At 48.2% G+C, this 123,354-nt stretch overlaps 1 protein-coding gene across 2 annotated transcripts; it reads right to left on the minus strand.

Moving 5' to 3' along the window:
* Nucleotides 1-18,561: 18,561 nt before the first annotated feature.
* KCNB1 (potassium voltage-gated channel subfamily B member 1) lies at nucleotides 18,562-114,180 on the minus strand. Of its 2 annotated transcripts, XM_036902022.2 has the most exons (4): nucleotides 114,023-114,110; nucleotides 113,385-113,497; nucleotides 112,116-112,847; nucleotides 18,562-26,792 (listed from the first exon to the last, which is right to left on the minus strand). In XM_036902022.2, exons 3-4 carry the CDS (start codon nucleotides 112,680-112,682, stop codon nucleotides 24,783-24,785), a joined length of 2,577 nt encoding a protein of 858 aa, XP_036757917.2. In that variant the 5' UTR covers nucleotides 112,683-112,847; nucleotides 113,385-113,497; nucleotides 114,023-114,110; the 3' UTR covers nucleotides 18,562-24,782. The 2 variants fall into 2 exon arrangements, with proteins under 2 accessions (XP_036757917.2, XP_036757916.2); XM_036902021.2 differs by lacking the exon at nucleotides 113,385-113,497 and having other exon boundaries at nucleotides 114,023-114,180.
* Between the last annotated feature and the right edge of the window lie 9,174 nt (nucleotides 114,181-123,354).

Consider the following 123,354-nt stretch of genomic DNA (forward strand, 5'->3'; position numbering starts at 1 on the left):
GCTGCTGTCTTCCGAAGCAGACTGCCCGAGTTCTGCAGTACATACCTTTTAGAGTCCCTTGTAGCTATCATTTTTCTGCCCCCAAATAGTGATGTCTGTTTTAATCATCTCAAAGGACACCTAAGGTAGGCAATCCTTTTCCCATTTACAGAAGGGGAACTGAGGCTCAGGAGAGTCAAGTAACGTGGACAAAGGCTCATGATTAGGAATGCTGGGGCTGGGCTTTGAACTGGATTCCACAGCCTGTGCTCCTGACCGAACAGGAAGGCAGAGGTTCCTGTGGTGGGGGGTGGCTTGGCTACGGGTCCCCAGGGGGCAGAGCAGTCTCTGGGGACCGTGAGGTGGGACAGTCACTTAGCTGTTCACTTTGCAGTGTGTCGCTGGAGCTTGTGTAGAGTCAGGGCATCTGCCGGAGAGGGAGAGCTGTCTCCATCCAGCCAACACTTGCAAAGAAACCACCAGAAGTATGGTGAGGATGGAGGTGGAGCGTGTGCGGTGTGGTTCTCCTGGAACCTGGCCCACCCCAAAGGGCCTCAAGCCAAGGCCTTTTGGGGAGTGAGTGTAGAACTCAACTCAACCAACTTAAGCAAAAAAATGAAATTGATAGATGCATATCATTAAAATGTCCAGAATGTTTCTGTCTTTAGGCATGGCTGGATCCAGGAGATTAAAAGGTGGAGGCTGTCGTGTCATTTTCTTTTTGGCCCTGCTCTCCTCCGTGTTGGCGTCCTTCTCAGGCAGATACCTTGTGGTGCATACAGGGCTGCCAGGAGCTCTGGGCTTTCTTCCTCCCAGTTCAGCCTCACCAAAAGGAAGAGAGCTTTTCATTCCCAAAGGCCTTTGCCTTTGCTGACATCCTGGGGTTCCTGCTTATTGTCCTGGCTCATCTCACATGCTCATCCCTGAACCTGGACTGCTGACCGGCTGGGACGAGGCCAGGTGCACATTCCTGGAGGTAGGGTCACTCCTACTTGAACCACACAGACCAAGAGTGGGGAAGGGATAGTTTCCCAAGGAAAATGCAGGATGCTGGGGTTAGAGCAGCAGGAATGTGAGCTGGGTAGGTCCCAGACAATAGACATGCTCCTCCTGGGAGGCGGAGGGGCTACCATCTAGCCATCTGGCTTTGCCACCAGCTTGCTGGATGACCTTGAGCAAGTCTCTTCCCCTCTCTGAGCCTCTGTACAGGCTCATCCAGCTCTGAACTTCTGAGGCCAACAGACGTCACTTAGCCAAGAGCACAGCATCCTAGTTTAACAGAGCCAGTCTGCGGCTTAGGAATGCATGACCTGCAGAAACCCTGAGACTGAACTTGGGGCTGGACACTCAGCCTCCTGTTCCTGCCGTCCTGGCAGGTACAGCTTGTGATGGTGGGAGGGAAGAACTCTGAGGAGGTTTCTTTGCACATCCCCAGCGTTCTCCATCTATAATTGGCTCCAAATGGAATGATCTCATCCCTGAACACCGAGGAAGGAGGGTGGTGGTGGTGGGGAGCAGCTCGCTGGCGGCATCTGACATAGTTTGTGACTAACCCATTTTCCTTTGGGAGAGAGAGATGGTCCACTCTCTTGAAGATGATGCAAAAGTTTGAAAAAAAAGGTCTTGGTAGGCTCTAGGTTTCGGGCTTGGGAGAGGCCCAAGGTATTTCTCCACTCCATCCAAACCAGGTATCTTCTGACTGTGGCTCACAAGTCAACTTGACTACCTGTCACATCAACCTCTGGCTGGGGTGGAGGTGAGTGTGGTCAATCCATCAAGCGATTTATCCTGTATGGATTCCTGATGGACGTTTGTGGAAGGCTGAAGCTCGTTTAAATGCCCATACATTAATTCTGAAAGATGAGCTCCTAATCAGCTTTTAAAAAGCTTGTCACAGCACCATCTGTTTGGAGTTGTTGCTATGGCATTACATAAGAGGAAAGACATTTTTAAAGAATGCGGCTGCGTTTAGTAATTGGATCGCCGGAGAGGAGCCAAGCCCGGGCGGATGGCACCATGGTTCCGAAATGCCACAGGCCCTTCTCCGTGGTTTGATGGCCTCCCCAAATTCCACACAACTTTGGCAGACACCTGTGTGCAGCCTTGCTTGGGGCAGAGGCCCAAGGTGGCTTCTGTTCCTCTTGTGTTTGTCTCCCTTTCTGATTCTTCCCTTCCTCCCCTTTGTTCTCTGTCATCCCACCACATCAGATAGCTTCTGTCAAGTATGAGCGATAACCAAACGACTTCACTTCCCCAAGCCCCGATTTCCTCATCTAGACAACAGAAATGAATATATAGCGCTGCCGTGAGGTGTAAATGCATTAATGCGCACAGCACCTGGCACGCAGTGAGTGCGTGGTAGGCGTTCGCTATCGTTTAAAGCTATGTCTGACATGCAATAGCTGCTGAATTCATGTCTGTTTTCCTTCCTTTTCCCTCTCTTCCTTTTGATTCCACAAGTGTTTAGAAAGTGCCTCCCCTAGGGGCAGGGCTGGCTTCACAGATGTGCCACTGAGGCAGTTGCACAGGACCTGTGCTCCCAAGGGCCTGTGCTTGGTTTAATGCTCTGCTGTTCGCATCTTGGAAATCTTAATAATTTCTGAACAAAGGGATCCTGTATTTTCATTTTGCATTGGGCCCACAATTATGTGACTGCTCTCACCTAGATGTCTAGAATGATGCTCTGTTTTATTGGACTGCCTGATATTTAAAACAAACAATTGAGGCCACGTTTTAAAATAAGGAGACTTCACGTAAGTCTGGAGTATTTGGGAAGTTAGAAATCTTGCCAGAGTGGGTCCACATTCCCACTTGCTGCCAACAATAGGCTGGAGCTGGGTTGTGATGCCCTGTATAGGGCACGTGCTTCAGTCCACCACTCGACAGGCTTTGAACTGAGTCCCTTTGCTTATGACGTTTGGGGTCACAGGCTTAGCTGCCATATTTTCAGCTTTGCCAGTCAATACCCATTTGACCTCGGGCAAGTAGCTCTTTGCCTTAGTTTTCCGTCTGTAAAATGGAGATGGTGATGATAATAGTGACTTCTCTCTTAGAGATATGAAGATTAGACCAGTTAGTATACGTAAAGCATATACAACTTGTTGTATTGTTATTGCTCTTCTTTTGCTCTCACCTGGCGCAGAGGCTCAGAACCCAAGTCTGGCTCTGCAGGAGGTGGGAGCTGGACCTGTGGCCGCTGGGCAAGCTCACTCCCTCCTGCCATCTTGAGCGACATCCCCTGTCAACATTCACTTTCTCTCTCTCCACTTGCAGCATCAGGGCTCACACTTGGGCCTGCCCTCCTAGAGTTATGAGCATCGTCTTGAGGGAAGGGCCTTCTGTTCCTTATATAGGCCAAGGCATCTCTGCTTCAGGGCCCTTGCACGTGCTGTACTTCCTTCCTGGAATACTCTTTCCCTGTATCTTTGCATGGTGATCTTCTGATTCTGGTCTAGCTCAAAAGTCACCTTCTCAAGAGGTCTTTCCTGACCACCCTAAGTAAAGTAGTTCCTGGCCTGCTCCCTCCAGTCATACACATTCACCTATATTGTTTTCTTTCCAGAACTTGTTTGTGGTCTGTCTCACAGAGGACCTCATGTGTTTTGGTCATTGTTATATCTAGACCATTGCTTGGCACATGGAAGATGCTCAATAATTATGTGTTAAATGAATGAATGAACTCATTAACTCTTCATCTCTACCGAGTAAAGCAGGGACAGGAGGTGAAGTGACTGCTCAAGGTCACATAGCCAAGAAGGGGCAGGGAGGGAAGGGAGGGCCTGCTTCCAAGCTTCCTGTGGCCCCATAGGGGGAACAGAATGTGCATGTGGACGTTTAGAACTACCCAGACACCCGGAAGGGGTAAAGCATGGAGTAAGGCCCAGGGAATAGCCTCTGAGCATGGTAAGAGGCAGCCAGGGAGCCAGAAGATGAGACTATTTACAGGAGTGAGGGGCATTGTCAAGACAAATGCATGCAGTAAGGATGATGGGTGGAGGGGATCCCAAATACACAGTATGGGAGAAGGAGTTCTCATTTCTGAAAATTTCCTGAAGGCTGGAGGGACCTAGTGATACTAAATAAGTTTGTGTATGTGTGCATGTGAGTGTGTCACCTCTGTGTATGTATGTGTGTGCATGTGTGTGTGTGTGTGTGTGTGTGTGTGTGTGTGTGTGTGTGTGTGTAGGGGGGAAGTCTGGACTTTAAGGACCCAGGGTACCTGGGTTTGAACCTGCCTTTACCACTTCTGCACTGTGACATCCTGTGCAAGTGAATTACCCTCTTAGGGCCTTAGCTGCCTCCAGTGTAAACTGGGAGTAGACAGGCAGTGGGGCTGTTGAGATGATTACACGAGGTAGCACTCTGACAGCACTGAGAATGTACCCTGCATTGTTACTTAGCTCTGGAAACCAACTTACATCTGACTGTGGGTTGCCTTCCTGATGGGGTAGTGGAAAATTTGGTCTCAATTGTTCTCAGGGATCCCCAGTTCCCTGACGTTTATCATTCATTTAACAAATATTTATTGAATAGTCACTATGTGCCCGGCAGTGTTCTAGAGGCTGGGAACACAGCAGTCAACAAAGCAGACAAAAATCCTGGCCTGCATAGAGCTGACATTCTATCAGGGTAGATAGGCCTTAAATATGATAAAAAGGAAAACACATATTATGTCAGATGGTTTTAAGTGTAAAGGAGAGAAATAAAGCAAGGTTAGGGGATATGAACTGTGGAGGGGGTTGTAACTTTAGACAGAGGTAGAATGTGGGCATGTCAGAGTCTCACTGAAAAAGTGACCTTTGAGCACAAGTTTAAGGGAGCAAGAGAGGTTGCTATGTGGTTATCTGGGGCAAGAGTATCCCAGGCAGCGGGAATAGCAAGTGCAAAGTCCCTGAGGCAGGCAAACGAGCATTATGAGACTGTATTGTGTAGTTATATCTTTTGGCATGTCTGCACGTGTGGTTTTATGTGGTACTCATTTAGTGATAGGTGGGTAGTTAAGCATTTACATGTGCGTGGAGGTGTGTGTTAATACACAGGATTGCTGTGTTCAGCCACAGGGGCTGTGCCTGCATAAATCAGGGGATGACATTCATGCAGATTACAAAGGAATGGGACCCCTGGAGGTGTGTGACTCAATGGCCCTGTACACAGTTATATGTAAAAATATAAAATACGTCTGTGAATATGTGCATATGTGCATGTGTCTGAACATTTGGATATAAGTGATATATAGTGTCCATATATGGATATGTCTTATTTAAAATGTTAGTATTTATTTATCATTAATTTTTATATTCATATTAATTTTTAAAAATATTATTGATCTGATTTCCAGTTCTAAGAGCTTGATTATGGGGTTTTTTGGTGTCTCCTTACATTTTATGCCATGGCGAGTACCTCACTCTCCTCACTCTAGTCCTGGCCCTGCTCTGCCCCAGGGATGGAAAGTGAATGTGGGGGAGGCCTGGCTGAGGCAGGGGAAACCTTTCCTTCTAATCTCTCCCAGCATCTGTTTTTATCAGCACATGACCAGAAACCCAAACCCATTCTCGGCATCTCTTGTCCCTTTAAGACAGGAACTTGTATAAATTATTTTGTTTTACCCTTACAACCATCCTCTGGGGTAGGTATTTGTTTTTTTGATTGAACATATATTTATTTAGGGCCTACTATGTGTCAGGAGCACCATTTGGTATTCCTACTGGGCTATTCCTTTTTTTTCTCATAACAGCACCCCTCTTTTCCCTTGGGGAGCCTAGCCTCTCCCTCCACAGTCTAAGTGATTCAGTGTGGGCTTTCTGTATCCCTTCTCCTAGCTCCAGGGATGGGCATGGGACTGGCTGACCCAGTCATCACAGTCCATCCCTCTGGCTATAGAGATTTGTTATAGGATAAGCATATGACCCCTGTTAGTCTAATCAGTGAATCCTGGGACTTTTGCTGCCCTGTTGGGAAAAAGCTCTTTTGCAACTAAGATTTCTAGTTGTAGGAATGATAGAACCTGGAGCTCCTACTGAGGGTCCACAACATGCAGAGAGAAAACAACATTTATGACATCATTAGAGTGCTTAGATCCTGCCATACCTGAAGCTATTCTAGGACTTCCCAGTTCTAAGAGCTTACAATAAAAAAAAACACAAAAAAACCAGTTTAAGAGGGCATCTGAAATCCTGTGCCTGGCATCTTTATACATTATCTCCTTTAATATAGAGATGAACTCTGTGGAGAAGAGGTGATGACTGTAAGGGAACTGATCCTCAGGAGGTAAGTGGCTTGTCCAAGGTCACACAGCAGGTTGGTGGTTTGAGCATAGATTCAAACCCAGGTCTCTCTGATTCCTGATCCTTTCCTCCATTGTGCATTGTCTGAGTTCTGGACAGGAGGATCTGCAGGGGTAATGGACAAAAGAACTGAGTCTCAAATTAGCCCCTATTTTGCTGCATGACCTTGATCAAGTCATTTTTCAAGATGAGCCTCAGTTTCCCGATCTGTAGAATGGGGAAAATAGTAATGTCTATCCCATCAGGTGGTTGTGAGGGTTAAATGAGAGAGCCAGTATAAGTAAAATGCCTGGAACAGGGCTGGACATGAAGCAGTGAACAGTGAACATGATCTATGATTATCATGGCTCTTCTTTTGAGACAATGGGACTTCATTCCCCGCCTGCAGCCAATGTGCTCCCTGCATCCCTGCTGGTCACAGGCTCCCAGCAGCCCTTGGGAGGCGCCTTCATCCATCTCCTGCCAGTATGCGCAGACCTGGCTCACTTACCCGGGAAGCAGGCACTTAAGAAGGCACTTACCCAATTTCTCTTTTAATTTTCATTACATAAATTTCACATTTTCTGGAATAGAGATCTTGAATGTCTAGATTCATTTGGAAATCGAGTCAGCAAAAGGCCTCATTTATATTCACGGAGCCATGAGTCTGGCTTGCAGGGAGGCTGAGACAAGGATGGATGGCGGTGACTCCTGAGTTGAGCCACTGTGGGCTGAGCTTGAATGCTGCCTTGGATGAGCAGATGTCTCTAGATTTAGGCAGGGACTGTCATGATTATGTGGGAGGCTTCTGGATGCAAGGACCATGTTTGTCCCTGGCTTAAGCCCCGTGTGGCAGCCCACAGCTCTCAGAGTGACCCTACCTGACACAGTCCTGTGCAATGGGCCCTGTTGAATTCTCCCTCCTCCTAACCACCACCTTTCTCACTCACCTCTCTCTGGCTGAGCTGGCCTTCCAAGAATGTTCCTGCCTCAGGGCCTTTGCACTTGCAGTGCCCTCTTCCTGAAAGGTTGTTCATCCAGCTCTTCCTGTGGCTAGCTCCTTCTTGTCGATCAGATCTTGTTTTACAATCACTGCCTCTGGGATGCTTTGCCTGACTGCCCACTTAGAGTAATACTCCCCAGTCATGCAGTAACACCAGCTGTACCATTTTCTCCACAATGCTGAACAGTAGCCTATGTCCTCTTGTTTATTTATTTGCCCATTTATTTGTCTGTCTCCTCTTTGGGAATAGAAACCCTATTGGAACACAGACTATGTCTTTCTCATTCACCTTCGTCTCTGTAGGAGCTGGCACAGAGAAGGCACTCAATAAATATTTGTGGAAAGATGGCTGGCTTCATTCAGCAACCCTGAGTACCTACCTCGTGTCAGGCTCTGTGCTGGGTGCTTGGGACACAGGTTGCTGAGACGAGGTTGCTGCCTGCATGGAGCTTACAGTCTGGTGCAGAAAGGCCTGTGCCACAGGAAGTAACACACATTACTGACTGTAACAAGGAGTTTGCAAGAGACAACACATTTACCTCACTCCAGCCCTTGGACGTAGCTGTTGCTAGCACCAGTTCATGAAGCACAGAGAGGTGGAATAACCTGCCCAAGGTTACACAGTCACAAAGCAGAGGAGCCAGGATGTGAGCCTGGGCCGTCTGGCTCCCATGTTTGCCAGGTTAACCGGTTCACTGAAGTCACTGGAAGTTAAAGCCTGGTGCCATAAGGGCTGTGATGGGACAGGTTCAGAAGGCTGTGGGAGGCCAGAGGGAACACCCAGTCCTGCCTTTGATGGGGGAAGGGATCTGCAAAGCCCCCTGGAAGACGTGGTGCCTTAGTTGTGTCTAGGATTTATTTATTTTTAACTTATGATGGCTTAAGAATTTTTAATATCTCCAAAATGTCAACAGTTAAATGTTAAGTAACACGTATTATTCCAGCGAGAGGCCCTGCTATTCATTACCGTTGGGCAGTTACACGCTTGCAGTTTTGATGTTCTTTCTAATGCTGTAAGGCACGACGCCCTGAACTTGGTGGAGCAATAGAGGGCTGAGGGCTCAGACTCTGGACATGGGTTCAAACCCCAGCTCCTTCCTTTCACTCCAAGGATTCTACATGCCTGGGACAAGGCACGTGTCCACAGTTGCTAAGGTGGTTGGACAATGGATAACTGGAAGGCCCCGCCCCCCTGCCCCCTCCATGCCTTGGTGCCAGGCCTGCCCCAGGCTCCCCAGCCCCAAGAGGGGCTGAGCTGGCATTCTCTCCTGCTCAGCAGGTCCTTGGAAATTAGGGGGATATGAGAAAACAAAGAAATGGGATATTTCAACAAGAAACTAGTAACTGATTGCATCTGGAAAGGAGAACTGGGGGGCTGGTGGACAGGGTGAGAGGGAGATTTTCCTTGTATACCCTCTCATACATTTATAACTGGTATCACATGAAATGATTCCTTAGTAAGTAAATAAACATGAAAAAAATTTACAAAGAGGGTAATGTATTATTTCTGCCTGTGGATTAAGCCTTATATGATGTATTCATTTTCTTTCTTTATCTCAGTGACCCAGGAGGTAGTTACTATTGCCCCTGCCTGATTCATAAGGAAACTGAGGCTCTGGGAGGGGCAGGCCTTGCCCAAGGTCCCGCGGTGAGGTAGTGGCAGAAGGGGGACTCCAGCCCAGGCCTCCCGACCTTCTGCCCAGGCAGTCTCCACCCCACCAGGCACCGCTTCCTTCACCGGTGGAAGCCACATCCAGGTGTGGACTGGGGGCAGTGCGATCACAGAGTGGTGACACATCATACTTGTGCCATGTGATCCAGGCTCCAATCCTAGGACTGCCTCTGGCCTGTTGTGTGATGCTAGGTAAATCTCTAAGCCTGTGGACCTCAGTTCTGTGGTAGCCAGCCTCCAAGGTGGCTCTCCCCTCCTGGTATTCACGGCCTTGGATTGTCTCCTGCCCTAATGAACAGAGCTGATCTGTGTGACCAATAGGACATTAAAAAAGTGACAGTGTGTGTGACTTCCAAGGCTGGATGATAGAAAGACATTGTGATAATGGAATATTATTCAGCCTTAAAAAGGAAGGGAATTCTGACATTGGCTACAGCATGGATGAACTGTTAGGATATAATGGTGAGTGAAATAGATAGTCACAAAAGACAGATATGCTTCCACTCATATGAGGCACCTGGAGTAGGCAAATTCATAGAAACCAAAAGCAGAATAGTAGGTGCCAGGGGATGAGGGGGTGGAGTAGGGAGTTATAGTTGGATGACTATAAAGTTTCAGTTTTGCAAGATGAAGAAGTTCTGGAGATGGATAGTGGTGATGGGTACACAATAATATGAATGCACTCAATACCACTGAACTATATACTTAAAAATGGCTTGAGATGGTAAAGTTTATGTTACTATGTATTTTGTCACAATAAAAAAAATTGGGGGAAAAACATCTCTTTCTTTTGGCTCACTGGCTCTGGGGGAAGCCCTCAGCCATATTATGAGGACACTTAAGAAACTGTCCAGGGAGATTCTTGTGGTGAAGACCTAAGCCTTCCTAATAGCTCCAATTCACTTGCCAGCCATGTGAGGGTGCCACCTTAGGAGGGGATCCCCCAGCCCAGTCAAGCCTTCAGAGGGCTGACACCTTGATGGTAACCTCATCAGAGAGTCTGTCCCAGAACCATGCAGCTAAGCCACTCCCAAATTCCGAAGACACAGAAACTGTGTTAGGTCATAAATATTTTGTTGTTTAAAGCTGCTAAGGATTGGGGTCATTTGTTATGCAGCAATAGATAACTAATAGAGTTCCTCACTTGTAAAATAAGGGTGATGATAATAGTACAGAGTTGTTGTTAATAATTTCATGATGATACTCAGGATGATAATTTCATAGGTTGTATTTCATTGGGTCGTTGCTAAGAATTAATTATAAATGCATGTGAAGTGCTTGGAACAGTGACTGGCATACAGTCAGTGCTCAATAAATGTTAACTAGTAAGATTTTATGTTCTCCATGATTTCTGCCTATTGGGAGGAGCTCAGCCTGCACAATTAAGGACCAGATGTAGGCCCCAGGCTGCAGGGGCAATAATAATGACGGTAACAATGGGAGCTACCATTATTGAGCACTCACTGTATGCCAGCTTGGGCTAATCACTTCACATCTTTTCATTGAAGTGCTCCAGCAATCTCTCAAAATAGATGCTATTACCTTCCCATTTCACAGACTATAAAACCAAGGTCCAGAGAAGGAAGATAACTTGCTCTAGGTCACACAGCAAGGAAGTAGTGCAGCCAGAATTTGAACTTAGATGTGTCAGATTTTTTCTCCTCTAAGCTACTAGATTGAGCTGCAGCTTGAACTGCGCCCCCTAAGCCCATCTTTCCCGGGTAGAAATGTCCTATTTGTTAGCACAGGGTTAACTGCCAACACCTCTGACAGCTGAATTGTTTGGTGCCTCATCTCCCATCTGCAGAGGGTCAAACTCTTCCTTTTGGGAGACTGGAGAGTAGATTCCTTAGAAGTTTTGTTTTTCTGATTCTAATATCCTCTCCCAGACTCTCTTCTTCAATAGCCAGGATTTGGAATAAGAAGAACCCACACACATCCAGAAAAGCACAAAAATATGTGCCTGGCCTTTGTTACCCATAGTGTCTCATCTGAGGCCATTTAATTAGCCCCCAACCTTTGCAGCCCGGCACTTATAGACATGCCACAAACAGCGCTCCTAATATTTGCTGTGGGTCCATGTGGCCATCAGGAGGGGCATGTCTCTAGACAGACGATGAGTTCAGGACACGGGCATTGCCACACCTGCTCCTCTCCCTGAGGACGGGGACCCAGCTGTGCACTCACTGACAACATGGCCTTTTCTGAGCTTGGGTCTTGTCTATCTACTTATGTGTTGGCAGGAGGGCAGATGGGGGCCCCAAGGGGAGGGACAAAGATGTTTGTACCTGCAATGTGACAGTGGCTGTGCTGGGCCAACTTTCCCCTATGTTACTGCTTCTCAATATCTGCTTCTCAGATACTCCATGAATCACAGGAAGTATATTTTGCATCATGACCTGTAACACACACACACACTCACAATTAAAATGAAAGTTTCTTGCATCTGTACTCACCTTATTATGAACAATGCTTACTGATCTATTTTACTCTATTCCATTCCAGGCTACATTATCCCCTCATTAAAAAAGTGCTAATTATGACCCATAAAATAGATTTCAATGTTCCCTAATAAGGGATTGTGTAATCTGGGCCTGTGAACTTGGATGGGCCAAAATTCTGCATCTTTATTTTCACTTACCTCTAGCGGAAATACAACACTTCCTTTAGCCATGAATATAGGCAACAAATCATAGACATATTAGCAGTAGTGAGACTAATAAAATTGTCACTAATAAAAATCACAGAGTGTTTTGTATACCATTATAGTTGTTGCAAAGGTCTTGAAATAGCATTTGTGTTCTTTACTACCTTAAAATTGTGGTAATTACTAGGTCCTCTGCTAGATCTTGTCATTGAATTTGTTAATAGAGAAGCACATGTATATCATCTATGTAAAAATAGTTTGATAATTGCTTTTCAATAGGTGGGTTTCTTTTGTAAATCTATGTATTTTATTTTATGAGCTTAAAATTATTATTCCAAAAGGGGTCCGTGGGGTTCATCAGACTGCCCAGGGGGCCATGGCCCATGACGTTTAAGAATCCCTGCACCAGTGGGGCTCAGCGCAGAGTTTATGAAACACTGCCTGATGCTATGAGCCCCTGGAGAGCAGAACCCCAGCGTCTCTAACCAGGGTGGGGCTCCTGAGCCAGCACTTAAGTCATATCAATGGCCAATGTTTGGGTAGCACTTACCACATGCCCGCCTCTATATTAGGCAATTTCTATGGCTCATTTGTTTTCACCTTTACACCAGCCTAGTGAGATGGGTACTATTTTTTGACCCATGTTTCTGTTTCTTTACTCAACCGCATTTTTCTTCTTAGCTCCAGACATGTTGTACATTTTTCATCTGTTGATCGGTGGCCTAGCCCTCTAGAAATGCATCACTTGAAGGCGGGGTTTTGCTCTGCTGACCCCTACATCCCCCAAGGACAGGGCTGGAACTAGCGTGAGGTAAGCGCAGGATTTAAGGCAGTGTCCAAAACTCAGTAAGCAAGATAAACAATATGTAAAAAATAAAAACCAATGTAAAAAATAATCTGTGATGAACAAAACATGAAAGTTTCAGATACAGACAGACTCTGACCCTGGACTTGTACAGTCACGCCTCACTCTCATCTCATTCCTGGCCCTGACCGGCTTAATACAGAGCTGTGGCTTAAGTGAACTAGCCTCATTCTGCAGATGGGGACTCTGAGGTACAGGGGCTAGAGACCTCCCCAGTGTCGTATAACTAGTAGGGGAGGAGTCAGGATTTTGAACATGGCTCCAGACCCATTCTTCTTAAACCCCGCATTGCTATGCCTGCTGATTTGCTATGCTTGATGCTTTTGGCAGAATTAGCAACCTGGTGAAATGGGGCAGATCCGGGTTAACCTCTCAGCTTTGCCACTTCCTAGCTAGTGACCTTGGACCAGTCACCTTGTTGCCCTTGGCGTCAGTGTATTATTTTCCTGATTTTATTGAGTTGTCTTTCTGTGCTTTCTTAGAGCTCACTTAGCTCCCTTAAAACAATTATTCCGAATTTTCTTTATCAGGCAAATGATAAAGCTCCATTTCTTTGGGGTCAGTTACGTGTAACTGTCGTGTTCCTTTGGTAAGTTCCTTTGGTAATATCAGGTTTCCTTGATTTTTTTTGCTTTCCTTGAGGTCTTGCGTGGCTGTCTTCACATTTAAAGTATTCCCCTCCTCCAGTCTTTCTGACTGGCACTGGGAAAGAAACACCTTTAACCTGTCAGCCCTTCGAGGGATTCGGAATCTTTTTCAGATCTTTGCTATGGAAACATCTGCTCCACGCTTTGTGTTCTCTTTTGGGAAAGAATTCTTAAGATTATATGTCTTCTCTCAATCCTGCAAAGCCAGACTGGGTGCTGACAGCCTCCCATTTGCTTTCCCCAGGGCAGAGCTGAACTATCAAGCTTGTGTGCTTTCTTCCAGTCCTGCACAGTTCTTGTGTGTGTTCACATGTTCAGTTCTTGCGTGTGTTCACATGTGAACATTGAGAACATGTGAACACACACAAGAACTGTGCAGGACTGGAAGAAAGCACACAAGCTTGAGTATAAAGGCTTATACTCATGGCCCATGGGGTGTGTGTGTGCGTGACACATGGAGCATTGCATCTTGATTTTTGATCCACTCTGACAATCTCTTTTAATTGGTCTTTTTAGACCATTGACATTCAAAGTGATTGTTGGCATGGACTCTTATCTACTATATTTGCTGTTTTCTCTTTGTTGTCCGTGTTCTTTGTTCTTATTTTTATCTTCCACTTTTTTTTTGCCTTTTGTGGTTTTGATATTTTATATAATTCAATTTTTTCTCCTTTCTTAGCATATTATACTTCTTTATTTTTTTAAAACCTTTTTTAGTGGTTGCCCTAGAGTTTGCGATGTACATTTAGAACTAATATAAGTTCACTTTCAAGTTATGCTACACCACTTCACCTAATAATAAAAAAAAATCCTAATTTTCCCCTCTTATTCCTTGTCTCAATTCTGTTACTCATTTCATTTATATGTAAGCATACATGCACATATATAGGATGTATACATAAGCATACATAATCAAATACATTTTTGGCATTATTATTTTGGACACATTGTTGTTACATCATTTAAGAATAAGAAAAATAGAAGTTTTGATTTTACCTGCAGTTTTTCCTCCAACGGTCTTCCTTTCTTTATGTAGACCCAAGTTTCTGACCTATATCATTTTTGTTCTCTCTAAAGAACTTAATGTTTCTTGCAGGTCAGGTCTACTGGCAACAAATTCCTTCAATTTTTGTTTGCCTGAGAAAGTTGCCATTTCTCTTTCACTTTTGAAGAACAATTTTTCAGGGTACAGAATTCAAGGTTGGCATTTTTTTCTCTCAATATTTTACGTATTTCGATCCATTTCCTTCTTGCTTGCCTGGGTTACTGAGGAGAAGTTGGATGTGATTCTTGTTCCTCTGTAGGTGAGGTGGCTCTGGCTCCTTTCAAGATTTTTGCCTTATCTTTGATTTTCTGTAGTTTGAAAAATAACAGGCCTAGGTGTTTTTTTGGTTTTTGTTTTTGTTTTTTCAAGAACTTTTCCTTGGAGTTCTCTGAGCTTCCTGGATCTATGGTTCGATGTCTGAAATTAATTTGTGGAAATTCTCAGTCATTATTGTGTCAAATATTTCTTTTGTTCCTTTCTCTCTCTCTTCTGGTTTTCTCATCACACATATGTTGCACCTTTTGTAGTTGTCTCACAGTCCTTGGTTATTCTGTGCTGTTTTCTCCAGTCTTTGTTCTCTTTGCTTTTAAGTTTTTGAATCGATGTTCTAACTGGAGGGAAGAATTTATGTTCTGCTGCGGGGGGGGGATAAACAATAAGCAAAGTAAATAAAACATAGGGTGTCAGAGGGTGGTGAGTGTTATGGAGAACAATAAAGCAGAGAAGGGGACGGATTGGAGGGTTATGTGCGTGAGGGGGTGGTTGCTATTATAAATAGGGCTGTCAGACAGAGGGGTTGCTGAGAAGGTGACACCTGAAGGAGGTGAGGGAGTGAGCCATGTGGTTAGCCTGGAAGACGTGTTCAGGTAGAGGGGAGAGCCCGAGAAAAGGCCCTGGGGTAGAAGTGTGCTTGATGTGTTGGAAAATTGACCGGTGGCCAGTGTGTCTGAATGGGAGTGCAGGAGGGAAAGAGTAGTAAGACAGGAGGTCAGAGAGGGTCACCGGTTCTCGGAGGGGGGCTGGAAAGGGATGAGGCCAGTGTGGGCATGTCTGAGTGTCTGAGGAACAGTGAGAAGGCCAGGGACAGTGGAGCAGGGCGCCCTCAGGGGAGAGCAGAGGAAGGTGAAATAAAAAAGGCAGGCAGGGGACGTATGGCATTGCAGACTACAATAAGGACTTTGGTTTTTTTTCAAAATGTGATGAGAAATCTTTGGAAGGTTTTGACAACAAAGTGACATGATTGGACTGACAATGTGAGAGGATCCCACTGGCCACCGTGAGGAGAAGAACCCGAAAGGGATCAAGGACAGAAATAGGGAGCCTGCTCTGGAGCTGCTACAGTCATTAGGCGACAGACAATGATGGTGTCGCCCGGAGCGGTGCAGTGAGGGCGTCAAGTGCAGATTCCAGATCTATTTTGAAGGCAGAGCCCACGGGAACCACCGACAAGCCATTCGTTTCAGCACTGTTTGTTATAGCCAAAGTTGGAAGCAACCTTAATGCTCAGTTGTAGAAGACTGGCAATTACTGTGTACAAGAGAACACAGAATGAGGAAACTCTTTGCGAATTAACACAAAATAACTTTCAAGATATATGAAAGGAAAGAAGCAAAGTACAGAGCCGTGCTTCCGGTCTGCTACTCGTTGTGCAGGGTAGAAGTCAAACACAGCAAACACACACAGCCCTTGGATTCTGGTCTGTTTTTTTCAGTCTTTTATTCTCTTTGCTTTTCAGTTTTCGAATTAACATTCTACTGGAGGAGGTAAACAATAAACAAAGTAAATAAAAATATAGTGTGTCAGAAGGTGGGTAGGTGTTATGGAGAACAATACACAGAGACAGGAATGGACGGGAGGGTTGTGTGTGGAGCTTCTGTAGGTGCCCTGAGACATTTTGATGAGAGAAAGGCAGGAAGACAAAGAATATCCGGGTGAGGGTGACACAAGAGCCAAACAACAGAAGCAGAGATTTGGCCCATGAACATAGCATGGGGGGTGGTTACCACTGCTTGCAAACTGGGGAAACAAGCCAATTACATTTCATACCTTCTCTCGTTCAGATGTAAGAGCCAGCGCTTCCCCATCCGGGTCCACAGATTCAGCCTTCCTTACAGATCTTCACATCCCTGTCCCTGGTGCCCTCCAGAAAATGAAACAAAAGTCTATCCAGCTTGTTTTCTCCATACCTTTTTATTGAACTCTGCATACTTCAGTAAGAGACCATTTGCTTAGAAATTCTTAAACATGTGGACATATTTTACAGGACAGGAGAGCAGCTGGAGGTCACAATTTCATTGCATCACATGCATAAAAAGACACTGGGTTTCTTGTTTTGTTTCCTTGTGTGTGTGTTTGTGTGTGTGTGTGTGTATGCAATGCTCATTTTCATTTTTTTAGACGGACTGGAGACATCAGCTGACCAGAGATGAACAGGACCCAGGAATGCAGCCCCAAGAAAAGAGCAGCTAAGGACATTGGTCATTTATGGCTAATGTGATTGGCTTGGCCCCCATCATGTGTGGGGCGATTGGAATGGCTTTGCTGGCAGAAAAGCCTCAACCTCACATCACAGTTCCTGGAAGAGATAGAGAGTCTTCTAATGGGATCATCAGGGGGCATGCTACTGCGGGGGACACTGGGGCTCAGGGGAAAGGAAGACCCATCGGCTCTGAAAGCTGGAGGACAAGTTGTGGTCTTTCCAGCTGAACTCACATGGCTCAGGAATACGATGCAGTTTCCAGATGTCAGCTCCTACGATGCTACTCTAGCAAGTCCCAGACCAGAGGAAACCCCTGCTTTGGCCCCTTGGCTTTAGACCATGTCTGTGAGCTCAACTCAACATAAGGCTGATGATGCAGCTTAGGAGAGTAGGAAGGAGGCTCAGGCTCCGCCACAGGGCCCTGGAAGTGTCACCCTGAGAAGGCTCTAGATCTTAGGGCAGACAAGTGTCAAATTTGGACATAATCTTGGCCTGTCATTAAGTCAAAGGCCAGATAGTATTGGTAGAGCTTACAGGCTTCAGTGGGAGGGCCCCCACCTTTCTCCTTCCTTCCCAGTTAGCAATCCCTCAAGCCAGGTAAGAGCTAATGGCTCCTCCAGTCACTCCTCCATTCATTCACTCTGAGCTCATTCACACATTCACTCATTCAAAGAAACAACAGTTGGGTGACCACTATGTACCAAGGGCATACTTGGGGGATAACCCTGAGTTCCTGGTGCAGAAAATGATGTTCCCAGCCCTTGACCTTGGACTGAAGCCAGGAGGGCAAAGGGGCCACACTGAGCTTAGATGTCAAGCTCATCTAAGAGAGCCCCAGACTCTAGTGAAGACCAGGCTTGGGACTTCACTGTGAGCCAAGCCAGGGGGATGTCTGAATCTCCTGGGCATCTTCTCTTGTGCTTCCCTCGTTTTCCAAACTCAGATTAGCTCAGGGAGGCAAGAAATGTGGAATGAACCACGTGTGGCCTTTGAGAGCATCCTAATGAGACAGAATTGGGAGTTTTCTTCATTTTCCAGAATTGTTATGTCATTGCAGCCACTAACTTGAGCTATTACTGGTAGAGCCTCAAAGTTTCCAAAGCCTCTGGATACTGGGTATTTGTTTCATTTTGGTTTTGGAAGAAGGCAGCTGCTCAGTGTATCCACCCAAACCTATCATCCTGCTTTATCACCTCATGATAAAACCTGAAACTGCGTTGACTTGAGGTCATCTTGAGGATAAAGCCCCACCTTCTCCAAACCCAATATATACAGTTGGGGGACTTTAAAACATCTTTTGTCAGATGCTTTCCTTGGAGAATGCAGTATCCAGATCCATTTGGGAAAGGGTTACAGATGTGGGGACTGGGCATTCTGCCTGGAGGCAGTCAAAGCCTTGTTTTGCTGTAAAACTGGACCATAGCTGCTTCTCTCTTTGGCCCTTCTGGACTTACTTCATTGAGTGAGGACTTTTAAAGGTCTTGAATGGGATTTCTTGATTTGCCAGAAAAAAAAGCCCTTTTGGAATGCTGTCATTAGCTACTGCACGGGCAGTTCACTCATCAGGCAGTTGGCTAGTGCGTAAAAGATGATGGCATCTCTGGTACAGAAAGCCTCAGGCCCATGAGGGCACAGAATCTGGGCAGAAGGGCTGAAGCACGGTGAGATGGCCACTCAGAGATCGGACTGCTCCCTGGCTGCTTTGGGGGAGGGTAGCATGGACCTCATTCTACCCGGAGTGGTTCCTGTTGGGGCACTGGGGATGGGTTGGATGGGTGACAGACAAGGTCACCAAAATTGTCAAAGATGGGGAGCAGAGAGGCTAGCCCACTTCCACTCCCTTCCCTGCACACCTTCAGAAATGCTAAATCCTAGAATTTGATTCCTGCTAACTGTGCTCCCTGCCTTTGCCTTGTGGCTTGAGCCTGTGACACACACACACACACACACACACACGGAGGGGGCAGATTTCCCTGATCGAGTTACTCTGAAATGCTAGGGTCTCTCTACAACATCCATTTTGTACATCATCTTCCTTCTCTTGAACACCTGTGGGGTGCTCATTACCCAGCCTGGCATCGAGTTCCATGGTTAGGCAGCTCCACTTATTAGAAGCACTTCCTTAATTTGAGTTGAAATTTCCTTGTTCTCTCCTGCCAGAGGAAGTTCAGAGACTTGCACGCAGCCACCCTGCAGGCAGACGGCTTCCTCCTCAGGTGAACTGCCTTATTCCATCCCATCCTGGGCAGCCTTTAGATCTCAAGATCTTTGCAGGGAGGGGAAGATGAGGGACCCCTGAATTCCAAATTAATTTCTTCACGTTGGCATTTGGGGATGCTCAGGAGAAATTACAGGTCAAGACAATATTGAGGCAGTGGATGGAAACTAACTATACAAACTGTTTCTAGATGAAAACAGCCAGGGGCAAGAGTGTCCACTCTTCTGGGCATCTAGCCTAGCGAACCACTGGGAAACAATTTTTGTTTTGTTCTTGTGCAAAATTTTAGAAAAATCTTGTCTGTTTTATTTGGTTCTAGTTCAAACCAGATTACCAGGAATTTTGGGGGTGGGAAAACTCTGATGGGGGTCATGGTCCAGAATCACCCATTTGTACTTAGATTGGTTTCCTCTTAGGGTTTATTCAATGGCTGTGGTTCACTGCCATCTGGGAGTCCTTATTTGGCTTAGATGTCTGATCTGGGCAGAGGTGGGAGTCCTGAAGCTGACAATGAGGCAGGTGGGATATGAAAACCCACATAAATATAAACTGGAGATCATGTGGCCTTTCTTTATCTTCCTGCATGAACTGATGGGTGGACAATCACTTCTGCTGAAGATCACGCTTTGTGAGCTGTCTTTTGCTTACCTGAGGCTGGAAACTGCCTGGTAGAATGAATTATGACAGTCCAGAAACTCCTTGGCACCTGAATGGGTGGAAGTTGGAAAAATACCACTGCCCACCCTTGCCATGAATCTCTGGCTCTGTGGGGCCCAGCAGCTGGAAGAGGAAGGGGGGATGAGATGACAGATCCTGGGGACAGGTCTTCACAGGGTTTGGCTGCAAGCTTGCATGGCCACTGCTTTTTGGTGAGGTTGTGGAAATGGACCAAAATGAGGTACTGATAAAGTTGATGAGATGTGAGGCCTAGCATGTTCTCAGGAACCTGAGGATGGTCCATCCTTCAGTTCCAGTGCATGTTACAGGTAGTGGGGCACTAGACATGGCAACAGGCCAACCAAAAGGGGCGTAAGTGTGTTCTGGACCTCATAAATGTCAGTGGGAAGTTTCCTTGCATGAGATTTTTGGTTCCAAGATCGCTGGGGATGAGAAAACAGTCCCATCAGATCTGTGGGCAATGAGCTGAACCAGCCCACATTCTGTCCTGATTTTGAGGGCCATCTGTAGCCCTGCTTCCCCTGGTCTCACTCATGCATCCATTCCTGGATTCTCAAGGACACTGGATAGGAGAAGCACACGGACAGAATGCAGCAAGTAACAGCCTCTGCCTGCACAAAGAAGTCAGATCCCAAAGTCTCTTTCCCCAACCCCAGAAAGTCAGAATCAAAAGAGAAAAGAAAAAAAGCCTAAGGGGCAATGGGAAGAAATGAAAAAGACCAGAAGATATCAGCTATGATAATGACCAACAATAAAACTCCTACCTAAGATGTTATTCTATATTACAAAAGAAGGAATTAGACTTAATGGCCCTCTTTTAAATTTGCTAAAAATACGTATATATATGTGTATGTGTGTCTGTGTACACACACACACACACACACATATATACACACACATGCTTTTTATTTGAAGAGAAAAGTAGGTGACTCTGAGATATGTAGACATCCTATAGATATAGTTATGCATCAGATACATCTAGAGCCAGAAAAATGGCAGCAGAAAATGCAGAGGTAACTCTTTTTTCTGGGTATAGCCAGGGCAGGTTTGGTTCGCCTTGGCTGAGTGAAAGCGTTTGGATGCTGTCATATAAGCAGTGAGAGGTGAGGAAACTTCAGCTCAGGGCTGGAGGCTCTCTATGCCCTGCTGGGCCACTCAGGGGAGAAGTCTTCTTCCTCCTGCTAACTTTGCAGCCCCAGGAAAAGTCATTCCCCAAAGTATCATGTCCTAGAGGCGTTTGGCTAAGCTCTTATTTGATTCAAAGTTTCTTGACAATGTTGAAGCCTGGGGTCATGTTACTTGAGACTAGTTGGCAGAGAAATAAGGAAATGAGAGAGAAAGAGAGAGCTGGCTCTAATGACCCTTGTCCGTGGTGAATTTTAAGTTTCCTCTTGTCCTTGGACTAGACCTTCCAGCCATGACTTGGAGCAAGACAGAAATACACAATAGTTACAAACATCAACAATACATTACAGTTTTGCAGAAGAGAATACTATTTTGTTTTTTTCTCCTTAGAAACGTGGATCTTACTAGGAGAATGGGCTGGGATGAGGCTAGAGTTACTAAGACGTGGTGGCGGACAGACTGGGAATCAGTTTGAAGAGGTTTGTATCACCAGCAGTTTTTAGGGGGCAAGCCGGGTGTGCCGAAAGGAAATGGCCTCCTCAGGATTCTGCTCTGCCCCATCTCCTTCCTCCTTGATTCCCAGTGCTTTTAAACAGAGGGGCTGCATGGGAACAAAGGTTCTCTTGTTTTTCTTTCCCCATTAAGTGTGCTTAAGATAGAATTCCTCGAGAAGGCACTGAGAAATCTACTGCACCCAAGTCCTGTATTTATTTCTTTACCCAAAGATAAAAAGGTGAATAAGCTGACTACTCCAGAGCTTGCCCACCTGTCTCTGCTGGTCGCAGACTCTCCCCCCATATGATGGGGACACACAGCTACCTGGTCTCTAGCCCTCTTTCCCAACAGTGAAAGTTGGAACTCAAGTTCTGAGTTCTTGATGTTTCTGAATTCAGCAAAGGGACCAGGTTCGTCCACCTCCGGTCCCTAGCTGTGTTTCTTTGGGTTGATTGTTTTTTCCCTACTTTAGTTGGTTCAGACCACCAAGCAGTTATTTACCTCTCAACCATTGTTTCCTTTCCTCCATCCAGACCCATCGATCAAGGCTGGCTCCTCAGTGGAGCCCCTCAGGCAGATATCCCAGTGCACGACCCAGGTGCAGGAAGGGGTACACATATTAACAACCTGGGTATGTCCCTTTTTGGCAGGTGGGGGCCCAAACTAACAATGCTCTTACTTTGAATCGGGCACAGGGTAAAATTTTCCCACAATACATACACAAGTAAAAGAAAAACAAACAAAGAAAATGCAATACTTTCTAAGCATAGTATATGCTGAGTTTCAATTATTCTGTTTCTATAAGAACTCTATAGGACTCTGGCTATTCAGCCCGAAAAGGTAGGTTCTTATGATACTTCTGAATTCGTCCTTCAAAAGTGACTCAATAAAATGCTACTTTAAGTTAGTCAGACAAATTACACGAGAGAGGAAGGGCCAGGTCCTGCATGACCACACAAGGCAGAAAGGGCCTTTGGTTACAAGGAGAGTTGCACCAATTGGTTATTAGTTTAGAAAAAAGAAAGAATGAAATCATTTCCAATCTGTACACTTCTCATCTGCTTCAACCAACAAATGAAATGCCTTGATTTGAAGAAGGGGTGGTAAGTTCCTTCTCACTAAATATGGCTATATTTAAACACGTTCACTTTCCTGATATGTAAAATAGACTATATTATTATTATTATTAGTTTTTACAGATAGCATCAGCTCTAAAAATATCTGAATCGGAAATCACAACAATTTACTTTTATCAAAAAGCATTTGTTTTCCCTGAATTTTCACATTTGTGCTGATGGTGGACATAAATGGCGATGAAAACAAAGAAGAGACACTTGAGACGGCCCGGGAAGACTGTCCGCGGCCATCGCTCACGGGCGCCTGGTCCGCACGGCGCACTCGGCCAAGTGCCCTAGGAGCTCTGCTGCTTCCTCTCTCTGGTGGCCACCAGCAGCATGACCTCACGCTCCCCCTGTCCCTTCAGTCCCTCTGCATTCGCTGCGAGAGGACTCTGAAGATACCTCAGAGGTGTCAAGATACTTCAGCACTCATTTTCTTTGTTAACGCAGCAAAGAACAGGACTGTACTGTACCCTCTTCAAAGGGTCCACAGTCCTCGGAGATGCTGAGAAGCACTATGAATGGGGTGCATATTCAGCAAAGAACACGCAATTTCAAGAGCGGTGGAATGACCCCATGTCATCATATCTGTGACAGGTGGCCCAACTTCATGCCGCTGTACAGACGGCAGACAAAACAACTCCGTGGTATTTGCTTAGTGACAGGTGGATGGTGCCACTGTACCAACAGGCAGACCAGTTAACGTATTGTATGAAGGACAGGTGAATCACACCATGTTCCATCAGGAAGACATATTTGCCTATTACCATATTGAGGACTGGCAGATCTACGCTACTGTACGTGGGACATCATCCATCAACATTGTACTTAGAGAACTATGTCAGCCCATCATACCAAAGATAGGCAGATCAATACCATGTCATTACTGAAAGATGGGCCAACAGCATGGCATCATGCTAACCAGTGGCTCAACCCAAGGATACGGAACTGAGGAATGGCCAACACCACACTGTTGAACTAAAATCAAGGAGGCCAAAGGCAGGTCATCAAACTAGGACAGGAAGACCAACAGTAAGAAATACACCAGAACCACTCACAATGCACAAAAATACTTATTGCTTTTGTCTGTACTGGCTGCATTGATGGCTGCAGGAAGGAGAGCTGAGCTTTTAGTACAGACAGTGACACTGAAAACACACCAACAGCTGGTTGGCAAGAAAGAGAACAGAGTAAAACACCCGACACCCAACTGTCTACCGCATTCCTCTGAGATGTGCATGTTTCCTATAAATGTGGACTTTACGACAGGCCCCACTCAAGGGCTGAGAACCCTTCCTTGCAAGGGGTAAGGGGAAGATTCAGAGGGGCTGGGAAGGAGCGCACAGACTTGACATGGCAGACTGCAGTACCAGCACAGTATCAACCACCGTGGCCAGACACAGGCATGTGGCCACAGCCCGACTGTAGTTCCAAAGAGCGGCCCATGGGAAATCGTGCTTGTTTTAAAGTGCAAGATGTTGACACTGTCCCTGGTAGAACCTATTTTTGAAAAAACATAAAGTGCTTTTTAATTTTAGCTTTTTAAAAAACCTTGAATACCATAGGCAACAAAAAAGAATTTCTATTATAGTAGGTGCTTTCCCTGCCACAGCAGGAAGTATTCAGAAGTCTGAACTGGGCATTTCAACTGAGGATTTTTTTTCATTTCGTTTTCGTAGGTAAAAAAAAATCAGATTTTATTCTGTTCTTCGGTAACACAGTCTCTTTGAATAAGCTATTCCTTTTGCATATTTGACACTTGCATATCTTTTGAGACTACATGGTGATGTACAGAAAGCGTTTTCCTTCTATAACCCTAAAGCAATGCTCAGAGTTCATATTATTGGCCAAGTGCCCGCCTTCTGAACCCTTCCCATATTGCCAGGGGGCAATTAGAATTGAGTACAAGTGGTGCAACTCACCCTGATGATACCACAAAATAAAAGCTCAGGTACTACAGAATACTGAAGTCAATGAAGACAGTTGAGTAAGGGTTTTTACCCTGGGATTGTGGCTTATGGCGCAGAGATTTCCCCATGACACAAGCATTTCCTGTAGCCTTCTAACAGTGGGATCCATCCAGGAGGTATGGACAGGGGTTCCTAGAGGTGGCCAGGCAACATCCAAAACCAAATTGGTCAATCCAGCCACTTGTTGCAGCATTTTTCTCCAGCTGAAGCCAGGAGGGATGGAGATGTTGGCCTCAGAGGCTACAATGGAGAGCCACCAGAGAAGAACAGGGAGTAGGTGGCTTGATTATGTCTAGAATGTGGTAGTGGTGGCTGTGAGTTCTGCTCACGTCATCTCCCAAAGAGGGTGGTGGAGTTGTTCCAGGGAGACGTCATATCTTATGGCTTGGCCAACTTCGTTCTGGTGGTCCTGTCATGGCTCTCAGGGTCTTAGGGAGTCTTCTCTGGAGTCCCTTCTTTCTGAGGGCTTTGTAGAGCCATTCTGTTCCAGAGTTGGTGCAAGAAAGCCCTGTGGCAGGTAAGCTGAACGGCACTCCTCTTTGGACCTTGCCACAAGTGACTCCTCTGCATGGGGTGGTTCAGATGCTCTGATCCCGTGTGCTTCCATGGGCTCCTCCCCCCGGCAACATGCGGACGTCAGGGGAGATGTGGTTCTCAAGTCTGCACTTTTCTTGACTACTGGGGCCTCTTCCAGTCAATGCTTCTGTAGAGTAAATACAGTTCTGCCTTAAGAACTTAGGGGAGGTGGGTAAGGGGGAGCTTTCAAAGTGGTTCTTCTCTGATCTTGTCCCAATGCTAAACTTGGGACTGGTGCTTACATGGAGGCTCTTGGGAGGGCTGGAGTCCACACTGTAGAGCACCTGCCCCTCATCATCTGTGTCTGCGTCAATGTACTGGTGGATGCCTGCTTCAAAGTTGAATGCTATTGCTGTATGTTTCTCGGGTGACTGGGGGGGTGTCCTAGCACTTGCCGTGGTGTAGATGGAGGACTCTGGACTCAGCACAGGCCTGTCCAAGAGTGTGGCACACTCCAGTCCAGCAACTGCGGCTGCAGCACCCCCCCGGTTCCTAAGCGGGTCATGGTACATCCCCGGGATGGGGACTAGTGGACTGGGGTCGCCCTCCATGAAATTGACTTTAAGTGCTCGGAGCTTCAAGGGGTTGTTGGTCTTCATGGAGCTCTTGGGGCTCTCAATGAAAAATGTAGAGTGATGGCTGGCATCAGGGGTGGGGTTGGCCTCCACAAACCTACCACCACTGGCACTGAGAGCTCCCCGCCACCCTATCTCTGGGGCCATGCTGACCCCAGGCTTGCTAGGGAGTGATGCCAAAGGGCTGTGGGAGAATCTGGTAGCTTCAGGGAAGTCTGTGGCACAGCTAATGAAGCTATCAATGCTTGACATGCTTCGCATGTCGATGACCCCTTCTGTACGAGTAGGCAGCGGGGCTACAGGGCTGGGGATACTGTCCATTTCAAGTTCTTCCTTTGGTTCGCTCTGTGTTATTGACTCCTTGGTATTGAGGATGGGTTGAGATTGAGTCTTGGCCATCTTATTGTACATGTCTTCCAACTGCTGGACGTTCAGGTGCTGAGGACTAGAAGATGCTCTGGCCTTCTCAGGGGATCCCTGCTCCTTGGTTTCAAAGGACTTACTTGAGCTGGTTTCAGAAAGTGTCCTTTTTGTCCATTTCCATTTGTTGGGAGACAAATGATTATCTTGAACTTTGTCCTTCTTACCCATATTTTCTCCATTTTTCTCAACTGCAATGTCCATCATCTCAATGCTCCTGGCAAAAGCATCCTTCATGTTCATAGAAACAATGCTGCCATTCCTCTTGGCTCTCTCCAGAGCCTCCCTCCGCTTGATTGCTTTCTCCTGCCTCTTCTGCTCCTTGTAGAACTCAGAGAAGTTATTAACGATGATGGGGATGGGAAGAGCAATCACCAGGACTCCTGCGATGCAGCAGAGCCCCCCAACAATTTTCCCCAGGAGAGTCTTGGGGTAGATATCTCCATACCCAACGGTTGTCATGGTGATTGTGGCCCACCAGAAAGAGGCTGGGATGCTTTTGAACTTGGTGTCATCCTCATCCTTCTCCGCAAAGAAGACAAGGCTCGAGAAGATCATGATACCCATGGCGAGGAAGAGGATGAGCAAGCCCAGCTCGTTGTAGCTCCTCCTCAGTGTGAAACCCAAAGACTGGAGGCCAGTAGAGTGGCGTGCAAGCTTAAGGATGCGGAGAATACGCATGATGCGGAAGATCTGGACCACACGGCGGACATTCTGGAACTGCAGCACGCTCTTATTGGATTCGGTGAGGAAGATGGTGACATAGTATGGCAAGATGGCCAACAAGTCAATGGCATTGAGTGGGCCCTTGAAGAACTTCCACTTCTTGGGTGAGGAGAGGAACCGCAGCAGGTACTCCATTGTGAACCATGCAATGCACACAGCCTCCACGTGGGCCAGCTGTGGGTTGTCTGTGGTCTGGCCAAACTCATCAAGGCTCTGCAGCTCAGGCAGCGTGTTGAGTGACAGGGCAATAGTAGAAAGAACGATGAACATGATGGAAATTATGGCAAGGATCTGTGAGGAGAAGAGAGTGGGGTTTAGTTATCAACCACCAAGGGGATGATCATCCTAATACCCTGGGTCTTTAAGAGCGTTTTCACACCTCACCAGTCACTTAATGACTGGATAGTTGAGCTAAAAAGATCATTTATTCAAATTCATTTATGGCACAGATGTGGAACCTAAGGCCCAGAGGATTGCAATGCTTTAAAGCGAATCATTCTAGCCCTGGGGTCGGAAAACTTTCTATACAGAGCCAACTAGTAAATATTTTAGGCTTTGAAGCCTGTGCATTCTCTGTTGCAACTAATCAACTCTGCAGTTGTAGCATGAAAGCCACCTTAGAAAGTACATGAATGAATAGGTATATCTGTGTTTCAATAAAACTTTATTTACAAAAATAGGCAGTGGACTGACTTTGACCTGTGAGCCATAGTTTGTTGTCTTATGATCTAGACCAGTGGCTCATAACTATTACGGGGTGGAGAACTGCTTTCATGCCATGATACTAATGATAATAACAATAGTTATCCTTTATTGAATGCTCCACGTATGGTAGACACTGTGCTTAGCACTTTCCATTCAATACCATGTTTTATTCTTGCAACAATCCCATTAAGTATGGTACTTCCAACAAACAAGTGAGAAGACTTAGGCTACCAGGTGACAGAGCCAGGATTTTAACTCGGGTCTGTCTGACCCCAGTGCCACGAGCTCTTAAGGCTATGTTAGAAATCAAATGAAAGCTATGGACCATTTAATAGGCACATTTCCAGGGAGGCATAGATATCCTGCTCCCACATTACTAATTCCTCATTGGGACTGTACTCTTTGAGTCTAAGGATTGTGGCTTAGCTACCTTTGAGTCCCTGGATCAAGAAGTAGATTTGGCCCAAAGAAAGACCTTGCTGGATGTTTGCTGAAATTAAGGGATCCTAGGCCAGTCTATAGCTTATGCAGAAATGCAAGCAGATGTAATAAACTGCACCAAGTGTCTTTTTTCAAAAATACAAATCCAATCCAATCATTCCCCTTAATTAATTCCTGGGACTTTTCAAGACAAACCCGAAAAGCCCAAACTTTTCTGTCAGGCCCCCACCCCACCCCTGGCACATCTGTCCTCTCCTCAGAGACTTCCTCTTCCCCTTCTGCTGTCCCTGTCCCTGCCCCTGCCGAAGAGCTGGTCTGGTCACCACGCTTGTACCATTTGATCCTAGTTGCCGCTGACTGGCTCAAGACGGACAGAATATATAGGCTGGGCTCAGTCAACACACTGGAAAACTTGAACTCAGGGATCCAGGGGTGAGTGGGTTGTGGGATGGTGAGCCCCTGAATTAAACGGTCAAGTAGAATTTAGGCTGGACCCAGCTTTATGATGACCCAAGCCCTAAGCTGTGTCCCCCAAGTTGTAGGAGGACAGAGAAGCCCTAAAAAAAATCAGAAAAAGCTGAACTCTTTCTCTTCTGAAATAGAAGCTAGAGAATGAAGGAAAGAGGCAGAGAGAAGCATCAGTGAGGATACAGGAGGCTTGAAAGAGGGTGCAGAGGGCAGCAGTTTGGAGCTTGGGCTCTGTATCAGGCTGCTTTGGGTTTAAACCCCAGCTCTGCCACTCCCTTACCTTGAGGCAGTTATTTGACCTCTCAAAGCCCTAGATTCTTCAACTGCAAAATGGGACGGCAGTAATGCTCTCTACCTCCGAGAGCTGCTGTGAAGACTAACTGTGTCAACACACCCAGAGCGCGGAGGGCAGCTTCCAGCAGCGCAGTGAGGGGCCAGTACGTGCCAGCTACTGTCATGGGGAAGCACTTCAGCAGGCACCATGCTCTCAGCCCAGACCTCCCAGCCTCCGAGTGGCCTGGCTCGTGTTTGCTTCCTGCTCTGGCCTGAGACCGCCTGCCCTGTCTTGTAAGTAAATGCTCTTGCTGCCTGGGTGAGTGTGAGGTCTCTGTCCCTTGCAATGATTCTCCAGGACGCATGGTTGTCAAGTCCCTCTACATTTTGACTCCGACCCCTCTCCCCTCACAGGTTCCCAAACATCACACTTCGCCAGGAATATGTCACTGTTGGTCAGCTCTGCATATCTGTGCCTCTTCTTCTCTACCTGGTGAACCCTTATCCATCTTTTAAAACCCAGACCACATGGACCCTCCCTGTAAAGGTCATCCCTGGAGGGGCTAGACACTCTATCTTCTGGGTTCCTCTCATCATTTTGCCATACTTTGGGGGTACTTCTTACACACATCCCATTAAAGGTGAATGAGTCCAGAATCTGTGAGCTTTGTGGGAACAGGGATGGGTTCTGAGATTTATTCCTGCGTTCCCAGTTCCTAGCGTGGGGCAGGGACTCCTGAAGTGCTTGCCGGTCGCTGCTGAAGCTCACAGACCTACAAGTGTAAGGGCCAGGACCAGAACTCAGTCCTCAATGTGGCTGCTATTTAATGATCACCTACTATGTGTGAAGCACTTAGCTAGGCACTGGGGATGGCACCGGCAGCAAGGGAGCTTTCTTGGCCAGCTCAGTCGATGAAGGGAGTACTGCCCTAGGCAATATTTCCCCAACCTCAGTTCCACCAACTCCTTGATTTTTTTTCTATAGTCATGTCTGATGTATCCCCTTTCAAAAAAAGCTTTTGAGCTTTAATTTGATCTACACTCACGGAAGAAGTAAAATCCTGATGAAATTGCTATATAAAATGAAATATCTGATATACATACAAAAGTAGATCTAATTTATATACATTTACAAACCATAATCAAATGAACATCTGTGAACCCACCACCCATGTTAAGAAACAGAGCGTGTCAACAATAACATGGACATTTCCTGTGTGTCCTTCCCTACTCCACGGACCATCAGAATATTTTCTCATTCCTTTTCTCTTCTGTATAGTTTTTAATACAAATGTATGCATCCCTAAACACAGTTTCATTTTGCTTGTTTTTGACGTCATGCGGTACATGTTCTTCTGCTCCTTGGGCTGCTCTCTTTCCTTAATAGTAAAAGAACCATCAAATACTACTTACCTTCTTTGTTTTATTTTAGCCTTGTTCTAAGAAATAGTATTTGCAAAACCGTTGATTTTGTGCGCTAGGGATATATGTGTTGACTAGTCATTAAACTAAAGATGTGTCTATGGGAATAAAGCATCTTGGCTGCATCCGCCGGGAACTCCAGAGTTGAGGTTTGGCGTGTGGAGCTGCGGTCCCCCTCCCGCCTCCACCATTTATCGGGGTGGCCTTAGCCACTGAAACTTTCCTTTCCTCTTTATGTCTAAAATGGGGATATTCCAGTGGTTCTAAACTGGGGATGATTTTGATCCCCAGGAATATCGGGCAAATTCTGCAGAAATTTTTGGTTGTCACAACTTGCGGAAGGGTGCTTCTAGCAGTTAGGGCGGAGGCCATGGACGGAGGCTGCTAAACATCGCACAGTGCTCAGGATGGTCCCATGAGAAGAGAAGAATGATGTGATCCAAAATGTCAATAGTACCAAGGTTGAGAAGCCCTGGGATATACCAAGAGTCTGCCCCTCATGAATGGTAGGGTGTGGGAAAGGAGATTATGCACATACAGCTGTTAGCACAGGGCGAGGCATCTACAGGGTATGACCTTATGGGGCAGCCAGCCAGGGTCCTGGGGTGACCACTGCAGGTTGTTGCTCCAGCCTCTGACTCCCTGCAGGAGGGAACTTGCTGGGAAAGGAGGGGATTCCTGGGGAGTCTGTTCCTTTAAGAGCTGGGAGGTCCCACTTCCCCAAGAGGCCGGCTGGAGAAGCCTGCTCCAGTTTCTAACCCCTAGAGAACTCCAGAGAAGGCCCATATAATTGATGATCTGCTGACAGACACATGAATTATGCACCCAGCATATTATGTACCGTCCTTAGGGCCTGTTATTCTAAGGCGGACGCCCTCTTTGTACCTGAGAATGTGCCCTTCCCTCCACTCCCCTCAGCCCGAGGATGCCTGGGAAAGAAGAAAAGAGGGGCAGAGGCCTCACTGGATCCTGGTGGTGGTAGGGGACACCTGCTGCTCAGGATTGTGTTGGGGGAATTAGGCCCGGGGCCTCCTTCCCCTGCGCACATCAAATAGCATGTGTGCTCAGCTGCAGGAGGGTCTCCTCAGATCCAGCCCTCCTGGCCCTGCCCTCAAGATGCTTTTCTCTTCCAGACCCACTGAAGCCCTTAGAGTCAGGGGCACACTTCCTGGCTGGGGAATTTCTGAACATGAGTCAAACCTTCTGTGCCTCAGTTTCCTCATCTGTAAAATGGGGGAGGTCACTGCAAGGCTGCAATGAGAATTCAATGAATTCATAAGTCCCTTAGATAAGCTTTTACTGCTTTTATTACTCCACAGGCTTATACTTATTTATAAGCTGGTTTTGGATCTGGGTTTGAGTCCTGGTGCTTTGATTCCTTGGCTTTGCGGCCTTGGGCAAGTCACTTCCCTTCTCTGAGCTTCCATTTCTTCTATCTAAAATGGAGATGAAAGTAATTGAGCACTTACCATATAACAGTCACTTAATATATATCATGTTATTAAGTTATTATTCAGGTCATTTAGCATCACCCTCACCCGCAGTGCCTGGACTGGGTGTTTCTGGTAGGCCTGTAGACCCCAGTGCCTGGCTAAGGCAGCAGACATCCTATAATCATCCTCAAGCCCAAATGATTAGTGTTGATCTGGTCTCTGGGATGGGCCCCAGGTATGGCCTCCCAGCCCCAGCTCAAACCCCTGACCAGGCCCCTGCATTGCCAGCCTTGTTTTCTTGGGATGTGAGCCCAGCTGCGTTTGGGCAGGACTCCAGGAACCCGGAGAGCAGAGGCAGGAGCCAGGACCAGGGGCTTGTCCCCAAACCCCCTTCCTGGGAGAAAGTACTGGATCCGGGGGCCTCCCTGTCTAAATGGGGGAGGAGGTTTTGGTCCACTGGGAGAGACATCAGCAGGTGGCAGACCCCAGGGTGGGTGGCAGGGGTGCCGGAGCCATCCTCTTCCTAACTGTGGGCACTGGTGGTTCATCACAGGGGAGCCCCCCTTTGGCTCCAACGATAAACAGATTGTTTCCTCCGCGCACTCCCCTGCTCTTCCAGGAATGCAGACAAGGCACAGAGTGTCCATGCAGAACGCCGCCTAGGCTCCTGTCTGGAAAGATGAGGAGACTCAAGCAGAGAAAGGGAGGAACTTGTTCACAGTCACACAGCCCACTGAGGGTCAGGTCTTTGCAGCGACAGAGAAGTGCTGGCAAGCCGAGAGCTGTACTAGTGTCTAGGTCTTGGAAACTGCTTTTCCTATACATGCACATTCACAGCAGCATTATTCATAACAGCCAAAAGGTGGAAGCAATTCAAATGTCCATCAGCTGATGATTGGATGAACTGTGGTATATCCATGCAGTAGAATATTATTCATCTATCAAAGGGAATAAAGTACTGACATAGGTTCCAACATGGATGAACCTTGAAGACATTATGCCAAGTGAAAGAAGCCAGACACAAAAGGCCACATACTGCATGATTCCATTTATATGAAATATCCAGATAAGGCAAATCAATAGAGACAGAAAGCAGAAAGGCACAGCCCTACTTAAATCCTGCAATGGCTCCCCATGTTCTCAGATAAAGTTCCAATTCCTTTGCATCTAGTTGGCATGTTTATTGAGCACTTATTAAGTGCTATCCTAGTTGCTGGGGATGCATCATGGATTAGAAAGACAGTTTCCCTGGCTTCAAGTCGCTGGTTGGGAGGGGCAGACCAAAAAAACCATAAACCAATAAAGGAGCAAGACAATGTCAGATAGTATTATGTGCTACATGCTACTGAGAAAAACAAACCAGGAGAGAAGCACTGGGGGTGTCCACATGAGACTGAGTGGTCAGGGCAGGCCTCTCTCAGGAGGCACCCTTCTTGCTGAGACTTGAGGATGAGGAGTGTGTCATTTGAAGATCTGAGCATTCCAGGCAGAAGGCACAGCACGTGCAAAGGTTATTCCCACCAAGGTGGGAATAAGACTGACATATTAAGCAAAAGAAAGAAGCTCAGTGTGGGTGAGGCTGAGTGAGTGGCGGGGAGAGGGAGGAGATAATGTTGAAAGGCAGGACGGCCTGATGAGGCATGATAAAGATATCTGTATTTTATATTAGGACCACCTTTCTTCTCTCTCTCCAGACAACTGCCTGCATTTCCCACTGCATATTCCATACTGAATCCTGGCAAAACTACCTACAGTTCCCCAGCCACACCACCAGGATTTCTTACACCTCCAGATCTTCACCCATGCCGTTTTCTTCCTGAAGTGCCCTTCCTCCCTCATTTTTCCTGGCTGATTCCTCCTGTTGGTTCAGACCTTAGCTCAGAGGCCACTTGCTCTGACTGCCAGGTCTGGGTGGACCCCCACAGCCCCTGCGCCTCTCCCACCACAGTAGTGATCTTGCTGGGATGCAACTGTCTCCTTTGTGTCCCGTACTAGACTAGACTGTCAGCTCCATGAGGGCCTGGGCTGGATCTGTCTTGCTGCATCTCCAGTTCCTGGTGCAGAGTAGGTGCTCCTTAAATAGTCGATAAATGAATGAACAAGCAAATGAATGAAACGGAGGTTCAGAGAATTAAGTGACTTTTCCAGGGCCACACAACTTGTAAGTGGCAGATCTGGCACTCGGTCTCTGTCTGGCTCTCTCCAGGACATTTTCAAGGACGTAGGAGCAGGTGGTTTCTGGACTGTCAAACCTTTCGCTCCTTTTATGGTGCTTCCGCTTCCCCCAGCTTTACGGGGGGATTACAGCTGGGAGTTTTAATTAGAATGGTCAATGGCGCAGATCTGATTAAGGGGATTGGGAGCAAGCTGATGATTTTGCTCCCCTCCCCTACAGGATGGGGCCACTGGTGGGGGGTTGGTGAGAAATTGGAGTCAGCAGCCTGCTAGGGGCATTCCTGGTTATAAAGGAATCCAGGGACTCTGTACTTGGACCACAAAGGATAAAGCAGAGGCCCTGGGAGTGAGCCAGACAACAGCAGACTTCCCCGTGAGAGGGCAACGCAGTTATAAAGGTGGAGGCAGGTGCCCTGGCACTGCTCGGGTGTCCAGGCATTATAAACCAGAGGCCTTGGGGCTGAGAAATGTATTCTTAATTTGCCCAAATTTCAGAATTGGAAGACTTCACATCAAAATCCAGATTTCGGATTCCCTTGGAAACTCAGATAATAGGCAACCTGTATGCCCGGTGGAACCAAACCACTGACTGGAGCCAGGTCAGATCTCCCCTTTAGTCAGGGCATGGGCTCCCCAGTTTGCCGTGGGCCCCTTCACTCCTATAGTCATCTGTCGGGTCTCTGTAAGCACTGGGTCTGCAAACCTGGAGCCACTGATGCAACAGTGAACACAGCAACCGCTTACTGACCTGCTACCATATCTGAACTTCCCAGACAAGATCTACATCTAATTGCATAAGCCAGGAACCTAGAGGTCACACTTTCCCCTCTATCCAATCTGCTGCCACGTCTCATCAATTCTGGTTCACAAACATCTTTGGATGTTGTATTTTCTCCACCTGCAAGCCACTACCTTGCTCTGAGCCACTATCACATCCCATCGAACCACTGCAAACAGACTCTTTCTGGTTTCCTCAAAGCCACTCTGGCCCACTGTGGTAAAGACCACTAGATGTCCCCAATATACATTCTTCCCTTTTTCCATTGTAATTGAGTTTTAGCTGGACACAGGACCACCCAGAACAAAGACTACATTTCCCAGCTTCCCTTGTAGTTTGAAGCAGTCATGTGACTAAGTCTGACCAATGGAATGTGGGCGGAAATGACGCTTGCTCTTGCTGTCTGGGAGGCAGACGTGATGGGCAAAGCTAGAACAACTATCTTGGATCTGAGATGGAAGCTAATTCCAGCCGTACACTGGCCTCTTATTGAAAAAGTTTGCCAACTCCTAGTCTACCTCATAGCATCTATCTTGTTTAAGCCCTTGTATTTTGAGGTCTCACTGTTACAGTAGCTTAGTCTATACCCTGAGTACCTCTCTGGCCTCATCTTGTTCCATGCTCCCCTTTGCTCTTTTCATCTCAGACACAGTAGTTTTCCTTTGCTCCCTCATAGTCTCACGATCCTTCTTGCCACAGGGCCTTTGCCTGTGCTGTTTCTCCTGCCTGGAATGCATTTCTTCCCCTCTGCCTGGTTAATTCTTCCTCATCCTTATCTCAGCTCCGGGATCACCTCCTCAGGGAAGCCATCCCTGATCCCTGTTGACCAGGTCAAATTCCTCATCACAGACTCTCACAGTACCATATTCTTCTCTTCATAATGTTGTCCAAATTGCAATTTTACAATAATGTTCACCTCTGTAGAGTGAAAGAAACTTGAGGGTAGGGTTGAGTCTGATTTTTCTCAGCTTTGAATCCTCAGAGCACACAGTAGGTGCCCAATACACATTAAGGATCTCATTTCATCCTGAAAACAACCTCCAGGTTGTGCTGTGCCCCCTCCTTCCATTTCATAATTGGGAAACTGAGGCTTAGAAAGACAATATCCAAAGTGACAATTAGGGAGCAGCAGGGGCAGGGTTTAAATCCATGTCTACTAGATTCTGAAGCCCTTTTTGTTTTTTAAACCTTTTCTATTTTAGCACCCTGGGGTCTGGGTTATGGGTTATGATTTTTAATATATGCCCTCGTTTGAACCATCTTCCCAGGGTGACCTGACTGCGCCCAACATGCTCTGGGTTGGGCACCATCTTCCTAACAGGTCAACTAAGTTCCCATGAACCTTGCCAAAACAGGAATTCTGGGAGCTGGTGACGTTACAACCTCCTTCCCATCTAAGGACAATGCTTCTAGTGGGGATGGGGGAGGCTTGACTCTGGTGTCTGCAGAAAAAGGAAGTGATGGGGAGAAACGTGGGGCAATGTCCTTCCTGCCTGAGTGATCGCCAATTCCCTATATTGGCCGAGGGCATGAGAAGCTGAGTTCCTGTCAGTCTTAACGATGATGAATGGCATGGGTCCATCCCTGATGCAGAGAGCAGTGTATTGAATGAAAACCAAGAAGCATAGGGAACGGTAGCCAAGGGCAGTGCCCACAAGTTCTGCTGAGCTGCAAACCTGTCCCTTGCCCCCTGAGTCTGACAGGATGGGGATGGGGAAGGCAGGCTCTGAGAGGTTGGCCAAGGTGGCTGGGGTAGCTAAAGGAGGCTAAATATGTTGTCTGGATGCTGGGATTGGTACCACTCTGGTTAATATCAGAATGAGGGCTCCATGAGTGGGCATTCTTGACAACACCAAGATTTGCTGGCTAATGTCCAATATACATTTAAAATGGGGCATTTGGGTGGCTTGACAATAGGTCTTTCCCATGCAACATTTTAGTCTTACTAGAGATTCATACGGAGGTGAAATGGTTATGTGGGTAGGCAAGACACCTACTTTCTAATTCTGGCCAGGTATCCTTAGCAAGTGTCTTCACATCTCTGGTCTTCCTCATGCAACATCTACTGAGAGTCTACTGGGCCTCCAGCACAGCTCTCTTCCAAGTGGTGACTCAGGGATCCAGTGGCTCTATCATCTCAATATGTGGCCTTCACTCTTGCCAAGTGAGGGGAGGGGAAAGGTCAGTATGGAGAACTCACATATCCTGCATCCTGAAGTGACATCCGTTATTCTGTCTCCTGACAATGAAGTCTGGGATCTACACCCTGCCTTTTCCATGGAGATGCAACAGTGCTTTGAAACCTATAAAATGCTTCCAACAGGTTAAGACTATGACCTCCAATGTGAGTGTATGCACAGTATGATGCACTGAGGTGCAGAAAGAAATGACTGGCATTTGCCGAGTAAGTTCTAGAGATCCTCTGTACAACATTGTACCAAGAGTCAGCAATACTATACTGTACACTAAATGTTTTGTTAAGAGGGTAGATCTCATGTTAAGTGTTCCTACCACAATAAAATAAAAATGAACAAAAATCTGGGACATATAATTTTTTTTAATTAAAAAATAAGGTTTTACTGACTTTGGGTCCATGAATCAACATTAGCATCCTGGTCATGCTCTATGTCAGACAGCCGTGGTAGGGGGTGGGAGAAGGGCTCTAAGGAAGATGGGAGTAGCTTAATTCAACAGGTTGGCAAAAGAACCCCGACATCTTTGATTGCAGCAATGGGGTGTATGTGCGCCTGATGTGGTAGAGACTCCTAGCACTCTCTCCTTCCCAGTTCTCTTCTTCTTCCTGGGCACACAGGAAGCCTCTGTTTCCTCTATACAGAACTGCATGACTAATAGGTGTGGCCAATGGGTTATGCACAGAGATGATGTATATCACACTTGGGCTGAGGAATTTAGGAGTGTGAGTTCTCCACACTCTTTCTTTCCCCCAGCAAGAACAGAGGGCTTGTGTGGAGATGATGGAGCTACTGGATCCCTGAGTCATCACTTGGAAGAGAGCTGTACTGGATTATTATAGGATTCTTAGTGGAAATCACATGATTGAGAAATAAATGTTGTTGTGTAAAGTCATGAGATTGTGTAGTTGTTTGTTACTGCAGTGTTATCTAGTGCATTCTGACTAATTCATCTGGTTGAGTCGGAGTGCAGATTCTATTACCTGGTTTTAACCAAACTAGTCTTTGCAGACAAAGGCAAATAGTTTACAAAGATCCTTGCAATGGAACAACAGCCTGGAGGTAGTATTAGTAACAAAAGCCTAGGTGAACATCAGGACAATAGCCAAACTGATACTTCTCCTGGTTTGAGCCCCTTGACAGTGACAACACAAGGTTAAAATCAATGATGATCTCATCAGATATGACAAGAAGTTGACCCAAAAAAGGGTCAAAACTATCAGGAAGATTCTATGAACTTCTATCCACTTTCTTTTACAGTGAACCCTGTCTTTATCATTCATTCATCAAACACAGGAAGGAGACAGGATTAATGAATTAAAAGAAAGAATGAATGAACTAGGTCCAGTAGGAGGGAGGCACTGGAATGTATTAGTTAAGAACCTAACCCAGCATTTTAATCCCAGCATCCCAATTTTCCAGATGTGAGGCCTTGGACATGTCACTTAACCAGTCTGAGTCTTGACTTCCTCATCTGTGCAATGGGAATCACCATGGTTCCTACTTCACTGAGGATTCAGTGAGATAATGCACACGGTGCCTGGCACACAGTAAGGGCCCAGTGAATGTTAGCTGCTCATTTGTTTTAAAAGTGGGAGGAAGACTTCAGCTCTAACCCTGGGAGCTGTTACAATGAGCTATTATTATTGTTCATCAGAGGCAGACCAAATAGGAGGGTTGAGTCAGTGAGGCCAGGGTTCAAATCTTGCCCCTGAATAATGTTCCTTGTGCATCCCTTACGCAGCTGAATAAGTTTACACAAGGAACTTCACCTCTCTGAGCCTCAGTTTCCATGTTGTAAAAAGGGAATAATAATAATACCTACATGGTTAGGTTTTTATAAAGATTAACCTCATTCATTCATTCATCTCTTCAGTGATGTGCCAGCTGCTATTTTAGGCTACAGGGATATGTCAGTGAACAAACCAGGCAAAAACCCCAGCTTGTGTGGAGCTGACTGTCACACAGATGCAAGGGATACACAGAGAACAGTAACAAGTCAACAGAATAATTTTGGGTGATAATTGCTATGAAAACATGAAGCAGATAGGTGGAAAAGGAAAGGACAATGATGGATTTACTTTAGCTTAGGTGGTCAGGGAGGGCCTCTCTGTGGAGGTGACATTTGAGCTGAGACCTGAATGATAGGAGGAACTGAGAATATGACCTAAGTGGGAAAAGCATTCCAGGCAGAGGGGATAGCAAGTACAAAGGCCCTGAGGTGGGAATGCATTGGGCCAGTGAGGCTGAAGTAGGGTGACTTTTGGGGAAAGTAAGAGATGAGGTGAGAGGTAATGGGGGCAGATGTGTTAGAGGGTCTCCAAGCCACACACACAAAGTACAGAGCACACCACGATTATTATTATTTGCAGCAATCTGCCTGACTCCTTTCTTCATGCCCCACTAAGGACCTGCTTTGCAAAACAAGGACAATCATTGTTAGGTTCCAGAAGAGTCCCTCAGATCTTCAGCCAAGAATCCCCCTTACCTCTGGTGTTTCCTCTTAGTGATTTTCCATCCACTGACCCCTGTCTTGCTCCACGGCTATAAATTCCCACTTGCCTGTTGCCCATGCTGTAGTCCAGGTGGCCTCTCTCCCAGACTGTGAAATCTCACTGTGGGGGTCCCTGTACCTGTCACCATGGCCCTGAATAAAGTCTGCCTTACATCTTTAACAAGTGTTGTTGAATATTTTTTCTTCAACACCTTCCTTCTCTGGACCCTCAGTAGCCTCTCACCCCCGTGTTATAAAGGGAGGCTGACAGAGTCGACAGAGCCTGCTGCCCTCTCATCTGTGCTTCCTGGTGCCTGGAGAGCCCTTTCCCTGCCCCTGTTCCAAACTCAGTTTACTTTCACACTTTTCAGGACTCAGCAGGAATGTCACCTTCTCAGAGAAGCCTTTTCAACATTCCAGACTGAGTTATGCACCTGACTGATGTGCTGCTCAGCCCTTTTATTGCCCCTGTCCTAGGAGTGTATTTAAGGTAGAAACTAAGTCTTGTCACTCACTTTCTCAAAGCCATCCAATGGCTTCCTGCTGCACTCAAAATAAGGTCCAGATTCTGGGGGGCTTTGCAAGGCCCTGCCTCACGTGGCTGTGCTGACCTACCGCCTCTCCTCTGCTCTCCCCACACGATCACTCCCTTCTGGCCACACCGGCCCCCGTCGGCTCCTCAGCCTGCCTCAATCATTCCCTCTGCAGGACCTTCGCACTTGCTGTTTTCTCTGCCTGGAATGCCCTCCTCCGGCTTTCTCCAAGGCTGGCTCCTTTTCATCCCTCACATTCCCTCCTTAGCCTGTCCCTGACAACCTGATTCCAAAGACACTCCTCCCCAGTCACTCATTCTGGCCACACTGCATGACCTCCTTGGGTGATTTGCCAGAATCTGCAGTCAGCTTCTTTATACATTTGTTCACTCACTTATTTTCTGCTTCTCCACTCAGACCCAGGTGAGTGCTATGAGGGCAGGGGACTGTGTCTGTCTAACAAGGCTGGGTCCCCACTGCCTGGCACAGACCTTGGTCTGGAGGTGGCACTTAACGAATACCAGTCCATTAAATGAATGAATGAATGGATAAATGAATGGATGGCTGGTTGGATGGAAGAGTTTAGAAGCCATGCCCCCATGTGGAGCACCCAAAATGCAATATGTTTATTGAGTACTCACCCTATGTAAGGCACTATGGAGAAACAGAAGCTTGAATTAACAGCGGAATGTCTAATAATCATGACATATTAATAACAGCTAATATTTATTGATTACTCACCACTCCAGGCACTGTGCCAACTGCTTTACACAGCCAGGCTCATCTACTTCTTGTATCAACCCTGTGAGGTAGTAATTTCTGTTTTGCAGTTGGGAAAACCACGGCACAGACAGGCAAGGCTCCATAGAGAAGGAGTCATTTGGGCTGGGCCTTGAGGGCTAAGACGGATTCCAGCAGGCAGGGATGCGAGGAGGAGGTATTTAGGCAGCGGTAACTGCATGTGCAAAGGTTTGGAAGTGGGGATGACAGTCAGCCTGGTTGGGCTGGGTTGGGTGCACTCAGACAGAGGAGGCTGGCAAGAGTGGAAGGCACCACTTACGGAGCACCTGCTCCATGTTACGTCCCAAGGCACTTACTCACAACTGTCTCAGGAGGCAGGTCCTCTCATCACCTCCATTTCTCAGAGGACCAATCTGACTCTTGGAACAGCTAAATAACTTGCCCAGAGTCACACATCAGAATTAGGATTGAACTTAGGCCTGTCTAACTCTGGGGTGGGCGTCAGAGCAGGCTTCAAGAGTCAGGAGGAAGAAGACAAAGGCAAACTGTTAACTGAGCATGTACTAAGAGCCAGGCACAGGGTATTATCTCACTAATTCTCATGAGTACCCAGGAGGTAGGTATTGCTGTGGTGGATATGTTTTTGGATTGTTAAGCATTTTTTTCTCTTTTGAGAATCAACCCACCTATACTTTCATGTATACTCTCATGAAGTTGACCCTATTTCCCAGTCCTATGGGGTAAAATGACACCCATGCTTACTAGTTAAGAAAATATATCACCCTGGCCACAGTGATTAATTTAGTAGTGTGGGTATGACTCAAACTGGCCAATCAAGTTTTATCCTGGGACTTTTTCTGGAAGTGAGAAATAGGTGTTCTCTTTCATCAGTGGCTGCTGAGTTTTCATGGCTGTCAACCTGCAGGGGCCAGAGAGTCATCTTTGGTTCACTGGAAAAAAAATCTGCCCAAGAATACAGCCACTGCAGAGGAACTCCATGCTAAGAGACAAAGGCAGGTTTCTCATGACACTATTTGAGCACCTGGATACTACCGTTCCTGAAACCAATTTCCCTGGATTTCCTATAACATGAACTGGTCAATGTTCTTTTTTATGAGACCAATTTGGGTTGGATTTTTGACCTCTGCAAATAAAAACTGACCTGCTAATAAAGTTCTCATCTTTGTTTCAAAGGTAAGATAATTAAAATTCACAGAGGTGAAGTGACTTGCCCAGGATCACACAGCAGGAAGTGTCTGCATCACACTGGGATATCACATGAGATAAGCATAACAAGAGGGTGCTTGGCACCTAATTGGTCTTTGACAAATGCCAGTTCCCTTCCCCCACAGACCAAGGAATGGTAGAGCAAACTAGAAGAGATACACCACATGGAACTTCCCTGAGCTCCAAGTTGCTGGTCATTTTCTGGATTCCATCTGGGATCCTCCAAACTGCACCAGGGTCTGGAAGGAACGGGATCCAAGGCTCAGGAGTTGGCAAATAAAGGGAACCAGCTGCCAGGATGTCAACCAGCAAATAAAGGGAACCAGCTGCCAGGCTGCAATGTAGGGTTTCCAAGGAAGGACCTGAAATCCAGCACTTCTTAGAGACTTACACTTAGTAGGCGCTTGGACATGTAATGGTTTTAGTACTGTTAAAGATTCCACAGTCATTTGAACTTTTCAAAAACTCCTTCACGTTGGAACTGGACAGAAAGTAAGGATTTCGCCTGTCAACTCTATTGGACTTGCAGTTGGGTTGCAATTCTGGCTCTTGCTGGCTGGGTGACCTCTGTTACATGACTTAACCTCTCTGAGCCTTGGTTTCCCTTTATGTGAAATGGGCAGTTTAGGAAGAAGAAATAAGACAAAGCCAATAGAAGTTGTTAGCACAGAGTTTGGAACCTCTGTTTACCTTTTAGTTTCTTATACAGCAATTGAGTCCTGCCTAGAGGCTGAGCCCTGGCATGGGCAAGTATGTCATCTTGTGTTTCAGTTTTCTCATCTGTAAAATGGGGATCAGAACAGTCCCCACCACATAGGCAGCAATGAAATCATGGGTGGAAAATGGCTACCCCTGGACCTGCCATTTGGTCCCAGTGAAGGGTGAGTGGCCGTGACAAGTGTGGACCAAGGCTACCCTGCCAGCTGGAGGGCTCCACCTACTGTAGGCAGGTTGTTTTGGTCCACACAGTGAATTATTTGCTAACATTTATTTTCCCTATGAATCCAGATTTCTAGCTTCTCAAAAATAATCCCAAACTCTGACTACTTTGGACCCATGTTCCTTTGTGGCTACCCTGGGCTGGAGCTGAGCGCCAGCTAATCCAGGCCTGTGTTTTTAAAATCGTACACGTGGCCCATCACATTGTTTATGAGGCCTGCTTGGCCTCTGCAAGCATCTTGGTTTTTGAGCCTAGGAATAAATCATTAGAAGTGTGGCCAGCGATGAGGGAAAGGATTTAACAGTGCCAGGGGAACAGTCATGGGTTCTTCCGGGAATGCTCGGCCTGCAGCTGGACCCACAGGCTACTCTGAATCAGGGATGTGGAAACTGAATCCTTGCCTGCTCTAATGCCCTGCTAGTGTGGCCTGCTTTTCCTGGTCTGCAGGGAAGCCACGCTGTTGCTTCCTTAGAGCACCTGGCTGCATTTTCTCTTGTCTCTGTGCTTCCAGAACTTTCTGAAGCCCCTTCCCATTCTCTATTACCCACTCTTCTGATAAAGTGATAGGATGAAAAACAATACAGTGGGGAGGGGTGACTACTTCAGCTCGAGTGGCCTAGGAGGGCCTCTCTGAAGTGACGTTTGAGTGGAGATCTGAGGAATGCATAGGAGCCAGGCGCAGGAAGATCTGAGCACAGGCTATTCCAGGAAGAGGTAACAGCAAGTGCAAAGGCCCTGAGGCAGAGAAGAGATTGACATGTAAGAGGAAGAGAAAGGAGATCTGTGTATCCAGAGCTTGGAGGAAGACAGGGGTGTTAGAAATGAGGTTGAAGGGCCAAGTGAGGAAGACTTCAAAGACCTGATAAGAAGTTTTTATTGGGAACCACAGGAGCCACAGAGGGTTTCTTAGCAGGCTAGTGACATCGCCAAATGTAGGTTTTAAGATCTTGTAGTTGAATTTGGTAACAGCCTGTAGGGGGATTAGAACAGAAGTAGGAAACTAAGCGAGGAGTCCTGGCAGGTGTCCAGGTGAGAGATGGAAGCTGTTGAAAAGAGAGAAGGCAGATTCAAGGCATATTTTGGAGGTAAAATGTACCAAATTGCTGACGGCTTGGATGTGTGAGGTGAGGCAAGGAAGAGCCAAGGAGGAATCTCTTGTCTTGAGCAACGAGGATAGTGGTGGCATTTCCTGAGACAAAAGGTCTGGGAGGAGCATCCTGGAGAGGCTGGGGGAGCAGCTGGGGCCCGGTTAGGACGGGCTCTGAACAGCGGCCGAGGGGCTGGGTGAGACCCTGCAGGCGACGGGGAGTTGTGGAAGCTTTTGAACCACAGCAGAATATTATTTCAGTGATTCAACGGCATTTATGCGGGAAGGTGGCCCACATTTTTCTCTCTTGCAGACAGCCAAGCTCCCCGCAACCTGCCATGGATGATGTGGCACAAACCACCTGCCAAGGACTGGGGTGTGGACCAAGGAGGTCTCACCTGCTGATCCACGGGTTCCTCCTCCTCCTTTAGGAGCTGAAGTGCAATTGGAAAATCCCTATTTACTTGCTGATTGCCTGTCTTCCCCTCTAAAAGCTCCATGGAAGTAGGGGCCCTCTTTGTAATTTCTGTATGTCCAGTGCCTAGACCTGTGTCCAGCACACAGTAGGTGCTCAATAACTATTCATTGAGGAACTGAATTTTTTAAAAGCCCCAGTCTGCCACCTTGAAGGACTGACAGAGACACTGTAAAGTGCTGGGCTCCAAGCCTGGTACAGAGCAGGCATTCAATAAATGGTAAAGAAAATGCACAGAAAATCCAGCCACACTGTCTGCAGCCCTGGCCCAGTCTCTGGTGGGTCTTGAAGCTTCCCCAGGGCAGGATGGGCCTGAGGGGTAGAAGGGAGAGACAGCCTGTAACCCAGCTCCTGGGCCGGTCTCAGGCCCTGACAGAACAGGAATAATATCTACACTAATCCTGGCTAAGCAGCCGGATGTGTAAGGACACGTAATCCAAGACCTTAGCATCCTGTCCTGCCGACTTTAGCCTGACCTTGGCTGGCGTGACCTGTCGGGGGGGATGCCCTGACCCCTCAAGACCCCCCCAAGTGGAGACCCTCCACACAGCCATGTATCAAGAACAAAGGGAGGCTTTCTCTGAGGGCACAGGGTAATCGGCGCCCCCACTCTCCACCTCTGCCAATCTGGGGAGTCATCTCTGCATCCCTCTCCCATTCCAGCATCTCTGAGTCCCCCCTGTCGAGGGCAATGCTGTAAAAAACATTGTGTCAAGTAAGAAAAGAGGGGTTCATTCATTCATTCAGCAAACATTTATGGAGTCCCAACTATGTGCCAGGCTCTGTTCTGGATCCTCAGGACACAGCAGTGACCAAGACAGACCTTATCTTCAGGGAACTGACATTTGGATGGGGGAAGCAGATATTAAATTAGGAAACATAAACTAAAGAGGCAACTTTAGGTACTGCAAAGACAAGCAAATGGGCTAACAGCATAGAGAGTGGCTGGGTGTCAGGGGCATCGATTGATAGTGATGTTGGTCAGGGAGAGCTTCTCTGAGGAGATGACATCTGAGCTGAGACCCGAAGGAAAAGGATCCAGCTGTATGAAGATCTGGGAGAGGAGTGTCCAGGCTAAGGGATGAAATTTTAATCCTCACAAATCATATGATTTGGCACTATTACCTCCATTTATTGAGCACTTACTATGTGCTAGGTCTTGTTCTAAGTACTTCACATGTAGTATGTAGTTTAATACTCAAACAGTCCACTATTGTCATCGCATTTTATATATAAGGAAATTGAGCCACAGCGAAGTTAAGTTCTTTATTCAAGGACACACAGCTAGCAAGTAGCAGAGCTGGGATTTGAATCCAGGTCCGCCCTATCCTCCAATTTATATAGGTTGTTCCATATCCTCAGAGTACAAGGAGGAGAAGGATCAATTGTTGAGTACCTATCAAGCACCAGGTCCTTTGACCTCTGTCATTTTTACCTGGCCCTGCCTCTGAAGGCCACCCACTGGTCCCCTGCCAGGCACATCTCTTTCCTCGTCTTGTGTCACCATGCTGTCAACCTCCAGTTCCTGTGGGAGTGGCCATGTGTCTCAGACTAGTCCAATCAGGATGTTCCAACCCCCCCAACCACAATGATTGGCTGAGGGCGGCTCACATGGCATAAGATGGGCCAATGAGAGGGAGTCCTAGAACTCTGGCTGTAACTATTCAGGCGGGGGAGTTCTCTTTTGAGGGGGACTGTCTAGCTGGGCAATTGGAGGCCTGGAAAACCAGAGAGCTTGCCTCGAGTGGAGTCCGCCAGGGGAAGGAAGAGACAAAAGATGGAGAGAGACTGAGCTGCAGTGATAAGTCCTGACCATATCTTTTGAGGGTCTGTGTAACTAGCCTCAAAACCAGAGGTACTTCGGGACTTCCCAGTTGCATGAGCTAAAAAAAACCCTCCCTTTCTTTTCTAGCTTAAGCCAATTTAAATCGGATTTCTGTCACCTGCAACTGAAATGAGAACATTTTTCTCCTCCTGGAATGCTCTCTCTCCTGCTACCAAACAGTATTATTCTGACTACCACCAGGAATACAACCATCGTTGCCATAACCAATGCAATTACTACTTCCATGAATACTTCTATTACCACTGCCAGTAATACATAACACCATCACTGCCACTGGACACAGCTGCTGGGGCCACTATTGCTCCTGTGATTGATGCTGGTACTACTACTATTACCTCTATTGATGTCACATTCTCCATTTGTAAACCTCTCCCCAGTTCACAACGCACTTTCACAATCCAAGCTAGCTACTGGTAGTTCCACAGTAGGGGCTGGGCAGCTGAGGTGTGCACAGCTGACAGAACCTGCCGAGTGGAGCCATAGGCAATGCTACTCAGACTCCCATTCATTCATTCATTCACTCACTCACCTTCTCACTCATTTTGTGAAGAAATGTCACTGCCTGCCTTCGGTGTGAGGATGGGCTGCACCAGACGTGGAGGCGGCGGTGAACGCAGACCGGGTTCCTGCCCTCTAGTGAGACTCCAGTCTCAGGCTGCCAGTCGGTGACTCCAGGCCCTTCCAAGGAGCCTCCCCTCAGAGGCCCCACAGGAAGCCTGGCCAGGATCGTTCTTTCCTACTCAGGGTTCTGAGACTGCAGTGCAGGAGGCTAGTTCATAGGCCAAATTGAAAGACTGCCATGGATTTCATCTTACCTGAGCTGCCTTGGGCAATGGACTCAACGTCTGAACCTTTTCCCCCAGACAGAGAATTCTTTGTGTATGCGTGTGGGGGGCAGGGTAGGGGATTTTTACCGACTTTTCTTCTCTGTCTCTGCACAGTGCCAGGCAGGGGGCTGGGCACACAGTGAACATTCAGTATATGCTTATTAATGGATGGCTTTTCTCAGAGGCAGCCCTAGGTCTCTGCCCTTCCATCCTTCCATCTATCCACCCAACTTCCATCATCCATCTAACATCCATCCATTTTCTTCCCTCCACTACCCTCCATTCTTGTATCCACACACCCATCAATCCACCCAGGACCTACCAGGCCACCTACCCCCCACCCCTTCTATTTTCCTTCTCTTTCCTCCCTCCCTCACTTCTTCCCTTCATTCTCTCCCCCTTCCACTCATTCTCCATTTTTAATCCATTCATCTTCCATCCACGTGTCTAGCAACCAACATCCTTTAATCTTCTCTCACCTGTCCATCCTTTCCTGTATTTGTCTTTGTTTCCATCTTTCTTTTAATCAATTATTTATTCATCCCTCAAGCACGTCAGGTTCTGTGTCAGCTGCCATGGGTAAAATGACCACTACTTGATCCTCTCCTAAGAGAGATCACATTTGACTCAAGCCCGTGGCTGCTCAGACCTTCAAAGGTCCCCAGCTCTCCCCCAGGCACACACAGCTCTTGGGTTACTTTTTTCTAGCCTGTGTTTGGAATCTTCCCTAGAGTCCAGCCCACAGACCAGGCAGACACTATGAACAGCCACTTTGTCCAGCTGTTCCTAAACCCTGGGCAGGGCCAAATCGCTGCACAGCTCTGTGCAGCTGTGTACAGAAAGAGTACATTACTGCTTAAGCGCCGACTGTGTACTGGTTTAATGGAGATGATCTAAAATTTCAGAGCCTGAAGGACCCTTCCAGGTGGAACCCTTTCCTTTCACCCTTCCCGGGTAGCTGGGAAAGGCCAGAGAGGGGTGTGACTAACCAAGGTCACCAGGCCAGTCTGTGGCAGAACCAGCACTGGATCAGGGGTCCCTGACCTGACTGCCTCCCTGCCGCTGCCTGCTCCCCTTGGGCAATGAAGGACAATTCCAGCCTCCAGGTTTTTGCTCCTGCTACGCTTCCTCCCAGCCTCCTTCCCAGAACATTAACATTTTCCTAGCTCTCAGCAATTTGCAAGGAGCTTGCAAGACTGACAAACAAAACCCCTGATTCTCTCAACCACTTTTTGAGGCGCTCTTAATTCCTAGGACACCTCTTATCTTCCCTGACAAGCCAGTCCCAACCTGGGCTTCCTTTTAAATCCTTTCTTCCGGTTTCCTGAGCAGGGCTCTGTCCCTCCCTCTTATAGTCAGCCAGGGGCTGAAAACTCCTTCGTCTACAAGGGGCCAAGCAGGAACTGCAAACAACTGAAGCCAGCTGGACCTAAAACAGTAGGGTTGAGGGGCGTGCAAGGCCACCTCTCACCAGCTCCGGGAGGGAACAGAGGTGGCTTAGAGGCAACCTAATGTTCCAACTTCTCAAGAGAAACAAAAAATCTAGCTTTTCCCCTTGAAATCTTCCAAATAGTTAATGCTGGCAACTAATTAAAATACGTAAATTCAGTGCAGTTCCAACACAACACATTAACCGGCTGGATCTGCCCCTCCCCACTTTACGACCTCGTCTGGAAGCTGGTTCTCCCCTGCCCCATTACCTCCAGAGAGCCCAGCTTCAGAAGAGCTTAGTGCTTTGAATACAAGCAACACCAGAACAGCAACAGCTACCACAAACTGGATATCCAAACACCCAAATCACCCCTGTGGGATACTGTTACTGTCATTTTACAAAGGAAGAACGCGAGAGGCTCAGAGAGGTTAAGGAACATGCCTAAGGACACACAGCCAAGTGACAACTTGGATTTGAGCCCATGTCTGTATGACTCCAAGGCTGTGTGATCTAGGCCTGGTGGAGGTGGTGGTGGCACTGCCCACTAAGAGGTATTTTGGAAAAGTGAGGTGGGGCAGTCATTTCTGCTGTTGGTGATCAGTAGGTGGGAGCCAGGGATGGGAGATGCCCCGTGAGGCACAAATAGTCCTGCATCACAAAGCCCCATCCTGCCCCCGTGCCAACAGTGCACCCAGTTTTCTCTTTCCCCCACAATGGCAGCCATTCTTGAAAGCCAGCTGTATGCCAGGGACTTTAGATGCAGCAGCCCTATGAGGAAGGTACTACTGGTATCTCCACTTTATAGATGGGCAAATTGCAGCTTGGGGGTAGGAGTCGGGGGGTAGTGGGGTGACTCAACAAAGGTTACATGAAATGACAGCAGGGCTGAGACTAGGGTGAAAAAATTTAAGGGTGCGAAATTTAAGAGAGCCCCCAAAAACTCAGTAATCAAGGTAGGCAGTATTTTAATGCAATATTTTACAAAATCAAACTTAATGCAAAAAAAGCCATAAGAACAAAATAACTAAATCTCATAAAGAGACAGGATCTGCCATATTCAGCCATATTTGATCTAAAAGGAAAGGTAAAATCAGTCACCCTGATTCAGGATTTTTGTGCCAGAGGTGAGCACCTCACTTTTCTTACTCTAGTCCGGGCCCTGAGCAGAGCCAGAGTTCGAGCCCAAGGCCATTACCAATGGTACCCTACTTCTCTATCACTGGCCTCAGGAAGATGGGGGTGGGGAGGCCAGTCTTCCACCCTCCACTTGCCAGGCCTTGATTGCAATTGGTTAAATTACAGGCTCCGGAAAGCTGTGATTTGTAAAGCAGAAGACAGACAGGCCTTTAATTAGAGCCAGGCGGGTGGGTGGCTGGCTAATACTAAGTTCCGTAATAAGTGCTGTATTTCTGAGTTTCATTGGCTTGATCACACACATTCTGGAGGGCTCTTTGGAAACCTGTTCATAGAAATAGGGTAAACAGCTATTTCTACCCTGAGAGAAGGAAAATGACCTTGCAGCAGGGCGGCTGTAACAAGGGTGAGCACTGGGAACCGCAGATCTGGGACAAAGCCCAGCCCTGCCCCTGACCTGCTGGGCTGCCTTGGGCAAGGCACAGCTCTCTCTGAGCTTCTGTTTCCTCAACTGCAACAGGTGGATGAGACCCACCCTGCAGGCGGTAAGGAACAGTAAAAATACACAGTAGGCTCATGTCCCTCATAGGTTTGGTTCCAAGGATAACCACATAATACTCATTACTTAGTATTGAAAATCCTACCTTTAAACTGTGAGGTTCGGAAACCCAGAAATTCAAAAGGAAAGAAGTGATGTACTTAATTTCACTTCTTAGAGGCAGGGACCTACTTGTCTAATGTGGGGGGTGGTTAGGAAAAGGTGAGAGAGCGAAGGAGTAAATAAAGACTTTCTCTGTCTCCCTTCCCTTTCAAGAGAGAAAAACTCAGTTCTCATGAATTAGATGCTTGGATAAGAAATTCTGTTCTTGCTACAAGTCTTTGGCACATAGAAGAACTCATTCTGGTTCTGGTTCTAGAAATAATTGGCAGGGGTTCTAGACCTCATAAGGTGCCTGTTTCTGGCTGTAATCACACATGGGAGCTGGCTAATGTCCATTAGCTGGCTGAGAATTCATAGTGGACTCAGCCAGGGGCTGCTGACTTCCTTGGGAGCCTTCAGCAGGGTGAGTTGCAAGGCTGCCTCAGACTGGTCAGGAGATAATTTGTTCTGGTTTTGCCTCCTTTACTTCCAGGGATAATTACCAAGGATGTGCACAAACTGGAAAAAAAGACAAGCCACTCTCAGTGCGCAAAAACACTGAGGATGGCAGTGTAAATAAACAAACCATTAGGTTGAGACTGGAGGGGACAATAGATAACAGAGCTGGCTGGCAGCTGGAGGTTGGAGCCAGTGATTCTCCGTGGGGGTGTGCTGCCCACAGGGCATGTCCTGGAAATCTGTGAGGATGTCCCAGGGTTGGGGGAGGACAGGCACCTCAGGGACTGAGTGGGCCGAGGCTGGCATGCCAGGTGACCAGTGAGGCATGAGACAGTGCTGCTTAATTCCTGAACCTAGACTCTGATTGCACTTTACATGTAAACACACCAAATATCTTCTGTCAAGACTTTAATATACCGAATTTTCCAGAAATGCAACCACTGGATAAAGCAGGGGAAGAACTCTACTTTCTTCTGTTCAGAACTTTACCAAGACTTACCACATTAGGTAAGTCTTGTAGCTGCTGGCAGTGCTCTTGTGCGTGGTCGCTGGGTTGCCAGCACACCTGTAGCTCTCTGTTTTTGTCACTGTCACACTGACGGTGCTTCTATGTATAGTGTGAGCACCTGACACGTTCACGGTGTTTACTGGTGGCTTTGTCGTGATCAGGCATTTAATGTAAATTGCTTGCTTGTAATGCTCCTTTCTATTGAAGTTAGGGCATTATATTGACTTGGGGGGAAGTTCTGTATATAGGTAAGGTATATTATCTATGAATTTCAATTTAGGGCAGTAGGTGGTGAGAGGAGTTAACAAGATACTTGCTACCTATAAAAGGGCCTTGGGGTTTGGATGTGGAGAACCATTACCCTGGAAGGGTGTGTGTGTTTATACATCTCACCTGCTCAGGTGTGCTGTCTTTGATCCTCCCCTACCCCTCTGGTTTGGCCACTTCTCTCTGCTTTTGCTTTCAGAGCATCTGCACTTTTTCTTCGCAAAACTTGTCAGAACCAAAATGCAGAGCTGGGCCCTGGGTGAGATGTGCACTTGCAGGACCCTGAGCATGAATGGTGCATCTAAACCTTGCGCCCTTACTCCCCTCACTCTCTTCCCGCCTCTGCCAACATGACTGTAGATATTTGTATGATATGATTAGCTGTACTGCCTGTCTCTGGCTCTGTGCTGGAGCTCCAGGGCAGGGACCAGTCTGCTACGCTCATTGCAGAACTGCAGCGTCTAGCAGGGTGCCCCATGCATTTTGGTCACTGATGAAATGAGTGAAGGGCCGTTTATTTCATATGGAGGTAAACAAAAATGAATACATTTAAATTTTACGGCAAAGCTAAATATGATCACTCCTGGGCCAGGCGCTGGGTCTGCAAAAGCAAGACCCAGTCCTCCTTTCTGTTTAGTAGCAGGACAGACACACAAATTATTGCAAATGGGTCAAAGGAAGAGGGGCCTAGGAGAAGTCAAGTCTACCTTAGTGGGGTGGGGGATGAGGAAAGACTTCCTGCTTGCAGGAGGCACCACTTGAATCTTGAGGGGAGAGCAGTTTGCTAGGCAGCTAGCTGCTGACCATCCTGTCGAATCCCTTATGTTATAGCTGGGGACACTGAGTCTAGTTCTAGGTCCAGCTCTGCCATTGTCCTGCTGTGTGACCTGGCCAAGTCTTTCCCCGTCTTTGGGCTTCAGTCTCCCCATCTGTATATTAATGACCTCTAGGATCAGCCTGACCTTCTGGGACAGAGGTCTCAAATTGGAGGCTCTCAGGCTGAATCCCACCTGCTGATGGTTGTTACCTGCCTGATGCCAGGAGGTACTTGCACTGATCACCAATGTTTGAGGCTTGCATGAGAGCTAAAACCTGTAAATTGGATGCCAATATTTTAGATTCTACCTTAAAGCACTGGTTCTCAACCCGGGGCAATTTTCCCCCAGGGGACATTTGGCAATGAACCCCCTAGAGTAAGTTTTGGTTGTCACACTGGGTATGGGGTGGGGTGGGAGCCTGTTACTAGCATCTAACAGGTAGATGTCAGGGATGCTACTAAACGTTGTACAGTGCACAGGACAAGCCCCCACGACAGAGTTATCCTGCCCCAAATGTCAACAGTGCTGATGTCGGGATGTCCTGCCTAAACATCAAGTCATTTTTCTGGGCCACCCTAGTTCCTGGCACAGTTCCAAAGGATCCCATTGTCTTCCTACCTGGTGATTAACCACCAGCCTTTCTACTGTAGCCTGGAATTGTTCTCTGACTTTTGCCAGCATGCTCCCCTGCTTTCTCCCCACTAGGCCTGGGCTCCCTGCTGGGCCCCCTGCTCCCTGGGAGCAGGACTTCCTCTCTTACCCATACTTTGATTTCTCTAGTTGAAACCTCAAAGCACCCTGGACAGGGGTGAGTGCCTGTTCGGACCTCTTTTCCACACAGGCAGACAAAAACACAGAGAGTGCCACTGGCTTGATTGAAATCATCCAGAGAAGCAAATGAGGGGGCTGGGATTTGAACCCAGGCACCTGGACCTCCAGCCCATTCTCTGAAGCTTTGTTCTGAGCACTGACCTCCTTTGGGGTTCAGGTTTTCTGTGACCTCTCTGTTCACCACTCTCTATGCCTTTCGGGTTAGAACTGAGCCCTGAAGTTACGTTGGAAACAGGAACAGCTGTTTTTGAATCCTCTCCCTTGGTGGTGAGCTGAGGCTTTGCCTTAGAGCTCAGAGTTAGATCTCAGAAGGACTTTCTGACAACGGTGTGTTAGGGTGGGATGGAGGACTGGCATGAATGGTGGGGACTGAGGTGGCAGCACAACACGGGGGCTGAGAAAACAGGCTCTAGAATCAGACTGGGTTATAGTGTTCAGGTTTCATCCCAGATCTAGGACAAGTCCCTCCACCTCTTTGAGTCAGTTTCCCCATCTGGGAAATGGGGGCAGGGATACTTCCTCAGTCACTGAGTTGTCCTGAGGATTTGACGAGAATATGCATGTGGAAGGCATGTTCTGGGCTTGTTCAATGAGTGGGGCTGGGGTGGCCCTTAGCTCCAGAGTGTGTGGAGGCAGGGGGTGCTCTGGAGAATCCAGAACGTGAGAGTGACCCCCTCTCTAGAATGCAGAGGAGGTAAAAGTCTCCTCCAACTGCCTTGTCATTTAAGAATTCTTTCCAACACACCTCTCTGCCCACTTTCATGACACAAAATTCTCATTCAAAACTCTTAACCAGCAGCCTCCTGGGCACTAATCAGAAGCTTGGCTCAGCCCTTCTCTGGCTTGGGCATATTTCACATTTTCTGCCCATTTAGTATATACTGAGTATTTTCTGTGAGCCATGCACTGTGCTGGGCTCTGGGGGCAGAGCAGGGAATGAGGCAGGGAGTCACTGTCCTCGGGAAGAGGAGGAGCTAACAGACTTGAAAAGCTGGCAGGGAGGGAGTTAACTGGTGATGGGGAGATTGTGTCGGTGGGAGGGAGGCAGCTAGTCATGAAAGGCTTCTCTGAGGATGCCTGTCAAGCTGAGATCTGAGGATGAGCACAGCAAGATAGAGGGTGCAAGTGCAAAGGCCCTGAGGCTGGGAAGAGGTGTGTTTGAGGGCCAGAAAGGAGGCCAGTGTAGAAGAAGCAAGGAAAAGAGGTGGGAGGCAATGATGGCAAGGCAGGCAGGAGCCAGACTACCCAGGATTTTGAAGGCCAGAGGGAGGAGCTTCCAATTTATTCTAAGAACGCAGAGGCAAAAGAGGCTCTGGGCCTTGAGTACAAGAGCTGCCCTATCTCCTGGGAGCACCAGGGATCATGGGAGACCCTGTCCATCATCCCAACCCTGGAAACCTGGCTGGCTTGGACGCAGCCTGTCCCTGGGTATGACACCCCACTGCACATACTGGCCTCGTTCCTGTCTCCCCACCTTTGATCAGGCAGGTTCCCCTGCCTGGAATGCCCTTTCCTTTTCCCGAGCTGGTCCAACTTCTCAGCCCGTGCTTCCTTAGGAAGCTCTCCTTGACAGCCTATAGTCCATGGGGACCTCTTCCTCCCCAAAACCACCTCTTCGATACTGAAATCCCCTGGCAGATTTTGCTGGCAATGTAGATTCCTGGTCCTCCCCCAAGAAATTGATTTAGGAGGGCTGTGGTAGGCCCCAGAAATCTGCATTTTAAACAAATTCTTCAAGGTGATTCCACTGCTGGGCCAGAGAGACCCAGCTGCTGGTATTTTCCCGGAGCCACCTCAGGCAGTAGTGCGGGTGGCGGAGGAGTGAGGGAGAAGGGGGCAATATATAGAACCAGGAGACCCTGGGTTCGAATCTCAACTCTGCCACTTACCCAGCTGGTGATTTGGGGCAAGCACTGTCACCTATTTGAGCCTCAGTTTCCCCACCTATAATACAGGGAGGGTCACATGCACCTCGAAGTGTGATGGAGATAACAAACATAACACACTAGCCCAGTGGGCGGCCCACACTCGGTGCATTAAAGCAGTCTGGTTCCCACCAAGGTCCTGGATAAGAACAGTTAACACACTATGAGGCTTGTGTGCCAGGCAATGTTCTCTAGATCAGGGGTCAGCAAACTTCCTGTAAAGGGCCAGACAGTAAATATCTTAGACTTTGTGTGCCCTATGATCTGTTGCAACCACTGTGCTCTGCATTGTAGCTCAAAGGCCACCAGTGACAAACAGAAGCAAACAGGCGTGGCTGTGCTCCAATCAGCCTTAAAGGACCCTGAAATTTGAATATCATTTCATTTTCATATGCCATAAAATAGTATTACTCTTCGGATATTTGTCGGTGACTTGAAAATGTAAAAACCATTTTTAGCTTGCAGGCCATTCAGAAGCAGGCAGTGGGCTAGACTTGGCTGGTGGGCCCTGGTTTGCTGACCCCTGCTCTAGACCCTTTGCATATATTCACTCTGGAGACCCTTATGAGATAAGTATGTTATGACAACCTTATTTTCAGATGAGGAAATGGGGGCTCAGAGGAAATGGGGGGCTCAGAGAGACTAAGATCCTCCTGCAAGGTCCATTTGGTGTCTGCTGAGAGGTGGCAAAGCGATTTGAATTCAGGCAGAGCTGGAGCAGAGCCTGAACTACGACTGCTGTGTCCTCCCACCCTGCTGAGGCCACACGAGCCCCAGATGCATACATCACATTTCAAGGAGTGACCTCTCCTTACTGAGAAGGGAGAAGAAACAGTTTTGATATTGTTTTAGCCACTGCTATCTGGGTCTCTATCCCAACGGCCATCTCTGTTGTCCTCAGGGATTCTGAGTGTGACTGGTGGTTTATAATGGCCATTCTGAGACCGGATGTCTGAGCTGAGATCTAACTGTGAGAGGAGCTGACTACGAGAAGAGCCTGAGGCTGAGAGCCCCAGGCAGAGATCAGTAAATGCAAAGGCTCTGAGGTGGGAGGTCCCTCAGGGCCACTGCACTATAGGTTCCGGTGCACCTCCCACCCACAGGCTGTATTGTGGTCATCCATGGGTTCTCACTCCTCTGGCAAGTGTCTTGATTTCCCTGAGCCTTAGCGTTCTCATCTAAGAAATGGAATAAGAACCGTATTTCTCCTCCGAGGCTTCCATGGGGATTGATTGAGTTAATGCATATAAGGTCCTGAGATTGGTGCCTGGTGCACAATGAGTGCTCAGTAAGTGGTGCATCTGTCCCCTATCTTCTCTGAAAAGAGTTGTCTTCCTAATGGCACACTTCCCAAGTCAGAGGGGATCCTCGCTGCAGACTTAATATGCAAAAACAGCTCTCTCAGATGGAAATTCTATACCTCTCACACTTCTTATCTCTTTTTCTACTCCATCGTCCGTCCATCCATCCATTTACTTACCCACCATCTTTCTGTGCATCACCCATTATCCATTCATCTATCCACCTACCCACACACCCACCCACCCAGCCACCTGCCCATCCATCTGGCAAGCATTTATGGAGAGCCTGTGCTAGATCCTGGGGATGCAGAAACTAAATAAGCTCAACCTATGCCTTCGAGGGGCCTAAAGCCCCGTAGGCAGGATGAGTACCTAAGCTGCCCTATAAAACAGGGCAGAGACTATAGCATCTGACTCCCCACTCTGCCACTTCTCTCCTATGACCTCAAGATAGCAATTTTACCTGCCTCAACCTTAACTTTCTCATTAGTAAAATGGAGGTGATAATCTCTACCTCCAAAGATTAGATGAGATCAGAAAAATAAGTTACTTTTACAGAGCTTGGTACATGGTAGGCATTCAAAATATAGTTCCTATTATTCTAATAGAAACCAGGGAAGTTTTCTTGGAGGCTTCTAGGTTTAACATAAAAAATGGGAAGACTTTGTATATGTGGGAAGGGAAGGGGAAAGGGAGTTCTAGGCAGAGGGCCCGGTAAGGGCAAAGGCAGAGAGGCAGGGGAATTCGGGCTTTGTAGCGGGGCCGTGGAAAAGGAATGCTCCGGGTTCCCTCCCTCCATGTTCTCAGGGCAGCAGGGTCCAGAGAACCGGAAAGGACGGGGGGTAGGCTCTGAGGGGTGAGGGCCTGCAGTCCAGGTGACCCAGACACCCACAGGCAGACCGGACTGTGGCACGGGAATTAATCTCTGCTGTAAGGCAGGCTCCCCTCCACCTGCCGTCTGGCCTGGTGGGGCTGGGCTGGGTGGGAGGAGGTTTGTTTTGACACTAGGATGTCCCAGGGGCTTCTCAAACCTAACAAGGTCAAGTGGAGCTCTTGATCCTCTACACCTGCTTCGTACTGGGTTTTTCCTGTCTGGAAAAATGGTTCCTCCATCCTCCCTGAGAGCCCTCCTCCTCTGCTCTGCGTCCATCAGCAAGTCCTGGGGGCTCTGCCTTCAAAACAGGTCCATTCTGACCGCTTCTCCTTGCCCCCCTGCCACCGCCCTGGCCCAGGCCCCTGACGCACCTGCAAAACCTAGCGTGCTGGCCTCCTGGCTGGTGTCCCTGCGTCCTCCGTCCCCACTCAGTCCAGCCCTCGCTTGGAACCATCTTTTTAAAACTTACATGGATCCTGTCGCTGTCCTGCTCAAAGGCCCCCAGTGCCCCACTGCCCTTGGAAGACAAACCTGCCTGGTCTGCCCTGCCACCTCCCCCACCTCCCCCGCCCTCACTCACACTGTTTTAGCCATGCGGCCTCTTTGCTGCTCGCCTGCACCCCAGACTTGCTCCAGCCCCTGAGCCTGCAGCTCTCACCGCTGGGGATGCTCCCCCCCGAGATATCTGCAGGTCTCTTTGCCTCTCATCCTTCAGGTGTCACTTCCACGGAGGGGCCTTCCTGACCACCTTGGTAAAGTGGCACCCCCCTTACTTGTTATCCCAAGACCACCTCTTTCAGGGCTTAGTCATTTCCTACTTGAGTTGTTAATTGTCTCATACACTAGAATGTAGGTTCCATGAGGGGGCAGGGATTGTGTCTGTCTTGATCCCCTATGCGTCTCCAGTTCCCTGGTACATAGTAGGTGCTCAGTAAATGTCTGTTGGTTGAATAAAAGTACAAGGCCTTCTCCAGAGGGGATCTGAGACGCCTCAGAATCATAATCACAGACTCATGGGAGCCTTTTTGAGACATCTGATTGGTCATGGCCAACAGGCCCATTGTCCAGATGTGGAATGTGGGGCCCAGAGAAGGGAAGGAACTGGCCCTCCGGCACACAGCCCTGCTAGTGGCCGAACCAAGCCTGGGACCCAGGCCTCCCACCTCTCAGCTGGGGTCTTGTTTTCATTTCTGGCCTCACAGAATCCTCCTGATGGCCCCTGCAGTCTGCAGACCCTGCCACACCGGCTGCCCCTTCCTCACAGCCCTGCTGTCAGCCACCCCATCTTCCCCTGCCCTATATGGGGGTCTCTTCTAGACTAGATGGCCTCTGGAAAGCTCAGGAGGAGGCAGAAGAACTGCAGCCTTCTCCTCTCTGGGGTTTCCCTCAGGAACTGTAGAGGCAAGACCACTGGGTGGGGGGTTTGTGCTGCCTGTGGGGTACCCCATATGGCCCAGCCTCCACCCCGAGTCCTGTCTCCCTTAGCTTCTAGGTGGGAGGGTGGGTGGTACTCAGGCTGGGTCAGGCCAGTATCCGCTCCTCGGCTTGGTCAGATGGCTTGGGATAGCCTTTTGTTTCTCTGAGCCTCAGTCTCCCCATGTATAAAATGGGGCAAAACCACTGACATTACAGGGAAATAAAAAGGAAATATTTTCTTGCTTTGCAAGACAGTATCAGTAACCACAGTTTGCACCTCTGTATGAACTTTTCTAAGCGCTTTAATTGTAGCCTTCAAGCCTTCTAGAGGAGTAAGAGATACATTTATAAAACAACCCAGAGAGCACCCCCACCCCGGAAATAAACAACATGTGTCCTTATTATGAAAATGCCCTCTGGCACTTTTGTTCTTTTTTCAGTGGTGGTTGTGACCCACTAAATTGATTTTATGATCCTCAGTTTGAAAAGCACTGTGTTAACTCATTTAAACTTCACAAACCCCTGCAAGAGAAGAACTGTTAATACCCCTATTTCATAGCTCAGTCAAGGGCATCGAGAGTAATGGCTTGCCTGAGTAAATGATGGGGCTTAGAGCCAAGCCAGACCTCTAAACCCTAACTGCTGTTCCGCTGTCCCTTTAAGGGCTCGTCCCGGGGCAGAGGGCCCCTTCCTGGGACCGACCAGCAATGGAAACCTTTCCACCATCCCCTGGCAGCTCCCCTTTCTTGGCCCCAGGCAACTCCTCTTTTGGTTTCCCTAAGCAAGATGTCAGGTTAGTAAAACAGATCCCAGAGTTTAATTAAAATAATGAGTTGTGCCAGAGGAAGGGAGCCAGGGCCAGCCAGAGAGGGGAAGATGAATTACAATTTTGTTCTGGGAAGAGGTGGGGAGGGAGAGAGGAGGAGGAGGAAGAGGGGGAGAAAGAAGGAAGAAAGGAAGGGGAAGGGCAGAGAGGGAGGGAGGGATGGAGAGAGAGGGGGAGAGAGAGTCTGTCTGATGGGACAAAGGCAGTCATGTTCAGATTTGACTCCTCTGACCCCTTCTCCCAGAGAGCCCCAAGTATCTTTCTACAAGATCTGACCTTGTCACTCCGCCACTATAGAGCTTTCTATGGCTCCCTAGTACCTTCAGAATGAATCCAGACTCCTTGCCATGGCTCTCAAGGCCCCGCAGGATCTGTCTCTTTCTACCTCCCAGTCGTCCTCTCTTGTCCCTGCACTCTTCACCCCACAGCCCAGATATCCCTCCCGCTGCCCACACTAGGCTGTCCTTGAGGGGCTGTGCATGGGCTCTGTGCAACTCTTGCCCACCATAATGCCAGCTCCTCCTTCAAGGTTTCTGTAAATGTCCCTTGGGGGCACAGGGTTGAACCCAACCAGCAACATCCCCTTCCTGAGCTCGTGGTTCAGAGCAGGAGACAGACAATGCACATGTAATGAGTACAAGGACAGAGAGCTTAAGGCGGGGATCAGCACCAGGCGGAAAAGCCAACGACTGGCCTTTCTGAGCACCCTCTTTGCAACAGACCCTGTTCTGAATGCTTTAAGCATGTTTACCTGTTGCATCTTATTCCACGCAGATGGGTGGGAGGCAGGCTGCCCACAGAGTGCCACTCAGGTTTTCTGGCTTTGAAACCAGAAGCCTTTACCATGGCTCCAAACAGTGAGGAGATGGTCTGGGTTGGCAGGTGGGTGGGGGCAAGGAGATGAGGCAACCTGATATTTAGTGGCCTGAGAAGGTGACCTCTGAACTGAGACAGACAGAGGGGCTGGCCACACAAAGATGGAGGAAAGAGTGTTCAAGGATGGCTGCGGTAGGGGGATATTCTGAGCCCAGCCTCAACTCAGCCTCCCACGAATTCCCATCCTTCCTAAAGTGTGCTTGGTCCAGGCCAGTGTGGGAACTGGGAGAGGCCACAGCCAAACCCACTGAAGGCCTTGGTGGGTCTCAGCCCTGTGGCGCAGCACTGGGCTCTTACTTCTCTGCAGGTGACCTTGGGGAAAGGTCAGGGGACCCAACAGGGGAAGAGCCACCAGTCTTTCCAGCAACCAGAGATTAGAGGATACCTGCCTCTTGGGATATAGTGTCCTTTAAGTTGTCGTGGATGTGGCTTTATTCACTCACCCCCTCTCACACCACCGTGGCCCACTTGCCCCCTAAGGCCTCTGTGACCTCACCTCCTATTAATCTCCCTCATGTGTTCACTTCAGTTACAACGGCCTTCTTGCTGTTCTCCCAATGTACCAAGCTAATTTTTGCAGGGCTTTTGCACTGCAGTCCCCTCTGCCTGGAATGTTCTTCCCCCGTCTTCTGATGCTGTCCTTTACCAAGCCTCAGCTTCCAGGTAGAGGTAGGGGGTGTGCAAAAGAGGGGCCTTTTGGCCCAGGGTCTCAACAAGTTTTCATGATACAGACATAAGGTTACTCACTGCACCATAGTTTATTATATCAGAAAGTTTGGAAACAGCCTCAGTGTCTATCAACTGGGGAGAAATTAAATCCACAGTGGGCCAACCATACAATGGAATACTACGCAGCTGTAAAAAAGAAATGAGGTGGCTTAATATGCACAAATAGGGAACAATCCCTGAGGTATGCTGTTAGCAGACAAGAGAAAGATGAGCAGATGTGTAACCAGCTCCCATTTAAATAAAACAATGAGAAAAGAATATACCTATATGTAGGTTTGGATTTCCTTATACATGGATAAATTATTTCTGGAAGAGATCAGAAGAAATTGGTAACAGTGGATGCTTCTGGGGAGGTGGACTGAGGATGGGGGCAGAAGAAAGGCTTTTCACTGTGTGCCCTTTGGAGCACTTTGACTTTCATACTAAGAAAATACATTACCTACTCAGGAAATTGACATTCCAATATTTTTAGAATCTTGACTTATCTCTAAATGGGTTACATACACAAACAGGGACACAGTGCCAGCAATGAGAAGAGACTGTGTTATCCAGCCATGCTACCCTTGCATCTTATTACTGGTTCACTGCTAGGGAACCATGAATTTAACACAGAGATATATAAGTAAATATAACCAATCCTGTGGCTATCTGTGAGCCTCACAGGTATATTGCATTGTAATTTTGTGTAGGTCGGTCAAAAGGATGACTTTGTTCAATTTAGAATTTTAAATGTACCATAACTTTTGGGATGTTTTCCTTTTTTCTTGTTTATGTTTTTTTAAAATAAAAAAATATTCTAGGAGTCTCAAAAAATAGAAGTCTCCCAGGCTTCTCTGGGCCTGAGGGGACCCTCTCTGTCCCAGTTCTCTTCTGGGAGAGACCAGGAAGGCTCAAAGAATAGAAACAGTAAATCCTCAGTCCTACATTTAGCTGTTCCCAGGGGAATGGGATGAGTTCACCAGGGTGCAGAGGCAGGGCAAGGCCTGCCACCGGGGGCTCCTGGTAATTGTGGGCCAGGGGGAATGCCCAGCCTGTGAGGATGGTCTTGCTACAAACTGGTCGTGGGGGCTGTTTGTGTTTTTCAGATGTCTCCGCTGGAAACAGCCCCTCATCGTGCCAAGCTAGAAGCTTCATCCAGTTCTGTCCCCAGAGCCCAGGTTTTTGGCCATTACATCAAAGTGAGAGATGTTGATTTAGCCATGGCTGTGGCCTGACCTGAACCAAGGTCAAAGTTTCCCAATAGCTCAAATGACCAAATTGCACTGCTAATAATGAATATAAATCTAACCTGTTCGCGAGCATCGCTCTTCACTGTCCTTGAAGGTCATGCCTAGGCTTGAGTCTTACTTGGTTCTCACGCACACCCTAGGAGGCAGCAGGGCTGGTTTCCTACTTCCCATTTCACAGGCAGCAAAGCTGAGATTCAGAGTGGGGAAGCAACTTGTCTCAGGTCACACAGGTGGAGGGTGTCCTACATGTCCAGCACTCTCTCTGACACCCCGTGGGGGAAACTCATATGGGCTTAGCTCAGTGCCTTGGTCCCCAAGGTGTGGATAGGAGAGGCCCCTTCTAGTCAGGTGGGCAGAGTGCTGGGCAGAGGCCAGATAACTCCAGTCAAGACTGTGCTGCTGAATCCAGTGATGGGGAGGTGCGTTGAGCCAGCAGCGACAGGGCATCAGAGTAAGACCTGTCCAATCTGCCTTTAAGAGGTATCTGGAATGTGCCCACCTTTCACCATCCCCACGTTTCCCCTGGGCCAGGCCACCATTGTCTCCTGCCTGGATGACTGCAATCAGCTCCTCACTATCTTCCTGCATCTGTCCTAGTCCCCTTTAATAACACCCAGTCCATTTCTTACATTTATCGAGAAGGGTCCTGTTAAAATCTAAGCCAAATCATTTCATTCTTCTTTGCTCAATGCATTCAGAACAAAAACTAAAGTCTAACAATGGCCCACAAGGCCGTGCATGGCCTGGCTGCTCCTTACCTCTCTGACCTAGCGCTCTCCATTCCAGTCCTCCCTCACTCCACTCCAGCCACACCAGCCTTCTGGCTGCTCCTGGAACACACCGGGCACTCGGCAGGCTCAGGGTTCTCTGCCCAACATCTATGTCTGTCTTCTTTCTGCGCTTCCTTTGGGTCTCTGCTCAAGTGTCACATCCCTAGAACGGCTTTCTCTGACCTATTCTTTCTATTTCAAATGGCATCCCCACCCCCATCAATCCCTGTCCACTTACTCCTGACATATTACATCTCTGGATAGATATTGTATATTTAATTCTGTCTTATTGTTTGTTTATTACTATTCCCTCCCTTCTGAGCGCAGGCTTCATGAGCCACGGAGCCTTTGCCCTTTTTCTTGATTGCTATATCCTCAGCGCCTAGCAAGGGGCTGGTGGACAGTAGATACTAAATAAAGATTTGTTGAAGAACAAATGAATGAATTCCTGGTCTCCCGACAGAGTCCTCAGGGCTCTGACTAGAGCAATGGGCTCGAAATGTCTTGTAGATCATTCTCTTCAAGAAACACAAACCCAGCTTCTCCCTGGGGTTGGTCAGTTTATCGGCTGGGCACATGTCCACATCACTGCAGTGACACTACCCAGCCAGCAGGTGTGTGTGATTGGAGGCAAAGCACAGTCTGTGTCCTCAGCGCAGTCAAACAAACCCAAGGAGATTTTGGAGTTCAACGGAAAATAAGTAGGATGAAATCTTGCTTCAAATGCAGTTTACAAGGAAGCAAAGAGGAACCAGGGATTACTCGTTTGTAAATAGCAAATGAGATCTTATGCGAAGCCTGCTCTCCTTGGAGTTGGCTCTCATTTACAGGAAACCATTATTATGCAGAAATAATCATTTATAATGATAATTACCATTTACTGAGCAGCTATTGTGGGCGAAGCTGGTTGTGGAGTGTATTATGTACATTGTCTACTTAATCCTCACAATATCCGTATTGAATAGTATTCTTGCTACCAGAAAAGGAAACCAAGGCTCCGAGAAGCTAAATGCCTTTCCTGATGTCCCACAGATGCTAAAAGGATAGATTAGCATTCAAACCCTTGCCTTCTCACCCTGAATCCAAGAAAAGATCACCAAGGAATATTCACTGGCAATTTGCTGTTAAGACAGCCATGCAGGCAAGCAAAAGCCTGCAGGCCAGGGCCTGAGAAAATAGATTCTAGGTTCTCCAAACGACAAGGTGGCCAGACATGCGGCACCCTGAGGTCAGGCTGGAGTTACGACTTGTTGCTCCAGAATGCTCTGGCCTTTTTCTCCTAAAAGCTTCAGTGGGAGGTGAGGGAAGCTGTGTTTGGAAAGCCTTCTTTGGATTCCATTAGAGAAGGCGTTTAGGGGCACAGAGCAGCCACATCTGTGCTGTTCTGCCAATGCGCTGTGGGTCTTCCCAGTTCTGAGAAAGCTGGGCAAGACCCAAAACTGGGCAAGAAGGCCTGGATTTCCAAATGCAAGGCCCTTTGCGTGGGGCAGGGTCGTGGGGACAGACACTGGCCTGGGATCATGAAACAGACAGGGTAGGAACCTGCTTCATACATGGCCCACAGGGCAAAATGAAATTTGGCCCAAACCAACTCTGGCCAACATGAAGTGGGAAGGAAGGCCTTGTTTTTGGACAGGCCCTTAGGGTTTAATCGTCCTGTGGAGCATTTTCCTCCAAAACCTCCTGACCTAACATGTGGTGAACTGGCCAGCCTCAGCAGTCTTGAAACGTTGCATTAAGAGGAACTTGGGCTCTGCAGCTGCTTGTTCAGGAGACTGTGGCAGAAACGATGTGGTGCCAGTTTCAGACCGAAACCTTGAGAAACCAGCCCCTTTCACTTCCTGTTTCTCGGTACAGTCACTCTTGGAACCCGGCCACCCTGCTGTTAGGAAGCTCAGGCTATGCCTTGGAGAGGAACTGACAGCCAGGACCAACTCTCTGACTGTGTGAGTGAGCCCCAGTTGATCAGCCCCCACGGACACCATGTGGGGAGCAGAAGTGGACTAGCCCCACCTACCCCTTGCACATGTTGCAGATCCATGAACAAATAAATAAATGGTTGATTCTGTTTCATGCCACTAAGTTTTGGGGGTGGCCTGTCATACGTCAATAGATAAACAGAACATCTTCCCAACTTGGAAGGCATTTCCTGGTCTTGCAGGTTCCCCAAATCCAGATGTAGGACTTCAGTAATAACAGAGAGGTCTGATTATTTGAAGAAGGGCAAATAAATGAGGCCAGAAAACTTTCTCTGCTGACTTTCCCCATCTTGCTCCAGTCCCATCAACTAGAGCAGCTAAGAATAGGCTTGGACTCTTTCCTATGTGAGATAAAATCTTCTGTTAACCAAACATATCTTTAGATCGACCCCCCATGGTCAGGGTTGAAGGTGGCAAAGGTGGGGAATGCTTTCCCCTTAATTCAGGAGTTTAGATATTTTTCATGATTGTGGAATTATCTGGTAGCTATAGTCCTATTTGGAATACCAAAGGAAATAAGGCCATGGTCTTGGAAAGCATCAGAAACCTCTCTTCTGCTCTTCCTTTTTGTTGATTGTGTGGTGCCTCCATGGAGACGGAATTGAGAAGAGATGGGGGAAGTTCAGCCTCTAGAGTCTTTGTGAGTACCTTTTCCGGGGGCTTGGACTGGCTCCATGGAAATTGGTTTGCCTGCTTTTCATGGAAGTGGGTTTGTCAAGTGATTTAAAAAGTCTCTAAAAGTCCATCTGCCAAACTGTTTCTCTATCTTATTTTAAGTTAGCTAGAATTCCCAAAAAAGGCCACGATGACAGGATAAGGCCCAGGGAGCGCCAGTCCAGGGATCTGAGCAATAATAGCTAATGCCTGCTCCAGAAGTGACGGTACCCGAAAAACTTTCATCAGAATTATCTTGGAAAAATCTTTCAGGAATCCAGTGAAGTTACCTAGATACAAATCATTGTCTATCTGAAGAGCAGAATACTGCTCAGCAATAAAAAGGAATGCAGTACCGATTCATGCTACACCGTGGCTGAACCTCTAAAGCATTATGCTAAGTGAAAGCAGTAAGATACAAAGGGCCACGTATTGTATGATCCCATTTCTATGAAATGTCCAGAAGAGGTGAGTCCATAGAAACAGAAACTAGTGGCTGCCTGGGCCTGGGTGTGGGAAAGAGGAGTGAATGCAAAGAGGCAAGAGGTTTCTTTTGGAAAAGTTCTGAAACTGGATTGTGGTGATGGCTGCACGATTCTTTACATTTACTAAAAATCATGGAATTGCTCACTTATGAATGAATTTTATGGTATGGAAGTTATTCCCTAACAAGGCCATTTAAAAAGGGAATCCAGATAAATCAGAGGGAGGAGATGGGGGTGGGATGTGGGGAGTCACAGAAGCATTGTGGAGCACAGGAGACAAATGGGTATGTACTAACTGTAAGGGATGGAAGTTGGGACTTTCTTAGTCACCTAACGGGAAATCACAGAGCACAAGGTCTGACTTCCTACAAGTCAAAATGACATTATATATGGTTAGGATGAAAGCTGAGATAATAATGGTAACTGCTAACACTTATTGGGTGCTTACGTATGCGGGCACCTTACAAAACATTTTACATGTATGAATTCATTTGCTCCCAACAGCCCTATGAAGATGGGTTGGGAGAGAATTCCCCATGGGCATCTCCAGGTCTGCATGTCTTCTGAGCAAGAGACAGTGAGAGCTTTGTTCTGGACTATCTTCTCAAGGATGTCTGTACAGTAAACAGCCTCGGAAGGTAGAAAAAGTATCTCCTTCTGGGCAGAGGGCAGAGTATTTCCCAACCAGTGTAATAAAGATAATGTCTTGCTCCAGAGCAAGGACTAGGTCACTATGCCAGTAGCCCCCTTATAAGATTGGGGGACTCCTAAGCTTGGGAAGCCTCGGCTCTGGCAAGTCCAGGTGGTGCAGCATCCCTCTGAGTCACTTTGCGGTGCTCTCATGGAACTGGGGGCCAAGAAAGCTTCTGGGATTGTGGAGCTCATGCAGCTGCTGGCCGGGAGTGCTCAGGTCCTTTGCCTCTGACCCGGGGGTTTCCTGTCTTCTGCCAGCATCCATGAAATGCGGCAGGCTCACTCATTAACTTGCTGGCAAAGGAAAATCTCAGACCCTCCGTAATTCTAACAGCCAGCACTCACATCACCCCTGTTGTACAGATGAGGACTCTGGGGCACAGAGAATTGAAGTTTCTTGTTCAAGGTCACACAGCTAGCAAGTGACGGAGCTTGGATCAAAACCCAGGCAGACTGGAAAAGGCAGAAGATCCGATCAGGGGGTTGGCAAAGGTAACAGCTGGGAGTGACAGGAGCGGAAGGCTTCAGAGAATGCATGGAAGGTCGTGCCACTCAGCCCCCCAACCCTACTCGCCCCCAGATGCTGCCTATCCCCATATCCGGCTGCTGGGGCTAAGCAGCCAATTTGGGATGGCTGCGATATATTTAACGGTGAGTCACGCTCTCCCCCAGCAATCAGCAGTGGCAGGCTTGGGAGGATGCAGGGAGCATCTCTGGGAATGCATGCCCAAGGGTAGCCATGGCAACCCCACCCAACTCCCTTGCCAGCAGCTGGGATGCCAGTGCCTGAATCAAGGCAGAAAATAGCCTCATAGCCTGAGTGTGGCCAAGGACGGGAGCAGGCCTGCCGCATGCCATCACCAGTGGGTTCACAGGGGTTGTTGTGAGGGTTCTGAGGACTTGGCAATAAGGAAGTCTCATGGGTGCACTGGTGAGCTCAAAGTCCCCTCATGGGGGCCTGGTGTCCCTGGCTTGCTGGGATGAGGCTTGACCTAATGGGCATTTTGGTGAGCACCATCTCTTTCTGCCTTGGTTCCTCTCAGTTTGTCTGTCCCGTCTCTCATGAAGACCCTTTCCATCTGAGGCTTCTAACCAAGTACCGTTACAACAGCTAGACTGCTGGCAACTTGGAGATGTTACCACAGACACATCTTCCAGGATAATTCAGAAGACCTCAGAACCTAGGACTGATCAGCCACACCCACACATCCACCACAAATATGAATATTCCAGGGAAAGCAGTTTGGAATCCATCCATTCATCCATCCATCCGTCCATCCATCCATCCACCCATCCATTCATTCATTCATCAATTTGTCCTCTCAATTGTTCATCCTGAATTCCATGCCAGGTCCTACAGACCCTATATAGGTCCAGACTTGATTTTCTCTCTGTCCTCATCCCCTTCAGCTCTCCCCCTCTCTTCACTCTAGCCTTTTAACCTTGTTGCTGTTCCTTGATCATACCAAGCACTTTCCTGCCCCAGGACCTTTGCACTGTTTTATCTGCCTGAGAAGTTCTTCCCCCAGATAGCTACTGCCTGACTCCCTAACTCCCTTGAGATCTCTGCACAAATCTCATCTCCTCAGAGAGATGCTATCAAGACCACCTAGGAGAAAGCACCCAATTTCAGCTTTTCTTGGATAAGGCCAAATACATGTAACATAAATATGTTATATATAATGTGTATATAATGTATATAACACAGAGACGTAGTTTCTTCTGTTTGTAACAAGGAGAGGGAAATTGAAAATTGGTGGCCTGTAAATTAAATCTGGCCCACAGATATGTTTGCTTGATCTATACAGCATTTCAAAACAATTGAATTAGTTGCTAACATATATAAAATTTGGGAAAGTTCATTTTAAAATCCCAACTTTTAACTTCTCTTGAAAAACCTGAAGATCAAGCTATACATTCCTGCATATGTAACAGTCAGTGGCTGGGGCTGAGTAGTGGTCACCCCCTTAGACAGGCACGAGCATTCTGGTCTGCCGGAGGCTCCGCTGGGCCCTCTTTATTCATTCATGTGGCCATACACAGCCCCCAGGAGCCTTTGTGCTGCAACCCAGGCCTGCAATCTGAGTCTCTAAGGGTCTTAGGTTTTGGACAGAGGGTATGGAGCACAGCAATTTTTTTGCTTCAATTAGTCAGAATTTAGTTTCTGAACTAATCCAGGCATTCTAGGTGAAGGTACTGGGTAAGCAAAGACCTAGAGGCATGAAAACGTAGGGCAAGTTCTAGGACTGCTGATAAATAGTCTGGAGTGGGAAGAGGTCAGCAAAGTCATTTGGGGCCAGAGTCTGGAGGGCCTTGAATGCTTTGCTAAGTCACTTCAACTGATCCTACTGGGCAGCTGCAGAAGATTTTGGAGCAAAGAAAGGGTCATGATCAAGTTAGCAGTGGTGTGGGAAGTGAGAGTGAGAATCACCCTTGATATTAAGCCTGGCTCAGGGTTCTCTTCAGGCCAAACCCCAGGCAGGAGCACACACAGGGGTGAGAGGGCTGATGTCTCCCACCAGCACCCTCAGCACCCAGCTTCCTCCTCTGGCTGTCTTATAATAACAGTGTTTCCAGTACAGACATTCTGGGTCTCCTGCCATGGATCACTCAGCCACCCTTGCAGAGAGAAAACAAAAAGCCATGTTTTTCTGTGTCTATTTTCAGTTGCTGCCTACATCTTTGTTCTTTGTGAGGAATATACACCCCCGGGGGCCCCTTTCTCAGCTGTGGCTGGGCAGCCAGGTCTGGGCCACCAGGCCGGGTTCCGTTATGGGAAGGAACTAGCAGATATAATGGAATCATGCCGACTGGGCCAGGAGCAGCATGGGAGTGTCGGTGTTCTTAAGTCCCAGAGATGCTGAGGTGAGGAGCTGATCCCAGTCTGTACGCCCATCCTAGACAGACCATCTGTGACTGTTCTGAGCAGCTAGGAAAAACCCACTCTCATTGTCCCCATGAAGGTGTTGCCTGGAATTTGGGAGTCTGTACTGTATGGTATATTTGTGCCCATTTAGTGATGAGCTGAGAGAAGAAGTAGGGACCTGGATGGATCCAGCTCACCCATTGTACAGGTGGTAAAACTGAGGCCTGAAAAAGAAGGACAGTTTGCTCAAGATTGTAGAGCAGCTGGCCACAACCTGTGATTGAAAAGACCAGAACATAAAATTCAGTGGGCATATACTTTGTCTGCCTTGGTCACAACTCCATCCCTACCATACAACATAGTACCTGGCAAATAATAGATGCTTAATAAATATATGTTGGATGAATGAACAACATCTCTAGCTGTTTTTAGCTTTTACAAATAATTTTTGTACACAGTCCCTCATTTTGACTCATGATCATCTTTCAAGCTACAAATGGCATTTGTCCTCATTTTGCAAATGAGGCAATAGAAATTCAGAGAGGTTTAGTCACCCACCTGAGATCACACAGCCTGGAAGTGGTAGAGGCAGGATTTGAATCCACAGCATCTCACTATGGGCTGGGCATCCCTCAGAATTTCAGGGTAGGGGAAGAGACTTTGGAAATGCCCAGCTATGAGGCCAAAGCCTTGATTCCCAAGGACATCTCTGACCTGAATTATACTACACAATCTTGGGGGAAGACGGAGACCAAGAGAGCAGTTTCTAAAAATGTTAAACAGAGTTGTCATACAATGCAGCAATTCCACTGCTAGGTGTACACCCAAGAGAATTCAAAACCTATATCCACACAAAAACTTGTACATGGAAGTTTATAGCAGCATTATTCATAATAACCAAAAAGTGGAAACAATTCAAATGTCCATCAACTGATGAGGTATAAACAGAATGTGGTATATCCATACAGTGGAATATCATTCATCCATAAAAAGGAATGAAGTAGTGAGACATGCTACCACATGGATGAACCTACCACATGGATGAACCTTGAAAACATGTGCTAAGCAAAAGAAGCCAGACACAAAAGGCCACACAGTGTGTGATTCCATTTATATGAAATGTCCAGAAGGGGAAAATCTATAGAGACAGAAAGTAGATAAGTGATTGTCAGGAGCTGAGGGAAAGTGGGAATGAAGAGTGATTGTTAATGGCTTCTTTTTGGGGTGATGAAAATGTCCTAAAATTAGATGGTGGTAATGGCTGCATAACTGTGAACATGCTAAAAACTACTGAATTTTACATTTTAAATGGGTGATTTTATGCTATGTGAGTTAGATACCAACCAAACCATTTTTTAAAAAGACCAAGAGAAGCATTTCCATGACAGTGGAACTTCAGAAGGGGAAATAAACAAATGAGAAAATGTCCCCAGCATGGGTAGCCCCCAAGCTATCTGCGTGGATGTCTCTGGAAGGATTTCAAGACAGGATTTCAACTCAGAGCCCCAAGGATTGATCTGAGGGGCTTGTCCTAGAAAGTTGAAAATCTACAGGACACCCCCTCCACGCAGCCTTCCCAGATACCCCGACCGTGGAGGAGAAGAGGAACCCAGTGTGATGACTGCACACCACTGGGTGTCCAGTTGCTCTGCTTGTGATATCTCACTGAAGCCATGAAACAGCCTTGCTGAGGGCATGAGAGCATCATCATGCCCATTATCCAGGCAAAGAAATGAAGGCTCAGAGAGGAGAAATTCCTGGCCCAAGGTCACACAGCCAGTGTATGGCACTCTCAGCTCTATCATAGTACATGGGACTTGTCCAATTTGGGACCTGGGGCCACTTGCTGGGGTACCCCTGTCAAGTTCCTTGCTCTCGTGGGTCTTGGTTTCCCCATCTGTACCATGAAATCCCCACTCACCCCTTCACTGTCTTGGTGGGGGCTTCAGCCAGAGCATTCCTATTTGCCTCTGATATGATGATTCTCTACATTTAATCAGATTTCATTTGAATATAGCTACACATCTTTTCTCAGGGCTCCACACACCCAGGGATCCAAGGTTAGATCTGTGCTGTTTTTCCTGACTCCATCCTTCCAATGCCTGGCATGCTGCGTATATACTGTGGACTCCATAACCACTTCTCAAATAACCCTGATGTTAGGGTTCAAGCAAGAAGACAAAACTGCTGCCTTATGAAGCATTTGCATGATGCAATTTCACAGGCTTTCTTTCCTCAGTGTAAAGGGGTTGGTTTTCAGGGGCCCTCTCTTTACTTCTGAAGCTTTAGGTCAGCTTTGCATTTGCAGGCCTGAGAAGAATTTCCCATCAAAGTATACAGGCAGAGCTGCAAACACATACCTTTCATGTCTCCATCCAACCATCCATCCACCCACAAATTTGTCCATCCATTTTCCCATTTACTTCATTCATTTATTAATTCAACAAATACTTATTAAGTGTCTACTATGTGCCAGACACTGTGTTAGTCACTGGGTACTAAGAAAAGATAAAAATAAGCTTCCTGTCCTCATGGAGTTCACAGTCTTGTGAAGGATGATAGGCCTTAGTAGACCACAAAATATCAACATAAATTGGAAAGAATGCCACCAAAGAAAAGTTCAGAATAACAAGAGGGCCCTAATATCTATGGGGGGGCAGAGGAGGGCTCTCTAAGGAAGTTCATATGTGAGCTAAAGTCTGAAGTATGATTTATTATCTATCTGTGAGGAATGTTCTTTGCTAAAGAGAATGCTTGGTTCATAAGAAAACAAACCCTTCCATTTGCAACAACATGGATGGAGCTAGAGGGTATTATGCTCAGTGAAATAAGCCAGGCAGAGAAAGACAAGTACCAAATGATTTCCCTCATCTGTGGAGTATAAGAACAAAGCAAAAACTGAAGGGACAAAACAGCAGCAGAATTACAGAACCCGAGAATAGACTAGTGGTTACCAAAGGGAAAGGGGTTGGGGAGGGTGGGGGGGAGGGGAGGGGTAAAGGGATTAAGGGGTATTATGATTAGTGCACATAATATAAGGGGGGGCATGGGGAAGGAAGTATAGCACAGAGAAGATAAGTAGTAACTCTATAGCATCTTACTATGCTGATGGACAGTGACTGTAATGGGGTATGTGGTGGTGACTTGATAATAGGAGCGTATGTAGTAACCATAGTGTTGCTCATGAGAAACCAGAGCATAAGATTGTATATCAGTGATACCTTAATTAAAAAAAAGAGAGAATGCTTGGTTAGAAAGTGCTAAAGAGCAAATGAATAAAAGAAGCTCAAACAACTAGGGGATTTATTATCCCATATAACAGAAAATCCTGAGATAGGGTTACCCCATAACTGAAGAACTCGACAATATTGTCAAGGGTCCAAATTGTCTACCATCTGCTTCACCATCTTCAGAGGACTGGCTCCATTCCCAGGATGGCTTATCTCATGGACCCAAGATGGCTGCCATTGCTCTAGCCATCATGTGAAGGTATGACTACATTCAAGAGCAAGAAAAAAGAACTTTTCATCCACCTACCACTTTCTGAGACAGAAAAACACCTTCCCAGAAACTCTCCAGCAGACTTGACAGATGGCATCACACACCCACACCTGAACCATCACTGGCAAAAGGAATGGGGCCACCATGATTATCTCAAACCAGCAGTTCTTACCCAGGGATGATTTTTTTCCTCCAGGGGACATTTGGAGATATTTTTGGTTATGATAATGTGTGTATGTGCTATTGGTATCTAGTACGTAGAGCCAGGGATGCTGCTAAACATCCCCTCACAACAGAATGATCAAGATGTCAATAGTGCCAAGTTGAGAAATCCTGCCATAGACCAATCAGAACCAAATCCTGAGTCATGGGGACACCAGGCGGAAATGGATGGGAGAATTGGTTAGGGAAGGCTTCCTAGAGACTGGAATAGCTCAGCGGAATCTAGAAAAACGGCCATTGGCTACAGCAATACAGGTAATAAGTCAAGCCAGCCATCGGGCCATTCAGATGAGCAGAAATGCAGATGACCCTCTCCATCTCTCCTGCTTCTTTCAGTAGAATGTGAGCCCATGTGGACAGGGACCTGCTGTCATACCACTTCTTTATCCCCATTCCCAGTTCAGTGCCTGCCACAGTTGTTCAACATGCCATTGTTAAAGAGTGAGTGAGTGGGATGGGGGAGACCCACTCTTGACAGTGGAACCCCAACTCTGGAAATTCCTGGGCATTGCACAGAGTGAATGCTGTGGACAACAGTCAGAAATGACATAGGAGGGACAGTCAGTTGGCACTAGCAAGACCCCCAAAAATGGCTCAATCCCATCACTGTAGAGATGGGGAGACGAAGGCACAGAGAAGGGGAGATTGTAGTTAAAGGTCACTCAGCAAGTTGGGGGAGCTGCAGGCCAGTATACATGGCCCCAGGATCAACATCAACTGGTGGATCCGGATTGATCATTTGGAGACATATGATTTGGCTGACCAGTTTGTAGATCTAAATCCATCTATTTTGGGAATTTGGGCATGCCCCACCTCCCATCTCCTTACAAAGCTGTCTTCCTGGATTCATGGACCCCGTGATCCCAAAATGATGCTGGGTGGGACCACCATTTGGTCAGTGATGCACCTGCCTCAGACTGCAACACGGCCGCCACAGTGGCAGCCCAGGTTTTGTTTGGCCCACATAGTTCTTTAAAAAAATGAATTATTTACCTTCTTTGCCAACAATAAAAATAATTGGGACAGTGTGCCTATAGCCCATATTTCTCACTTCTCTGAGATAATCAGGTTCGGCGACACTGCGCCCATTTCTCTGCATGGCAGCCCCGTACCAGAGCTGGGCAGTGGCTAACCCGTCAGGGTGGGAGCTCTCCAGTCCACCCCAGCACTGCCCTGGCGTGCCGCTCACCTACAGGAGAGGCCTTCTGAGATTGCAGCCCAGCCCCTGCAGAGGGGCAAGGGGGCAAGGCCACGTGGGGCCCCAGGCACGACACGCCTCCTTCTCTTGGAAGGAAGCGCCTTGGTGACCATGGCAACACCTGGCCATTTGTAACACATTCTCCACCTGAAACGGAGAGATGACAAGGACGTCTCTCTTCTCAGCTCAGGCAACATCAGCTCCCAGCACCCCCAAAGCCTAAATTGAGAAGGGGGAGGAATGTGACCTGTCTTCTCCATCTGGGCCCCAAATGCAGATGCCCCAAACACCCGCACTGTTCAAGCAAAACCAGAGATGGGGTGTTGGGAGGGATTGGTTTAGATTCCATCTTATATAAAAAGATCAGAAAATGTTTGATTAGAGAAGAGGAAGGCGTGGGCGTCTGAGACTGGGCTTTTTCTGGGCAAATGTACACATTCCCCCATGCCTCGCTCCTCTTCACTTCCTCTGGGCAGAAACACAGACTCTCTTTGCAGTCAACGCAGCCATCTCCCCCTCTGCCATGACTCCAGCCCTTTGCCAATATCCTGGAGTCCTCAATGCATCTGGCATGTTTCTAGGCTGCTTACAGAATCAGAAGGAAGTAAGGGCATGAAATGAGAACATCAGCTAGAAATAAGGAAATGCCCCGTGCAATACTTCCCTTTGAAAATGAGAGGCTGAAACCTAGAACAGCAGCGGGGAAATCGGAAGCCTCCCTGAGAAATGAGGCACCGAGAGGGGTGCCAATTAGCACCCAGGTTCCCTCCTGGGAGTGTCAACCATAAATATTAATGGCTGCAACCATAAATAATCATCGGTATCAGTCATAATGCCTTGCAAATTAAGGTCATTTTACTGGGGGCAAACAGCTGCCTTAATGGCAGCAAAAGGTAACAGTGCTGCTGGCTGCGTGCCAGGTGTGGCCCACCGAAGCAGAAGAGCCCGGGGCCAGTCTGTGAGGTGGCACCTGAGGCAGGCAGGGCGAGGGGGCAGGGGCTGCGGTTCCCCACTGCGGGGTCCCGCGGCAGGTCGGATCTGACAGGGCACGGCTTCAGACAGGGGACATCTGGGAAGGTAAAGCTTCCGGGGAGAGGTGAGGCTGGGTGGGTGGGGAGGGGGGTCTCAGAGGAGGCAGCCCGCGAGGGCCAGCACTTGGGCTAAGGGCCGAGGCTGGAGGCTCGGCTGCTGCACGTTACTCTTCACGCAGCCTTGATGTCTCTGATACGTGTTGCAGCCCCTTCTCTTCTCCCTCTCGCCCTGTCCCCTCTGCCTCCCCCCCTGCCAGGGCCCCCATCAAGCACAGGAGACACAGGGCCTGGGGCTCACAAGACTTCTAGGGTCCCCTCCCCACTGTTTTCATTTCTTTTATAATTAGAAAGATAAAAGTAAACTTACAGACTACAGAACATGCTTTAATATGTGATGTTAATATATATGTCTTTATACCAATGCAGCCATAAACTACTAAGGCATAAATATAAGGTTTAGTATTTTTTATGGAGAAAGGCGAAGTGCCCAGAGCCCACAGAATTCATAGCGTGGCCCTGCTTTCTGCTGCCCCTCTTCCCTCACCCCTCTGTCACTGGCTTCTCCACCTCCTTCCTTTTCTCCATCTCCTTTCCCTCCTCCCACTAACAGGGATCTTAAGCCATCAGCATTGCCTTATAGAGTCTCAGTTTCATCCTGTGCAAAACAAGCTAATAATAATAATTAATAATAATGATGATTAAGTGAAATAGCATCAGGGAAAGCTTTTGACATGGAGTGGTGTTCAGCAGCCTCGCTTCCCTTCCTTTCCAGGAGGTTCTGGGATCCTGGGAGTCAGAGGCATGATTTATTTGAAGATCTTAGGGGACAGAGTCCTGGTAATGCAGCCCCTCCCTACCTCCGCCTGCTAAATGCATCATTAGGCCCTCTCTCTCCCTGTTTCTCTGAAGGGTAAATGTTTTTCTTGACCTTCTGAGAAAACTCACAAGGCGCTGATTAGAGCAGATAGATCAAATAATGCCTCTAAGTTCCAACAGAAAGAAAGCATCCATTATGACCCGCTCAGGCAAGGGATCAGGGTGGGGAGCAGAGGCGCCTCCCTGCCTACGTCAGCCAGGACTGTATACATACTTGGCAAAGCCTAGGGCAAAATAAAAATGTAGGACCCCTTGTTCAGAAATTATTATGAATTTAAAGACAGACAGCAGAGACAAGCCTTAAACAAAGGGTGGGGCCCATCTGAGCCCAGAGCCCAGTGCTGCTGCAGCAGTTAGGAGCCCACGACAGTGCCTGCCGTCAGCTGGCAGCAGCGGGCAGAGGATGGGCGCAGCCTGGGAGCAGGAGGTGATGTTAGCTCTGTGATTCCCCACCCCCACACCACTTCTGCTAGCACAGTGCCTGGCAACACAGGAGGTGCCCAGCAATTCACTCATGGATCACTCCCTCATTCCTCTTCGTGGTGGGCCTGCAATGTCAGATGAGACCTGTCCCAGGACCTTTGCACTTGATTCTTTCACTTCTGAAGCGCCCTCATGCAGCTATTCACAGGGCTCCTTATTTTTCTGGTTTAAATTCAGGGACCACAGTGGGAGTGTGGGGGCATGATGTCTTCTCTGTGACAAAGAGACCTTCTCTGGCTGCCTCACCTAGTAATATATGTAAAGTGCCTCCAACAGCCCCTGACACTCAGTAACTAACACAGAAGTGTCCAGACCTATTATCTAAATTTGCAGCCCCTCTCCTTGTCACTCAGCTGCCCTTTCCCACTCTATTTTCCTCCCCTGCACTTACCCCTTCCTGAAATTACTTCACATTTGCCTACTGTGTGCCATCTGCCTTCCACTGGAGGGTGAGCTCCACAGGGCAGGGACTTTGTCCCAGTCACTTTGGACCCCCAGAGCTAGCACAGGGCTCAGCTGGTGTCAGGGGCCAGGACATCGCCTCTCTGAGCCTTGCTTTCTTCACCCATATAAAGGAGGTGACGGCAGCCCCTGCAAGGCTGAGAAGCAGATGGAAGGAGGGCAGCTCCTGCCAGGGCCCTGTGGTGCTGGTGAGGGAGCTGCAGTGATGTCACGGTTCCTAGAGCTTAGCCTGAAAAGCTGGCTGTGGCTGCCGGTCAGCAGCCCATGCTCGGCCCAGAGTGTCAGGACTTGGCACCCATCAGGGCTTTTCACACCCAGCTGGCCACCGGCCACCTGAGTCAGCATGAAGGGGTGGCCCAGCTGTCTGGCTTGACCCAGGAGGCTGCCCAGCGTTGGTAAGCATCCTGGGGGTCGCCCCAGCTCCTGACATCCATCTGCCCTGGCCTGGAGGGCAGCTGAGGGTGCTAGGCCATGCAGACCCCTGTATGGACCGCCCCCTCAAAGCACATCCTTCGATTCATTCCCTCAAGAAATATTCATGATTAGGCTTCAGGAAAATGCAAATCAAGACCACTGGGAAATACCACCTCACACTCACTAGGATGGCTAGAATAAAAACAACGCTGGTATTGCTGAGGACAGAGGAACTACATACAACCCTTGGATCCTGCTAGTGGGAATGCAAGACAGCACAGCCAGTTTGGACAACGATCTGGCAGTTCCTCAAAAGGTTAAACATAGAGTTACCATAAGATCCAGTGACGCCACTTCTAGCTATATGCCCAAGAGAAATGAAAAAGCAGTCCACATGGAACTTGTATACAAACATGCATAGCAGCATTCTTTACAATAACCAGAAGGGGAAACAACCCAAATATCCACTGATGAAGGATAAACAAAATGTGGCATAGCCATACCATGGAATATTATTCAGTCCTAAGAAGGAATGAAGTACTGACAGAGGCTGCAACGTGGATGAGCCTTGAAAACATTATGCTGAGTGAAAGAAGCCAGACACGAAAGGTCACACATTGGATGATGCCATTTATCTGAAATGTCCAGAAGAGGCAAATCCCTAGAGACAGAGAGTAGATTAGCGATTGCCTGGGCCTAGGATGGAGATGGGGAAATACGGCGTAACTGTTAATGAGAACAGGGTTTCTTCTTGGGGTGATAAAAACGTTCTAAAACTGATTATGGTATGGGTTGCACTATTGTGTCTATATTAAAAAACACCGAATTGTACACTTTAAATGGGTGAATTATACATCCCAATAACAACAGCTATTTTATTCATAGCTTTATCAACAAAGCTATTTTATCCATATATTTAGGAAGTGCCTACAATGAGCCAAATGAGCAAAATAAAGTCCCTGCCCTCTCGGGAAGCTAACAGGGAGGAGACAATGGGAACATATAAAAGTGTGATTTGACTCGTGGTGATAAGAAAAATAGAGCAGAAGGAAAGAGCAATGGATGGGGCTGGAGCTGCTTTAGATGGCAGGGGAGAGGCACTGTGGTCCAGGAAGGCCGTTCTGAGGTGGTGATATTTGAACAGAGAACTGAGTGAAGAGACAGAAAAAGCCCTAGACATCTAGTGGGACAGTGCCAGAAGAAAGAGCAAGTGCAAAGGCCCTGTGGTGGGAGCAATTTAGAGCAGTGGTGCTAGGGCATAAGGAGCCAGAGGGAGGGTGGCAGGGGGGAGGTCAGAGAATTGATAGAGGCTGGATCCTGGAAGGCCAGGTAGGCTGTGGGAGAATATAGCTTGATTCTGTGTGGGGTGGGAGCCCCAGGAGGAAGCATACGTTTTCACGAAGGTTTTCATGGGATCCCTCTGTCTGTGAGGGGAGAATGGGCTAGGCTGGGGGGTAGAGGCGTGGAGGAGTGGCCACGTGCTGGGTGTCATTCTGCCTGAACCTCCCCACGGGGACTTCTGTTGCCATTTAACTTAACCAGCTGTCAACCGGGAGAAAGGGCTTCCTACCTAATGAACAGTCTGAATTCCTCAAGATCAACATCTAAGCCACAGACCCCATCCAGAACTCGGAAAACTCCCCCAGATTTCCAGGCTCAGGCTCCCTGGTGCTTCTGTCCCTTATGGCCAAGTGTCCTGATCCCCTGTGGGCCTTGGCTTAGCCCCCCCACCAATTTCCATAAGAAACCCAACCCTGCCAACATTTTAACTGAAGACTCAGCTTCCTCATCTATAAAATGGGGGTAATCATAGTAGATACCTTGAATGACTGTCATCAGGAGTTAAATGAGTTAATGTATGAAAAAGCACTTAGAACAGTGCCTTGTACATGGTTGGCCCTCATTAAACGTTGGCTGATATTATCACTGTGTGCCTGTATTATGACTAGTAAGGGGTATTGGGTAGGTCACAAGGGCAGGGGTGTCACGTCTTAAAGCTAATTCTCTTCCCTCACCCCACTCCCATTAGTAAATTTCCCTCTTGTCTCAGGGGGCATAATCCCACCCCCTTTCTGGGAGGCACTGGTCCCACCCACCCATGCCCCACAAGGCTCACTGATTTTAAGAGGTTTTGAGAAGCCATTTCCCCAAAAGCACTGGGCCTCTCTGCGAGGAATCTGCCAACTGCTAAAAGAATATGTTTTTCTGTGGGTTTTTTTTTTTTTTCAAGCAAATAGAAGCACAGAAAGAGAAATCTGGCCAAAGTCACAAAACTTCAGTGTGGCAGAGTTGGGAATTTAATCCACATCTGATGGTACATCAGGTGATCAGAGATGGAAAGCTGGTTTTATTGAGTGCCTATTATGTTTCATATACTTTACACGCATTGTCTTTTTAAAAGCTGTATTTTTACATAAATTATGTCCTTTTTTTTTTTTTGAAAAGGTAATGCATGCACACAGTTTGAAAGTCAAAAAGGTACAAAAAGATAATATAGTCAAAAAGGGGATCTCCCTTCTGTCCCCTTCCTTTATCATTCAGCTCCCCTGTCCCAGGGCAACCACTCTTCCCAGTTTCTTATGGATCCTTCCAGCGATGGGCTATAAACGGCAGACTCTGCTTGCCTACTAAGTACCCACCTCCCACCTTACTAACAGGAGTCCAGTGTTCTGCTCAGGCGGCAAAAATACTCATGTTCCCAGACTCTCCTGCAATCAGCTGTGCAATGAGATGTATGTGGAAGTCCCTGGGCAGGGCATTACTTTCCACTCCCCCAAAAAGACAAAGCACCTGGAAGACAGCACTTTGACTTTTTATCCTCCTTTTGCCCGTTATCCCAACTTTCTCTTCCTGCCTGGAATGTGGATTTTATGCCTGGAAGCAGAGAAGCCGTCTTGAGACCATGAGGATCAAAGCCAGATGCTCAGAATGGGGAAGAGGGGAGAAGGAAGATGCCCGAGCCCTTCAACAGCTGTGCCACCACTGGGTTACCCAGCTCTGAACTTCTTGTCGTGTTTGTTCAAGCTATCACCTGTTGAATTTTCTGTTCCTTGCAGCTGCCTGCCTTCCAGCTGATGTACTATGCGTACACAAACATTTATATTTATCTCTATCCTTTCTTCCCCACAAAAATGGTAGCATATACGACTCCTACCCTTCAGGATATTACTTCTTCATTTAATGACGTGTCTTGGAGGTTGTTATAAATCAGTACGTACACAGCCGCACCAAACTTTTTACATTAATGTGTCAAAGCTGCCCCACAGAGCCTTTAACTACTCATGTCTTGAGCCACATTTGGATTGTTCTCAACTTTGCAAAGATTATCCAGGTACATATTTAATTTCCCTCATGTGAGTGTGTATCTACTGGAGTATAATTGCTCCAGTAGAATGAAGGGGCATGTACCTTTGCAATGTTGCTAGATGTTGTCAAACTGCCCTGCAGAGGCTGGGCCAATCTGCACTCCACCAGCAATGTGCTAGAATATCCACACATTGTCTCTAGTCCTTTCAACAACAACATATGATAATTCCCATTTTGCTGAGGCTCAGAGAATTGTACATGGCCTGTGCAAGGACACTGCAGGTAACTGGTAGTACTGGGTCTTGAACCAGGATCTGTCTGATGTCAAAGCTGTGCTTATGAACACTTACATGCCATTGCTTCCAAGGCATGCTGGATTCCAGCGACTCTCAGCAAAACTGGAAGAGTGAATATTCTGTGCTTCAGAAGGGCCACTGGGGAGCTGCAGAGAGACCCACGTATGTCCTAGGCTGGCTTCCGGCTTGGATCTGCCACTGTGAGCAAGTCCTGTCCCCTCTCTGGGCCTCAGTGTCCCCATCTGTAAAATGAACAGCTTGGAATTGCTGTTCTCTAAGATCCTTTAATGCTCAGCTTCTAGGAAATCCCCATGTCAAGGATCTCCTGGGAGCTCTTTTTCAGCCTACAAAATGGAAACAGTCTTCTGAGCAATTTCTTCTCCATTCCTGACCATTCAGAGTTCAGCAGCATCCAGGGGGTTCTGTTTCTATCTGTGGACTATGGTACACTCCCTGGGGGAGGCTGAGGTGCAGACACAGGGAGCCGCCTGGCTGCCTGTTCTCTTTGCAGAAGACATCTTCTTCCAGCTCTCTGACAGCCAGATTCTCAGGGCAATGATTCCAATTATGGTTTCATATACTGAGGGCTACCATAGGTCAGGCACTTGCCAAAGTGCTTTACACGTATAAAATATACAAATCTGGAAGAGACGGGCTCTTGTTATCCCCATTTCACAGATAAGGAAACAGAGACAGAGAGATCAAGCAACTTGCCTTCGGTTACTCAGCCAGGAAGTGGCAGGCTGGGGCTGGGCCCAGCAAGTCTGGTGCTAAGTATATGCCCTTAACACAGGATTTCTCCACCCCGGGGGGCACGGTTGACATTTTGGGCTGAATCATTCATCACTGTCCTGGGCACTGCAGGGTGTTTAGCAGCATCCTTGGCCCCACCCACTAGAGGCAGGGAGCATCCACCCCCTTAGGCGTGACAACCAAAAATGTCCCAGACATTGCCAAGTGTTCCCTAGGGGTCAAAACCACCCCTGGTTGAGAATCGGTGCCTTAACCACAGCCATGGAGAAATGGATTCTGGGTCTGTATGGTCTCTTACCCTCCTGAGCCCAGCTTAGGCTCCTAAGAAGCAACTGCTAAAGTCTGAGAGAAACTTACTACAGGGCCATGCCCTGTGTGGGGAATGGAAGTGCTCCAGGGCAGCCTTCTCTGAGCCTGGTGATGGGAAGAGTCAGAGAGGGGCACTGGTGGGCAGCAGAGGAAGTGCTCCGCTGATGGGGTGGGGTTGGTCAGCTGTGTGGCCTTGGGCTAGTGCCTTACCCTCTCTGAGATGTCATCTTCTCAGCCAAATAATTTTTGGCTGAGATAACTGCTTGCAAAGCTGAGGTGTGAAGCTTAAGTATCATTTGAGTGAGGGAAAATGAAAACCAGAAACTACCTCAATGCACCATCTAGTGAAATAAATGATGGTATGTCCATGGCATGGAAGATTATGTAGCCATTGTTAAAACAAATGAGGTAAATGTGTTTTTACTGATGTGGAAAGATCTCTAAGATCTATTAATAATGGTTAAAAAGCAAGGTACAGAACACTACATATGATATAATCCCATTGGCATTAGGAAAAATATATTAAGTTTTTAATATACCCTTATTTAAAAACTGAGTACTTGCCAGCATGGTTTAAGTGGTGAGAATACAGCAGTGGACAAAACAGACAAGAACCCTTATTTCCAAGGAGCTGGTGGAGCGTGAATGTGAACATACAAACACGTGATGGTTTTATGAGGATGTACAAGATAATGGTTTCTTCTGAGCCTGGAGATGTGGGGGTGAGCTTTCTATCTTTCCATTGTATACCCTTCAGTATTGTTAGAATTAGTCCTTTTTTAAAGTTTTTTTTTGAAAGATTGGATCAAGACATTAGAGGGAAGGCAAAGCACCATGCCTGGCCCTCTGTAACTGGTGGCTTTTATTATAATTGCATTACAATAACTGCTTCTTGAGCACCTACTATGTACAGGTGCTGTGCTCGGTGCTGAAGACACAGTGGTGAGCAATGTACAGGCACACAGGGAACAGACACAGTAGCTGGGGACACGGCCATTAGAGACGTAGCTGTGAGTGTCAAGAGTTACAATGACAGCATCCAGGGGATTATGGAGGCATCAGAAGCCAACAGAGGGGAGGCCCACAGATCTGGGGAGTTGGCCAGGAATCAGTAGCCTGCGCCCCAGCCCTCTCTGCCCTGACATGACTTCTACCCTGTGCTGTTCACAGGGTGTGGCCCCTGTGGGGCTCATAACAGGGTTGAGAACTTAGAACCAACCAGGCACCATGTAAGCACTTTCATGTATTAAGTTGCTTAATCCTCACTACAGCCCTATGAAGTAAATACCAGTTTTATCCCTATTCTATAGATAAGAAAGCTAAGGCACAGAAAGGCTGAACAACATGCCCGAGGTCACACAGCCAGTAAGGGGCAGAAACAGAATTGAAACCCAGGTAGTGGATTCCAGACCCCACCCTCGTAACTACTTCCTTTTATGACTTTTCTCCTTTCCCTTGTGCCCCTTCTCATTAGGGGCAGTCCTCAGCCTCCATACCCTTTCCCAGACATGAGGATGGCTCTCTGGTCCCACCTCCAGCAGGCCATTCAAAGACAGCTACCCTCCCCCCCATCACCTGTCCCAGCGGCTCGCCGGGCTTCTTGCCTTTGCCCGCAGAGACCGGGAGGAAGAGGGATGGGGATGGGCAAGAACCACCAGCGGCACGCTGGTCACTCTGCCTGCCTGTCCTTTAGGGTAGGACCTGACTTGGCTCTTAGAACCTAAGGATCTGCACTCAATCTAATCCCAGCCCCTGAATGAGCCGGGACAAGGGCCACAGACTGAGTCCCAATCCTGATCACAGTGAATACTGGCTCTGGCCGGATTCTCCCCTGACCCTGGTTCTGGTCTAAGCCCTGACCTGGTCACAACAGAGCCCTGATTTTGGTCACAGTCTGAGCCCTGGACCCGAGCTCAACCTGGTCAGGGTCAGGACGCAGGTTACCCACTGACCTTAGTCTCAGATTGAGCCCTAATCCTTGTCAAGAATAAGCCCTGGCCCTCATCACACACTGAGCCCTGACCCTGGTCACACAATGTGCTTTAACCTCAGCTTCAGAGGCACAGCCACCTCCGCATGCTGCTGCCTACTGTCGAGGCGTCTGGAGAAGCTCCCCCTGGGCTTGGACCGGTCACTTCCTCCAGCTCTGCAAGGATCATCCAGCCTGGTGTCTCCCAGGGCCAGTCTGGGGAACTCGGGGGCTGTAAGGAAGGCATCCTTTAGGCAGAGCTAAATTCTTGGGAGTCTCCTTTATGTCCAGAGGCTCCCAAACTCCTATTTATCCCTGCCCATCTCCTTCTCCCATGTTCTTGCCCATATTTATCCTGAAGTAAAATTCATCAGCAGAATTCTGTCTTTAAGGAAGGGAGGTCAGACAGCAGCTGGGCAGAACTCTATTACCCGGAGGAAGCGCCTCCAGCAGGAAAGAACTGTGCCCTCTCCCTCCCCACAAAGCATTACTCACTCTCCCCAGGCTCAGCCTCATTCTGAGGGGTTGTGGGGTTCCTGACAGATGGAGGGGTGCAGACCAAGGGAGCCTGTCTTCCCAGCATGGCTGTGTGCCCCTCAGACGGCCCTATCTGTCCCTGGTCCTGGGAATCAGCCCCAGTGGCTCAACAACAGTGCAAAGATTTGGAAAGGGTTCCTCCAGATGCTTCCCTGGTTGGCAGGGCCCCGGCAGGGCTCGGCACATTGGGAGAATGTCCTTGTGGACTTCTTGAGGAACGTTTCCTCCTCTTAAGGCCCCCAGGGTTCCATGAAAATGGGGGTGGAGGATGGGGTGCGGAAGACACATTCATCATGCCTTCCTCACTCCCACACAGTACAAACATTTGAGATCAAGGAGACTGAGCAGACGTTGAGTTTTCCACCCAGTTCCCCTCGCTCCTCTGGAAGGGGAAGGACTTTAGCTCCTCTGGGCTGCAGAAGGTGGGCATGGAGGGGAGCAGAGAAGCATGGTTGCTGAGGCTGGTGGAGGAGTTCCAAATGTGCATCACTCCCTCCCTACCGCTACCCAGCGCAGCCTGTGAGTCATGCCTACTTGGGGCACCAAGAGTCAAATACCCAGTGAGCCAGTCAGTGGGAGACGGGAGTGGGAAAACAGCCAGTTAGCTTGTCTGCCATCCTGTCATTCAGACATAGAGGCAATGTCAGCCAGTCATTTGTCAGACAATCAGACAGACAAACAGTCAGCTGGACAAGAAGAGGGACAGACAGACCTTTTGTCATCATCTGTTAGTCATATACAACAAGCACCCAGCCAACAGACAGACAGATAATCAGACTATCTGTCAGCCATCTTGTCAGTCAGACATGGAGGCAGCAAGCCAGGCGGTCAGTCAGACAGGGAGATACAGAGACAGGCTCCGTCACTGATGTGATCACAGCCAGCCAAACACCCCGAAAAACAGACGGTCAGCCAGTGAAACACACGTAGAGATGGGCAGATCATCCATCAGTCACTCAGGCATTGGGTCAGACGACCAGGCAAATGGACAGACAGATGATCAGTCACTCAGACACTCAGAAAAACATTTAAACAAGGAAATGGACAAAAAGGCAATTTGTTATGCATCTAATTAGTAGATACAGCAGCCAGTCAGATAGCTAGGCAGACAGCCTGTCAGGCAGTCATCCATTTAGTCAGAGCTCTGACAATGAGGTCAGACATGGAGCCAGTCAGTTTTGCATCCAGTCAGTCAAACTCCTGGCATTCAGTCAAACATGGAGAAAGACAAACAGTCGATTACCCATTCAGCTGGACACAAGAGTCAGCCAGATTGAGTCAGTCAGGCACCTAAGTGGACAGACACAGCCAGACAGCCATTCATCCAGTCAGTCAACCATCCAGTCGGTCAGACACCCAGGCATGAGGACAGACAGACGGTGACCTAGGCATACAGTTTGTTAGTTGGACAGATCGATCAGGAAGGCAGGCAGCCACTTAGCCAGTTGTTCAGACACTCTGCCTGTCAGTCAGTGGTGTGGCGAACAAATCAGATAGTCAGACACTGTCATTCAAAACCAACCTGCCCCTTGCCCAGTGACTCAGTTGGTCATCATGATGACATCCAGGCTGGGCAGAGTCAAAAGTGGACGCTGTGAGGGATGTTGAGAAATGGGGCAGGTGGTCCCAAACTCACAGAATAACTAGGGGTCAGAACATGCCTCTCAACACCCTGACACAGCCTTCCTGAAGTTTTCCAGAAGAGGAGGGAGGAGGACCAAGTTTAGTGGACAAGAACAAAGCATTCTGGGTGGGCTTGCTGCCCATCCCCTAGCCAGAATTTGCAGCAATTTTCCTATTTGTGTCTCCCCTTTTCCTAATCCCAATCCTCTTTTAGCTATGGGGATGGGGCCCACACATGCTCCCCCATCTCTTTATCCACACCCTGCTCCACCCCACTCGTTTCTCCCCTGAAACACATGGAACACAGCGCCAGGGCCTGGGAACACAGCAAAGGCTGACTTCTGTTACAGGCCGCAGGGATAGAGAAGGGGCTCTGTGTGTGAAGTCATTTGTTGGGCCTCTCCACTTTCTCCCAGCTCTGCCAAGTACTCCCTTCCTCCACTGGAGCTGGGGGTTGGGAAGCCCTCCCAGGCCACTTCCCATTTTGGGAATTGGGCTGAGAACTATGCAAGGAGACAGAAATAATTCCTTTTTCGAGCCTGGCCAGAGCTATAGCAGCCCAAACATTGGCACAAAACCAATGCTGGGGAAGGGCCTAGAAGGGGGTAGCTGGGGGTGGGGCTGAGCTCTGGAGCCCAGGGAGACAAAGGCCTGGGTGTCTGTAGAAAACTTCCTTACCCAGCTCTGGGGCTAGGTATCAAGAACCTGAAAGACTCAGAGGCTCCTGAAGGGAGCTGCCAGGCCAGAGAAGGTTGGGGGGGGGGGTGAGGGCTGGGGAGCAGGATACAGAAATTAAGAGCAAGAAAGAAGTCACAGAGGCCACACCAGCAGGGACAACTTGAAAACCAGACCATCTCTGGCAGCCAAGAAGGGATCTCTGATAGCTCGTAAGAATATAACCCTCTCCCTGCAGGCAGACAGGACATCTGCAAAATGGGAGCAGACGTCATTTACCACTCCAGTGAGAGGCGGTGGCCAGGGAAGCGCTTAGCAAATAGCAGATGCACACTAAATGCAATGTCCTTCTGATGGAAATTCAAACCCAGCCAGCTTCAAGCCCCTGCTGCACGGCCTCCTAGTGTGTGACCTGGGCAAGCCACTTCAGCTCTCTCAGCCTCAGCTTTGCATCTGTAAAATGGGAGCAATGACAGAACCCACTTTCCAGGGCGGCTACAGGGATTAAATGACACGATGGTGTAGAAAATCTAGCACATAGAAGGTGTGCAAGGCATTCTAGTGCTCCCTTCTTTTCCTAGTCAAAGCATCATTATTATTTCAATGGGGTCTTACAGCAACCCAGCCAGAGGCAGATCTCAGTTCACATTTTCTAGGTGACACTCACCTGGAACCAGCCCCTTCTCTCTGAGCTTCAGTTCCCCCTTGTGTACATGATAGTGAAGGACAAGGAGATGTCCTCAAGAGCCCTTTTATCATTGTCATCTCTGATGATCTTAAACATCTGACTGCATCATTCCCAGCATGCATTTTCCCTTCCCAACCCCTCCCTGATCTGCTGGGGATCCATGTAGGCTTAAGGAAGCTGATGCCACGCCTGCTCCAGGGATGAGCCAATCAACACAAGCATTCCCAGGAGGCGCATAATGCGCCCTCTAGTGCAGAGATTGCCTAGAGTGGGGCAAGTGACTTAAGTTAGTTTAATCAGATTGACTTCTGAAACTGCTGGAATGCTAGAAGTTATCTTTTCCTCTGGATGACATGGTGTGTAAATGTAAAGCCTGCAAGTGCCTTTGGGGCGCCCATGAGGGGAGCCAACCCAAAATGAAAACTGACAGAGATGAATCACAGACATTGCAAAGACGATGTGATCCTTCACCCACCCTTGGACCAAACCTCACTAGCACTTCTCAGTTACAATGTCTAATAAATGCCCTTTCTTGTTTATGCCAGTTTGATTTAACGTTCTGTTTCTTGTACCAAAATGCATCTATATTTCCTTTATCAAAGACTTTTTGCCAGTTTTAATCTTCATTGTTACCTTTCTAAATTGATACCACTATTCTTCCCATTTTAGAGATAAGGAAACTGAGGCTCAGAGAAGTGAAGTGACTTGCCCCAAATCACAGGGCCAGAAAGTGTCAGCACTGGGATATGAATCTGGAAATGTTTTAATGCTCTTTTCATCATGCTATATGATCTCCCTTTTCTCATCAATTTCGAGCAAGTGAGATGGAGAAAAACAGTAACAATAACCACCAAACTCCAGTAATAATTGTCCCAAGGAAGACAAATGTCATGATAGCAAAGCTTGGGAGATGCTTAGAGATCATTCAGCTTCACTTCCCTCAACCCTCCATTTTATGGATGGGGAGACTGAGTCCTACAGAGCGGAGGGGACACAGGCAGCAGGGGGCAGATTGGGAGCTGGGCCTGGGAGGGCAGGGGAGTCACCTGCTGCTCCAGGCCCGTCTGGGGACTGACCTCTGGCAACAAATCCTCTCACCCTGTTGGAGGCCCATCCCTCTTCCATGCTGGAGCCATGCGGTGCGGGTGAGGCTGACCCCAGCTCTAGCTCCAGGCCTGGTCCATCAGAACGGTACGTTCCCCTGGTCATGACAAGGACTACTGGCTCAGTTTGGGTACTGACCAAATTAAGCAAATCAGAGTGAATCCTGGGACTCTTGCAGAGTGGCGCTCCCCAGTCCTAAACCAAGCTCTGTTTTTAGCACAGACAACAGGTTCCTGTGGCAGACCATGGTGGCCAGTTAGAGTTGATTTCATGGTTTTAGTTTTAAACGTGTCTTCCCTTTAAGGTGACCAACTCAGCCTAGTTTGCTGGGACCTTCTGATTTTAAAACACAGAAGTTCCATATCCAGCCCCCCCACCCACCCCCAGTCCCAGGCAAATGGGGCAGGGATGGTTGGTCATCCTACTTCAATTTATGGTTATCAGATACTGATTTTCCATTAATGGCAGATTCCTTTTAAAATAAACTTACTGTAATTAGAAAGTGAGCTGTTTAAAGGAGAAATACTAAGAAAATAATAGTACCTTTAGTGAAAGGAAATGGCAAAAAATCATAAAAGCTGCATATGGGAGTGTGAGATGGTGTTAGGAGACACACAATGCCTGCAAGTTTGGAAACCTAAGTGCAGTTCCTGAGCTAGAGACTTAACTGGATGTGTGACCTTGGATAAGCTGCTCACCCTCTCTGAGCCTCCACATCCTCCCCAGCTCACAAGATGGAAGAGAGGACAGAGGCAGGGATGGTATGGGCAGACAAGCTCTGTTCACACCCTTCAAGTATGGGTTCTTCTCAGGGCAATCCCTGCAGCCAACAGCAGCTCATAAATCCTCCAGGAGGCTGTCATCCCCCAGCTGCGCTTGGCTGATGGGACCATGTCTGAAAATTAGCCACCATTCAGCTGAGACGCCTTTTAGAGATGCTAAATGCCTGGTGCCCATGAGTCTCCACCACTCCCTGGTAAAGGCAGCTGGTTGTCGATCCCCTGCCATTACTGTCTGATAATAGCGCTTGATTTGTCTACACAGACCAGGGCCCTGGCATGCCATTAGCATCTAACTACAGCACAGCGGGTGGAGTGCGGTTCATTGATGATCATGCATGTAACGCACAGGCACCAGCAGAGGCCTATTCCCATGGACATACCTGTGGACACAATGCGCACCCCTCATGCATGCCTTCTTAGGCCCCCAAGTGTGGAAATGAATCAGTGTATGCATGTGCACACGTACTCTGTGAACCACTCATAAACCTCAACTGAAAGAGCCCCAGATGGGTCACACAGGACCATGTACACGTGCATACATACAGGCATGCTATGTGGGGTCGCTGCACGGATTAACTGGCAGATGCCTGTAGGTGCCTAGAGCAATGCCTGGCAAGTGGTTAGTTAGCCCTCAGTAAATGAGATCTCTTATGACCATTTTCCCCCAATATCTCTTATTGACTGAGGTATAATTTACACATAATAAAACGCACAGATTCTAAGTGTTCAGTGCAATGCCTTTTGATAAATGGATACACCTGTGTAACTACCATCCCAATTAAGGTACAGAACATTTCCATCACCCAGAAACTTGCCTCAGGCCCCCTTCCAGTCAAATCCCCAAAGGCAACCAGAGTTCTGATTTCTCACCAGAGTTTACTTTTGTCGGCTCTTCAAGCCCATCTACACGGAACCACACAGTACGGTCTCCTTGATGATGGTATTATGCACACTTAGTGCCAGCAAGCAGCACAGCCACATACACTTACACACATGCACGTGGAAGCTCATGGATGCACCCACAGACACCCTCAGAAAGGGGTTTTTCCAAACTGTAAATCTCTCAGCCTTGGCATGGAGCTCAGCCTAGCTTCTCTGATCCAGGTGGCTAAGGGAGGGGAGAGAGCTCTTGGCACTGGGTCCAGACCATGTGGAAACTCCTTCAACATCTCCTTGCTGGATGACCTCCGAAAGTACTTAAAATCTCAGTTTTCTTCCCTGTAAAATGGGATGACTAGTGTCTACCTCATAAAAACTCCCCTGGATTGACCACTTACTATGTGTCTGGCACTGTTTTAAGAGCTGTGCAAGTCCTAACCCACTCCATCTTTCCAGCAGCCTTAGAATCTAGATGCAGTTATGCCCCCACTCCTATGGGTAAGAAAGCTGAGGCACAGAGAGGCCCAGCAGTTTGTCCACAGTCACACAGCAGAGGAAGTGACAGAACTGGATTTGAATCCAGTCTGGCTCCAGAGCCTTCACTCACCACCATTACATTAGCCCTCTTCCTGGAGAGACTGTAAGGATTATTGTCTATGTCTATGAATAGACCTGGTACATAGTAGGTGCTTAATGTTAAATATCGTTACTGCCAAGAACATTTGTATCCACTATTTCAGTGATGCCTCAAAACAATCCATTTTACAGGTGAGGAGACAGAGGCTCAAAGAAGCCAGTGGCAAAAAATTCAGGTCTTCTAACTCTAAATCCCATATTCTTTCTAGTCACCCCACTAGGAATATTCTATCCTACGAGGGAGAGCTTGGCTTTGTCTGTTTTGTTTACTGCTATGTTCCCAGCACCTATAAGAGTGCCTGGAACACACTCAGTCCTTGATGAATGTTTTTCCAATGAATGGGTACAGCAGGGAGCTGGGAGGAGCCAGCCCAATGCCCTCCTTTATAGTTGGGGGACCTCAGATCTAGAGAGGGTGTGACTTGAGGTGTGACTTGTCCAGTGTCACACTGTGTCTTAGCACGATTGAATCTATCATCTTCTCCCTGCCTGTCTCACCCTCTCTACTTCGTGACCTGAGCAGGCAAAAGATGTGGGAGCCCCTGAGGCACTCTCAAAGGCCCTGCTAATGGGGAGCTGGCATGGAGCCTTTCCCAACTTCATCACGCCTCCAAGGTCGGCGTGAAAGGCTGCCAAGCTAAACCTCAAAAAAGGTGGCAGAGGGGAAACGAGGCCCAACTCACCAGCGCTTTCTGCTGGAGCTGGGGAGCATTCCTGGCAGAAAGGGTGGGGAGGGAGGGTCGGGCCAGCCTTTAAAAGCCCTTTGCAAACAAAGGCTTGGACCGCAGCCCACTCTGGCCATTGTCCTCACCAAGTCAGCAAATGAAGCAGGACTCCAGCCCAGCAGACAGTGGGGCGTGGCCTGTGGTCTATGCATGTGGGGACGGAGGTCAATGACAGCCTGCCCTAAGATGGAGGGGAAATGGGAGGAGGGTGGGCATGCTGGGGAGGGCAGACTGCGCTAGACACCTTTACTTGTCAATCCCTAGCACCTGTACGTGGATGTAAGTTTTAAACACACCGATCACTTCCTCTCATGACAGTTAGGTGGGTGTCCCCAGCAGCAGAGCCTGAGATGAGGGTTCTCATGCACAGCATTTATTGAAGTGTCTTTAGGAGACCGTGAGTGAGAGAAGCAGGACCTGGCAGGGCAGGAGCTGCCCTACAAGTGGTCTCGGCAGGAAGCTAGCTTCAGCCTGATCTCAGGGGAGCTCTGAGCAGGAGCTGCACCTGGAGTTGATCTCACCTTAAAGCAAGAAGGCTGAGCTTTTGTCCCCCTGACTCAGTGAGTCATTGGCTACTGGCTGCCTGGGGAGGAGGGAGCTGCTGTCGGTGGTGATCCCCCAGGTGGGTGGCTCCCATGGCCAAGGGCAGCTGTGAGAGGGGGCAGCGCTCAGGTGGGGTGCAGGGGCCTGGAAAGGGGTGTGGGTGAGGCGGCAGCAGCATGCCCCACACCGGCCGCCCTCTCACTGCATTCATTCATCACTACCCAGTGCCCCCCCAGCTCATCCCAGCTTAAGGCCAACTGTCCAAAGGAAGAGGACGGGAAGACTGAATTGAACCGAGGTTGTTTCGTGAGGGTTCCATTGTGCAATGGTGAGCGCTCTGGACTCTGAACTGAGGTTGTTGCCACCACCCTCCACCGCAGGCCATTGAGTCCAGCGTTTGGGAAACAAAAAGTCAAAACAACAAAAAAGGGCACTTTACACATCCAGGCTAACGGAGTGCAAGCCAGACCCATTGCACTGGTGGGGCATGGCAGACCGTACCCAGGGCGGCCACACCAAGGGAAGACAGGATGGGCCTGGCTCGAGGACAGGGCTGGGCAGATGAAGTGACAAGGTGAAGAAAGACAAGTGTCCTGGCCAGGCCTCAGGGGAGGCCAGGGACAGGCCATGGGAGGACGCTGAGATCTGATCTGCAGGATGATCAGGTGGTGGGTGGAGCAGGAGATGTCGGGCAGAGGGTCTTTGGGAAGGTCTCGCGAGGGTTCCGTTGTGCAATGGTGAGCGCCCTGGACTCTGAACTGAGGTTGTTGCCACCACCCTCCACCGCAGGCCACTGATCTGCGTCTGCAGCCCCCACCCCAGCTGCAAAAGGCACCAGACCTGTCAGCTCTTAGCAGGGCCAAGGGCCGGGCCGCTCTTTACCTTCACCCACGCCTAGCTTAAACCCCCCTCACCTGGGCACAGCACTCCACAGTGAGCAAAACACCTATTAGTCAAGGGCTAATTTCCACCCATGGGAAAACTAAGGCTTACAGAGGCTCAGTGACTTGCATCATTAACAAATGTTGATTAAGCACTTACTGTGTACCAGGCATTAATTCAAGTGCTGGGGATACTTCAGTGAGCAAAACAGAAACCCCTGCTTACACAGACTACACATTCAGGTGCGCCAGCATTGGCGTGGGAAAGAGGCGGTAGCTGCTATGTGAAAACAGCAAGGCGGGGATGGAGCGAGTGTGCAGGGGGTGGCAGGTGCCATGGAAAATTCAACGGGGAGAGACGGGGGAACACCGGCTTTGGAGTTAGGCAGGTTCAGCCACGTATTCATGCCAGAGCCTTGGGCAAAGGACTAGCCTCTCTGGGTCTCAGTTTCCTCAGGTATAAAAAAGAGACTGCTGTGGAGAAGACAAGGAGTGACTCCTTAGCATGTTACTGCGCAGACGGACAGTGACTGCAGTGGGGTGGGGCGGGGACTCGATAATATGGGTGAATGTAATAGCCACAATGTTGCTCATGTAAAACCTTTATAAGATTGTATATGAATGACACCTTAATAAAAAATATTTTTTAAAAAGAGGCTGCTGTGAGGAAGGCATGGCTCCACAGGCTGGATCTCTGGCTTTTACGGTGAGCCCTAGGTCATAGGCAATACGCTTTTAAAGTGTACTTTGAGGTCCACCGGCATCAGAATCAGCTGAGATCCCTGCTAGAATCATGTCCTAGGCCGCCTCTAGAGACTTGGATTCCGTGGCTGGTGTGTGGGATTGCGTGGGGGGGTCACACCTGGGAACCTGAATTTTGTTGGGGTTTGAAAACCCCTGACCTAGGGCTTGGGTGTGGGGTTAAGGAGCCTGTGGTGAAGACTTACAGGTGCCCAGAGGGGAAATGCCCTTAAAGATCACACAGCCCAGCAATGTGCTCCCATTACACATGAGGAACCTGAAGACCAGAGAAGCTGAGTGACTTGCCTGAGGCCACACAGCTAAGAAGCCACAGAGCTGGCTCTAGGACAGCTGACAGATGGAGGGGTAACAGCTGGTTAAGGGTACAAGCAGTAGGACCCCAGACAGTGGGGTAGGATCAGGCTAAGAGTTGAATTTCACCCTGGGAATCTAATCCTTCTGTTCTGGAAGATGAATGCAGTGTTTCCTTCCCATTTGAGAGTTAGATGATTCTCCCCAGACTCTTGCACAGTTCATTCCTTGGAGAAACAAGAGCCTGCTCTTGATGCACTCTGACCAACTCAGGGCACCCCAGATGCCCAGTGAGCTCCTTCCACAGCCCAGCGGACTTGATGAACCCATGTGTGTGCCGATGTGGGTCACATGCCACCAGTTGTAGGTGACTGAAATCTGGATTTCCTAACCTAACTGCACCGTGGAATCACCTTGGGAACTTTGACAAATACCAATTCCTGGGCCCCACCCCCAAAGATGCTGATTTAATTGGTCTGGGGCAGTGGCCTGGCACTGGGACTTTTCAAAGATCCTCAGATGATTCTCATGTGCAGCCAAGACTGATTTAGCTGTACAGGGACAAGACATCACATCACATCGATTCAGAGTGAGAAGGTGCTAGTCTTTCCAATTCTCCCTCAAACCTTCAGACCCCCTTCAAGGGAAAGTCACAGTTTGAAGCTAATGGGATTTTAACACCTCTCGAATACATGTTCATCTCCCCTTTTAATCCAAAGAAGAGCAGCTGTCAGTTTCCCGCATCTGGGTAGAACTTCATAACATGATTTATGGCAAATGGTGCCAATTCTTCATTATATTAAATTTCCTCTTAAAACTACTTTATTTAAGTAAAAAAAAATTAATTTAAAGAAGAATATTAAGCAAATCCTATTTCAGGTATTTCCTCTGGATTTTCTGACGGTCTATGACCCAAGCTGGTCCTCTCACCTATGTCCATTTCTGGCCACAGGGGTTGGTTCAGAGATAACTTGCTGGAATGGCCACGAAAGAGGGCCTCTCTTTCTGCTGGCGCTGGTGCTCAGAGGATGGAGTTTAAAGAAAATGTCGGTTCAGAGAGGGGAATGATCGGTCCAGGGCCACAGGCACTAGTGGCAGAGCTGGGATTTGAACCATGTCCACATGCCCCTAAGAGTAGTACAACTTCCAAGTAAACCACATTTCTGGTGAATTCACTGGGATCCTTCATTTTAAAACCTCCCTCAGAGCTTCTGTTTTCTGGGTTTAGGGTTTTCACATGTGGCATCTGCTGAAAGAAAATTCAATAGCACCCTATAAAATACAATCTAAGTAGGTACCTGTACAAAGCTTCTAGAAGACACTGTATTATCATTCAACATATTCTGAGCACTAGAGAAGATATTTAGCTGTTTGTAAAAAATCTGGTGCCCTTGTTCCCTTCATTTTTGGAAGATAAGAACCTTCTGGTTGGAGTTTCAGTAAGACATTTCAGACTATCTCACTCCCCACTAAAAGGAGTGTGATGTCTGCTTTCTGCCAACTGTGATTAGCCTCTGAATTCATTCATCTATCCATTCATCCAACACACAGCTTCAGAGTGCTTGCATGGAGGTAGGCACAATGCTGGGTGCAGGAGAGGCAGATGAACATAGTAGCCAAGTCCTGCCATCGGGCAGCTCACAGTCCACTCGGGGCGGGGAAGACAGGCAGTAATCAGATAATTGCTTAAGTGGGTGTGAAATTACAATGGGAACAAAGGCAATTCAAGAGAGGCACACAGAACTTTGAAAACCATAACTGGGGAATCTGACCTATTCAGAGATTATGGAAGGCTTCTTGGAGGAAGTGATATTTGACTGTGAGCTTCAGGGTGAGCAGGCAATAAGAGAGATAAAAAGCATACTAGGCAGAGGGAACTGCATGCGCAAAGGCCTGAGGCAGGAAAGAACTTAGTAAATATGAGGTCAGTGTGGCTGCAACACAGGAAGTTAGGAGATCGTGGTGGGAGATGTCAGAGAGTTAGGAGGCCTGGCCGCTTGGAGCCTTTCAGGTCACTGGGAGGAGATTTACCCCCTCACCACCCCATTCTCTAGCAAATCAAATGGAAAACTCTCACCTTTCTCTTCCTTCCTCCCTTAACATCATAAAGATGTGGGGAAAAAAAAAACCCCACAAAATGCCACTGTCCTTATGGTTTCTGGAATTTAAGAAATACAACATAGCATCCACATAACTGGGGTTGTTTGATAACTTGGGGGAGTTGAATTACTTACGAAGAAAAGGGTGACAGCAAGAAGGACCAACAAAGGAGCAAGTGAGGGGAGGACACACAGAGGCCAGCAGAGGGGTGCTGGCGGTGCCTGGGTTCTGGAGGTGAGTGCCCCTGGGTTCAGCACTGCCCTGCCACCTCTCTGTTGCACCCTTGCATGTGCTACTTCAGCTCCCAGGGCTCGGTTTCCTCATCTGCAAAACAGGCCTCATAATAGTACCTCCCTCATAGGATGTTGTGAGGGCTAAATGAGTTAGCATCTGTGGACAGGGTGGTATGTGAGTGTTAGCTGTGGGGGTGTTGTTGGGGCAGTGGGCTGGGCTGTACCCTCGAAAATCCTCAGAGTCCCAAGGGGACCCTGGGCTCAGCTTGCACAGCTGGGGAGTGAGGAGGAACGGAGGGCACAGAGGGCCCACAGCGATGGGCTAGTAAGGGACAGGCCCTGGATGGCAGCTGGGACATTTCCCTAGGCGACCCAAACTCCTCCTCCTTTGAGTGCGAATGCCTGGCATCTGGGAGGAGGGCAGGGTCTGCATTTTTCTGAGAGAAAAGGAAGGGGCTCTGGCCACCCCTCTCATAAGGATCCTCCAGGTCAGGGGAGATTCATCCCCACACTGATGAACTTTGGAGGCCAAAAGTAGTGACCAAAGGGGTCTAATGATACATTCTCGGAAGTAACACCAGGGCCCATCAAAAGGGGAATGACATCAAGTTCAGGGAGTCAAGGGACCTAAAAGATGAGTTCAGAAGGCCAAGGGGATCAGAAGAGGGGCTGCAAGATTGTTCTAGTTGGCAGAGCGGGTGTAAAGGCTGCGAGGTGAGACCCAGACTGGAGTCCTGAGGATCTGAGAAAGGAGACAGGGAGCCATGTGGTGTGTGTGTGTGATATGAAGGCAGTGGTAGGTCTTACAGGCCCTTGGTGAGCAGACAAGAATTTGGGAAGTTACCCTGAAAGTAATGAGGAGACGTGGAGGGTTAATGTCCCTCCCTACTGTTGCTCCCCTCCTCCACCCAAACCTCTGTTCCGATAGAGTAGATGAGATTAGAGATGGGTTCTGCACAGAATGATTCAAGAGCTTGGAAAACTGTCTAAGACCATATCTGAAGGGGCAATGATCATTCATTCATTCAACAAATATTTATTTAGTAGCTATTTATTTAGGCACATTTTAGCACTGGGAAGGTAGAAGTAAATAAAGCTGGACCAAGACCTCCTGATGGAGCTGATAATGTAGTGGAATGAGATGGACAAGAGCCAGACAAACATACTATATGAGGTGGTGAAAAGGGCTATAAAAAAAAAAAAAAGGATGGTAAAGGAATGGGGTGTGAAGGTCAGGGGGAGGGTGTGCAAGACCCATTTACTAGGGGAGTGACCCAGCCAGTCATCCCTGCTAACTCCCTTTCCACTGAGTGCCCATTATTTAACACCATTTTAAGTAGAGTTTAAAGATTATTGTTTAGCACCTGTACACCCACAATCAATGGAGCTCCACCTCCAGCTGGCACCACCCGTGCATCTGCAGTGACCACAGTGACCAGCAAACTTCCACTTCCCCATATGTCGCCGCTACCACACGTCTCCCAGGGTGGGTAGCCACAAGCCCTTGGCACTCTGTTCTGACCCTTGCCTCACACCGTCTGGCCCTCTACGGGTAACAGGGCTGTGAGATCATCCCCCTGGGGGGACAGTGGGGCTGCTTCCCTAGGCCTGCTCCAGGTTGGACAGCAAGAAAAAGTGGATATAAACAGAACTGACAACAGGTTCAAGGGTCTTTGTCAGCAGTGGGGCAGCGGAACCACACTTCAGTCGCCTTCCTGAGGATCACGTCACCTCTACTGGCGACTCCTGAGAGGACGGGGCATTGGAAACAGTGAGAGAAAGAGACATAAGTAGCAGAACCCTGGGGGCTAAATGCAGGTTTGGGGGCCTTCTGTGGCTTGCATTTTTTCAGGAACTGTTGCTGGGGTAGATGATGAAGTATTAATGACACATACAAGAGACGAGACCTACAAAATAAGGAGTGGGGAACAAGTGTTCTGACTCCAAACCCCAGTGTCCTACTTGTGTCTGCCAGAATTCCAATCAAGAACACCACGGAACTACCCTGACCTTGAGCCTCAGAATTGTGACTCTCAACATGAGTCCAGCCAGGAATGTCAGCATTCTGACCTTGCCCGCTAGAGTTTCGCTCATGAGTTGTGATGCTCTAGCCACGGACTCTGTGGGTCCAATTACGGATCCAAGGATTCTGATGGCACAGTGGATGGCAGGCTTCTGACCTTGGATCCCAGAGGTACGACCTGGAATGGTGGTCTTCTATAGCAAAATTCCAACCTTGAACACCCGAATTCCAATCCCAGGCACCCTAATCTCAACTAAGAATTCCTGAACACCCAAGCTTTCCAGCCTGAATTTGTAGAGCTGACATTACTCTACAAGGATATAAAATTTAATTCTATGCAATAGACTCTTCCATAGGCCCACAGCCCTCAGAAATAAGCCAAATGTTGGGGTGAGAGGAGGAATCGGATGAAAACAACAATAAAAATAACACCGGCTTACATGTGTGGCACATCAGGCCCTTTGCTTCATCAGGCACTTCACATGCTTCATCTCGTTCAATCCTCTGGACAGCCCCAGAGAATTTATTCTTCCCATTTTACAGATGGGGAACCTGAGGCTCAGACCAGTACAGTTTGCTGACTCAATACTCAGTGCTTTTTCTAGTCACTACAGCAGTTTTTTCCTCCTGATCTGGTTGGAGACTGGGTAGGGGGAGATCAGATCCTGTCAGCTAGGAAGTTGAGGATTTACCAATGAATATCCCTGATGTGTGTTAGCATCCATGAGGTGTGAGCTGCCTTGGGCTTTAGATCCAAGTCCCAGCTGGGCAGGACAGTCATTCATTCAACAAACACTTGGCACCCTGTGTTCTGCTTGATGCCAGGAGTAAGGAGAGGAGAGGGGAGCCCGATTGCTTCTGTTACCCAAGCCCTACCCTTTTCATTTTCCCCTTCCAGACGGGAGGGCCTCAGAGGCAAGAAATGATTCCTCATTCCATTTCATCATCCAAAGGCTCTGTTTCAAAGGGTCACAAAGTAGAGCCCCAAGGACTGAATGTGGTCTGTTTGGCCCACTGAAGTGTTTTAATTTTTAGGAATTATTTGCCAACATTGAGAAATTGGGTTGTCCCACATGAAAATTAAAATTTCTGCCTGGGTCAGGACCCAGCTGGAGCTGAGTAGTAGCTGCCTCTCCAGATGAATGTGTGTGCTGCAGTTCACCGCAGTCCCCACCACTCCCTGCTGCCCCCTTGACACTAAGGCTGAGTGTAAACTGGCTTCCTCACTGAACTTGCCCTACCACACTTCTCCACCCAGCTGCATTACTTGTTAACTACTACCTTCCTGGACCCTGCAGCCATCTGGATTTGCGGTTCCTACTCTGGCCTCCGTGTCCCTAGTCAGGGAGCTTGAGGAGGTGCTTTTTCCTTGACAAGTTCCCTGGCACTGAGGGGTCTTCTACTCCTTACCATAGCACTTTTGAGTCACTCTTCCCAGGAGGCAGGGCCAGTTTTATGGGGGTAAAACCCGCATAGGCATTCGGGGCCTTGTGATTAGAAGGGCCCCATGATTGGTTTAATACTTTACTGTCACCATCTTGAAATGCTTACGAATTTTTTAACAAGATGGCATTTTCATTTTACATGCACTCCCACAAATTCTGCAGCTGACCCGGCTAGTGGATCCCTCAGTAATTAGGGGCACTTGGCACACGCACACGCACACACACCACAGACTTCTCTAATATGTCCGGAAAGCCACCTCTTTAGATTGGCCTATTCTCACAGTCATGAGGCCAGCAAGGGTCTAAAATTTTTATACAGTGGTGGGGGGCTTGGGGGCAGCCATGTGGATGGAGGGGAGGGGGACAAGGGGACTTGCCTTGGGCTGCATTTGCAGAGAGCTTTATGCGCCCATACCAAAGGATGGGGGGCATGATGGAGACTGGGGAGAAGGGTGGGGAGTGTCTAAGCCCCCTACCCTGCAGCCACTCCTTGGTACAGTCATTGAATGAACAGTTCAAGCAAGCAAGGTGTCATCAAAGGCCAGAGGAAGGCAAAGTTTTCAACAGATTCTCTTTCCTCCCCACTTCCTGAGAAAAGGGAAAGAGAAGGAAAACCAACCACAGCAATAGCCCAGTGCTGGCCCATCGGGCCAGGTAAGTGCATCCGTCTTTCCTGCTTGGCAAAGTTACTCTGCCCATTTTCCAGCTGAGGAACTGCGGCCCAGAGAGAGGAAGGGTCTGTCCACCCAGAGCCCCGTAGCTCATACATGGTAGTGTTGAGCTTATGGGTCCAAGCCTGCAGAGTTCCAAACCTGAGTCCGTTTCCCTTATCCTGCCAGGAAGGTGGTCTGAGAGGAGGGAAGACAGTGGTGAGGAGGAGGGGAAGGACGCCTGCTCTAGGTGGGCCTACTCTCAAAATAAACCAGAGAGACATTTTATAGTGGAAAGTACATAAATGCCACCAGGTCCAAACTGGTCGCTCAAGGTCAGGGAGGGCCTTCTGAAGAGATGACATATGAGCTGAGATCTGAAGGATGAGGAGGGACAGCTGGAATTTCAAGATATGGAGCCAAAGGCCCAGAGAGGTTAGGTCATTTGCTCAAAGTCACATAGCTCCCTTGTGCCTTCCATCCCTCCCTCCTGCCCTCCGATAAACTGCCTCTGACAAAGCCCCTCCTCGGCATCCAGCCGTGAGGACTCTAGAACATAGGCAAACAAACTTTTACTGTAAATGCTGTTGCCACCAAAAGCAGCCTTAGATAATAGGTAAGTGAATGTGGCAGATATTCCAACAAACCTTTACTTTTATAAAGCAGGCAGCCAGCCCACCCTGCTTTAGCACACAGAAATAAGATACAGTCCCAGACTTTGAGAACATCCTGCTTTGGTTGGGGAGATAAAACAAGCTCAGAAGGAAACTGAATACAATAACGAACATGATATATGGTGCAAGTGAAATAGAAATGGAGAGCTTGTTGAAGAATGATCACTTCTGCGGCTCAAGAAGGAAAGAAGTCAAATTCAGGTTCTCAGAATGGGCCACCTGCACCAAGAGGCCCTCTTTGACCATGTCCTGCTGTTCTCTATCAAACACCTTGCTTCTTTCCTTCACAGTGTATGTATTACACTGTGTGATTATTCTTTCATTTACTTTTTTTGTTTGTTTAATGCTTATTTCCCTCCAGGAGGCTATAAATTCCATGATGGCTGTAGATTACTTTTGCCACCTTACATTTACTCTCCCCTCTCTTGGTAAGAGTACTTCAACTTTTCTTGGGAGTACTTCCTCTTTCCCGTTCTTAATCTCATCCCAGCTCTAGCCATTGACATGTGATCCAGACTTGGCTGAGTGACTGGCTCAGAGATGGGACACCGAAAATCAGCTCTGGGATTTTGATGGAACTATTGGGAAAGAGACTTGCTTTTTCCCTAAGATGGAAGCCTATCTTTCCAGTCATGTTGGTACAGCCTGCTGAGAAGCCAACACAGAGAAGAGACCTTAGACGTAGTGGAGACCAAGTCTTGATGACACATTTAAGCCCCTGGATCCAGCCCTGCCTGAAGCTTTTCCTAACCTGGAACTCTTCAATTACATTTTTTGCATAAATCTGCTTGAGCTGCGTATTTGTCACTTGCACCCAAAAGAATCCTAACTAATAGGTATACAAGTGCTTCTCAAGCACCCAGTGTGGTGCCTGGCATAGGGTTAAGTGCAATAGATGTTGGTTGCACAAAGAACAGGTGGCATTGAAGCAGTGAAGCAGGACCTCAAAACATGCACCTACACCCACATAAAGTTATAAAGACCAGAGAAGCCTAGAAATGAAGCTAACTTTGAAACAAAAAGGATTGTCCCAGGAACAGGGAGGAATGACTGAATGAAATTGCAGTCACTATTTCAAGGAACAATAAAGGATATATAAACACATCCATGGTATAGGTGGTAAAGGAAAAATTTATCCATTCAAAGAGACAGTGGGAATTCCAGTCATGATTCTCAGATGGAAGGCTGGGTCAATATCATCATCTTATATCCACCTTTCTCACGGGCTGTCTCTTTGGTACAACTGGTTCTAAATAAGGTCTCTGAAAGGTAGGGCTGGCCAAGGTCAAGGGCCCCAAGGATCACACAGGCCTTGGAAAGACTCAGGAATGGGCCCTAAGTAGCAATTAGTGAAATATGATGGTCTATTTTTAGAAGATGTTTGATTCCAGGTCCATTACCTGGCGGATGTGAGTGATGGTGTGGAACAGGCAAATGTAACATTATTCTCTCAAAGATAGTGTTTGCCAGCCAGGCCATGGTGGGCAATTACAGTGGAGACCAGCCTTGCTGCAGAGCAAAAATGGAGCAATCAGAGTGTGAGGAAATACCTCAAGTGTGTAATATAATTGTTTCCTTGCTGTAAGTAGAAGGTCAGAGGTCACTTCTTCCTGGCCTAGAAAGTGCGGGGATGGTAGTGGGCAGGTAGAGACAAGAGAATAGGAGGAAATGGTTGGGGGGTATACCTGGGAAATCCTTTGATCAATCATCACAAGATCATGCAAGTTTGCTCATTAATTCACTAAACAAACATTAACTAATATGTATCTGCAACAACAATAATAATAATAATAACAGCAGCTAACTTGTACCGAACACTCGCTGAGTGCCAGGGACTGCTCTGAGTGCTTCATGTAGAATTGCTGCAACAGCGCTGGTTGTTAGGAGGCTTCTAAAATTACGGATCAGGAAATTGAAGCCCAGAGGAGTTGTTATTCCCCCAAGGGCACACAGCTTGAATCATCATTGAGCTGGGACTTGAACCCAGGCACTCAGACTGCAGAGCCTGCATTTTTAAGGATTCCTGTCTCTCTGTGGGCCAGGCTTGGCATCCACAGAACAACCCGTAAGCTAGTCTTCATGGTTGGTGTGTTGTAGGAAGAAGGCATGACCATCAGGTTTCTGGTGTGTAGAGGAGGTAGGAGTCACTGCTGCCTGAAGTGGGTGTGGGTAGTGGAGGGAAAGAGAAGCTGGGTCCTGAGGTGGGGAGAGAGAGGCTGTAGGCAGAGAGGAAGGAGGCATGCAAAGGTGTGGATCAAGACCAGGGGAGGGTGAGTACCCGGGGAATGCAGAAAGGCGGTGTGGTGTGAGCTGAGAGTATCCTGGAGAGGAGAAGGGAGGAGGTGTGGGTGAAGAGGCTGGCTGGAGCCTTGAAGGTCAGGCTAAGGAGTTCGGACTTTATCCTGGGGGCAGTGAGAATGATGGAAGGGTTTTTGTAATGGGATAATTAGCATGAGCAGATTATACTTGAGAAAGACAGTTCTGGTTCCCTGCAGAAGACGGACTGGAGGGGGAAGCCGCAGGCAGGGGCCAGCGCCGAGGCTCAGAGCACCATCACCCAGCAGCACCATTCACAGTAGCCAAAGGGGAGCACCCCAAGCAACCCCGGAGGGGTAACTGGATAAACAAAACATGGCGTACACATACGATGAGTATTATTCAGCCTTAAAAAGGAAGGAAATTCTGGCACATGCTACAGCATGGATGAACCTTGAGGACATTACGCTGAATGAAATGAATCAGTCACAAAAATACAAATACCGTACGATTCCATTATATAAGTACCTAGAGTAGTCAAATTCCCAGAGGCAGAAAGTGGAATGGTGGTTGCCAGGGACTGAGGGGTGGGGAATGACGGGTTAGTGATTAATGAGTGTAGAGTTACAGTTTCACAAGATGAAAATGTTCTGGAGATCGGCTGCACAACAGTGTGCATACACTGAACCAAATACTTAAAAATAGTTAAGGTGGCAAATTTCGTTATGCGTATTTTACCACAAATTTTAAAAAATCACCTGGAGGTTGTTTTCCATTGTGAGGCTCGGGCATGGGTGTTTTTCTTTTTTGTCTTTGTTTCATTTATTTATTTATTTATTTATTATTAAAGTATTATTGATATACACTCTTATGAAGGTTCCACATGAAAAAACGATGTGGTTACTCCATTTACCCATATTATCAAGTCCCTACCCATTCCCCAGTGCAGGCACTGTCCATCAGTGTAGTAAGAGGGCATGGGTGTTTTTCAAAGCTCAGGTGATCCGAATGTCCAGCCAGGGTTGAGCACCACAACTCTGAGAAGTATGCCCTATTTATATGCCCACTTGCAGAGGTGAGGTGCCTAGTGGGCTCATATAGCCAGGAAGTGGTGGAGTTGGGATGTGAGCCGAGGGCTGCACCAAGGCCCACAGGAATTTGTCACACATGGTAACACTGCATCTTACTTGTTATTTATGTCACCAGGGAAACATTTTAAGAGACCTGCTGCCCTGGATATTAACATGTGAATTCTGATTCTGGCTGCCATCCACCCACCTCTAATATCGGGGCTGAGGTGTGCCCCTGTCCCTGGCCCCACATGGTCATGCCCACCTTTATTAAAATAATGCTTAATGTTAACCCTGTGTCTCCAATGGTCCCACCCAGCAGCCTCTGGGGGCAAGATCATTATGGATCAGGAGCCAGGATCACCCCCAAGTCAGGTGGGTGATGCTGAATACCTTTCTCACATAGTCCTCCTCAGGCTCCCCCAGGTGAAAAGGAAAGCCAGGGAAGGCATCCTGGAGCTTGCTGCTTACTTCCTGAAGGACATTCACACAGCACAGAGGTCAGATCATGGGCTCATAGTCAGGGAGTCCTCCCATTTGCTGTGTAACCCCAGGCCAGTCACTTCACCTCTCTGGGCCTCATTTCCACGGCTGTAAGATGAGGGTAATTGTCTTTCCTTCACAGGGTGACGGTAGGATTCAGTGCATATTTAACACACTATGCCAAGGACACCATAAGCACTCAGGGAGTCATAGCTGCCACCACTATTATCTTAATTTTCTCCAGGAGATGGAAATGAGGCTGAGCAGCCCAGGCAGCCCTGGAATTTCTTCTTTTAAGATGATCCCTGATAGGGGTTTGGTTATAAGCTACTTTCTTAGCTCATAACTCAGTACCAGGACACTCTTAAATGAGGTTTCCCACAGGTCTTTGGCTGGTTCCCCCAGGACCAGATCCTAAGACAAGAATCCACGTCCAGGTGGTCTGTGTGGAAAGTGATCCCAGAAAACATTGGTAGAGGAGAGGGGACATGCGACAGGGAAAGGAAAGAGGCCAAACAGGCAGGGTAAATTATGAAGCAAGGAGCCACTTGGGGGCTTAATTCTACTGAGGATCTCTGGGGACCAGTGTACACCATGTACCTCTGAGTTACACCCCCATCCAGAGGCAAGGGAGCTTGGGTGCTTACGCACATTCCCGCATCAGTCAGCACTTGAGGGCTGCTCTGGGTGGGGCACTTGCTCCCTGTCTTTACTGGACTCCACTGGCTAGAAAAAGCATGTAGGCAAAGAACTGCCCATGCTGGCGGCTGAGAGTTGGGCTAGCAGCACCGAAATAGTAAGAGCTAAAAGACGGATGGGACACTGACCAAATCTCCATCAGGATCGGGTCCCTGTTCTGCCCCGGCTGCCTGTGTGATGTTGAGCAAGTTATGTAACCTCACCTTACAGAGAGCATGATGTATCATTTTATAAGAATAATACTTTTTTGAAAAAGAGCTTATTTATCTGGCAGGATTGTCAGGAGGATTAAATGAGACAATTAAAAACAAAAAAAAATCTTAACAGTTTTTGAAGGTTTTCTATGCACCAAATTCTATTTGAAGTGCTTTGCATGCATTCGTTCATTTAATTCTGGTAGTGATTCAATTAGGCGGGTACCTCGATTGCCCCCATTTTGTGAGTGAAGGAACGAGGCCACAGGGAGATACAGTAGTTTGCCCTAGATCACATGGTCAGTGAATAGAAGAATCAAACTTTGAACTTGGGTGATCCAGCTCTAAAACCAGGGCTCCCATTCACGATGCCTTCAAGTAGGATGTACACAAAGTGCAGGGCATGGAGTTGGTGCTTAATGCATGCTTGTTCTCTTCCAGTCAATTAAGGTTTGCTCATTTGGCCAACACTTTTCTTTCCTATGCATGTTCACGTTCCTTAGCCTACCACAGCCTTTCAAAACCTCCGAGAGACCAGCCGTCAAGGTATGACCCTGGTGAAGCTTCCTGGAGGAATGAGCCTCGACGAGGGAAACACTGAGATCACAGGCACCTGGAAATGGTCCCTGATCTTTCGCCAACTTGCACGACCCAGGCAAGTCACTGACGTATCCTCTGTGTTTCCTTATATCGAATGGGGATATTGGATTTATGAAGTATGGCTTCAATGTTTTACATGCATTATCTTACTTATTCCTTCAGGCAACCCTGTAAAGTGGGTTTTATTATCATCCTCATTTACAGATTAGGAAACGGAAGCTATGAGAGGTGACGTGATTCGCCCAGAGTCCAGAGGTTAGGAAAAGGCAGGGCTGGGATTCCAACCCAGGTCTGTGTGACCCCACAGCCAGGATTCTGGTTCTCTGGCACACCATCTCCCAAGAATAAATATGTGCACCTAAGACGTGGGGCCAGCAAGAGCCTCAGCCAGGTGACTCAGAGCACTGGAGAGGCCCCGTGGATTCTGAGGCAGTCTCCCTCATTTTTCTTGATGATAATCTACAAATTTCCCTGGCTCGGGTCAAGGAAGTATCATCCCACTAGAAGCATGAAACCCCATGGGGCAGGCAGCGCTCCAACAATCAAGAGCACTGTCATTGGATATGTTGCCAACCAGCGGTATAGCTAGAACAGAGGAATTCAGTGATGACACTAACAAACGGCCCTTGTTTTACCTAAGCCAGGCACTGAGCTACATCTTTACACAGGTTATCGCCTAGTGGCCCTACCAGGTGTGCTCTGCTATAACTACAATTTCCCAAATGAGGAAATTGGGACTCAGAGAAAGAAAGGACCTTGCCCAACGTCATACTCCTGGTGAGCGATGGAGCTCAGAACTGAACCTCATCTGTTAGACTCTAGACATGATCTTTAATCAAATCAAATTTTAATTTAATCAAATAGGCACAATACTGACCCCTGTCCCTAAATAAAGGCTGCTTTTGAATATAATAATAACAAGAGTAATAATTCACATTTATAAAGTACTTCCCATCTACATTCAGATGTGAAATCTCAATGCATCATCAGAACAGACTCAAGAGGTGGGCAAAGCCATTATCACCATCAGGCAGATGAGCCCACTGAAGCTCAGAGAGCGTGTGTGGTCTGCCTAAGGTTCCAGGATTAAGAAACAGGTTGGAAACCAGACCAACATGGGTTCAAACCCTGGCTCTGCCATTTTCATTCCTTAGATACTTACTGAGCCCTCAGCTGTGTGAGCTCTGGCAAGTGCCTTCACTCTCAGAAGCCCCCTTTTCTTTTTGTAAGAGTCAATACCACTCATCAAATCCAGTCCCTCCTTCATCTGAAAATGCTGGATACTTGCTTTCCCAGGCCTCCCTGTAGCTAGACCATGAGCTGGTCCTGGCCAATGGGATTTAAAACATTTCCCAGGGGCTCCTGGGAAAGGTTTGTGTCAGGGGAAAACGGTGTCAAGGAGGAAACACTGCTCCTCAGTGGCTGGACTCAATGTGCCTACATTGGAAGGCTGATACTCAGTAGCCGCCTTGTGATATGAGGCATCAAGCCAGAGGATTAAGCCACCTGCAGGAACTGGAGGGGCAGAAAGACAAGGAATCTAGAATCCTAATGGCATCATGGAGCCATTAACCTGACCAGCTACTTTGGAACTTTGTGGCATGTGAGATGAGGCCTCTTCCTCCTTACAGAAGCCACTTTGAATTTTCTATTCTATTACTTGCAGTCCAAACAAGCAGACCACCTGACCAGACTGCTGAAGGGATTTCATGAGACAGTGGATACAAAGTACCATTGATCAGTGCCTGGAACAATAAACAGCAGCTACTCTGGAAATTGGGAAATTATCTAAGGGCTATAACCCTGAAACTGTCCCAGGGAGTACAGGAACTCCTGGCCTGGCAAATTAGCTCCCCCTCACTCCCACTGAGAAAAGCCTGAAGAGTTTTCCATGAAAGCAGAAACCCAGTGGCAACCCAGCACTGCAAACCTGTCACTCTGATGGGGCTGACCCCAGCTTCCAAACAAGAATCAATCACACTGCCTTTTGCCTAATGGATTTTGATTTTCACTCCCCTGATGGTGGAGGCAAGGGCCCTTGCATTGGTTTGTCTCTGTGTTGCCAGAATATTCCATTAATTATTAATAGTGTCTGCTTAGCCTCTCAGTACTGCTATCAGAAGGGCAGAGTTGGCTGTAACTCAGCCCACTGGCCACAGAGAAAGGACTCTGCCCCTTATTATTTGTAGCAATAAGCCCTGCCTACTATGTGCTAGGCACTGCACTAAATTTTGGCAGGCATAATTTCATGAGGACCCAGCAAGGCAGGTCCTTTACCTCCATTTTACAGGTGGGAGGCTGCAACTTGGAGAGGTGAAGCACTTGCCTACGGCCAGGAACTGGAGAGGCGGTGGAGCTGGGCCTGGAAGCAGGCCTGTTCTTGCTCTTAAATGCACGCAATATGGCCATTCCTGTATCTCACAACCACCAGACATAGTTCTCCATTTGACTGTCTCTTTCCATAACCTCTGAGAAATTTCCAGAGCCCTCACTGTTCTGACAAGCAAAGCCTCCAGGTCCGGGAGATGGTTGAGGGTGGGGTGGGCAGAGTGCGGATGACTGAAGGCTGCCAGAGACACATGCAACTGGGCTGCATTTGGGCAGTGCGGAAGGAGTGCCAGATCCCCAAACCCTGAGACACAGTGACTGACTAATTGCTTGCTCCAGTCATTCATTCCACATGTAGTTATTTGGAGCTCCTCACCATGATGGGTACAGGGAACAGAGCAGTGAATACAACTCATGGTGCTCACACACTTGTAGGGGAGAAAAAGATAAACAAATGGAAGCAAATAGAGTTTCAAATGGTGCTTGTAGCCTATGCAGCAAAGACACTGCATGATGGAACAGACAGTAAAGGGAAGGAGGCTGGTTTAAACAGGGGTCAAAAGAGGTCTCTCTGAGGAGGAAATATCTGAGTAGGGGTTAAATGAGGAATGAGAAGGGAATGAAGAGAAGCACGTGGCCATGGGACAGTCTGGGGAAGAACATTCCAGACAGTAGGAATAGCAAGTGCAAAGGTCCTGAGGTAGGATAAAGCCTGGCCTGCTTAGGGAACAGCAAGGAGAACAGTAGGACTGGAACCAAGTGAACCAGAGGAAAGTGGAAGGATGGGCTCAGGGAGGGCATGGGGCTGATTCAATAGGGTCTGGGATGCCATGGTGAAGGGTTTGGATTTTATTCTGAGTGTGATGGGAAACCTCTGGAGAATTTTAAGCAGATGAATAATGTGATCCAATTTATATTTGAAAAGCTCGCTCTGGCTGGTGTGTGGGCAATGGATCACAGGGGCAAAAGTGGAAGCAGGGAGACTAGGAAGGAGACTGTGGCACTTAATCATTATGGAAAGAACAGGGTCTTTAAAATTACACTTGGGTTTAAATCTCTGGCTACTCCTCTTTGCCTGCTGTGTGACCTTGGGCAAATTATTTAACTTCTCTGAGCCTCCATATTTGTTAAAGGTGGGATAATAACAGAGTTGACATAAGGACTAATGGTGTTGTTACACTCCGTGCTCTGTAAATGTTTGATCAATGGTAGTCAAGAGTTCTATACTGAGGGCCAATGAACCTGCTCGCCTGCCTCCCCATTTCAGCTCTGGCTGCAATATATCCATCTGCCAGGAATGTGAGTTGGCAGCTTGAGCCTGGGATCACAGAGAGGTCATGAAGCTTGTCCCTGCAAGCAGATTAATCCAAGGGAGAGAAGAGGCTGTTTTATTCCCAAACAGAGCCTTCTGCAAGCCTGAGCTCCCCTGCCTTGCTGCCTGGTGCCAACCCAAACACAGCTCTTTGACTGCTTCTTCTCTGGGTGGGGGGTGACCCTCCACTCCCTTCCACTGCCTTGTGCCCAAGTCTTTGGGACAGGACAGCGAGAAGGGAAAGTCACGTTTGGGCCTAAATGGGACATGGAGGAGATGAACCTGTGTGAGGCCTAGAAATAGCAAAATAAATCTGTTGATCCTAAGCTGGTTAGGGTGAGTGACTCTTTCTTAAGAGGGAGGCTTTTTGAACATGAAACCTGGGGCAGGATTATGGCCAGAGTAGCCCACAGAAGAGGAAACAAGGCGTAGGAATCTCTACGTCCTGTTTAGGGGCAACAGGGAAGAAACAAAACATATGGGCCTCCCCCCACCCTCCTACCAGCCTCCACCTGCTCTCAGAGGCCTCCCCTTGGGCAGCCAGGTGAGGGGAAAGCATCTGGCAGTGCCCCCTTCAGAACCAGCCCTTCAGGTGGGCCTTCAGTGAGGGGCCAGCTGAGCCAGAGGATCCCACAGAGAGCAGCCAGGCTGGACAGGGGCAGCCCTAGCTAATGATTATGGCTGGTACGTAGACCTCCTCCTCTCATTTCCTTTTGCCATGAGTACGTTTACCCGTCCCCCTTTTGGGTCCCACTCTCAGAGAGTGAGTTATGTTCAATACGTCCTTCCCAATTTGATCTTCCTGGATATCAACATCAACACCTCTCTTTTCTGGGCTCCCCCTGGGCCCCACCCAACCTCTTTTAAAGTGTCAAACACACTATGTTGTCATTTTCTCCTTATACCCAGCACATTGGCCATGTGAAGACAGGCACCCATCTCTCTGAGGCATTCCTGAATCCCAGCCTGACACAGAGAAGCTGCTCATCAACCAGTGACCTCCTGCCCTGGCCCAGCCCCCACCCCAAGTCTCTCTCAGTCCCTTACAGCCTCTGCCTTTAACCAGCAGCATACACGACTCCCTGCCTTACCCCTGGGTGATCAAAGTCATTCCTGCCTCCTCCTGCTTTATTTTTCACACTGCCTCATTTTTCTCTTCTGTTTCAAAATTTACATCCTCTTCTGACAGCCGAAGCATCTTTACAAGATGCATCAAACCATTCTTGGAACAAACTCATCAAATGAAGAAAGAAAGAACAAACCAGGGGTGACCCCTCGCCCACAAGCATCCACAGCCAGCTGCATGCACCATGCATGCACACACACACCCCTCAGAGGCCCTTTGCCTCATTTTTTATGTTCAAACTGCCTGACAGTATCTCAGTGTTCCTCCAAGCATGTCTGCAAGCTGCTTTCATTCCTTCCTTGGGGCAAAGTGGGGTTATAAACACAGGGTTAAATATTAAAATTGCAGGGCCACCCCTCTCTACTCTGGTTTTTATTTAGAACAGACCAAACTCAACTCTACTCCATCTCAGCAAGACTCTACTGTCCCTCTGCAGTCTCTCTCTTATTTGCAGTGTCCATCCTCTTGCTGTGAATTTTTACACATCTCTGTAAACTCTTTTCTCCAGTGAAGTTGGAATATAAAGTATTAGATAACAAAAGGATGGGGTCACCAATGCCACATAGGGAACAGTCTGGTCCTCACCTCTGAGGTCTCAGCCACAGCCCCTCCCTCTTTCTGGTCGTCGTATTTGGGAACTAAGTCAGAGCTCGTCAGCCGTGGTCCTCAATCTGCTGGCCCTCCTGCCACTAAGTCCCGGACTCACCTTGGCAGCCACGGAGGAATTGGGCTTCTCCAACAGGTCCCAGAGCTTTTTCCTCTTCTCTGCGCAGCAAGTGTTATCGAACTCCTCGCCCTCCCGCTCCCGTAGGGTCTCGGCCTCACGCTTGAGCTCCTCGTTCATCTGTTCCTTCTTCTGGTGGTAGCGGGCCTGGCAGCAGGACTCCAGGTAGATTTCGTCGATGCCCCAGTAGTCAAGCTCTTGGCTGAAGCTAAGCGCGCACATCTCCTCCATCATGTGCAGCCGCCCAGTGCGGTAGAAGTTGAGGATAGAGGTGAAGGCTCCAGGATGGCGGTCAAAGAAGTACTCGTTGTCGTCAAGGCTGTAGTCGTCGCACACATCGAGCAGCGAGTCATGCGTGTTGCAGTCCCGGAGCTTGCCCAGCCGCGTGCGGGGCAGGCGGTCCAGCGTGCGCCAGAGCACTTCATGTGCCAGTCCCCCGACGTTGAGACGGACGCGCCTCGAGCACGCCTTGCTGCGCACAATCTCCATGGGCTCGGGCGGCAGCGAGCTGGTGGAGTGGGAGCCATGCTTCGTCATGCCCGCCGGCATCGCTGGTCCCGACGCCCCGACCCCCCCTGCCCCCCCAGGCCGCTGTCACTGGACGGCAAGGCCGGCCGCCGCGGGGGAGGGGGGCAGGGAGCGCTGTGGACTGCTGGGGATGCAGGGGGCCGCACGGTGCGCGTCACGGCCGTCTTCTCACCTCCATCCCGACTGCTGCGAGGCAGAAATCGAAGGCAGGTCAGCAAAAAGGGAGCTGGGCGCCGCCCCTTCCCACTTCACACGGGCCCCAACCGGCCTTGACCTTCCAGGCGCTTAAGAGGCTCAGAAGGGACGGTCCCTTTGGGTGCTGTCCCTCCCGCCGGTGCTGAAACCCGCCCCACCCGGTGGATGGAGGGAGGGCCGCCCAACGGGGCGGGGAGAGGGCCCCCAAGAAGCGCTCCAGGGACCGGGGAGGCCCCACCCTGGGCTTCGGCAGCCCAGGCGCGACCCAGCCACTCGGGGCGCTGTCCGCCCCGTCGAGTGCTGAAACTAGCTTCTTTCTGGGTCTCCCCGTCGAGTAGCGAACCAGGCCCCCGCAAAGGGAAGAGACGGAACCTGCATGAAAAACTTTTTTTTTCCTAAAGATTTCTCATCTTTTCCTTCCCCCGCTCCAAGAAAATCAGGATTTGAGTTCTAGGGGAGTGGCAGTGGGTTTGCTTTTTCTAAACCTGAAAAGATTTGGGGAAATTCTGGAGGGTTTCAGGTGCCCACCTGTCAGAGGTCACAATAGACGGGATGGTCACGACAGCCTCGCTGTCCTGGAGCGACCCCTCGCCCCAAACCACGGGAGCATCCCTGAGGTCGCTCCGGCGACGAGATGGCCCCTGAAGACGCAAAGCCAAGCTCTGTGAGGGACCGTGCCCCTCCCTCCGCGCCCCCTACCCCACCTCAGGAGGGGCGCGCACAGTGCTGGGGATCCACCTGCTCGGTCCTCCCCTCGCTGCCTCCCCGCCCCCTTCTCCTCCTCCTCCTTGCTGCTCTCCTGCGATGGCTTTTTATAACTCCGGGTTCTGCGCCTTTCCTGGGGCTTGGAAGGGAAGGGGTGGGGGAGGTGGGAGGCGGGGAAACGAGCTGAATTTTCTGGCCTTTTCAAAATGTGCCCTCCTCCTGAGGCGCACAGGTGATTTCGGGGTCTCCCCTGAGCCCCCGGTACGTGAGGCTCACGCCCTTTCCCCTCGCCTGGGAATGGGGATCGCACGTCTCCCCAGGCCCCAGCCCTTGCCCGCCTCCCCACCCCAGCCTGGAGCCACGGAGCCCGGATAGACCAACAGGCCGAGGCGCGGCAGGCAAACCCCCCACTCCTGTGTCCCCCTGCGCCCCCGCCGTGGGCCGCGCGCCCTAACACTCACCCTGAGGGAGGCCGTCTTTCGGGGCCAGGGACCGCGCATCGCCCCGGCCGCCCGGGCGCCCCCGCCCGCGGGCAGCGGCGGACCCGGGGCCAAGCCGGGCCCGGCCTACGCCGGCCAGGCAGGCGACGCGCCGGGGCTGCAGGCGCTGCGGGACCTAAGCGGGCTCTCCGAAGCGGGGGGCGCCGGCGGGCGCTGGGGGCGCGGGCGGCAGGACCGCGATCGGGCGGCGCCTCCTGCTCCACCTTCTCCACTGCTCCCGCGGCGGCGGCAGCGGCTGCTTGAGCGAGATCAACAAGTCGGGGCTGAGCTTCAGCTCAGCGCTGGCTGCGATTCTGTCCCGCACTTCAGAGTGCCCGGAGCTGGGCACCGAGGAGGGACGGCGCCACCTGCAGGTCGGAAGCGTGAGCACTGCTTAACTCCCGCCTGCCCGGGCCAGCCTGCTGGTGAGGCTGGGGGTGGGCAGGCGGTTTGGGCGAAGGAGATGCGCCACGTGGTCCGGCCCTTCCCACCTGGGCCGCCTCTCCTGCCTGCCTTGCAATTCCGCCTTCCTTCGTCCGGTCCCCAACGTGAGTTGAGTGCCTACTATGTGCGAGCCACTAGGATAAGCGCGTGAGAAACAGCTGTGAACCAAACACAATCGTCCGACTTATAGAGCTGGCTGGAGACAGACAAAGAAAAAAAAAAAAAGTCAGAGAATATGCCAGACGGTGTTAGGCGCTGGGGTGGGGGGTGTATAGCGAAGCAGAGGAGAGGGTAGGAGGTGGAGGTGAGGGGAGGGGCAGACTGCAATTTTAAATAGCCCTTGCTTTCATGAGCTTGCACTCTAGATTCTAAAATCTAATTCTAGAGTGGGATTCTGGATTCTAGCGGAGGAAGATGGACAATGAATACATCAACAAATAAATATGCAACGTGGCCTTGATGATAACTGCAAAAAATAAAGCAAAGTGGAGGGGTGGGGGAAAAAAGGGGAGGTCAGCTAGTGATTCATTCATTTATTCATTGGTGTTACTTCCAACAGTTGGTTATTGAGAGCTTCCTGTGTGCCAGGCCCTGTGTCAGGCTCAGCAAAGGAACTGTCCTCTCCTGGAACTCCCTGTCTAGTGGGGAAGACAGAATCCATCAAATAATCCCCAGAAATGAACATAGAACCAAAGGATTTACCTGGAGAGGTGAGCAAGGGCTCCCTAAGGACACAATAGTTGGGTCCCACATTTATGCATTTATTCTTTCAAATACATATTTACTACATGCTAAGTTAACAGGCACTGGGGATACACAGTAAGTACCCTGCTCTGAAAAGGAAAAACTGAACAAGCCACAGGGTCCCAAGGTAAGGTCCTTCCTGGATTCTGTACTTTTCTGCATTCCTACAATTAAGGAATATTTTACCATAAAGTTGCACATATTATTATTATACATTTTTAATCTGTTCACTTCTCATCACCTCCATCATCATGATCCTTGTCCAGCCAGGATGCCGTGGGTAGAGGCCAGGGATGATGCTAAACATCCTCCAAGCCACAGGATAGCCCCTACAATAAAGAATTTTCCAGCCCTGAATGTCAGTACTGCCATGGTTGAGATACCCTAGATTAACTTAATAGAAGGCAAAGGTATTGCTTGGTCTGGAAATGCTATTCTCTCAACCAATAATTAGCACCTAGTATGTGCCAGGCACCACTCTAGACACCGGACATATAGTGAGAATAAAAGAGGCAGTCCCTATGCTCATAGATTTATATTGGCGGGGTGGGGGGAGATACAGTTAATAAACAAGTAAATCAATAAACCAGATCATTTGGATTTTGAAAACTGCCAAGAAGAAAAGTAAACAAAAATAAGTGACAGAGCGAGCTTGAGAGGCTTCAGCAACTTTAGATAGGGTGGGGTCAGGCCAAATAAAGAAAAAAAAAAAAGGCAGGAGGCTTCCTGGAGCAGGTGATCTAAGCCGAGAACCTGAGGGCAGGGAGAGGACAACCCTGTGAAGTTCTGAGGGAGGGGGTACAGGCAGGGGAACCAAAAAGAGCAAAAGCCCTAAGGTGGGAATGAACTTGGGAAGGGAGTTAGAGAAGTGGACAAGACTCGGCCATGCAGAGCCTTGTTGGGATTTTATTCTCAAGGCTAAGGAATGAGTTTTTCTATTCCTGATTGAAAGCCGTGATAGAGTTTTAAGCACAGAAGTCCCATGTGGTGATACATGTTTTGAGGTGATTTTTCCAGCTGCTGTGTGCACTGAGGAGTGTTGGAGAACAGAGGCAGCGTCAGGAAGACACGGCACGAGGCTTTTGCAGAGGTAATGGGGCTTGGACAGGGATGATGATGGTGGGGACGGCCGGGCAATTTCACAGCCACAAGGCTCTGCTGGGGAGATTCTTCCCCAAGCCTGAGGCTAGTGCTAGATATAGTCCATGCCATTCAGATTCTTCCCTCCTTGGTGGCCTGATTCCTGCAAAGTTTGGCCCCAGATTTAGATAAAGAACATCTGGATATGCCTGCATCTTGGAAGTGCAGACAATGGAACAACTATCACTTTTCAGCAAACAGCCCTGTTGTTACTAATGTCCATTCATTTGTTCAACAAAGATACAATGAGAACTTCAGAAGGCTGTATTGCTGAATAACTCAAGAGGGTGAGTTCTGGAGTCAGAATGACTGGTACTTACCAAATGACCTGCGTAAGTGGTCTAACTTCTTTGAGTTTCTATTTTTCTCTCTGTAAAGTGGCAAGAAAGAGAATACCCACTTTATAGGGTTATTATGAGGAATTTATGGAAAACACTCACTCATTATCTGATAGATTGTAGGTTATCCAAGAGCAGGCCCTGGTCTGTCTTGCTCATCTCAAGTAATAGAATACTTAACTAATAGGGGCTTAAAGAATAAGGATATTTAGTTATGTCACATAAAAATTCAGGAGGAGGATGGTATGAGAGTTGATTCAGCAGCTCAATTATGTTATTAAGGAGCCAGATTTCTTCCATCCTTTTGCTCTGCCTTCTTCAATATATTGGCTCTTTGTTCCTGGCTTGTTGCCTCATGGTCACAAAAGGGCTGCCACCACCTCAGGCATCAGTCTCCATAAAACTATATTCAAGGGCAGAAGGAAAGAGATGGCCAAGGTGGCCAAAAATATTTCTCCTCTTGCATTTCTCTTTTTTTCATAATCTCCCTACTTAATGCCAAGTTCCCTAGACTACTCATTCCTAGACTACTCACTGGTAAAGAGAGTGGGATTCACCCCATAGGACTGAGTTCATTATTGCCCTTACAAAACTGAGGTTTGTTCAAAAAGGAAGAAGTGAAGATTGAAGTTGGTTAGGCAACTAACAGTGTCTGCCATACTGTTCCAAAAGTGTTCAACAAATAACTATTTGTTGAACAATTGAATAAATCTTTTATGAGAATATATGAGAAACTTATGAATGATACACCTTTGATCTCAGGAATATCCAATCCTTTGGTGGAGGTGGAGGCAAGGTATACAAAAATAAGATTGACAAAGAACTCTCTTACTGCCCACTCCCTGACTCTAAGCCTTTCATGAGGAGAACCCCCTGAGAAATTCACAGGGTCAAGTCAGCTAAACTGGTATTTGTATGTATCTTTTTAAAAGAAATGGCTAGTATTTAAGCAGTGTTTTAGCCTCTTGGCAACCCCCTATGCCAAACAGCAGAGATTATTAGTTGGTGATCTGTGGACTTGTGTTATTTTTTTAAATCTGAGTCAATATTTAAACATCAGAGGAGCTGACATAAAAATCTGGATTTCTGACTTGAAAAATTGTAAGAGCTGAGAAACACTGAGTCCATATTCCCATGCAATGTGGCAATTATGGCAGGAACAGATTCGTGACTGCCCTTGAGTCACAGCCATCCCCTTTAGGCAGGAAATGCTCTCCACTTTGCTACAGTTTCCACATCTCCCAGTGTTCCTCACTCAAGACACTTTTCTCACTTATGTTACTTGCCTGGTCTTGGTATAAATTTAAGTCTTTGCTCCTTGCCTACAAAGGCCAAAGAAGTCCAAAGAGTTTGTCTTCTCTCTCTGTTTCTGCAGGCTATGCACAGTTCCCGATCTAGAATCTTTACTTTCTGAATGAAAAGACTATAAACTATTTGGAAGCATCTAGCCTTCATTAGAATTTTCTGCCATCGTAAGAGGTGAGACTACCTAGAAATAAAGCCAATTCGGGGGAAGTAGAGCCCAGAGATTGAGATACTGAGTCCTGATGGTGTCATTAGAGCTCCTGGATCCAGCCATGCCTGAAGGCAACACCCTGGATTTTTCTAGTTATGTGAGCTATTAAATACCCCTTTTTACCTAAGCCGGATTGAGTTGTGATTTTGTTGTATATATTCCAAAGAGCCCAACTGATAAAATTTTTTCTTCACTAAGCAGAAGTTTACCATCTCCTCATAATGTATTTATATGAAACAGGGGGAAAGAAACTCACAGGCAACAGGGCAAAGGAATAATAAAACTCAGAATTTTCTATAGAGAAAGGACCCCTTTCCCCAATAAAAGTTCAAGTATAACCATCTCATTTTACAGGTGGTAAAACTGAAAAGCTCTTTGAGGGGAACAGCATCTCAATGGTTAACCAGTGAGTAGACAGCTGAGTAGACAGCTGAGTACCAGCACCAGGTCACAAACCATCTTCTCAGGCCCTCTCAGCAGACTTCCCACTGAGAGGTGTTGAGATATTTCCCTGAGGCTGAGTGAGGTCAAGTCAGCCCAATTCATCCTTGTAAATACAAGTGAATCCCCCTCTAAACTGTGCTGGCAAGAGATACGTCCATTTGAAGTCAGCTTTTTTTTCTTGGACTCCTTAATACCAGCCATCACTTATTTATAATCCCACTGAGTGTCCTACTCAGGTTTCTTGGCATTTCTCGGCACCAAGCAAGGCGAATTAATCCTCTTTTCCCTCTGCCCTTTGGATCCTTTGGCAGGAATAACTACTTTATGAAGTTGTTATGGGGATACCCAAAGCTCAAGGGAAATCACAGATATTCTGAGTGGATGTCACTCAGGACAACTGCTCTTTGCTGTGGCCTTGCCTGGACAAAGTTCCAGCAGCCCCAGGGAACCTTCCGTCAGCTTGGACTCCAGTCTTCTTGCCCATTACTCTTTTGTCACACCCAATAGTAATAATCATGAGTAACAGGGTTAATGATAGAATCTACCTCCCAGGGTTGCCTGGGGGACTAATGAGATAATGCATATCAAGTGCTTAGCACCATGCCTAACACTAGAAAGTACACATTAATATAACAGGAGTAGCAATACTAAGAATCACAATAACAGCAGCTAGTACTGGTTGAGCAGTTACTATACACCAGGCACTATACTAAATGCTTTGCATGTGTCTGACCTCATATTAGATTCTTTCTAGCTTTCTTGCCCTTATGCTGACTATTCTTATATAAAGACCTATTAGCTGTTGGAAGGTCCTTGCGTACCAGATGTGTGACTCTAGTGTCTGTTCTGGGCTAGCCTGATTGCCTGAGTTTCCTTGCCCAAGTTCCTGCTAAGTGGGTGAGCCTGGTTTCCTGACTAACCCAAACACTTACCCATTCTTCTATCTTTGCCTGTCACCCATCAGCCCAACCATCCATTCATCCATCCATATACTTAGCTACCAAACTTTCCAACTCTACACCCACCCATTTGTCTACACACTTGCCCACAGTGATCCATGCACTCACTCATATCACTCAGCCATCTTTCTTTCCATTCATTCACATATTCTACCCACTATCCATCTTTCCACCCACTCATTCACCCACCTACGATTTATCCATCCATCTACCCATCCATTTCCATCTGTCTTTCCACCCACCCAACCATCTGTCCATATACCCAATCACTTACCCACCGACTTAACCACCTATCTATTTACCCACTATGTATGCATCCATCTACCTACTCATTCATCCCCCCACCCACTCATCTGGACCAAATATTCATGCATTTATCCACCACTCATCTATCCATCTGTCCATCCATCAATCCATTCACCCACCCCCCTACCCATGAGCCTACCCATTCACTTGGCTATCCCCATCCATCTACCACTTAACATTTGGAGTGTTTATTACAGGTAATACCTGTGCTAAGCCCTGGCATGGTCTCTTGGGCTCCCTCTCAGGGAGGATATGTGGGTGCCCTAAGAGGGCCCAGAGGGAAATAATACGCCTGCATGTATTCCATTGAGCCTCTTTGTGGCCTGGACTTTGCTGAAGCTACTGACTCCCAGGGTCTGTGGCCAAACAATGATGAAATGCAGGGTGAGGATGGACTGAGGCCTGGGCTTCCAGCAGAGCAATTAGAGGAAAACTCGTATCTCTTCTCCACAGAGAAGCCTGGGAAATCCAAGATAAAATGGAAAAGGAGCAAGTCAGCAAAAGGAGGAAATCGAAGCCACAGCAATCCAGGGCTCATTAACTGATTCTCCTATTATTTCATTTAAATCCAGCTCTCCTGCCCTGTGAAGGCTGTTGTCTCTCCTACCTCCTCTTCCTGATCTCATGTGCTTCCTCTCTGGTCTCCCTGCCCAGCTTTGTCCCTCCTCCAATCCAACCTCCCCTCCGCTACCAGGGTAGACCTTTAAAGCACAAGTCCGACCATGTCCCTCCCCTGCTTTTATTCCTTCATGACTCCTCCTCATTCAGGACAAAGGACAAACTCTCCCAAGGAGAGGAAAAGGCCATTCATTCACTTAACCTATCTTCCTGAGCACTTACTAGGTGTTGATGTTGCATGCTGGGAATGTAGCAGTGGTGAGGCCCACGAGACCTTCTGGAGCTCACATTCAAATGGGAGACATAAATGGAGACATTTAAAAATAATCTAATATTGATATTCACTGTGAAGGAAATCAGCAAAGCAAGAGAGTAAGAATCATGGGGAAAAGTGGCAGACTATGAACTCCGTGAGACAGTGACGACACACAGCGAGTGATAAATCAGGGCAGTCAGCAAGCTGTGAAAGAGCATGGGGAGGGAATCCCCAGTTAAAGGTGGAAGGGGGAGCAGGCACAAAGGCCCTGGGGCAGGAGGGTTGAAGGAGATGGAAGATGGCAAAGGTGGCCAGAGAAGAGGGTGTGAGGGCAAGAGTGAGCTGAGGCAGACTAGCAGAGAAAAACAAGAGAAGAAACTAGACGAGAGAAAAGTCACGGAGGTGAGGGCTGTGAGGAAGTGTGGGATTTTATGTCAAGACACGGAAAGGTTTCAAGCAAGGGAGTAGCTGATTTGATCTTCACTTTCAGAAAGTAAAAGGCTCTTCTGCTATGGCCTCAGAGCCTCCAAACTGAGGACAAGATGTGACAAGGGCCTTCCTTCCAGGGCCAGTGCTGGCCCTTCTGACAGAGGGCTTGCTGGCTGGTCCTCGACAGGCTTTGAAGCCCCTGCACATCACCCCTTCTATGGAGATGGGTTGACAACTAATGGCATGTTGGGTTTCTGAAGACAGTTGCCAGAATTCTGGGTGTTTCCCTTCTTTTCACAGAGGGGGTGCCTCTCCTCCCCAAGTTTGGGGATTACAGGGCACAGAAGCACATGTCTGACCCCTGGCCTGTCTGTTTTTCCAGCTTCATCACCCACCACATCCTCGCATTTCAGGCAGACTTTCCAACCTCTGGCCCAGGGGTAGATAGTTCCCAAAGATGGCCCCCTCCTGATAGTCAGGAACTCCCCTCCTGGCACCCAAGCCCTGTGCAGTTCCCTTCCACACTGACTCTGGCCTCGGCCTGGTGATTCACATTTACCAGCAGAATGTGGCAGAAGTGATGCCGATTCCAGGCCTAAGTCTTTATAAGGTCTGGAAGCATGTGCTCTTGTGCTTTTGGGAGCCCTGAACCATGTGCAGGCAGCACTGTTGCTCTGCTGGAGAGGCCACATGGAGAGTGAGAAGCCCTGAAATGACACAGAGAGCGGCTTGTCGAACCCAGTGCCCCAGCTGAGCACAGCCTGCCAGAAGCACTATCTTGGAGGTTGCAGCCCTCCCTGACATCTGACCGCAGAGCTCCCAAGTTAGAACAGTAGAAGAATGACCCAGCTAAGCCTCGGTCAACCCACAAGACCACGAGAAATAATAATGTTACCTTAAACCACTACATTTCAAGTTGTTTGTTACACAGCAACAGATAACTGACACAGGGTCTTAGCTCGTGTTGTTTCCACTGCTTAGAATGCTTCCTGGGAGTCCCCACACGGTGGACTCCTACTCAGCTTTCAAGGCCCAGATCCAGTGTCACTCTCTCTGCCTCCCCATGGTCTGGGTAAGTTTCTTTTTCCTCTAGGAAACTAGTAGGAGGCTAACTTAGGATATTCATTTTTTCTGTCTCTGCCACTGGCTGTGAATGATAATAGTAACTCATTTAATGCTCACAAAAATACTTGAGGGCAATGTTATTATCCATCATTCCTATTTTACGGGTGAAGGAGCTGCGGTACAGAGAGATGCCATCAATCACCCTGGTACTAAGAGGCTCAGCAGAAATTCAAACCCAGGCAGAGCTGATGCTCTTAGCCACTATGGCACAAGGCCTTTAAGTAGAGTTTAAATGTTAATGGCATTTATTACTCCATTTAACACAAAATCCAGGAGTAGTTGATGCCAGGATCTGTCACAGTCACAGCTCTGAGGTTGCAGGATTCTTGGTTGCTTTCTCTGAGGTTCTCTTATCCTCATAACCACAAGATGGCTGCCAAGGCCACTTTCTCACATGACAACTCTCAGAGAGGGAGGAAGGAGGAACTTCTACATTTCTGAAACTCCCCACAGACCTCCCCAATTGTCTCATTGGCCCATACGAGGTCACACAAACACCACTAGCCCAATTGCTGGCAAGAGGGGCCTAGATACCTATCTTTGGTTTGGCCCCAGGTCTTGATCTGGAGGTTGGGCCCATTTTCTCTGAGCACGACTGCCTAATATCTGAAGGAAACCAGGGTTCTTTTAGCAAGTTGGTTGAGGGTCTGGCTCTTGGCCAAGTGGTCAGCACTTCTTCCTACAGTGGTCAGCCCTCAGAACACCTGAAATAACATGGCACAGAAACCCTGGTTATCGCAAGGATCCAGATGCCCGGAGGACCACTCCCCCGCGGTTTGCAGCAAGGCACCTGCCTTGTCTCTCAGGCCACTCCGAGGGCAAGACGCCGGCATGCTGTCAGCTCTCCTGTTCATCACTCTCTCCCCACCCACACACCTCTGGACCATGTCTCAGACGGCCATGGTTGCCAAACACCGGAGCATTGAAGGTGTTTTTTCTGGTCCATTGTAGGATGAGAAAATAAGGATGATGAACAAGCTTTTGTAAAGCTAAAT

The sequence above is a fragment of the Manis pentadactyla genome, chromosome 5, assembly GCF_030020395.1.
Source record: "Manis pentadactyla isolate mManPen7 chromosome 5, mManPen7.hap1, whole genome shotgun sequence".
NCBI lineage: Eukaryota > Metazoa > Chordata > Mammalia > Pholidota > Manidae > Manis > Manis pentadactyla.

What these genes read in the sequence shown, in the direction of transcription:
- KCNB1 (XM_036902021.2), bottom strand. Translation starts at nt 112,682, where the DNA reads ATGCCGGCGGGCATGACGAAGCATGGCTCCCACTCCACCAGCTCGCTG. An exon ending in ATTCCTCCGTGGCTGCCAAG is followed by an intron (nt 26,793 to 112,115) that starts GTGAGTCCGGGA and finishes TTCTCCTCACAG; the next exon opens with ATCCTTGCCATAATTTCCAT.